General features: G+C 47.3%; 3 protein-coding genes, 2 long non-coding RNA genes and 16 other non-coding genes across 43 annotated transcripts in view; 20 read left to right on the forward strand and 1 right to left on the reverse strand.

Moving 5' to 3' along the window:
- Positions 1–8,377: 8,377 nt before the first annotated feature.
- CCM2 (CCM2 scaffold protein) lies at positions 8,378–62,629 on the reverse strand. 10 transcript variants are annotated; one of them, XM_075588121.1, is made up of 11 exons: positions 62,328–62,629; positions 60,992–61,185; positions 30,087–30,266; positions 19,380–19,463; positions 18,598–18,781; positions 16,129–16,265; positions 15,853–15,988; positions 14,716–14,773; positions 12,740–12,878; positions 11,964–12,102; positions 8,378–9,065 (listed from the first exon to the last, which is right to left on the reverse strand). In XM_075588121.1, exons 2-11 carry the CDS (start codon positions 61,019–61,021, stop codon positions 8,761–8,763), a joined length of 1,392 nt encoding a protein of 463 aa, XP_075444236.1. In that variant the 5' UTR covers positions 61,022–61,185; positions 62,328–62,629; the 3' UTR covers positions 8,378–8,760. The 10 variants fall into 10 exon arrangements, with proteins under 10 accessions (XP_075444236.1, XP_075444235.1, XP_075444233.1 ...); XM_075588120.1 differs by having other exon boundaries at positions 62,293–62,629; XM_075588118.1 differs by having other exon boundaries at positions 62,211–62,629.
- Positions 62,434–73,017, forward strand: ANAPC15 (anaphase promoting complex subunit 15). 2 transcript variants are annotated; one of them, XM_075588129.1, is made up of 5 exons: positions 62,434–62,503; positions 68,025–68,147; positions 68,995–69,054; positions 70,524–70,658; positions 72,057–73,017. In XM_075588129.1, exons 2-5 carry the CDS (start codon positions 68,028–68,030, stop codon positions 72,102–72,104), a joined length of 363 nt encoding a protein of 120 aa, XP_075444244.1. In that variant the 5' UTR covers positions 62,434–62,503; positions 68,025–68,027; the 3' UTR covers positions 72,105–73,017. The 2 variants fall into 2 exon arrangements, with proteins under 2 accessions (XP_075444244.1, XP_075444242.1); XM_075588127.1 differs by having other exon boundaries at positions 62,446–62,773.
- Positions 73,018–75,186: 2,169 nt separating this feature from the next.
- On the forward strand, positions 75,187–78,825 carry LOC142487951 (uncharacterized). The gene is made up of 2 exons (XR_012799358.1): positions 75,187–77,479; positions 78,559–78,825. It is a non-coding gene; the product is annotated as an uncharacterized LOC142487951 (long non-coding RNA).
- A 4,274-nt stretch (positions 78,826–83,099) lies between these two features.
- LOC142487952 (uncharacterized) lies at positions 83,100–111,148 on the forward strand. Of its 13 annotated transcripts, none has more exons than XR_012799367.1 (19): positions 83,100–83,540; positions 86,140–86,228; positions 87,070–87,121; positions 87,903–87,954; positions 89,232–89,283; positions 90,379–90,430; positions 91,323–91,373; positions 92,652–92,703; positions 93,794–93,845; positions 94,739–94,789; positions 96,068–96,122; positions 97,226–97,277; positions 98,546–98,597; positions 99,492–99,543; positions 103,369–103,421; positions 104,210–104,261; positions 105,170–105,221; positions 107,023–107,074; positions 108,345–111,148. It is a non-coding gene; the product is annotated as an uncharacterized LOC142487952 (long non-coding RNA). The 13 variants fall into 13 exon arrangements; XR_012799359.1 differs by having other exon boundaries at positions 83,103–83,806; XR_012799361.1 differs by lacking the exon at positions 105,170–105,221 and having other exon boundaries at positions 83,103–83,806.
- LOC142488933 (small nucleolar RNA SNORA9) lies at positions 87,167–87,299 on the forward strand. Its single transcript, XR_012799729.1, has one exon. It is a non-coding gene; the product is annotated as a small nucleolar RNA SNORA9 (small nucleolar RNA).
- On the forward strand, positions 87,999–88,131 carry LOC142488930 (small nucleolar RNA SNORA9). Its single transcript, XR_012799726.1, has one exon. It is a non-coding gene; the product is annotated as a small nucleolar RNA SNORA9 (small nucleolar RNA).
- On the forward strand, positions 89,329–89,462 carry LOC142488943 (small nucleolar RNA SNORA9). The gene has a single exon (XR_012799739.1). It is a non-coding gene; the product is annotated as a small nucleolar RNA SNORA9 (small nucleolar RNA).
- Positions 90,476–90,608, forward strand: LOC142488937 (small nucleolar RNA SNORA9). The gene has a single exon (XR_012799733.1). It is a non-coding gene; the product is annotated as a small nucleolar RNA SNORA9 (small nucleolar RNA).
- Positions 91,419–91,551, forward strand: LOC142488939 (small nucleolar RNA SNORA9). The gene has a single exon (XR_012799735.1). It is a non-coding gene; the product is annotated as a small nucleolar RNA SNORA9 (small nucleolar RNA).
- On the forward strand, positions 92,749–92,881 carry LOC142488941 (small nucleolar RNA SNORA9). Its single transcript, XR_012799737.1, has one exon. It is a non-coding gene; the product is annotated as a small nucleolar RNA SNORA9 (small nucleolar RNA).
- Positions 93,891–94,023, forward strand: LOC142488938 (small nucleolar RNA SNORA9). Its single transcript, XR_012799734.1, has one exon. It is a non-coding gene; the product is annotated as a small nucleolar RNA SNORA9 (small nucleolar RNA).
- LOC142488940 (small nucleolar RNA SNORA9) lies at positions 94,835–94,967 on the forward strand. Its single transcript, XR_012799736.1, has one exon. It is a non-coding gene; the product is annotated as a small nucleolar RNA SNORA9 (small nucleolar RNA).
- On the forward strand, positions 96,168–96,300 carry LOC142488934 (small nucleolar RNA SNORA9). The gene has a single exon (XR_012799730.1). It is a non-coding gene; the product is annotated as a small nucleolar RNA SNORA9 (small nucleolar RNA).
- LOC142488935 (small nucleolar RNA SNORA9) lies at positions 97,323–97,455 on the forward strand. Its single transcript, XR_012799731.1, has one exon. It is a non-coding gene; the product is annotated as a small nucleolar RNA SNORA9 (small nucleolar RNA).
- On the forward strand, positions 98,643–98,775 carry LOC142488942 (small nucleolar RNA SNORA9). Its single transcript, XR_012799738.1, has one exon. It is a non-coding gene; the product is annotated as a small nucleolar RNA SNORA9 (small nucleolar RNA).
- On the forward strand, positions 99,589–99,721 carry LOC142488928 (small nucleolar RNA SNORA9). Its single transcript, XR_012799724.1, has one exon. It is a non-coding gene; the product is annotated as a small nucleolar RNA SNORA9 (small nucleolar RNA).
- LOC142488929 (small nucleolar RNA SNORA9) lies at positions 103,467–103,599 on the forward strand. The gene has a single exon (XR_012799725.1). It is a non-coding gene; the product is annotated as a small nucleolar RNA SNORA9 (small nucleolar RNA).
- On the forward strand, positions 104,307–104,439 carry LOC142488932 (small nucleolar RNA SNORA9). Its single transcript, XR_012799728.1, has one exon. It is a non-coding gene; the product is annotated as a small nucleolar RNA SNORA9 (small nucleolar RNA).
- LOC142488931 (small nucleolar RNA SNORA9) lies at positions 105,267–105,399 on the forward strand. The gene has a single exon (XR_012799727.1). It is a non-coding gene; the product is annotated as a small nucleolar RNA SNORA9 (small nucleolar RNA).
- Positions 107,120–107,252, forward strand: LOC142488927 (small nucleolar RNA SNORA9). Its single transcript, XR_012799723.1, has one exon. It is a non-coding gene; the product is annotated as a small nucleolar RNA SNORA9 (small nucleolar RNA).
- Positions 111,149–127,665: 16,517 nt separating the features above from the next.
- LOC142487953 (uncharacterized) overlaps positions 127,666–134,677 on the forward strand; it is a 19,231-nt gene continuing 12,219 nt past the window's right edge. The window contains exon 1 of the mRNA XM_075588130.1: positions 127,666–127,820. The gene's annotated coding sequence lies outside the window, so the exon portion shown is untranslated. The remainder of the gene's footprint in view (positions 127,821–134,677) is intronic.

Consider the following 134,677-nt stretch of genomic DNA (forward strand, 5'->3'; position numbering starts at 1 on the left):
CCCGAGTCCACAGCCCTGCCTCGCTGACAATGTCCCAAGCCACTCACCTTATCTCGCCCAGAATCTCCTTTGTGGAGGCTGGATACTCGTATATCCATTCTCCACACCAAAGGATTGCACATTTAAAACATTTAACATAGGTTAACCCTTTTCCATAAGTGCTGGAACCAGACTCCAAAATATAACATCAGCCCAATGTGGGCACAGTATACAGATATGTGACTATTCATACATGAATAAATCAACGCCGGGGCTCTCAGCTAGTACATGAATAAATCTATCATATTATTGACAGCTAGGGGTAAAGGTGGGCTAGGGGTAAAGGTGGGCTTGAATTTCATTTACGAGCAGCCAAATCTACCCCTACCGTCACAACAGGGGCGTAGCTATAGTCCGGGCAAAGCCTGGGGGCCCGCTCTCTTCCCGCCCTACCCCTGTCGGCGGCCCATCGGTCTCTCTTCAGATAGAGACAGGCTTGGGCAGGTGGGAGAGCGGAGGGTGCCGGCTGCGGAGTCCAGAGCTGATCACAGAACAGCTGTAACCAGTAGGAGGGAGAACAGGGCTGCTTAACCACTTCCGGGCAGCAGGTGGCACTGCAGAGCACTCCATAGCTGCTCCTCTCTACAACTCCTGGTTCCGTGTGTCTGTTGACAAGTGTGTGCGTCTGGGTTGGTAAATGTGTGTGTTTTGGTGTGTCTGTGTTAGTGTGTGGCAGTGTGTGTTTAAGTGTGTATTTGTAATGCGTGTGTGTGTCATGCATTATGTGCATATATATGTTGTATATTTAGTGTTTTTTTTTTTATATGTTGAGTATAAATGTGTATTTGTATATGGTGTGTGTGTTACACTAATGTTGCATGTTTGGTATGTGTGTATATGGTGTACTGTTTGTGTGTAGATATGGGAGGGGGGAAGGAGGAGAAAGGATGAGAGGAAGGGACGGGAGAGGGAGTGAGTGAGGACGGGGGGGAGCGAGTGAGGTCAGGGGGGTGAGGGAGCGAGTGAGGTCAGGGGGGGAGGGAGCGAGTGAGGACAGGGGGGGGGGGAGCGAATGAGGACAGACGGGGAGGTAGGGAGGATGGGGGGGAGTAGGGAGGACAGACGGGGGGGAGGTAGGGAGTGAGGACGGACGGGGGGGGGGAGGTAGGGAGTGAGGACGGACGGGGGGGTAGGGAGTGAGGACAGACGGGGGGAGGTAGGGAGTGAGGACGGACGGGGGGGAGGTAGGGAGTGAGGACGGACTGGGGGGAGGTAGGGAGTGAGGGCGGACAGGGGAGGTAGGGAGTGAGGGCGGACAGGGGAGGTAGGGAGTGAGGGCGGACGGGGGAGGTAGGGAGTGAGGGCGGACGGGGGGGGGAGGTAGGGAGAGTGAGGGGGTGGGGGGGAGTGAGGATGGTGGAAGGGGACGGAGTGAGGATGGGGGAGGGGGACGGAGTGGAGGATGGGGGAGAGGGAGGGGAAAAAGGGGTGGGGGGGCACATGTGTCCCAGTTTTTTTACATTTGAAAATCTGGTCACCCTAAGGAGGAGGAGATCTGAAGATGGAAGGGGAGAGAGCTGTTGATGAGGAAGGGGGAGATGGGGGAGAGATGATGAGGAGGGGAGATGATGATGAGGGGGTGGAGAAATGATGGAGGAGGGTGGTACAGAATGGGGGCTGAGAGAAGATGATGAGGGCTAGAGTTGAGGGGGGAGAGATGATGACGACGAGGAGGAATGGGGAGAGATGAGGAGATAAGGGATCAGGGAGAAAAAATTGCAGTCAGTATTAATAGGGCCGGATTTTTTTTCCGCTCGGGGGCCCGCGAATGTGTAGCTACACCACTGCGTCATAGTATCTTCTACCCCATCATAAATATAATGTATCTTCTACCACATTCAGCAATTAATGCCATTTTAATGATTGATTTGCAAGTACAATTTCTGTCTTGTTAGCCTTGCACATTTATGCTTGAAAGCCCACTTCGAAAAGCTCAATAACAATACTTCTAAACAGCGCAGAATACTGATGAGCTTATTATTCTCTCTCTCTCTCTCTCTCTAAATTACAGAATGTATCAGTAACACTATACATAACTTTCTCATGGAGTGTGCTACTACGAAGGGAAAGACAAATACAAATACAGAAACCCTGTACTCCTTCCCAAATTGGCTTGCCATTTAGCAGCTACATTTTTGGTCCTAAATACACACATTCATAATTTAATCAGCTGGATCCCCCCGGACTAAAACTGCATTACCCAGATAAAGTTCTTGCCTGGAAGTAAAACATGGCCACCCACGGGTCTGCCTCACTCCAGAGGTCAAGAGCAAGCCAGGTCATCCAGAAACTATTGGTGACTACACAGCCACATTTGGTCATTTGTGTCACAAAACAACCAATATCTTGGCAACTGAGGGGCCCGTGGAGGCTGGGGGAGCGCAGATCCGTGCTCGGGAACTCCCTGGTTTAGGCAATATACTAAAGGCTGCTTAATATTTACATCCAAGTTTTAGAGTGGATTTACAGTTCCAATGTGTTTAGTTTGATCTCTTTCATTGCAGAATTAAAAAGTTAAAAAATAAATAAAAAAAAAAAAAACTAGTTCAAGGTCAAAAACAAATGTCACAGCTAGCAATAAGACAGGTTTTCAGGCCAAAAACTTATCTAAGCTGGGCTGTTGCTAGCCCCAAGAACTGAACATAGACAGAGGGGACTAGGTGACATGGAGCAGTCATTGTGGTGCAGCCATTAGCACTCAATAGAGATGACAGATGAGGTTTTCCTCTATCTACACGGTAGAAAAGGGAGCCGGCTAAACGTTGCCTGACCTGAGGTTTAACACCAAGTTACCATTTCAGAACGCTTTCCGAGACGTCCTTTCTGTGGGATGAGTGCAAGCCCACACAGAGGAAACCACACAAACTCTCTCAAGATGTTAAAAGCAGCATGAAGTTCAGACTCGTAAAAGTTTGATTCTTCCACCTTGTGACCTCTGGCATATTAGTTTAAAGAGGCGTGCCCATGTACAGTGGCTGACCAAAAAAAAGTGTGTGCGTGTGTCGAGCACTTTTGTGTTTTGTCACAGAAATTGTATTTGTGATGGTGATGTTTTCAATGAAAAATCAAAACACAATTTCAGTGACAAAACGCAAAGAAGTTTGACATAGAACGTGCGTGCTCGGCACACACCCCGTCTGAGCTATTTGCATTTCTAAATTTATACTGAAGTCCTTGTGTGTCTGTGTGTGTCTACCTATGCTGCTGCTGTGGTCCTCTGCGCATGCATACCGAGCGCAGGAGACCTCTGCGCATGCGCGTCATGCACGCCGGAGGCCTCTGCGCATGGGCACCGTGCGCGCAGGAGACCTCAGCGCATGAGTGCCATGACTCTGCATATGCGCATCGAGCTGCCAGCAAGCCGACGGCCTCTTCTGCCAGCAGTGACGTCACTTCCATCACCAACACGGCAATTTACTCCAAAGGACATTTTCATATGGTAGGTGCCTGCATAGAAGTTTCACTTCAAAAACCCATCAACAAGTATAAATCATGCTTAGCTGCTCGGGTTTCTTTGGAAGCTAAACACATACTGTACTTTTTTGACAAAGGCTTCTGAACAGGGGGGTGTTTGTCTATCACTTTGTCTACCCTTCACCCACCTGTAATCTGTACCAATAGGTAAGGCAGGGAACAAAAAGTGGGGTTCCCTTTGCAATTTTGTGTTCAACACCGTGACATCACACAAAGGGGGATCAGCCAGAGGAAATCAAGCTCTCCCAAGTATGAGCTCACCGTGTTGTCAAACGAACTTTAAAAATACTTGTATATTGGATTAACCTAAACATGATCACTTCCATTAATACGCACAAGCCCTAGAAGGCACGGCAAACTCAAGCCACAGCTTCAGCCCATGCTACCGGATCATACCAGACTCTTGCTGGCTATCATGTAGTGCAGAGGAATATGCTACAAGAATTTCCCCCCATAAATGGCTGTATTGATTCTTCTGAAGTAGAGAATTGTAAAGCGTTTTGGAAGTGGCAGGTGATACTTAAATACAAGATAACCATTTGATCTTCAATTAAAAGGAGCAATCCAAACCATTATTTGCAAATTTTTTTTTTTTTTAAACAGAGGATTGATGAAACAGGAGGTCTTTGGAGCTGAACCCCCGCTAATTTAAGTTCCGGGGACCCCCTGGTTCCAGAGATACTTACCTCTGAAGGGGGTGCCGGTATCCCTCTGCTTTTTAAAGCCCCCACATCACGCGGGCCAATAGGAAGCCACACTGATGATGTTACAGCTTCCTATTGGCCCGCAAGGCTTGGGAGCAACACCACTCAAACGTATGTCCCCTTCAGCAGCTGGACGGTCTCACTAAATAGGTGAAAGATCAATGAAATCATACCACTGCACTCTGAGAAAAAGACATTTAGGTACATGAGTATATTTACAGTTCAAGTTCTACATACAAAATGTATACAAATGAATGCGTAAACAATGAAGGTGGTACATAACGCAGACACACAAAACAATGAACGCAGCAGGTAATATGTGGGCCCCACACTCGCACAAGAGAACAACCAGCAGTAATAGCAAACATCAATACAGAACTGCAAAAGCTGCTCGGGCAAACGCCAACATGTCCCCATTAACCCTTCCGCCGACACAGGGATCTGCAACGGATTGCGAATGCTTTCCAACAGCAAGTATAGCCATTTGTATGCTTTACACTGCAGCAAATTCACCAGGAAACTTGTCAAAAGGAATGTTTCCTTTAACCCCTTAATCGCAAAATGGGGGTCCCCCCCCTCCCGTAACATGTTTTGTGAAGGGTAGTGGGACAGAAACCCGAATCGTGCTGGCTGCCATCTCCATTTACTCTTTCTGCAGAAGATAACCAATAACAAGGGCGCCTTTATTCTTATTATTATGCACAGCAGACACACAACCCAATGCAGCTCTTATCACAAAAAAGCTGATAAATGCTACGAGCCCTTCCAGGAGGATATCTTCCTGTGGGTAGGTTGTGGGCAACTAGACAGAAAAGGGAAACTCTCAGGGGAGATGCGTGATGCAAAACTGTGCGGTTCCTAATTACTGAGTTGGCTATTCAGAATATGTACCAATATTGTTTGTCAATCATGTGATTTCGCTATACTTAACAGCGAGTCAGTAAAGGTAAGGGATGGGCTTGCTTGTGCAAACTTTTAATAAACACAGTGACATCACACATTGGTATCTCGGAAATAAACCATTTACCATGTTACTGAAGGAAAGGGAAAAAAAAAAAAAAAAAAAAAGAGCAAAACGTCTCCAAAACGTAACAAAAATATATATACGAGGGAAAAAATGCTGGCGCTGCTCGCCATCCCAACAAATAGGTTAAAAAAGCAGAATACAGCTCTTCCAAATTAGTATGGAGAAGGGTTAGTAATTGCCCACTAGTTAGCATGTTTCCTTGCTCCGAAAAGTGTGTTGTGTGCTTATATCCAGACATTTTGGTCAGTTGATTGAAAATAAGAAAATAATTTACATGTACCATGTGACTGGTTCCAGCCAACCACTCCCTTCCAAGTCTCAGCATGATTATATTTCGCGTGTGATGCAACTATAGAGTCTACAGCTAAGCCTGATTGAAAGGAAACCTTCACCAACAGCAAATTTGAAATAATTCACTCAATAAATACACTAGAATCCCAGTTCTAGAGTTGCTACAATACCGCTGTGAATAGCAAATACAACATTCATTTCATTCTGCCAATACTCCACCCGAAAATACATCAAATTGGACACGTATGCAGGAACTTAGCAAACTATAGATCAAATAGAGATGGGTCCATTTTCTGCTTAAATCCCACGCAGATCAGTCTCAGAGAGGCCGATTGGGTTGTTTTTCCGTCCCCCCTCCCCCCATGTGCAACGGATTATGAACTAGAACCTGCCAACTAAATCCAAATCCGTCAAATGGAATAGAGATGGGGGGGGGGGGGGGGGTGATGAGTATATTGTGGTGATGGCTTAAGCCATTATGTTGTAGGCACTGCGGGGTTCAGCGGTGGGTTGGTTAGGACTTTGTAAATGCGATAATCTGAGCACCATGGTCACATGTTAAATAATCCGAGCGGGCTACAGTGGATGAAATCCGATTTTGGATTTCAACCTGCGGATCAGATTTGTCTTGAAAAGCCTGGTGAAAACCTGCAGCTCGGATGCAGACAGGTTCGCCCGTCTCGAATACCAAACACTGCATTAACCGTTTTTTCGTCAACTTAATATGCATTGGCACTCTGGCAGTAAAGTGTTCAAAATAAATATATATATATATATATATATATATATATATATATATATATATATATTCCGATGTATCACAATGAGAGTTCTCACGCGTCATTATACATGATGTCACAATGTGACGGCCTCTGCTGATCGCCATGTACGCTGCCTTGATGGAATCTCTCGGATCAGGTCAACGTCACCAACTGTAAAACCTTAGTTATCCAAATATTGCCAGCCTGTGTGTATATCAATGATACCTACAATATAATCCCCCAGCGCTTGACCTTCACAAGATGGAAAGACCAACATGAAGGCATTTATTGATCTCTTTACGGGTGATGATTACAGCAGCAACACCCTCTTCTTCATTTCTTGTAAATCTAAAAAAAATATTCTGCTTTCCAATTATTCACTAGCCCAGGGGTGGGCAACTTGTCCTCAATGGCAACCAACAGGTCAGGTTTTCAGGATATTCTGCTTCAGCACAGGTGGCTCAATCGAAGACTGCACCCCCTGTGCTGAAGCAGGGATATCCTGAAAACCTGTTGGTGGCCCTTGAAGACTGGAGTTGGCCACCGCTGCACTAGCCCCTTCTGAGCTATTTTTAGGCTTTCCTCCTAATGAATATGCCGGTAAATGTTCTAGAAACGGTGCTTCAGTTTACTTTTGCAGCTTAAAGTACAACCCACTCAACCCTTCGTATACATCGTGTCATTTCTTGCCAGGCAAAGAAAACAACCCCGACTCTCGCATAAATAATACAACTAAAGAAGGGGGTTACACTTTTAATGCTTATTATAGGAGACCTTTTAATGCTTTAATATGAGAGAGGACTAAATATTTAGTTTCGACATGGGTTTGCTTAAAAAACAAACCTTTATAAAAGGGGAGTGCTGCTTTAAAGCAGAATTTCTTGTTCAGGGGAACAATGTCCCTCTCCCACTCTAAGTGATGCACCTGGACTAACTGATTATGCATGTGTGCGTGCATTTATGTGTCTTACACTTACATCTACTAAAGCACTAAAAATAGCACCAATATTTTTATCTTGTCCCCATACCCCGTCTGGTCTTTTCACGTTGAGCGATTGTGTTGCACACACAAGCTGCCCTCTAATCAACAGCAAAAACACTTGAGAAATCCTGTCCCACAATAGTGTTTTTTCTCCTGATGTTTGCATGAGGTGAGAAGGCTGGAAGCGAAGGTAGCTATAATGTTTTGTGGGAGAGAACTGAATGAAATCCAGAATGCTTTTAAAGTTTCCGCTGTAAATAAAATGCCTTGAACTGAAATGTTGTAGCCATCGTACAGTATTGTGGTCAATATCTGAAGGTGATCTGAACATGAAATGCAGTGTTAAACCCGCACCATGATCAAACGGTTACTGTAAAAGCACCTGTGCCTCAGAAACCATGTAACAAGGCAATATAAATACAAACTGTACCACGGCTAGAAGAATGAGCTCTATCCTTTGCCTTTTTGTTAACGGCTCTGTAGTAGGGGTGAGGATGCACAGCCATGCACCAGTCGGAAGTAACAAATGTTTGCAAGCCTCATCTAATTAACATCTTTGTACCCTCATTCACTGGTAACCTTATTACAGTTATTTCCACCCAAACTGTGTAGACACACACACAAAAAATGTGTCTTTGAATATGTAACTGGGCTTCAGCATGAGCCGGCAAACATTATACAGAGCTCAGGTGAATATCAACACATTTTTGGCTTTTGCAAGTAGACCGGTACATAAAGATATATATATAAAATAAAAAAAAAACACATAACAACAAAATACACACAAAAGCAATGCGTAACTATCACAACACTATCATCCTTCAGTTATATGTTGAAATGTTATGAAACATCTCATGATCTTTTTAGTTTTTCACATTGTGGTAAACTTTGACTTTTTATTTTCTTCTTTTCACTCATTAAAATATATATATATAAAAAAGTCTTTGAGTGTAACAAATAGCAAACTCATGTGCAAAACTATGAATTGTTGCTTCAATATACAAGTTCACCCGGGGCTACTTCATACTTCAGAAGTTTATATTCACAATTCTTTTTTTTCCTAAATATTTTGACCAGTAAGAGCTAGAGCAATGCTCTGCAAATATAAAGAATGCACTTCAGGTGTTATGCTATCCTCAGAAGCTCCCAAACTGAAGTTAGAGAGGCGATAGCATCTGCTTTCATCACTGTGCTCCAGACTTCGATGGCCCAACCAAACGTAGATGTCATGAAGTTCCTCCTACAAGGAGTAACACAGGAGTGTGTCGCTTGTCCCAGGTCTGTGGTGACCCTTTCATAAGTCTCATGATGGCAGATGTCTACAATCAGACGTCATGTGGGATTCTTGCTTGCTCGTGTGTGTGTGTGGGGGTTATAATAAAAATATAGGGGACATGGTAAAGCAACCACCATATGTTATGGTTATTAATGCTGGTGAGGAAACTTGACAGGTTGCTCCCATCAATGAAGAGAGTAACACAGTCAAGGATAGTTTACTGCCCCTTGAGGGGGATCCTGGTCCATGCTGCAACCAAGGGCTTCAATGTCATTGCTGATGTCCGATATCATCCGGTCCCACTCGTCCCCTTCCGAGGGCACAGATTGGTCGTCCGAACCCTCGGCTGCCCCATTCCCGTTAGTGGTGGAGGAATTGGATGCGCTGCTCAAAGTCCGCCTGTACCTCCCGAAGCTGTCGGTGATGATGCCCCGTCCATCTTTGACACCAATCGTTTCCAGGAAATTCTCAAAATGTTGACTATCCTTTTCTGGAATGAATGGCCGGAGACCTTTAAAAAAAAGAGGAAAAAATAAATAAAAATGAACCGGCAATGATAAATCTGTAAACGCTAAAACATGGGGCATCCAACAGTTGTTACTCCTGTTTTCCTTCATTCACTGAAGGAATTAATATAGTATTATGTCACATTATAACTTTGTCTATTTAAGCTATTTATACCAACATTTATATTAGCAGAAGTCCAACTTACTCAGCAACTGAGCTAAAGTTGCTAGATATGTGGAAATGCCCCTTCAGTCAGTCACAACGCCAGATGAGTGACCCAGTTAGAAAGAGAACACTTTTTGATATGTAATTCATTTTTAATCTGGTGCTCTCCCACTATAGTACTGCACTGGTCCAACACTGGGGAGCCGAGGCACTTTTGGAGTTGATAAAAATGCAAGCCGTCGGCAACCCAAATCGGCAAGGTTGATAGATAGACCACCTTAAAAAGAAAGCCAAATGCTCTGGTCTTAAAGCTGCAGACCAAGCAATACCCTACATGTGTTTTTTTTAATAAATCACTTCTGTACTATAAGAAAATACGTGTAGCATTTTTTAAAAACAACTCTGAATGACATTTTGAATGTATTATAATGTAACAAGCATTTTTTGTTTCAATAGCAACCATTTAGAAAGTCACATCCACTTTCTCTTCTGAAACAGGATCTGGCACACCCCTTTTTGAGCCCTGCCACCTCTCTAGCAGTGCACCAATTGCATCTAGTGACTGCCTGGTCACATGATCTTCCCCACAGAACTTTGCATCTTTGGTTCTATTCTCCTGCACTGACGGCTATTTAGTGAACCCACGAGCCGAATCTTTGCCGATCGATCACAGGAGAACAGATCGATCGGCAACTTAGCGAATTACTTATCATTGTGTGGATTGTATTGTTGCGCTTATTAAAGGGGAAAAATCAAATAAAACGGCAGCTTTAACGCAGCTATTCCAGATGCATTTTTTTTTTTAAATAAAAATCGGGGATAATGGAGAGCTGAACCATGAGCTGAATGATGCTTTTTAAAAATGTATTAATTTTTATTCCAGGCATAACTCATGGGCCAATAGGAAGCTGCGACATCAGAGGATGACGTCAAGTCTTCCTATTAGATGGCCAATTAAATGTCTAGAAAGTAACACCGGCAACTAAGTGGGTAAGTATTTAGGGGAGCTGCTTTAAAAGAACAAAACAATTCTTCTGAGCGCTCACATATGGTGAGAACCTGGCTCGGGCACAGGTAAGAAAAAAGGAGATTATGGGGCAAATTTAAATTATATGAAAGGCTTATTTTACCGTTGTTCATTTGGTAATGAAGGTCATTACCTTATTATTATTATTATTATTATTATTATTATCATCTGGTCAAAAAGGGGATGGATAATCTGATTTATGAGGAGAGGCTAGATACATTAGGTTTGTTTACATTAGAAAAGAGGCACCTAGGAGGGGAACTATTCATCCCACGGGCAGTACAAAGGACTCTGGGCCATCCCTTAAGGTTGGAGGAAAGGAGATTTCACCAGCAACAAAGGAAAGGGTTCTTTACCGTAAGGGCAGTTACAGTGTGGAATCCATTACCCATGGAGACTGTGATGGCAGATAGAATAGATATCTTCAAAAAAAGGTTGGGCATCTTTTTAGAAAGGAAAGGTATACAGGGATATACCAAATAAGTAAACATGGAAAGGATGTTGATTCAGGAAGTTATATTATTGCCAATATTTGGAGTCAGGAAGGAATTTATTTTTTCCCTTATGAGATATTATTATAGGATGATATTTAACTGGGGTTTTTTGTTTGCCTTCCTCTGGATCAATATGGTATTCGGCAAGTACAAATATAGGATAAAGTGTGTCTAAATTTAGCATAGGTTGAACTTGATGGATGTATGTATTTTTTTCAACCTCATCTACTATGTAACTATGTAATTGGCCAGTCTTATATAAATCTGTATTCTTTATTACAACAGTACCACTAAAAGGATATTGTCTTATAGTGTTGCCCCAAAGGCGGACAGCCTGATGGGGTTCCCCAAGAGCTGCTCCCCTCTGCACAGGACCAGCGTGCTAAGGTTTAACATTTGCTTGTACTTTGTGGAACGTCAACCCCACCCACTGGAATGTTAATGAGCCAAGAAAACAAAGAACTTTTTGTTCACAGTTGCATTGAATCTCAACCACCCCAATGTACATCTGTGTTGCCCCAAAGTCGGACACCTTTGGCGCAGCTAAAGGGTGCAAGCCGTTTGCTGATGTTTGGCGATGTTAAAGCTGCTCTATTTCAAATCTGAAACTTACAAGCCCTTTATCCCCTGTACCCAATTTTTCAACTCTATCCGTCCATGAAATGTCTGTGAATTGACAGTTTTAACCTTGTTCTTTTAATGTAATCATGTATTTTTTATAACTCTGTGCCCAGGGCATACTTTCCAACGAGAGGTAACTCTCAATGTAATACTTCCTGGTAAAACATTTTTATAAATAAAATAAAAAATATGCCAAGTTGATTGCGAAGGGCTTTTCTGTGAGCATTAAAAGAAGGAGTCTCAAGGAATCATGCCATTACATACAGAGTCCTATATTATTATTATTTTTTTAATTATTGAAAATTCTTGTTTGCTGGAATATTTCATAATGTATTAGTGATGAGAGTAGGCAGTCAAATGGCAATATCTGAATAGTCCACGGATCGATTCCCTATCTGTCTTAATTACATATTTGTAAACAAAACTCATGGCTGATCTGGGATATACAAGCGAGCCAAAAAAGTGTGAGTACTCAGACAATAGTTTTGGGCTACGACCAAATATTAACGGCTTCTCAATTACTATTCATAAAAGATGCTTTTTTCAAATGCCCGCCTCCTTCAGTGTAGCATTCTCTCCCCCCCCCCCCCATTACCTAGCAGAAGAAACTTCCTGCTGTCTCCATATAGCTGACGGAGATTGATGCAGAACTCGTGGATTGAGGCACCGTTGCGATATTCATGAAGGAGCATTGCAAACTGCTGAATCTCCTGGGAGGAAAGCTTTGTTTTCAACTAAAACAAAACAAAAACAGGCAAAGAGCAAATATTTATATAGCTGGTCATCTTAAAAAAAAAAAAAAAGGGGAACATTAAAAGAGGGACCAAACTGAGATATCAACTGAACTAAATGATATACACAGTATCAATACAGAATCACACACCTGCTTGTGGTCACCATATTTGTGTGCTGTAACTGCCCCTTTTCCTGGCCTCTAAGGCAGGGGTGCGCAAGATTTTCCAGGGGGGGGGGAGGCGGTGGTTGCAGGGGCCCCACGCTCTTTCCCCAAGGCCTTTAAATTAAATGCCGGGGGATCGCGTGAGGCCTCTGCAACGTCCTTTACCTTGACTTCAGCAATTGCCACGGCAACGTGATGTTACCTGCCGCCGAAGACTAGGTAAGGAGGGAGGTGCGAGAGCAGGCCGGGGGGCGCAGCGGGGAAAATGTGCGCATCCATGCTCCGAGGTATAAACAACAGGAGAATTCTTCACCTAAATAGTGGTTTCTCGATGTCTGAAGTCAATTGAAGTGCATTATTGGTGGGCATTCCAACAAAGTGGTACTGTGCCATAATATGCCCACAGGCCAACAAGGTAATGGCTTTGCATGGCTAAATACGCACTGCAGTGTGTTTATAGTGAAGTTTTATACCGTCATCATGTAATCTTGCAGCAGTTCTGCGGCGGTGGCACTCAGCTCACTGTCACTGGCTGTCTTGATGTGAGGTGAATGTAGATTGGAGAATGATGACGGGGAATTGCCTTCTGTGTCCAAAGAGTCCTGAAAAGAACTGAAGAAGATCATAGTATAAAAACCACTTTGACCTGTTAACTTTAAGCCTGATATGGGGAAGAGGTTTTCAACCTTTTAAGAACTGCAGAACCCTTTACATTAGCCATCTATGAGCTAACCCCAGCTTGGCAATCATCCACGTTTTTCACAGTTCTACTGGCTGAAAACTACTGATCAAGACTATACCATCTCAAGTGCAAAAGGGTACGTTAGATCATGTGCTGTATTACAAGAACGGGGGGTTTCAATCGGATAACTACTTGATGGAAACGGGATTCCTTGTAGCCTTTAGTGTTACAACCACGTTCTAAAGCCCTATATGTCCCACTAGCTCTGCACAGTAAAAAATTATTTATTACATAAAACGTTGGTGTCATTTCTTTGCATTGCGACACCAGAGAAATATTGGTTACAATATTTGTCATTTTCTAATATAAATATGATATTATATCATACTATGATAGTGTAATTAAAAAAATGAAACAATGAGCACATTAAGTACCTGGATGGAAAAAAAAAATAAAAAATTGGAAAAAACAATGTATTTTTAAATTTTGAATAAAATGTGTTATGTGTGAGGTTTTATTTTTTGCAGCTACACTATCTTGCCAAGTGGATTGGTGATTAAATAAAGTAATAGGTTTTGTAGCCCGAGAAAACGGTGTTGATAAATTACGTATCTGAACTAAATAGAAGACCAACATAATTACATTTAATAGCTTTTATTATTGCAATTGCCAAACGTCCTTTATTTGTATTTTTTTTAATGTATATGGCAACGTCTCTGTATAAATTTACTAGTGTTACAATCCGAATTTTGCCAAATTAAGGAGTTAACAAGAGTTCATTAATTTCTGGAGGCCTTCCCAGCTAATTTTTTTTAATAAAAGATAACGGTTTCCCCATCATTTGAAATATGTACAAAGAGGATTAATGCTGTATCGACAGTAGCTCTGGTTACAGAATGGTTGTTATACAAACACTTTCAGCAGACATAGTTAAATATATTACCAAGAGCAGCTATAGTGCAAAAAATGCTTGTACATTTCTATGCTTTGGGAAGCTGTCCGTTCACAGCAGCGCACACACACACACACACACACACACACACACACACACACACACACACACACACACACACACACACACACACACACACACACACACACACACACACACACACACACACACACACACACACACACACACACACACACACACACACACACACACACACACTATTGTATGAAAGGAACATGTCACATCTGCTCCCCTTAAATTGAGAATCAACGTTAGGGGAACAGATTCATTTTGCAAGTTTTTCAAAATTAGAAAACCTGATGGGCCATACTCAGTTGTGTACATGCCACATGAAATCATCATCATATTTCATCTTTTTTTATTTTAAGGACTGGTTTCCACTCAAAGCCATGAAACGGCACTCTCTGGCCTGAGGATTGTGAAGAGCAAAATGGGAACTAAAGACCTGTTATAATTCTTATTACAGAAAGATAAAAACAAAAAATACAGAAATGGCGGTGCACAGCTGCGAGAAAGGAAGATGGGCTGGAGGGCAAAATATATCTAGAAAAAAATCTTTATTGGCACAGAATAAACGGAAGATAGAGAAGGGTCTCTAACGCGTTTCACGCTGGGTGGCGTTTGATTAAAGAGTTAGATCTTGTTAGGCACAGACTTAGGATTTGCTCCACGCAACACTGTTTACAGAAAGATAAGACTACTTATTTAAACGGAGATGTACACATACATTTTTCATGCAAATCAACACAACATCTAGCACAGATAGACAGTCATTGTGCAGAATAGACACTTACAAAGTGCTGGCTTCTGTTTCATATGCTTCCTTAATATCCACTTTGGCGGACGAGTCATCTGTAATAAAGCCATGACCATTAGTCATTGAGTTACAAAAATAAGTAACTTTCACGATTGTGTCTGTGGGATCGGGTATTACAAAGTATGCTTTCGACTTTACACGTATTTTAGGCACAAAGCGGATTGCAATAGTAGCAACACCCTGCTTATTATAACAGCAGAAAGCTAGAGGTTTGCATGGTTAGGTTACTTAATATTAACAACAAACCATTGTACCGGGCAATTGTAAGAACCCTGCTTAAGTACATAAGGATGAAATTATCCCTAAGAATTCTACATATCTGGTGAATATTATATTCTGAGCGCTTTATTCCAAGAACAGCCAAAGGAGACTTTTTGCAGCTCACATTTGGTTTGGGAGAAAACCTTGCCAGCAAAGCCTCACTTCCCCGCGACAAACTGTCTCTAGGACAGCACAATATTCTGCGGCTCAGTTTCATAGGATGCACTGGGTAGAGGAACGTGGCCGGCGCATTTTGTAATATATATTTATTGAAGAATTACTTGGCACATGTACCTTGTTGACAGCCTCCAATTTGACAACAGTTCCAACATATCTTGATTATAACATAAATTCCACCTCGACACAGCAGTGAGTTCCTTTGCTTAGGATTGCACACTTATCGGGTGACATCTTTATTCTTTTTGAAAAACCCCTCTTTAATTATGAATTTCATTTAAATGACAGCAAATGAAAATATCACTTGTGAGCACATTCACACGTCTCAGACAGGTCTGCAACCCCGCCTCTTCCCATTATCTCCTAGCATACAGTGCTTCCACTGCAGCAGGGGATTCTGGGAAATGACATGCAAATGAGCACACAGTGTCACCTTTTGCTTCAAATCCATTTTTTTACATGGACCCCTATAGATTTAAACTACACAATTCCCAAATCTATTTAATCTGAAAGAAAACAAATCCATGCAACGCATCGTTTTGCATGGAGTTGCAGGCACCTCCTGCAATGAAGGGGTTAAAGGGGTTTGATTCTAAGCAGTTCCTGTGACCAGAGTCCCAGCACATAAAACAATAACATACAAGGCTTGCGATTGCTTCCTGCACACTGTACATACCACTGTGCAGTGACATATGCCGTGTTGGTGTGGAGGCGCCATCAAATATTGCTCTGTCTAAGAAGTCAATGGTGGACTCCGTGTAAACGATCTGGAAGACTTGGCCCAGAAGTAAGCAGAGTTCATCTGCAGCTGCCTATGGGAAGTGGGAAAAACAAACAAACATTTTACCAAAGTAAAGTACTATCCAGACAATATATCTGTAATTATGAGTGTGGCCTAATACCCATTTGATATTTAGGCAATAACATGCATATATAAACTTCACACACTTACTTTGTTCTCTGTAGCCAAGATAACAAGGCAACAAGCTTCCACAGGTACCGCTCCACACTCAGACAATGACCCGGACGTCAGTGCTTTGGAGCTTTCCGCAGAAAGGCTCTGGCTCGGGGAGACCCCAGGGTCTTGAGCTGAGTAACACAAAGGGACATGGAAAACTAGAGCCGTGTAAAATGTCAGCTTCAGAGATACAGCAGTACACCACTTAGAAAGCACAATGAGAGGGAATAAGGAATGTAGCTTACATACAGAAACTCTGCTGGGTGTATAACAACGTTCTAGGGGTCCTGATTACTACATATAGATCAGTTTCCCGACACATCCAGCGCTCAAAGAAGATCTGCTACAGAGCGTCCAAGTAATGTAAAAGAACGCTAGATGGCGCTCTACTCCACCTCAAATAGTGATTTAAATTATATCAAATGGTGCATTTAGAAATACTATACAGGTATCTAAGCAAAATGTGCAGTGAGTACTCAAAATATACAGTGAGATAACAAAAATTAATTAATGTGTCAAGGTACAATGTGCAGTGAATAATATAAAATATACAGTGAATAACAAAAATTAATTAATGTGTCAAGGTACAATGTGCAGTGAATAATATAAAATATACAGTGAGATAACAAAAATTAATTAATGTGTCAAGGTACAATGTGCAGTGAATAATATAAAATATACAGTGAGATAACAAAAATTAATTAATGTGTCAAGGTACAATGTGCAGTGAATAATATAAAATATACAGTGAATAACAAATGAGGCAAAAACAACTTATCACTCGACCCCGACAAAAGACTGTTCCAAAAGTCTTGCAGATGCAGTATGGGTGAAGTTCCAGGGGAGCATCGTCGAGTGCCCAAAAAGAAAAAACAGTGGATAGTGTGATATTGTAAAACCAATGTGACAATAAATGTATAAGAGCTTCCAAATTCCTACTCACTAACGCAGCAGGTAAATGAGCATGTGAATCGGATAGGAACCGTGATGCAGCCCAGTCCGGAGGTGTGGTATATAAATCAGCAATTCTCGAGGAAGCAGAAAACAACCATAGTGTAGATAGAAAATACAATTTTACCCAATATAAAGACAAATGGAGGCTTACGGCTTTTGAAGGAATAACATAAGAAAAAGGGGTCTTTGCTACGGCGCAGCTCTTCTCGTTCAGTCTCCTTGCTACCAGCTTCCGCGAACGTCACTTCCGGAATGTGACGTCACCGCTCGCTGGGACCGCAGACAGCAGAGATTCCCCTGCTTCTGTCCTTCTCCAAGATGGCTGAGAAAGACCCTTTTTCTTATGTTATTCCTTCAAAAGCCGTAAGCCTCCATTTGTCTTTATATTGGGTAAAATTGTATTTTCTATCTACACTATGGTTGTTTTCTGCTTTCTCGAGAATTGCTGATTTATATACCACACCTCCGGACTGGGCTGCATCACGGTTCCTATCCGATTCACATGATCATTTTCCTGCTGCGTTAGTGAGTAGGAATTTGGAAGCTCTTATACATTTATTGTCACATTGGTTTTCCAATATCACACTATCCACTGTTTTTTCTTTTTGGGCACTCGACGATGCTCCCCTGGAACTTCACCCATACAGAGCATCCAATTATCAGAGGAAAGTAGCAGCAATATGTTATTTTTATTTTTGTAAAGTGGGCTGCTGTAATACAACAGAAAGTTGTTCTGGTTATATGGGACTTTCATCATTCAAAAATGAACGAACAATAAAGATTTTCCTGGGGAAAAGGGGACTTCTGGGTATCTTGAGTGTTTTTTTTTCCCCAATTAGATTGTTTCTGAAGCAATTTTAGATTTTATTTTGAATAATGAAACTGTTATTACAGTTAAAGGCTTAAATTCCCAGGTAGCCTCGTTTTGCGGTTTTAGAAAGAGATAAATAAATAATGCTATTGTTACACAGTGCAGACAGAACTCCGCTTTGAACATAATTAGCACAATTAAATACTTCCCAGAAAAAGAGAAACAAATTCTTAGTGTGCAGGGTACTGTGAGAATAAACAACTAGCCAAAGATCACAAGGAACTGGTAATGGGGTTCACTAAATCACTGTCAGTGCAGCAGAAGAGGACCAAAGATGCAATGTTCTGTGGGGAAGATCATGTGACCAGGCAGTCACTAGATACAATTGGTGCACTGCTAGAGGGGGCAGGGCTCAAAAAGGGGTGTGCCAGAGCCTGTTTCAGAAGAGGAAGGGGATGTGACACTGTAAATGGTTGCTATAGAAACAAAAAATGCGTGTTACATTATAATACATTAAATGTCATTCAGAGTTGGTAAAAAAATTAATCCTACAGGTATTTTCTCATAGTACAGAACAGATTTATTAAAAAAACCACATGTATGATATTGCTTGGCCTGCAGCTTTAATACAAATGTTCTTACGGTACAATATAAAGTTTCTTGCTGGAAGCTTGTCTTCCCATTATGTCTCTATTCACCTGTTTTCAGAACTACCAAGTGTAGGGAATCATCTCGAATGTATGAGACGGCTGCAATGTCGTGGATTGGAACCCTGAGTATTATGTCCTCACCGTCTCTCCATACCATCTTGACATTGTATGCAGATAAACTGATCACAGCATCATGCTCCTGGGTTAGCTGTGCTGGCAGCTGGTGTAGCCTCTAAATAAAATAACGGACATACATTTGATCTTTGTCAAAGGCTCTAAACCGCTGGACATCACAGTGATGTGTCAGCCTAGACAAGGGTGCAAACAATGTAATTGTATTATTGCAGAAGGTGAAGGCGTTCATTGTTAAAATAACCATCTGGGACCGTGTGTCATTCGAAAATACGGAACGCATTAAAGGGGCAGCCCGTTCCTAGGTTCAAAACTGCACCAAAAAGGGATATGTTTAAGTAGTTAAAGCTGGAAAAAAGATACATGCAAGTTTTGTAAGTCTGTACTGTATATGTTAAAGGAACAGTACCTCCTAAGATAAAAATGAACCAGGGACAGTGTTGTGTTTAACAAGTTTAAATGTAGCTGATTGACACCTTTAAAACAAATGGAGAAGCATTAATATTTTTAAATAATGTGTTTTTTTTTACTGTTAACAGCTCCATGGTAAACAAATAAGTTGGGTGTTTTTTCAATCTTTATCGAATGTATTTTGCTGATAAGACTATCCCATCAGTCTTCGAAGCCACAGGTAAATTTTCGATGCTAGCTTACTGTATTATTGTAATGATCAGTACATTAGGTGAGGAGGCACTTACTTTTGCATTGTCCAGCAATTGTAATATTTCAGTCCGGCTGGAAGGATTGAGGTATCCAGGAATGGATGTCAGTTGCCCTAAATACTGTAAGAGAGAAAAGATGGACAGAGGGGATTACAACGACATAATGGAAGCAACAGAACATCAGACATACTTTCCCCTAATGCATCTGCTTAAAACCATTTAGTACAGCTTCATACAAAAAGACAGATAACAAAACCATAGCTTGGCAGTTTCAGGTTTGATACTGGAGGGGAATGCAATGCCAAGAACAGCAATCCTAGGCAAGTGATAGCAGCATCAAAAGGTTAACCCTTTGGCTGCCAGAGATTGCATTACTCCCCCCGGGAAATGGTTAAGGTTCAGATGTAACACAAAGGAACACTTTATATATTTAAAAAAAAATTAGAAACTGTGTGGAAATCGAAGTGAACAGAAAAATATACCACTAGTCACCCCCTCTCATCAAAATTGTATTTTCTTTTTATCAAAATACAGTATAGTTAAAATATTTCAAACAAAATAGAGTTTTAAAATGTCTGGCGGCTGAACGGCCCGATCCTGCGTGGAAGGGGTGGCGGTGCTGCGAGGGGCCCGGTGGCTGGTTACAGCAGTTGCCGCGGCCCCGCTGCAGGCACCCCACGTTGCTTCTCCCGGTGTGCTACAGGGGTGGGGCCGATGCTGAGGGGGGTGGCGGGGCGGCCCGGTGGCAGCAGGGGGAGGGGAAAGGGGGGCAGTGCCCCGATGCTGCGGCGGCGGGTGGGGCTGGCGGTTTTGGCCCGGTGGATGCGGGGGGGAGGTGGTGGGTGGAGTGATTAGTTGGCAGGGGCTGCGGGGGGCCGGCGGCCCCGCTGAGACACCTGTCTCCCAATGGCCAATGCTGCTCCCGCGCGCGCCGGGCCCCCCTCACACGCCGGAAGCATAAGCCAACCTACTTCCGGCGCTGGCAACTGGGAGACCCGGCGTCAAGTGCAGCGTTTTTTTTTTTTTTAATAACTGGCGCCCGGCCGGGCCCCCCCTCACCCACGGGGCCCGGGACGCCAGTGCCCTTTGTCCCCCGCTGTTGGCGGCCCTGCCTATAAGAGAAGGAGGAGCGGCCGGATACTTTGCTGAACCTTGGGACCATGAACAGTTTTTTGGAGTCAATAGAACACTAATGTTCCCAGCACACCAAAGAAAAAATAAACTAATAAAGGATCAGCCAAAAATCACATTTAATTATACATGTATGACACACATGAGGTCAAACAGAAACCAAGGGAAAACGTATATGTAGGGACAGGGACAGAGACAGGGACGGGGAAGGGAAGAGAGGGAAGGAGAGGGAGAGAAAAACACGGGGAATAAAAAGTGCAGGGCAAGGGGGGCAACGCAACGTTTCGGGGTACAGAGCCCTTCTTCTGGCCCATTCCCAGGTAGACCGAAGTCACCTGGTACTTCCCTCAACCCTGTAACTGAGTCCCTGGAATACACAGTGACACACTGACACTATATCTCAAAGGTAAATTAAACAGTGGAATACCAAAGATATAATAGAATACTGCAGGGTCTCAGGGCTAAATACAGGTAAACCGTGAAGCACAGATCTCATACAGGAGTGCCTGTAAACACAGTGACGGCTAAGGAGTATAACTGGCAAATGATGGTGCTAAAAGGTTAATGACCCACTGAAGTAGACTTGTAACCAGCATACACAGGAAAAGTCCACAGGTAAATTGAGCTGGAACAGTGAACTCCTCAGTGTGCAGACAAACCAGCACTTACTTTGTTAGTGTGTTGGAGTCAGATCTCAGGTGATAAGTGCTGCATGTGGTAGGGGTGAGGAGCTTGTTCAGGTAGGCGGGCAGCTTGCCCAGAAAGTATTTGAAGGCAAGACATTATTATTATCAACTTTATCTCATATAGCGTCTTACTCCCAATGGGACTAAAAGTGCTTCACAATGACAGTATAGCGCGGTTCGCAGCACACAGGAACTTTTACAGACACAATCCCTGCCCCATAGAGCAATGTTTTTTGTGTGTCTGAGACACAGGGAGATAAAGTGACTTGCCCAAGGTCACAAGGAACTGACACCGGAAATTGAACCAGGCTTCCCTAATTTAAACACAGTGTTTACACAGTCCGTGTCTTTACTCACCGTGCCATGCCTTCTAGGAAAAATGTTACCAGTGATGTGCGTTGTAGTTGCATTGGAGGACAACACGGCATATTGAATTGTAGAGGGCGACTAGTTTGCCAAGGTGAGTTTGGGGTGCGGTGTATAATTGGCATTCGCATCTGCTGTGCGATGCGCTTTCTGACCAGCAGACTTGGGGAGGATTTGTTCCTATAAAAGTACACCCTGTTTGCTTCTCTGACATCCAAAACCTATGTCAATGTGCAACCCAAATGTTAAATGGGAGTCAATCCATATGCCCAAATACTTAAAGCAGCAAAACATGAAATCTTATATGTTTAAAAAATAATAATAATCACTTCTGTAGTATTATATAATACTTTCTGCATTTAAAGAAAAAAGTATTATTCAACTCTTAATGCCATTTTTTAATGAGTGCTAAAAGCAGCACTCAAAGCTGCCGATTCTCCCCCGCCTCACCCCCTTCAATATGTGCATCAATACAATCCACACAATGATAAGTAATTAGCCGGTCGGCGAAGATTTGGCTCGGGGGTTCACTAAATGGCTGCAGGGGAGTATTGACTCCGCATCTGTAACTTTGTAAATGGTCGAAATAGAAACAGAAAGGTTTGTTACATTATAATACATTAAAAAAATAAATAATCCAAAGTTGTTTAAAAAAAATAAAATGTTACAAGTATTTTCTCATAGTACAGAACACACATGTAGGCTGCGGTTCCAGTCATGTCTGTGACACGCGCGCCCGGCGGCACTTGCACAGCGCTAACCGCGATCTGCGGTCTCCAAGAGAGAGGGAAGCTTGCGACGGGTGGGGGCGTGGTCGGGGATTTGCAGGGGCGTGGCCATTACGTCACGCGGCTGGTTCGCCCTCATTGGGTGAACCGCCGGTGGGGGCGTGGCCACGCCTCCGTTGCAAGGTTTGAACTCAATTTCATCGAGTTGAAAAAAACCTTGCAGCACGGCGCGTCTGCACCTTCAGTGTGAAGGTGACTACTGGGCCCAGCCCCATTGAGGGGCGGTGCTTACACGGACAGCGCACGCCGAGCCGTGCGCTGTGGGAGTTAATGGGACTGCAGCCGTAGGATAGTGCTTGGTCTGCAGCTTTAAAGCTTCCTTTGATTTCTATCTGTAGGGTTTAGCCCACCTCCTAAGCAGTGCAGTTATCTTTGCAACACTTTCCTGTTTGTGATCATTTGATGCCAATGATCCCAGCAGCTTGAGATGCAAACTGTAACAATAAACATTGCCTTAGTAATAGAAGGATACATTATAGCTGCTGAGTTACACTGAGTGAAGCAGCCATTCTGTTTGGCACACAATCAGGTTTTGACATTTATATCAGGAGTACCAAACGATTGCCAGCTTAGGTAAGAATGTAGAATTGCCACATGCTTTACATATACAAATAATAACAAAAATTAAAAAAGGGGGGGGGAGGGAGAGTGGAATGTGGTATTACTGCTTTAAAAGTAGTGACAGGGGCTAGTATGGCGTTACAGTTGGTTCTGATCTGCAGCTCTGTCATGGGAAGCTTTAGAAACGTAGTCTTTGTTGCAAATACCAGCGTTACAGTATTGTCAGTGTTTAAAAACAGTTTGTTTTTGGAAATCCTGTATTCAAGTCTTGAAAAAAATCAGATTGAAGTACATGTCCAAGGTCCAAGAGGCTAGGGCTGTGTGCATAGAAGATTGTGTCATCCGCATACATGAGTATTGAAGCTCCATTATATGCTGTAGAAAGATCATTAATGAACGAGAAGAGTAGGGGCCTCAGAACAGAGTCTTGCGGGACCCCACAGGTGACATCCACGGCGTGGAAGTTAGAGCTAGCGATAGATACATACTGGGATTTACCCGATGGTATGAGTGAAACCAGTTTAAAGCATGTTCCCCGGAAGCTTGTTAAACAAGTTAACATGATTAACAGTAGCAAAAGCCTCTGCACCAGGAATATTTTTGTCCCAGTTCTATTCCACACTGGATCTCATTGCAAACTTTTAAGTGGGTGGTTACTGTGGACTAAAAGGAAATTTGTCTTGGTATAGTGATCGCTTAATTGGAATTGGAAACATTTGTCCATGTGTTTGGATAGAATTGGAGAAGAGAGATTGGCCTGTAGTTGGAGACAATGTTTTAGTACCCACTTTTGAAGACATGGACAACTTTAACAGCTTTCCAGCTCTGTGGGATATGGCCTGAAGACAAAATAGAGTTGATTAGGGAAGCAAACGGTCTAGCAAAGGCTGGGGCACAGAGTACTGGGAACTATGATTGCACTAGGTCAGGCCCACATTGGCCATTTAGTTTTAATGTTAGGAGCGCCTGTGTAATCTCCTCTTCAGATACTGGGAGAGATTGAAAACTGTAAGCACTGTTGAGATGTGAAAGTTCCCAGCAAAAAAGGAGGCTGCGCTCATCTGCTTCCTCCTGGACAGCTTTGTTGCACACCTTCTCCCGCAGCTCCCAAATCCTCCGGCGATCACCCGGGCCAACAGTCACAAAATACAAAAAAGTTGGAGCGCAGAGAGAAAAAGTGGTGTTAGACAAAATCACTTTAATGGGTAAAATTACATATGAACACTTACAATCAATACAGCTGCATCGCCCATGGGGTTCCAAGTCTATCCTCGCTACCACTGCCTCCCTCGGCAGTGCCTTGCTGCGAGTCTCTGCCCTGCTACAACCTGGAAGAGGAAAGCCAATACTAGCTAGCACTTCCCGAGGAGCGATCTCGCGAGAGAGTCTAGTATTGGCTTTCCTCTTCCGGGTTGTAGCAGGGCAGAGACTCGCAGCAAGGCACTGCCGAGGGAGGCAGTGGTAGCGAGGATAGACTTGGAACCCCATGGGCGATGCAGCTGTATTGATTGTAAGTGTTCATATGTAATTTTACCCATTAAAGTGATTTTGTCTAACACCACTTTTTCTCTCTGCGCTCCAACTTTTTTGTATTTTGTATACTGTTGAGATGTGGTAGGGCTATAGGGGTTCTCCCAGGTTCAGCTTCATGTTTGTAGTTCTGGGTGCACTTTGATAGTAGGGAAGTAGCACATCCGACAAAGTATTCATTGAATGCATTTGCAATGTCAGTGGGCGTGATATTATACTTTTCTGTATTCGATGGTTGTTGATGGTTAGAAGGCTGAAATACAGTTAGGTCTGGAAATAATTGGACACTGATACAAGTTTTGTTATTTCGGTTGTGTACCAAAATAAATTCAAGTTAGTTAAATAATGAATATGGGATTAAAGTGCAGCCTATCAGCTTTAATTTGAGGGTATTCACATCCAAATTGGAGAAAGGGTTTAGGAATTACGTCTCTTTAATATGTAGCCCCCTGTTTTTCAAGGGACCAAAAGTAATTGGACAATTGACTCAAAAGCTGTTTCGTGGACAGGTGTGGGCTATTCCTTCTTTATTTCATCATCAACTAAGCAGGTAAAAGGTCTGGAGTTGATTCCAGGTGTGGTATTCGCATTTGGAAGCTGTTGCTGTGAACCCACAACATGCGGTCAAAGGAGCTCTCAATGCAAGTGAAACAGGGCATCCTTAGACTAAGGCCCCGGTAACTCAGCTGCAACGCGCGCCCGCGAGATTGGCGGCGCGTGCAGCCGATTACCTGGTCTGCAGGGAGCTGCAGTAAGAGAGACCGGGGGGGCGTGGCGGGGGAGTGACGGGGGCGCGGCCATGACGTCACCCGGCAGGTTCGCCCTCATTGGCTGAACCGCCGGGGGGCGTGCCGTATCGCTCGACGCGAGTCCTGCTCTCAATTCTATTGAGAGCAGGAGCAGCTCTCGCCTCAGCACTGCGGCCCCCCCTCGCAGCGGGCCCGGCGCCATTGAGGGGTGGGCTCTCGTGCGTGCAGCAGCGGGGGCAAGCCCTTAGGCTGCAAAAAAAAAGAAAATCCATCAGAGAGATAGCAGGAACATTAGGAGTGGCCAAATCAACAGTTTGGTACATTCTGTGTAAAAAAAACTCAAAACAAAACCAAAAAAAGAACGCACTGGTGAGCTCTGCAACACAAAAAGGCCTGGACGTCCACGGAAGACAACAGTGGTGGATGATCGGAGGATCCTTTCCATGGTAAAGAAACACCCCTTCACAACATCCAGCCAAGTGAAGAACACTCTCCAGGAGATAGGCATATCATTATCCAAGTCTACCATAAGGAGAAGACTTCACGAGAGCAAATACAGAGGGTTCACCACAAGGTGCAAACCATTCATAAGCCTCAAGAATAGAAAGGCCAGATTAGACTTTGCCAAACAATATCCAAAAAAGCCAGCCCAGTTCTGGAACAGCATTCTTTGGACAGATGAAACCAAGATCAACCTGTACCAGAATGATGGGAAGAAAAAAGAATGGAGAAGGCTTGGAACGGCTCATGATCCAAAGCATACCACATCTGTAAAACACGGTGGAGGCAGTGTGATGGCATGGGCATGCACTGTGTCACTAGTATTTATGATGATGTGACAGAAGACCGAAGCAGCCGGATGAATTTTGAAGTGTATAGGGATACAGTATATTGTCTGCTCAGATTCAGCGAAGTTGATTGGACGGCGCTTCACTTTACAGATGGACAATGACCCAAAACATACTGCGAAACCAACCCAAGAGTTTTTTAAGGCAAAGAAGTGGAATATTCTGCAATGGCCGAGTCAATCACCTGATCTCAACCCGATCGAGCATGCATTTCACTTGCTAAAGACAAACTTAAGGCAGAAAGACCCACGAACAAACAACTGAAGACAGCTGCAGTAAAGACCTGCAAAGCATCACAAAAGAGGAAACCCAGCGTTTGGTGATGTCCATGCGTTCCAGACTTCAAGCAGTCATTGCCTGCAAAGGATTCTCGTCAAAGTATTGAAATGAACATTTTATTTATGATGTGTTAATTTGTCCAATTGCATTTGAGCCCCTGAAATAAAGGGACTGTGAATGAAAATGGTTGCAATTCCTAAACGTTTCATACGATATTTTTGTTCAACACCTTGAATTAAAGCTGAAAGTCTGCACTTCTATTGCATCTCGGTTGTTTCATTTCAAATCCATTGTGTTGTACAGAGCCAAAATTATGAAAATTGTGTCAGTGTCCAATTATTTCCAGACCTAACTGTATATTGTTGATGACCTTCCAGAAGTTTGCTGGATTTTTTTTAAAGATTGTCAGAGTAATATTGGGCTTTTGCAGGTCTTGTTTGCCTTGTGCATGTATTCCACAGGCATCTGCAGTTAAGATCCTTGCTAGTGCCAGTTACTTTGTATCTGTTCAAAAAGGCATCCCTAAAATGGAAAAGCGCAATAAGGTTGGTTGTAACCCATGGAAGGTGGGCCTCCATAATCTTATTCCGTGTAGTGGAGCATGAGTATCAGAGTTATAAGAACTCTGCTTGGAAAAAAAAATCAAGTGCAGAATCGGGGTCAGGTATTTGGTTGATTCCTTACCAAGGGCAGTTGGTAAGATTAGCCAGAACCTGTTGTGGGTTAACGTTCCTAAATGTTGTAGCGAGTAGAACTTTAGGGCTAGATTTGGGTGGTTTGATTTTCCTTACACAGTACCACTATTGCATGGTCACTGAAAATATCAGGTAGGATGCCAGAGGATTGCATTCTGTTGGGACAAGAGGATAGAATCCAATCTAGCAAAGAATGGGTGCCAGATTTTAGGTTTGTCCGTATGGGCTGGGAAATTAGTTAGGTTAAATTTAGTGACTTGAATTGTGTGCAGATTGTGTTGTTTTTAGGGTCAAGCAAATTGAGGTTGAAATCCCCAAGAACTAACAGCTCACATTCAGAGAGGAAATTGTGCAAAGAAAGGGAGTCATATCATTGAGGGATTGTAGTGGGGCGGTAGATGCCAGCAATAAGAATAGGTTTAGAGAAGGGGAAATTAATACAAAAAGAAAAAGCACAAGATTCTCATAGTACTGTATAGTAATTTCTAAATGTATTGATGGTAATTGTATAATGGTGAGATATGTACAGTGTCGGACGCCTTTAACCTCCTGCGGCCGTTTCCTGCGGCATGTTTTCGGCCGTTTTGGGCGCCACGGGCGCTTTCAATGTTTAGCGCCATTAGCGGTGTCTGGTGAATGCGGCTGATGCGCGGCAAAGTCCGCGACAAACGGAAAACATCCCCGAATTTTTTCGGGGATGTAGGAGGATAAAAGGTGCCGCAACAGTACACACAGCACGTATAGATAAAACAGGCATACAAGTATAACAACTGGGAGAGTAGTTCCACCGGAATTGGGCAGAGCCTCACGCCAACATCTGATCAGGACCGCTGCAACCGCCAAAGGTAAACGACCGACCACTCGGTCACATGGGCAACAGCTAGCAGATCTCCTGTTCAAAAAAACCCCACCTATGCTTCGGGCCAAAGTGAACGCTGTGACCAGCACCATGCCACTCAGTACCGGGAGATGATACTCAGACGCTTCAAACCAGCCCCCCACAGGACGCACACTGATGACGTCATGATCTAGGATGTTTGGCCGCGACCAAAACGCCACAGGTGTTTCACCGCTGGGGCATTTCACCACCGGGAGACTTTGCCGCGATGTCGGCTCCTGCGCCCGGCCGACCCGACAAGCCAGGTCTGCATGTCACGACAGCCGGCTCCGCTCCTGCGCCCGACTGCCTGCTCCGACAACATTTCCATTAAATATTTGAGAGTGCACAGCACTCATCTTGAGCCATTTGGTCGTATTGACCATCTGAATTTAGGGTTAAGGTAGCAGCATTAGTTAGGAAACAAAGTGTCAAAATCAGGCAGATATGTCATATCAATAGATATACAGGAAGAAAGGAGCACTTCCTATAACCAAGCCACACTCCCACAAATGGGCCTTTCCAGTCATGCTTCGCCGCTCTGACGCGCCATGTTTAAATGTCCCACAGGATATTTAAACATGCAGTTGTCGGAGCGGTCTGTCGGGCGCAGTCGGTCAGGCCATGCAGTGGGCAGTTGGGCGCAGGAGCAGAGCGAACAGTCCGGAGCGGGCAGACTTCGCAACAAAATGCCCCACGGTAAGCTGCCCTGCAGCGAAGAGTCCCGCTGGCGGAACGCCAATGGTGTTTTGGTCGCAGTCAAACAGCCCATTCCGTGCATCACTGCCGATCTGCCGAGTGTACATTCCAAAGAATGTCACAGAGACAAATCGTCCTAGATCAGTCCTGGGTTAAAAAAGCGCTCTGCAGTTAAGCGGCACGCTCCCTAATAGCAGAGCGCGTTTGTAACCCAGGACTGACGTCACCAGTGTGTGTCCTGTGGCGGCCTGGTTTGAAGCGTCCGAGTATCATCTCCCGGTGCGGGTCACGGCATTCCCTCGGCCCTTTTTAAAATTTGAAAGGGGGGATTGTCATGGGTATGGAACAGAGTTTAAAAGAGCGGGCCTGAGTTGAGGTCAATATCTCCTACTAAAGAGAGTAACAGTATAAATAAAGATTTGAGTAATTGTTTGCATGCTGCAAAGTTGTAATGTTTGCCATTAGCATAAGAGGTGCTGGGTGCGCTGGTTTCAGAGCTCTCCACCAACATGCCATAGATAATGCAAGGTGTTTGAGTAGCCCAGGGTGTATGATTAGATTGGGTGTGGGACAGGAGGGAGAAGTGTGTAGTGGATAGAGCAAAACATTTTTACATGAGACCACAGTAGAGAAAAGAATAAAGCTAAGTAGCAGGATCATTATCAGAAAGGTATATAAAAAAAGGCAAGGCTGTGCCCCTTACTTTAGTAGAGTTGAAATACAGGGTTACAGGGCTGCCAGGAATGTTGCTTAATTGATATCAAATTGTTGAATCAAGAATACACGGATCAATCCTCTTCAAACCTCGTGCCTAACTCATATTACACTTCAACTATGCATTTGTAATAAACATTATAAATGCACATTGTTAATGCACTGCTCTTCCCTAATGCGTGCTTCAATTTATACTACTAAAACAGCATTTCACCTGGTATTAATTAATGCTAATTTGTTCATTAAAACCTAACAAATTTCGATCAAGTAATTTAGAGGTGTTAACAGGCTAAGATCAAACATAGGCGATAAGCAACATTTGGGAAAGGGATCAGATAACACACACACACACACACACACACACACACACACACACACACACACACACACACACACACACACACACACACACACACACACACACACACACACACACACACACACACACACACACACACACACACACACCATTCTCTTTAGGGGATAAAACTGCACAGCGGCAGACTGTAGAACAGACTTGAAAATTTGTTTTATTCAGACGATAGCCACATCATGTGGGCAGTTCAGCCAATGAGGGTGAAACGCTCACGGCTACGCCCTCGCCATGCCTCCCTGTCTCCTGCCGGCAGTTCACATCGCGAGGATGACATCACCGGATCGCGCTGCCGCACAGCCAGAGTTAGTATAATCGTAGCCTTAATAAGTGAAGAGAACCTTTTGATTTTTTTTTTTTTTTTTTAAATAAAATCCTCTTCCTGTAAACTCTTAAGAGCCATTACACTGTACTGCACACACAGGTAAATGGGATAACCTGCCTTACCTTTACTTCTTTCTCAATGTAATCGTTCAGCAATACGTCCGGCTCTACTCGATGGTCAGTCGGTGACAGCGAAACTGTATGAAGAGCCCGTCGCTCTGTGACCTTTTCTTGAGCCTTCTTGTCCCGGCCCTTCTCTCCCTTCAGGAAAACACGTTTGAATGGTGACACAATCCCAGGCTGCTGGTGAACAAGAGAAAAAGACATACATGATGAATCCTTCATCTCCGAGATGTACATACAGGTAGTCCTCGTTATCCAACGTTTCACTTTACAACAGATGGCATATCCAACGCTTTACAATGCAACCTTGAGGGACGTTTTGACGCCTGAATGCCGTTATCTAACGCTCACCGCCACTGATTAACATTGGACTCACTTTATAACGGTTTCACTATCCAATGCTACTTACAGAACGGATTCCATTGGATAACCGAGGACTGCCTCTCAGTATGTAGAAATGTTTGCTGGTTACGTGGCTGTTACTTTCTAATCACAGAAGCCGGGTGTATAAAAGCCATGAGGCTGTGCAGCAGATCGCAGGCAGTATCTGCTTCTCAGGTGACCTCTCCCCAGGTGGCTTGTGGTAAGCCAACTCTTGCACTGTGCCAAGGCTATGAAATAAGTTCAAAGGCTGTAATACTGATGGATATAGGGATAGTGAAGCTAGTGTCTTGGTCTGAGCAAAGGACAATGAACAATTAGTCAATCCACTGAATGAGGAGCAAGTGACATTGCAGAACTATGACAGGGGTTACAAAATCTTGTGCACAAGTGCATGAAAGGGGTAATTGTATGTATGCATATTTCCTATTCTTATTCATGCAGGGAATCATTAATGCCATATATACATATGCAGTGTTGAAAAGGAGAAGTTTTGGTATGTATGATGAATATACATATACACAAACTAGTAGTTTTAGTGGAAGAAAAATGCACTAAGTGGTTAAGAAAAATGTCAGGTGACAATGTGCTTTGTCATATTAATATATTTTTCCAATATAGTGCCGACAATCTAGCCCGAACTGTACATATGGGTCCCTGCCCTACATAGCTTACAATCTAAAATGCTAAAGAAATTGGTTACATAGAACTTCAATAAGTCACAAAAAATAAAATGTTTTTATTTACTTGAAGATTTCAGACCCCCTCCCAGTCTTACCCTTCAGAGAACATGAATTTCTAAGCCATTTTCATTTGTAAATACAGCTTTCATCAGGATGATAAACCTGCCTGATCAGATCAATAAAAAGAAGGCTGTGTATCTGATTGCCAGTAACAAGAATGTCAATGTCAGCAGCCATATAACTCTCCCGGCCAAGCTAGAAGAATGGGGCAAATAGCTTAAAAAGATCAGGTTCAGAAAATGAACACATTCAATGCAAATTGGAGCTTTAATATAAAAACATGGTGTGCAATATTCACACCGCAGGCTCCACCTTTTTTCCCACAAGGTGTTGGCTGGGGATTGCACGGGTCTCCCTCTGCTAATGTATTTTCAAATGCTTACATTTACGTAAGAACTGTGTTATAGTTTTACCACTGAAAATATTACTTATAGGGGCAGTCCCTCCTAGGATAAACGCGCATTAATGGCAGTAACGTGTTTAAGGGGCTAAACCTGGTTAAGTGATATTTTTAAACAAAGTATTTTTAAATATTGTTTGAAACATGGGAAGCTCAGACTAAGGCTGTGCTTATAGTGCCGGCCACGGCGACAGCAGAGCAAAACAAATGCATTATTGCCGCCGTCACGGTGCGCTTACTATGATCGCTGGAAGTCATCGCTATTTGATTTTCCAGCGACCGTCACGTTGCGGACACTATAAGCGTAGCCTAAGGAGGGATTCGCTTTCCTGTGGCTGCTCCCCTTCGTCTGATATCAGTGTCGAGTACGAGTTTACAGAGCAACCACCCTTACCTTCAATGGCTCGCAGCAAAAATGTTGCTCCTTATTTTTATTGCTATTATTATTTATTGCTATTAATTTGACCCCTTACCTTTACTGGCTCCCTAAGGACATGGTAGTGTATGTATGGGTAGTGGAAATGCTTGACTGACAAACACTTCCTCATTTAAAGGCCCCCGAAGAAAAGGAATTTGTGCTCAACTTTCATAGAAACAAAAGCAACGAAACCCTGGCTTTAAAAGCATCGTCATTTCATTTATTTTATTTTCACAAAATGTGTCTTTTTGGTCAGCTACATGGGAAAATTAATTTTTTAATAGCTATTAATTGTAGGAATGACCCAAACTAAAAATAAAGAAGGATTTGAAACTGCTCAATATACAAACACCACAGTTCCGATAAGTACTGACAGGTGTTCTACTGCGGATGCACCCGATCAAAAGGACAGCAGCCACTTACAAGAAATCCCATTAAACCGTCATTTTGTGTCATGTAAGCTAGTGAGAGGTAGGTGAGACTGCTTGCATGCTTCCACAACTTATGAGACGGTTACATGGAGAAATAATTGACCAAATAAAGCATAGCATATCTGCCTTCACGCTCCCCACACAGTTTTCCTAAAAGCATTTTGATGCTTTTCCTTGGCACTGTGATTCGGGCACTTGGGACGAGCACCAAAATTCTGCTATATATACGACATCCAAAATCTAAAAAGAAATGAGGCCTGTACCCATTTTCTTTATAATTTCACTCATTAACAATACATCTAAACAGCCTACGATGCACACACACTGACTTGCACATACAATTTGCAGTTAGCATGGGTAAGGCCCAACTGAAACAAACAAAAAAAACATTTATTACAAGACTCACAGTATAAAGAATTTCCATATTCTTGGCAAACAAATATAGAGTATACTTACAGAACTCAACATTCATGCATTTTCACTTTAACGTCTGTACCTGCAAATCCCTCACATGCACATGTATATTATTCCTGGAAGTAAAAGCAGAACCATTGATGCATGGTAACCCAGCACAGGCCTACCTCCCCATCCATTTGAGCATCCAATACTTGAGGCCTTTAGACGAAGCTTTTTCATGCGGACACATAAAATGAATGTTCTGAACTCTTCCCCACACCCAAACCATTTGTTTTTGTGGCGTTCTGACGGTATGATGCACCAGAAGATGTTCTCAGGCTATAAAACATCAGCAGGAAGGAGAGTAACCGCAACTTCCTTCTCAAAACGCACACTGAACTGTGTGCTGGGAAACTTACACAAATTATTTCAACCTCAAAAAAAGTTTTTTTCTTTTCATAACAGGGAATTAAAATAGAAAATATACAAACGGTTGTAATGCTACAGATATACATACAGCACGAAATGTACTAGCCCCTATACGGTGTGTCAAAACTGTTGAGGACAGAGGTTACATTTCTATGGAATAAAAATACAGAATACATTCTGATAGAGTACTTTATACCAAGAGTATGGTGTTATATTGACAGCTCCGTCTCCAGTTGTGTGGAAATAACCGCAGAGGCAGAGGTCTATCACTGCTTTACTTGCCAAAATCGTGCCCCACAATGCCTTGCTCAATGCTATGCGGGCACTGTGGAGCGTTATATGGGCATGGAGAACGGGGACTGGGCACTCACACGTTTCCTGTGTAGCGCTGGGAATAATGCGTCCAAATACGCATTGACTGTATTTTACCGGGCTGGACGTACAGATATAGCCAGAATCCCCTATTGCCGTGGTTGCGTGGACGCTGAAAGCCACGGTCAGCTGCAGCAGTTCAAGTAAGCCCACCGGCTGGCTGGAGTCTGTTTCAGCGGAATTCCCCGGCAGCTGGGAACGTTAGTCTGGCTACATATCCACTATATGGGTTATTACACGTTGCTGTGTGTGTAACCGTGACTTCAGGTTGGGGAATTGTTGACTTGCCCAGTGTGTTTATTTGATGATATTGGTTAAAAAAAAAAAAAAATTTTTGATCACAGAATATTGCTATGCAAAAAGATGTGGCTAAGTGATACCATTACCAAATATTATAACCAATAAAGCATAACTGAAGGCACTAAACCATGTCACATCCGTGTTCCCATTCTTCAAGCGCATCAGTTTATGTACAACACACACACACACACACACACACACACACACACACACACACACACACACACACACACACACACACACACACACACTTGTCAGAGAAAAAGTATATTAGAATTGAATCTGTTGTCCACGCCAGCTATGCACAGGTTGGAAAAAATAAATGCAACCGTGTACTTGTTTGTGGGACAAAGCACATTTGAACAGTCGGTAATCACAGAGAGGGAATTTTGCTTCCTAAACTACTTTTTTTTTTTTTAAAGATAACTTGGAGGATACAAAACACAGCTGCCTTTAACTGCAACAATCCCAGGAAAAGAATTGAAAATCGGTAGTTAAATGACATGTTTAAATATCTTTCCTCAATTGTGGCATAGGGAGCCCATGTTACAGCCAAGTTTATAGCTGTAGTGCGTGACTTTCACCACTGATAACACAACATGTCTCAGTATATCTCAGCATTTCCAGAACATTAAATGGCAATGTTGGTGCAGTATATCAGAATATATCTCAACATATCACATTAAAGAGAAAATGAACCATCTGTATTTCCACATCAGGAACACTATATAGGTGCTATTTCCAATGTGAAACCTAATGTTGAACACAGCACAATAGATCCTTTACATATTTGATATCTGTAAAGAATATTTAATCTCCTATGAGCACCAGACAGGTTGGTGTACACATCAATAAGGTCCCTTGCTAATTTTTTCAACTGTAGGATATCACCTTCATAAACACAAGGTCAATTTTTTTTTTTTTTTAAATGGAACACACCGACACAACAAAAGACAAATGTAAGGGATTGTTTCCTTAAATTTGAAGTTTGCACAGCTATTTGGTTTGGGTTTTGCTTCAGACAGTGTGAAAAGACTGAGCGGATCGTCACAATTTCAGTGAGCATTTACCAACAAGGTGAATAGCATTGTTAAGTAAACAAGTACGCGGACGTAAGCCGGAAATCAGCGTCTTATTATGGTAAAGACATTTTAAGCATCTAAAATGTAAAGAAAAAGTGCAGTAAATTGACATACCATGATATACATGTCGCAGACACTTAAAGGGCAACATCAGGGCTGGCTTGATCCATTGTTTCACACTTCTATAACCAAAAATGGATCCCAGCCCTTTATACTGCGTCTTAGCAAGCGTTCGCGGAAAATTAAGCAGACCCTCCCACTGCTATGAAAGAGAATAGGAAAAGGCAATTCCCAGGAACGGTCAACTCAATTCAGTGCTTCAAATCCTAAGAGAATTTCAGACAGGATTTAGGATACAAATATACTTTCCAGCTCCACCCTGACAGTAAGAGGAAACCGAGATACTGTATAAGCGGGGGCGACATGATAAAGGATACAAGGCCACTGAAGCTGAACCTACATGTGTAAAATAACCGAAGAAACTCAAATACAAGCCTCCCACAATCTCATTATGAACTGACAGGCTAGTGCTGCAGCAGCAACTTCTCAAACAGTAAGCAAATAGAAAATAAAGGAATACTAAGAATCGCCTTTTTAAAATTCTGTGGAAAGTCCCTTTGTCAGATTTCTTAAAGCAGCAATACGACATCCTCCTCCCCCCCCCCCCCCCCCCCACTATTTCATTTTTTTCTTATTTGTATATGTGAGGCATGTGGCAATGTATAATTCTACATTCTTACCTACGCTGGCAGTCGTTTGGTGCTCCTGTTATAAATCTGTAACAATCCTGACTGTGTGCCCAACATAATGGCTGCTTTTCAGTTTCAAATCAGTATAATTCAGCAGCTACAATGTATCCTTATATTACTACGATAACATTGACTACTGTTACAGTTTGCAGCTCAAACTGCTGGGAACATTGGCAACAAATGATCACAAACAGGAAAGTGTTACAAAGATCTCGCACTGCTGGGGAGGTGGGCTAAAGCCTGCTACAGAAATCAAAGAATGCTCAGTATATTAAAACTAATTAAAAATGGCATTAAGAGTTGAGCTAAAAAAAAAAAAAAAAAAATGGTAACTTTTATCTAACACTACAAAACTGATTTAAAAACAAAACCCCCCATAAGATTTCACATGCTTTGCCGCTTTAAAGCTGCAAACAGTGATGCTCCATTTTAAAAACAAACAAAATAACCCACTTTGCTCTTGCCGCCTTTTAATAAACATTTTTATGTCTATTCTGTAATTCTTCCATTTCTTTTTATTATGCATCACTCCAGAGTTTTGAGTGTGGAATGGTTACATTTTTAGGCATAGAAAAATGTGAATGCCATATCCTCTACAGGAAATAATGGTTGGCCTGTCTAAATACACACTGTCATTTGAGTTCCTGGAGAAGAAATGTAAAATAAATAAAAGCAGGGCGTGGGATACTTTTAAAAGTTCTTTGCTGCCGGTGTGTTAAATACTTTTTGCACCTTTAAGTCACTCAGTGCGAGTAGGGACTGCAAAGCATTGATTACAATATCTGTGGGTGCAAAATCACCTTTCACTGCCAGCTGGGACCGCAACACATTGCACATTCATTTGTCGCAGGCCCCGTTATATAGGGGAAGCTATGCACATACACTTACAAGCACAGATGGGATACCCTATGGTTTAACAATTCCAAAGAAACCGTATGCCTCGGTGTAAAGCCCTGCTAACCGATACGGACCAGCAATCATGTCCCTGTGCTTTATCTTTAAGTAGCAAACCCAGTCCCAAGTATGCCTTATTAATCCTAAAATAATGTATATTTTAACATTTACAGTTCTAATCTTATAAATGCCATATCTACTGCGCACTGAGAACAAATAGAACTTTCGCAGTATAGTTAGCAGCTTAATGGTAAAGCACAATAACATTAAAATGATCATAGCTTCTTCCCCCAATTAAGCTTTTAAACTGTCTAGTAAATCTGAATTAAACTGTGTCTAGGAAATCAGATTTGCACAGACATCAAATCAAACTTTCATCAGAAACCCTGATTTTCCAACACATTAGAAACCACAAATAGTCGTGTGTAACATTTGGATGGCATGCACTCTAATGTGCTTACCAAAAATGTATTATTTGGTAAAAATCCACTAGCGCTGGAAACCTTTTGTGAATTAACCCAAGTGGCCTTCGGCTAGTCCATGTAGGTAATGACGGGCAAGGTAATGAAAGAACTGTTTCATGTTTGCCTACAGTTACCCAAATTTAGACTTGAAAGCCTGTGAAAAGCACAATATATAATACATACTATACTAATTTTGCTAGCACAGGTCGCTAACTAAGACGACTTTGGACAGGCACGATTTATAAAGCAGTGTGTGTGATTTCACACAAATCACGAGGGTGGCCATCTTTAAGAAACCCAAGAAAAACAATTGACATGGATATTTCTTAAAAGCAGAAGAATGTTGGGAAGATTTAATGAAGTTTGTGATCAGGATGAAAAGGGTGTAACAATTAACAACAACAACAACAACAAACAACCTGGACAAATAAATTTTTCTGAACCTGCAAAATTGAACTCCACGTTCACGTCTCTGTGTCAATCATTCAAGTGTTGAATATAAACCTTCAACTTTGCTTTGAAAAAACATTACAAGTCCTAGTATTCCATATGCTTTGTAAAAACATTACAAGTCCTAGTATTCCATATGCTTTGTAAAAACATTACAAGTCCTAGTATTCCATATGCTTTGTAAAAACATTACAAGTCCTAGATTTTACCTGGGGTACTGTAAATATACGAAGTATTAAAAGCATCAGAACGAGGACTGGTTTACACGCACACATGACTTAGCAAAAGAGCTGCACAGCTATTCACGGTAGTACCACCAAATAAAAGCCTTGGGCTACGGCCCCCCTGTTCACTGCAGCACGCGCGCCTCGTGGCGCGTGCACAGATGAAAGTCGTGATCTGCGGCCTGTGGTTGAGCTACAGGAGAAGAACAGGAGATCGTGACGGGGAGGGGGGCGGCCATGACGTCACGTGGCTGGTTCGCCCTCATTGGCTGAACCGCTGCTGTGACGAATGCGCCAAAAATCTTTTTTGCCAAGGCGGTCGCGCTTCGCGGCTTGTGCGCGCACGCCGACTGGGGCCTGCCCCATAGAAGGCTGTGCCTTGTGTGCAGCGCACACTCGATGGTGCGCACAGCCGTGGCCACTGGGGACCTAGCCATAGGCCTGGTAAAGTCAAGATTTTGTGACTAGTAGGGAACTGGGCAGACAAGGTAGGTCAAATGACCTGAATCACAGTCACACAAACAGCAAGGCACTCCATCACCTGAATCATCTTACCAATCAAACTCCTGCAGCCCAAGAGGCAAGAATTCAATTAGCAGCACAACAGGAGTGGAGTCCAAACATGTACAAACCGCACGCGCTGATAGATCATACGCAGAGCAGAAAAACAAGCACTACATTTCCGGGGGGCGGTTGGGGGGAAGATAATACCTCCCTTTGTCAGGTGCATAACTACTGCAGCAACAGTTGACAGCAGAATTACAGTGTATATCCTACAGTATATAGCTGCCTGTGTGAGGCCGAGATACTCCTCCCCATTCGCTGAGCACAAACCCAAATGGACCACATGTGTGAAGCCCATGCATCTACAGACTACTGGATTCTTTTTAACCAACAAGCACATTGGTAGGAGAGAAGGGATCAGGGGGTACAAGTCAGCTACAATACCCCACATTTTCTAGCCTGGTGTTTTAAAGCTTAAGGAAGCTTGGAAACAGAACTGTAAGTATTTCCACTTTGTAACTGCGCTCATTTCTCATCAAGTACTGCAGGAGTGGCTAATGCTAGTCCTCAAGGGCCACCAACAGGTCAGGTTTTAAGGATATCCCAGCTTCAGTACAGGTGGTTCAATCAATCAGTCTTTGACTGACCCACTGATTGATCCACCTGTGCTGAAGCAGGGATATCCTTAAAACCGAACTTGTTGGTAGCCCTTGAGTACTGGAGTTGGCCAACCCTGCACTACTGTATTTCTGTCAACGTAAAGTCAAAAGCTGTTTTACCCTTAGGGTTACATGCAAGAGTATGTTCAGTGTGAAGCATTCTGTCTATCACCAAGGGACACATTTGAACTACGGATATTAGAAAACAGGGAAAAAAGCAGCGTCAGATTGTTCCTTAGAAGTGCTTTTACAGAACATGCGCACAAAGTATTATCCTAACCTTTACACCCACATTTGCAGTGCTGAAAGTGAATGGGCTGTAAGATGGCCTATGGCAGAGCACCATTTAGCAAATATGCCTGAAACGTAAGACAAGAAAAAAAAAATATATATATTATTTTTTATTAAAGTTAGGAAAACTATCAAGGATCCTACAGGACCAACACTAATTTTTGCAGTAGCACAGAACATTTTAAGCCCTGCACAGAAAGATAGACAAGGTTCATCTTCTGCACTTTTACTCAGGAAGGTATTTCATTACTTGTTAGATGTGACTTGATAACTGTGCTATGAATCTTTATCTCCCTCTTGTGGTCAATTACCAATCACCACTAAGGCCTAGAGATTCACTAAGGTTCGTTAGTCGGTGAGAAAACTCTGTATTACGATAAAAAAAAAAAAACCTGATTCTCACCCCTCCCTCCACCCCCCGATTTAACGGCGTATACTCTAATAATTATATATATGCTCCATGACCATGCAGCAATCAACTCATAACTTTTTCTGGTGGGATTGCAAGACAATCGTCATTGTCCCCATCGCAATTTCCAAACTACACAAACCCACAGGTATATTTCCCTTTTTTTCTACCACAGGATTATGTAATACAACTGCGAAACAGACAAGAAAATACATTAACCCCTTTATGCCTAAGGCTTCCAGTGCCCAGCAAAGGAATGCTTTTAGGCACTGCATGGGTTAATACACAAACCTAGGGGCATTTTCCCAACGTGATGTCGTTGGTAAGCGCGGTTAATTCGTGGTAAAATCAGCCGATCTGGTTGATTTACCACGTGACCGTCGAACTCCTTGAGAGGGCCTATGCTACCCCCCTAGCACTGAGGGGGTTAATGTCCACTTCCGGCATACTGAAAGGCATGTTTTATTTATGATTTCTCTCCTGTGTTATATTAATGTTTCTATGATAAGCGACAGCACTAGTAGCAGCTTTGTCTAACGGGGCTGTAATTCAGGGGCTTCCAACTCCAGTCCTGAAGACACCGCCAACAGGTCTGGTTTTCAGGATACCCCAGCTTCAATACTGGTGCTGCAGTCTTTGACAGTGCCACTGATTGAGCCAACTGTGCAGAAGCAGTGATATCCTGAAAACCTGACCTGTTGAAGGGTCTTGAGGATTGGAGTTGAGAACCCCTGCTGTAAGTCATTCCTATAGACCAGGCCTGCACAACTCCAGTCCTCAAGGGCCACAAACAGGCCAGGTTTTCAGATATCCCTACGTCAGCACAGCTGGCTCATATACTAATTGAGCCAGCTGTGCTGAAGTAGGGATATCCTGAAAACCTGGCCTGTTTGTGGCTCTTGAGGACTGGAGTTGCGCAGGCCTGCTATAGATAGGGGGGGTGTTTTAGGTGTGTTGAGGTGGGATGGAGTTAGTGGGGGTGGGAGTTAACCCTTTGTTTTCTATAGTGGTTAGTGTTACCTGTGACTAGCTGGCCACTTGGGCTAATCAATATATTAAAAAGTTGGTAAAAATGTATTTCATTTATTTATTATCTATGCTAGGTTGGTTTAGGTTATCTTGCCTATATGCAGTGTTTGACAAACCTATACATTTGCTCGCCCCGGGCGAGTGGATTTAACCCCTGGGCGAGTAAATATTGGCCCAAGCAGCACACGTTTGGTACTAGGTGGCGAGTAGATTTTTTTGTGTGGCGAGTAGATTTTTTGGTGATTTGTCAACCACTGCCTATATGTATCTAGTGACCATCATATACATAGGCAAGATAGGCTTATTGGCAGCCTGGGGTAGGTGGTACAAATTTTGAGATTTTTTTGGCGCTACCCAGATATTGGACTTTAGTGAATAAGTAATTAAGCGACAATTACTCATTTACATACACTGTGTTAACGATATCCTAGACATTTTGCGGAGCTGAAAAGCCCCTCATCAATGTTTTACCTCTGGCAATATGGCTTTGTTGAATATGTGGATAAATAATTGGTGTTGTTCAAAGATTAAGTCAATGTTTCCGTTAGCAACCTTTTAGTGAATCTAGGCCTGAGCTCCCTCTTTGTTACAATAAATTAGTGTCAGTATAACTAAAGTTAGTCTTAGGATTTTGTGACCCTTACAGAAATGTTACGGAATAGAAATGTTTGGCCAGAAGAGTATGCAAATCTTCCCATGTACTTTCCTAAACAGAAATAAAATGCAGAACTTCTTCCCTGGGCCTGAATCTGTTTCTGCAGGAACCCACACGCAGGATTTTACATTATGATTCAGAATTACCTAAATTTAAGGCCGCTCAATTGGCCTGTTACTACTACTTCAGGCAAGACACAGACACAGGCAAGACACAGACACAGATACAGACACATAGACACAGACACCTGCATCTACAATACAATTTGCAGAAGATTACAAAACAAATACATACAAATATAACATGGAAGAGGGTCATTTTATCATTTGTATTTCTCACGAGTTTAACAGACTTTAGATAAATCCCAAGAGAAGAGAAGTTAAAGTGTTGTTTATACAATGACCAATGTTGTAAAATCAATTGATGCAATAAACGTTTTAGTTTGGTCTACAATCTCTTGGTACATCCCTCTTTTAGGATACACCACTTTGTTACCTGCAGTGTAAATGCGGAGATGTTTGGGAAGTGGTGGCATGTTTGGGAAGTGGTGGCATGCTTGGGAACCCCCGGTATATGTGACTATTGTCTATCTTTACTGTGTTATATGTAGTGACGGGTTGTCAGATTTTACCCATTGTAACCCAATTCTAGCAATTCTGTTATGCTTTCCTAAGCAGAGTGGAAGTATGTATCTTCTCCGACACATTTGATTGATGTTGTGTTTCATAGTTTATTCAATTCATCTCTGAAATTGGAAAGTGTCAGATGTTACTCTAAACCAGTGGGTTTTTTTTTTTTTAAAACCTTTTTTAGTTGAGGAACCTTATAATTATATTGTGAAATTCTGAGGAACCCCCAACCCTCTCTAATAGCGCGTCTGAGATCAGATGCATTGTAAGGAACCCCAACCCTCTCTAATAGCACGCCTGAGATCAGATGTATTGTAAGGAACCCCTACCCTCTCTAATAGCACATCTGAGATCAGATGCATTGTAAGGAACCCCAACCCTCTCTAATAGCACATCTGAGATCAGATGCATTGTAAGGAACCCCAACCCTCTCTAATAGCACATCTGAGATCAGATGCATTGTAAGGAACCCCAACCCTCTCTAATAGCACGCCGGAGATCAGATGTATTGTAAGGAACCCCGACCCTCTCTAATAGCGCGCCTGAGATCAGATACATTGTAAGGAACCCCAACCCTCTCTAATAGCGTGTATGAGATCAGATGCATTGTAAGGAACCCCAACCCTCTCTAATAGCGCGTCTGAGATCAGATGCATTGTAAGGAACCCCAACCCTCTCTAATAGCGCGTCTGAGATCAGATGTATTGTAAGGAACCCCGACCCTCTCTAATAGCGCGCCTGAGATCAGATACATTGTAAGGAACCCCGACCCTCTCTAATTGTAAGGAACCCCGACCCTCTCTAATAGTCTGAGATCCGATGCATTGTAAGTAACCCCAACCCTCTCTAATAGCGTGTATGAGATCAGATGCATTGTAAGGAACCCCAACCCTCTCTAATAGCGCGTCTGAGATCAGATACATTGTAAGGAACCCCGACCCTCTCTAATAGCGCGTCTGAGATCCGATGCATTGTAAATAATTCCATATTTCGGTACAATTTTCAAAATTACCTGAACATTTCGGGGAACCTAAGGTTTCCTAGGAACCCCATGTTGAAAAACACTACAGTGTAATACTAGAGGTCACAGAATGTATACTGTATTTTCTGGTTAAGCACACGTTAATTAAAAATGAATGCAGTTATAAACTGTGTGAGAGCATTAACAGCAGAAATGTATGGAAACTTTATATAGTGTAGCTCTTAGTATACTGTATTTTCTTATACTGTAGGAATTAGCTTTTTAACAGCTATAAAAGCATATATGAATATATATATATATATATATATATATATATATATATATATATATATATATATATATATATAATAATACTGAGTTAAGTTATGGTGAGTAAAAAAAGTGACAAAAACCCTCCACAGGAAAGCAAATATGCAAATACAACTGTATGCTCATCTGCATGTCTTAGGCAGGTCTGGGAACCATGTTAAAAATGGTTTTTGAGGCAAAAAGTGGCACTGTGTGCTCATTTGCATGTAATTTCCCAGAATCCCTTGCTGCAGTGGAAGTGCTGTATGCTGGGTGATAATGGTGAAAGGTGGGGTTACAGACCTGCCTAAGACATGCAGATGAGCATACAGTTGTGTGTGTGTGTGTGTGTGTGTGTGTGTGTGTGTGTGTGTGTGTGTGTGTGTGTGTGTGTGTGTGTGTGTGTGTGTGTGTGTGTGTGTATATATATATATAAAAAAATATAAAAAGTGACACTGTGTGCTCATTTGCATGTCATTTCCCAGAATCCCTTGCTGCAGTGGAAGTGCTGAATGTTGGGTGATAATGGGGAAAGGCGGGGTTGCAGACCTGCAGATGAGCATACAGCTCTATATTTGCATATTATATTATATTATATATATATATATATATATACGGTAGTCAACTCAACAAGAGTAAACAAAGGACAGCACTCAGTGGTAGATGAAAAACCTGTATTCAAAGTAGATAGCAGCACAAACAAGACCAATGTTTCGGTCCTCACAGGGACCTTCCTCAGTGCAGTGCAATGCCCCCCCTACACTCCTGCCGCCCCTACATCACTGACCAGCCGCCGCACCCACTCACCACCCAACCGGCGCTTCCCGCCTCACACCCACCCGCCGCACTCACACCCCTACGCACCGATATCACTGACCAGCCGCCGCCCGCACTCACCAGACACCCGTCGCCTCACACCCGCTTACACCTTAGCGGAACCCCCACCCACAGCCAGCACTCACTACCCACCCGCCACTCATAAGGAACACCCACCCGATGCCTCACAACGTAGTGGGACACACAAACCTCACATTTTTACATCACTTATATGTCACCAAATATACATTGTACTGTGGTATCTTTACAATAAACAATTTTTAAACATCGTATTACATTTTCTTCCATGTTTCTTTTCAACATTATACAACCTTTCCACCAAATAGTCAACCTATTGTTCCCCTATTTATACATAATACTACCTATTACGGATTTACATCCCGGGCAACGCCGGGTATATCAGCTAGTCTTTTTATAAAATTCAATTGAGAAAGGAGTTATTTGTACACACTGTTATTTTCCAGATTATATGCTCCTTGCAGTCTGATGTTTTCTTGCATCCCAGCAGGAAAAGGATGCAGCCTCCTCGAAAACACATCGGATTTATTATGGAGATCAGATCAAGAAATCATGACAAAGCAAAGAGAAGTCACTGCTTACCCTTACACTGTAATGGCACATTCAGACAGAAGGAGGCATTGAGATTTCAAAGTAAAATATCATCATGTCAACAAATTCACACATGACAAAAAGTACAGAAGAGCAGCAGCTTCCTGCATAGGGAAGCAAGGAAACAGAACTGTAAGTATTTCCACTTTGTAATTACGTTCATTTCTCATAGTGTACAGCAGGGGCGGCTAACGCCAGACCTCAAGAGCCACCAACAGGTCAGGGTTTCAGGATATCCCTACTTCAGCACAGGTGGCTCAATCAGTGGCTCGGTCAAAGACTGGGCCACTGATTGAGCTACTTGTGCTGAAGCTGGGATATCCTGAAAACCTGACCTGTTTTGGGCCCTTAAGGACTGGATTTGGCCCCCCAGGTGTATTGGCTTCCTTACTGCCGCTGTTCACTCCCATACAAATATACCTTTGCAAGTCAGTCCTGTATCTGAAGCTCTAAACGTAGCAGTCTGCGCCTCTCACGATAATATCATGAGATATTAAATATTTTATCTGGTACTTCAGGGGTTAATGTGGCCACAGTTTGACTTAAACATAGAAAGAAATGTTTATGGCCTGTTAGACCCTTGACCAGCGGGTTTATAGGACTGATAGAATCTAGAGATAAGAACATCTGTTTTGCCAGAGATGGGATTAAATGATGGCTCTTCTGATACTGACAAAGGAAGGGTTGAAAGAACAACCCCAAAAAAAGTTTCCTATTTGCACTCGCTATGAACAAATATAAGCCGGAAAATTAAATATTTGATACTCAAGTAAACAGGACACCTTTAAAGGTACTTTCAAAGCATTCCTGGAAGGGTTCTGCAGAGTGCAAGGGGCGTGACTAACCTACAATTCAAAAGACAAAATATGCAGATATCATGAACCGGACACTTGCGCTAAAGAATAACGATTAGATATGTGGACTCGTTGCAAGGAGATGAATGCAATAAGGCCAAACACTTGCGGTTTAGGAGGTGGCCAGGGACAGATATACATTTGTGACTCAAATTTAGGAGCACGTCGGTCAAAAGTAGTGTTACAGTACATTCAGCAGATTCGCCTAAACCTATTGATATGACTCACGCGTGTTTAAGTATTAAGGCCATGAAGTTATGAGTGTGTTTCTATATTTAGCCAGACTTTAAACTCAGAAGGGGAGTTATTTTCTTTTGTGTCGTAAAACGGTCAACTCCGTAGCTGATTTACGACAGGGGTGGGTGTTATGTGTGTTTCAATGCAGAAGGTCTGGGCATACATGTTGGCACGTTTGAATAGAAATTAGGTGTGTTTTGGGATCAGAACACGTTAGTTCTCATCTTTCCTACACCAGTGACCTCTCTGGGAAAAAACCTATGACATGTGGTAACGAACTTTATAGGGATTTCTGTTTTATTCTTTTATTATAAGAAACTGGTCTGCATTTACTATGTTCATGTAATAATATTTTTTGTAACCTAAAGCACTATTTTTTATATTAAATAAACCTTTAACAAGTAATGATTTGGGCTCTGAAATAACTAGTGCGTGCTTTGCAGAGTATTTACATTTTCGGACACATTTTGCTACAAGAGATTTGTGTGTGTTAAGTGCATAGTTTTTCTTTAATAAACCGGGATCTGAGACTGCAAATTTCATTTGATATTTCTTGGGTGGTGGGAGCGGATAGATATGATTGCAATTGCGTAAGGGGTAAAGATTAACTCATTGAAAGTACCTTATGCAGGAGGCGATTTGGGTAGAATAGACGTGTGTATTAACCCTGGTTGCATATCTAAAGTCACATGCTCACACGTGTACAGTTCGTGACAGATGGTATATTGGAATGCAGCGAGTGGCGACTTTCTCATTTGAGGGACCTTTGCGGAAGGTGAAAAGTCGGTCAGCTAGATATTGGTGTATTAACCCGTGTCCCATACGCAGGTCACGTTCTCACAGGTGTGCCGTACGGGACAGACGATTGACTTTTTTCATGCATTTTGTTTAAAATTGAGCTCTCCAGAGCCCAGTGTAATCTAAAGGTCGCCATAGTAATCTCAGAAACTAGAGATTAAGAAACTGATTATTTTTAACATTAAAGCAGCAGTCCAAGCTTTCGTTAAAAACATTGTTTTCACTTTAATATGTGCATCAATACAATCCACACAATGAGAAGTAATTAGCTAAGTTGCCGGTCGATCCGTTCTCCTGTGATCAATCGCCGAAGATTAAGCTCAGGGGTTCATTAAATAGCTGTCAGTGCAGCAGAAGAGGACCAAAGAGGCAAAGTTCTGTGGGGAAGATCATGTGACCAGGCAGCCACTAGATACAATGGGTGCACTGCTAGAGAGAGGGCAGGGCTCAAAAAGGGGTGTGCCAGAGCCTGTTTCAGAACAGGAAGTGACTTTCTAAATGGTTGCTATAGAAACAAAAAATGCTTGTTACATTATAATACATTCAAAATGTCAGAGTTTATTTATTTATTTTTTAATGCTGCAAGTATTTTCTTATAGTACAGAACTGATTTATTTAAAAGAACACACATGTAGGATATTGCTTGGTCTGCAGCTCTAAATATTAATACTGCTCAGAGGGAAGATACTAACATCATATGAGTAAAGCCCATCTAGGTTTCTATGACTCCAGCACATTATTTTAGGGGAGTTTTTCCCCTCAGTAAGCCTTAATAAAGAAAACGACAACCGTCGTCGTGTGTTCAAATTGATAAAATCATAAATTCAGAGTTTAAGAAATCATTATTTTTGGCATTGTGGCTTTAATGACTTGAATGAACCAAAGTCAGAAATCTATATGCGTGCCAGCCTGTTTTTTTGACAATAAATAAATCTTCCACTTCCGTTGAAGGACTTTTCTGGCAATGTAAAAACTGTTGCATAACACAGGAATTTGGATCTAAATATTTAGGTAATAATGTGGCTCTCTCCTTTGTAGCTTTTCTGATTCACAAAGTGACATAATACAGTTAATCTGTTCAGTGTGAATTGGAAATTGTATAATGTTTTGTTTAAGTCAGTGATTTCTAAGTGGGGGTTCGGGAACCCCTAGGGGTCCGTGAGGTGTCTCCAAGGGGTTTGCATAAAAAGAGAAATCTGTAATGCACAACCCAGACAATATCATTGATCACTACCCTGAGCCTGTATAGGGACTGAACACTTATTAATACCCCCGAACTGCACATTAGTGTGATAAATGTCAATAACAGCAGGAGCTTTCAAGGTGACTCCCCACAATACTTTGCTTCCACAGCGACACGGCATTGTGGGGCGTTTCTTTGGAAGCTCCCGTGAGGGACAGCAATATCCCCCCTACCTCCCCCCATGCTGCTTGCACACATGGAGCTGCACTTTGCAGCCTTATTAAGCACGTGTTCTCCCCACGAGCTCAGGACACTGTACTGCTTGGGACCAGGCAAACGGTTGTTAGCAATAGCTTGAGTAGTCAATAGGATTAATTAGGGGTTCGCAGAACAGCAGGGGGTACACGCTGTAAAAAAAGTTTTGAACCACCGACTTAAACCCTACAGAGCAGAGGACCTGCATTGTAGTGCAAAGCAATGCAGGGGATAAATAAAATATTCACCTCGCAGACAAAAATTATTTTTTTCTTTGTTTCCGTTTCCAGATTATTTTAGTAGTCTACAATTTACATGGATCCAATGGAAACAGACTTACAAGTATACAAAGATTAGGCCGGCTGTATTAGCAACTTGCAGATCACCACAAGAATGATTGGATGCAGGAGCGGTTTTACAGAACCATTAGTCAGATTTCACAAGCTAAACCATCCTTATCCCCCTTTGCCATCAGATTCAACTGCAGCAAAGTGCAGAGCTGCAACTGTATGTTATGTCACTTTGTAATGTCAAGATGTGAAGTGGTTTTCACGGTATGTGATGTCAAGATGTGAAGTGGAGTTACGGTATGCTCTGAGTATACAAGTTAACATAAATATATATATAAATATATATATATATTCCCTGTGCACAGTAAGGTGACTAGGTGGATCCATGTTACCATGTTGTTGCCAGACAGGCCAGGAATGCATTGCTCCGGTTAATGCATTGTCAGAAATGCATTGACAGGGTTAACAAGGACAGGCTCAGATGTTTCGCAGTTCCTTCCTTGCACGTCAATAAAATCCATTCATGGGGTCAACCCCTGAATTGATAATGTGGCGTCATTGTCACACCAAGTGATCTGCGCAGCGCAACGAGTCACTTTCCATTATATCATTAGATTCCGGAAGTCCATTTTTACTGATCAATCATCTTATACTTCTAGTTAAAACCAATACACAAATTAAAATCGAGCACCATTCCATGTTGAGCTCGTCTTCCATCATCACTCCCAACCTACTGACACAATAGCTAAGGAGGCAAAGAGGCTGTGTGTAAAGACCATGAAAAGTGTAACGAGAATGACAGCACCAAAATACGCTTTAGTCAGAAGAGATTATGCCAAATCAGATTTGGCCGTTTGTTTACTCTCATATAAAGCAAACTATGTAATAGCCCCAGATGCAGAATTTATATACACCTCATTAAAATGTATGCGAGATAACAACTCCTGGAACCACTCGCCCAAACTGACGAAAAAGTTACTTTGATATATTGACCCTTTATACCAAGGGGGCGCAAACTTTTTTCCCTGCGCCCCCCTGCCAGCGGTCCCCTAACTCCCGCGCCCCCCCTAACCCCCGCTCCGGCGTCATGACGTCACGTTGCCATAGCAACGTGACGTCACATGACGTCGCGTTGCCATGGCGACGCAGGAAGGAAGCCGCCGGAGCCTAGGTAAGTGAAGGGTTACAGAGGCTCTGCAGCTCCCCCAACACTTCATTTAAGTGCCTTCGGGAAGTGCGCGGGGCCTCTGTAAACCCCGCGCCCCCCCGCCGGCAGTCTCGCGCCCCCCCTGGGGGTCACGCCCCCAGTTTGCGCACCGCTGCTTTATACAACACCCCCCCCCCCTCGAAGTAAGTATTGAAACACAAACGATTAACAACAAGAAATTCATGTTGGCGTACATTTAAAAAAAAAAAAATTAAAACACCAATATGTTTGTTTTTATAAATGTAGGAAACCAGAATTCTTATATGCAATTCCTAGAGTTGCGAAAAGTAGTTTTGCTACAAGTTCTAACATTTCACAAGGACAAACACTGCTGCTAAAATCAGTTCCTTGTGGAAAAAAAGGGGGGGAGGGGGGGAGGTGTGCGGAATGGAACACGTCATCGCGACCAAAACACTGCTGGCGTTCCGCCACCGGGACACTTTGCCGCAGGGCAGCTCGCCGCGGCACACTTGACAGCGAAATCCGCTTCTGCGCCCGACTGCCTGCTGTATGTCCCAACCTCTCGCTCCGACAACTGCATGTTTAACTGTACCGCGGGATGGACACACTTTGAAGAGCCCTGCGTATTTTTACCTTTATCAAATAACTCCTAAACATTTCTGAATTAAATTTTGACTTGGTGATCCCACTTTAGGCCGCGCTTATGGTGGCGGGGCGCTACGTGCTCGCGCACTTCCGCTTCTCTTACCTGTGTTCCTATTGTAGTTCCTCAAGTGCCCGTGGCGCTGTAGCGCGTTCACGCTGCTACGTTTTGGCCCAAGTAAATGAGTGATTTCGGGCTGCAGTCGCGTGACGTCAGCGCCACATGAGCTGGTTCAGCCAATGAGGGCGAACCAGCTTTGTGACGTGTCCGTGGCGCGTTCGCCACGCCCCCCGACATCCCCCCAATCCCCTGTAGTCTAGTGCAGGGGGGCGCAAACTTTTTTCCCTGCGCCCCCCTGCCGGCTGTCCCCTCACTCCCGCGCCCACCTCCCAACCCCAACTTACCCGCGCTCCGGCGTAATGACGTCACGTTGCCATAGCAACGTGACGTCACATGACCTCGCAGCGTCATTTTGACACCGCGTTGCCATGGCGACACAGGGAGGAAGCCGCCGGAGCCACGGTAAGTTAGGTTTACAGAGGCCCTGCAGCTCCCCCGGCACTTAATTTAAGTGCCTTCGGGAAGCACGCGGGGCCTCTGTAAACCCCGCGCCCCCCGTCGGCAGTGTCGCGCCCCCCCTGGGGGTCGCGCCCTACAGTTTGCGCACCGCTGGTCTAGTGCACACATCGCTGGGACGGCAGGAGTGCGCACACGGTAACGCACACTCGCACCAACCACCATGAGCGCGGCCTTAGGCCGAGATTATGCAGCGCACCAACTTCAAATTGCCCAAGGCCTATGAGGACGCTCCATGTGCGCACGACGGCGCAACCGCGATTTGAAGAGACAAATTTTTGTTGTCTTTTCAAGCATTGCCGCGTGACGTCCACGTCACGTGAGCGGTTCAACCAATGAGGGCGAATCAGCTTTGTGACGTGCCCACCACGCCTCCAGCCAAATTCACAGATCGCTGGGGCTGCAGGAGTGTGCGAGGCTGTGCGCGCAGGTATTATAAGCTTAGCCTTAGAAGATAGAGCACTGGCTGTTCACTTGTCAGTTGTGACGGGTTTATTCGTGTAAACGATACCTCAGCAGCATCTCTCCATTGTTGGATCAAATTAAAATATCTAATAGATTAACCCTAGTTCTATGAATACTGCAAACGGCATATATAATGTATATTTGGTGTAATGTAATGTTAAAATGTTACAGCGGGGTATAATTTTTATATTTTTATTTAATTATCCCCCTGAGCTAGATTTCACAGTAACAAACACAAGAACGGTGACACTATGGAAGTTACTATTGTTGTATAGCTGTGGAGATTTTCATGTTTGATTATTGAGAGGATTTAAAGAAAGTCACTCCGTTTTAGGAACTCAAGGAACTTTGGGTTACTGTGTGTGTATTGTTTACTCATTTCATTATTTTTTTCTATAGACACGCTACTTTTCAAATGTTTGACACTGAAAGTTATATTGGAGTTGCATGTTTGACATGTTCAGAAATCAAATGTAAAATCTGATTTGTGTTGGAAAAAGCATGCAAACCATTACACCGTGATCACCTGCATCGTTTTGCCACATTCCTAGAATTGTGTTGGTGGCTCAGATTGGCAGGGATGTCTAGCATCAGGAACGTATGCTACAACTGGAGAAAGGAATTCGGCAGACATCCAGTAAATAGGTTGGTTAAACAAACTGAGCAGCAGATGTCCAAGCTGCTGAAGCTTGGGTGTGGTCTGCATAACATTGTGTTGAAAAAGGTAGCAAAATGTGGATGTCACAAAAGTTATACACTGAGCAGCTAGGGTGCCTCCCTTTCATTGGATTTTGTTTTTACAGAAGCTGGAAGTGTGTAAAGCAGGGGTGCTCAACTCCAGCCACCAGCACCTTCAGCACAGCTGGCTCAGTCTTTGACTGAGCTAGCTGTGCTGAAGCAGGGATATCCTGAAAACCTGACGTGTTGGTGGCCCTTTTTTCGACTGGAGCTGGACACTCGGTGTAAAGGGACAAGAGGTTTTGTGAGCATGAAATCATACTGTGTGTGGATGATCACAAACGGAAGCACATAATGAGCAGCAGACGGTATATATACACACATATATGGGTCTATGTATTAAAATAAAAGTGGTGCAAAAATGAAGATACAATTTTATAAAAACTTTTAAATGTTAGAAACTTAAAATGGCCTTTGCCACTAACACATTAATCATACTGGCTGCTATAATAGCCCCCTGAAAAGCGGGGAAAATACAGCAACAAAACTATTCTAGAAATAAAGAAAAGGCGGAAATCCTGTAGGTGCTCACAATATACACGTCGGCGTACAACGCTACCACCTCAGAAGCCTATATACGAGTCTAACTCCTAGAATATCAGTATCTTGCCTCCTAAACACGCAAATGCTTTTATTTGTGCGCGCTTTCGAGATACACTGATCTCTTCTTCGGGCGGTGTTATAATGGATAAAGCAAGAGAGGTTTTACTTTAAAACAGGCTGGAATGTATCTGTGGATGAAACCTATCCTTCCCCTGTGCAGTATGCGATTTATGACTTTAGGCGTTAAATGGTCCTTGAATGTTTGTGATGTGTGTGTGTGTGTGTGTGTGTGTGTGTGTGTGTGTGTGTGTGTGTGTGTGTGTGTGTGTGTGTGTGTGTGTGTGTGTGTGTGTGTGTGTGTGTGTGTGTGTGTGTGTGTGTGTGTGTGTGTAAATATAAATTTATAAAGCGACCACAGTGTATACAGCGCTTTACAAAAGGTGTGTGTGTGGAGGGGGAGTATATACCAATGGTGTTGGTGGGTATTAAAATGTAAGAGGGTGTTGAATTACTATAAAATGTGTGTGGATACTATGTAGTCCCTATTGGTATATAGCAGGCCTGCACAACTTGTAAAGCGAGAAGGGCCGAACTGCTCCAAGGAAAACAGATTTGGGCCAAAAAGGGAAAATCATCATCGTCATCATCAAAATCATATCTCCCCGAGCACCTCTCATCATCATCATCCTCATATCTCCTCCAGCACCCCTCATCAATCTCTCCCAGCACCCCTCATATCTGCCCCAGCACTCATCTTCATATATCTCCCCCTGCACCCCTCATCATCAACCTTTGCGAGACTCACCCTCTCTCTCACACCCCCATCCATACACAATACTCCCCCTCCACATAACACACAATACCCCCCTGCAGACCACACACATTCCACCCCTGCACACCCCCCCCTGCACCTCACATCACCCCACTACACCTCCCCCTCTGCACCTCACATCACCCCACTACACCTCACATCAACCCACTACACCTCCCCCCCTGCACCTCACATCACCCCACTACACCTCCCCCCCTGCACCTCACTACACCTCCCCCCCTGCACCTCACATCACTCTTCTCCCTGCACCTCACCTCAAATCACCCCACTACACCTCCCCCCCTGCACCTCACCTCACGCCCCCCCTGCCTCACCTCACCCCCTTGCACCTCACATCACTCCCCTGCACCTCACCTCCCCCCCTTGCACCTCACCTCACTCACTCCCCTGCACCTCCCCTCCCTGCACCTAACCTCACTCACTCCCCTGCACCTCCCCCCCCCTTGCACCTCACCTCCCCCCCAACGGCACCTCACGGTGGCAGAGCAGGCAGGATTCGCACACTCGTGCAGTCCTGAGAGCAGGTTCGAGGAGGAGGGGGGGAGCGGGCTCTCGGGCCGGAGAGCAGCTCCCGGGCGGGAGAGGAGGGGTGAGCGGCTCGCGGCCAGGAGGGGGGGGGGGGGAAGAGAAGCGGCTCGCGGCCGGGAGAGGGGGGGGGAGAGCGGCTCGCGGGAGAGGAGGGGGCAAGCGGGCTCGCGGGGGGGAGAGCAGGCTCAGGAGGGAGGACGACGGGGAAAGCCGCCGCGGGCCGCACAATGAGTGGAGGCGGAACGCATGCAGCCCGCGTGTTGTGCAGGCCTGGTATATAGGGATAGAATTAAATTGTACATTTGTACGTGTAAGAGACAGGTGTGTATGCATTCATATAGCGCAGTATGTGTAGACATGGGATTTAGCACTCATGGGAAAAGAGTTCTTTTGTGTAGTGGCTCATGAAACTGCGGTCTAGGTTTAGGCCACCTGTCAGTGTCCCGAACAGTTTCATTAAATTTGTATTCATGCAACAGTCTCTCTTTCGGTGTTCTAACATTACCTTTTAGTATGGCCTCCTTCAGATCGTTCATTTTATAGCCAGAGAAATGTTTGCCGACAGGACTGTTCCGCGTGTGCTGCAGATTCATTCTCTTGTAGCCCTTGTCCCGTCTCACCTATGTAGTAGCAGCCCCCTGGGCATTTCATGCAGATAAGGTACACGACATTGCTGGAGGAACATGTAAACCTTCATTTGAACACACACACACACACGGGAGTGATAGGTTTCATCCACAGATACATTCCAGCCTGTTTTAAAGTAAAACCTCTGTTGCTTTATCCATTGTAACATCGCCCGAAGAAGAGATCAGTGTATCTCGAAAGCTCGCACAAATAAAAGCATTTAGTTAGCCACGGAACGGTATGGAGTATTTGTTTCTGATTATTACGCTCGGCTAACATGGTACAGGTACATACACAAGTGTGTATGTGGAAAAAAAATCCTGATTTTCTGTATCTCTAGTTTGAGGTTTCCATGGTAACCTTTAGATTGCACTGGGCTATGGGGAGAGCTCCATTTTTAACCTTATAGACATTTAACCTTTAAACGCTGATATCTTCTGAACAGAGAATCCGATTTCAAAAAATAAAAACTAAGTGTTGGAAAGGGCAAGAAGGAAATCTCTTAAATTAAAAAATTGCAATCAGCATGGATTACTTGGGTTATTGAAGGATTTAAAAAAAAAAAGAAAAGTGTAATACGGGTAATAACATTTTGCTGTTCTAGTTGCTAATTTAAACTATTCTATTTTCTTTTATGTGGATTGAAGCATCAATGCAAATTAATGTCTCAATAGAACTATTATCATTGGAGGTATTTTATCCGACAAAATCAACGGTGGGTGACGTATTCTGAACGACTTGAGCACACATAAAATGAGTAGCTTTGGTGCCTAGAAAAGGGTTGCTTTCATACAGGACTCTGCTGCTTGGTGCCATACAGTGGTGCCTTGTAAAGAAACTACTGCGCCTCGATTTACTTTAATACAACCTTTAAAAGCAAATCTTAAATAACAAACAGAGTGGACTAATATCTAACAGTTTCCAGTAATAAAACTGGTTCTCTCAACATGAGCAGGACACGTTTTCTAACGAAGCTTTCTTCTATAATGTCAAACTTAGGAGAGAGGAGAAAAAAAATGTTTCCCTACTGTAAATGGAACTCAAACAAACATACTTCTGAATAGCAGAATAGCTCATGAGGTCTAAATAACCTGCTTTGGAAAATTGCAGGACTCTACAACCAAAATCAACCAAAATATTCACCATACCTGTGATGGAAAAAAACAAAAAAAAAAAAACCTACTCGGCACCTTATAAAGGTTGAGATGTTTTTCCAGTTACAAAAGACACAGAGGCCCTATTCAATATGCTTTAAAGCCTATAACATAGCAGATTTATTCTCAAGCACAGAGAAGACTCCTTCATAAGATATTGGATAGGGGGGCCTGGAAGTTTTCATGGTAATAGGACTGCATGGATGAAAAGTCTGTTAAACCTCTCCCTGCAAAATGTGTTTAAGATTCTGTAGCAGTTCAGGACTCTTCCCAGGCTGATAATGGACTTGGATTGAATGCGTTTTGTGAACTAGGCTTGTGTCAGAAACTACACCTATGAAAAACAACATACAGCAGTTCATGTAGTAATGCAAGTCAGATGTTTAACCCTACATGATGGGCTTTCTGCTCATTTTCATGGGGAGATCCTGTGAGGCTCCTGTGGCCAGCAGAGGAACGGAAGAATCCCCCTCTTCTATTCCCCACATCAGTGATGTCGCGATCACATGGTCTCAATGTGCCGGAGGGGCTGTATCACTCTGGTGCCGCGGCCCCATCGCATGCAATGGGTTATTGGGTTACATTTGGGCGACTGATGCCTTTTCTACCTACACTAAATCAGACACCTACAGTAGGAGTAGTTTAAAGTCTGCAAACATGGTAAGCTGAGTCATGGAAAGGATTTGATTTCCTCTTCCTATTCCCTTTTGTCTGGTGTCACGGTGTATTCAACAAAAGCTTTCATGGACAAAGCCGGTCTCCTTTATCGGCTCTCTGATAAAGACAGGCTGGAATAAGGGTAGAGGAAACATTTCATTGACAAACACTCCCCCATTCAGAGGCCCCAAAGAAAATGTTTACTTGCCTTATTTACAAAGATATAAAGGCAGCAAAATCTTTGCTAAGCGCAGCTTCAGTCGTTTAAGGCTGCGTCCATGGTAATTTCAGCCGTGCGGAGGGGTGCGGAGGTTGAGGGAAAGCGGGTGCTTTCCCTGGCCATAGTACGCGTGCCGCCCGTGGGCGTGTCTAGGGTCGTACCAGTGAAGTCACGGAGCTGGTTCGCCCTCATTTGGGCGAACCCCTCACGTGACCAGCCTGTCGCGCCAAGAAATCAGTTTCAACTTATTTCGTGCGCAACGCGCGCCCCCTCCCGCGCGCACGCAGCACAGACGGGAACACTAAAGGCAGTCTGTTCGCTCAGCATGCGAATGCGTCCGCGCGGTCTGCCATACCATGGACGCAGCCTAAGGCCGCTGATTAGATTGATAACTTCTTTACAAAAATGTTTTCCTGTCATCTAAGGGATTGAACCTTTAAAGGCGGTGTACATTTGGGGGAGGTGGGAGGTGGGATGGTCAGTTTATTCCGGAATATGCATCTAGTCCAAGGGTGGGCAACTCCAGTCCTCAAGGGCCACCAACAGGTCAGGTTTTCAGGATATCCCTGCTTCAGCACAGGTGGTGCAGTCTTTGACTGAGCCACCTGTGCTGAAGCATGGATATCCTGCAAACATGACGTGTTGGTGGCCCTTGAGGACTGGAGTTGCCCACCCCTGATTTTAGTCCACCAGTGCCAGGTTTTTTTTTTAAAATACATTTTAGGCTATCTTTTGTGTGCTGCTATCTGCCTTCTCTTGAACTGCCGGCCAGATCTATCCTTAGCAATATCATTTTATGATGCTGAAGTTATTTAAAATGGACTGACTATTGATTGTTTGAGCTCTGATTATTTGCTACAATCTAACAAGTTTTCTCAAGATCAGCGCTTGCAAAGCCAGAGGCCTGATTAATGACAGACTAACAATACGGCTAGTTGCCAAACTAGACATAATAAGTAAACAACTAGCACAATGTTTCTGTCACATGGACATAACCGCTCACACACTGAACCGTGTAGACATAACTTCCAGATGAGGGAGAAGACAAAGAAACTCAGGTTTCACGTGAAATTGTGTTACATTCTCAGCATTCCATCATCAGCCGTCTATAAAATTGATGTGCAATTATTGTATTAAAAAATCCCCAAACTTATCTAAATATTTAAAAGACGTTACTCCTATGGAACGCCTCACAAGTCTGGTAAATGGATCTTTTGATAAATTCTGTGAGATTTGGCTCCCCTGGGAATCTTCACAATGTGTCAGCATTTGATTATGTAAATGTATTTGATCTGAATTGTACATTTATGATCACATAGAAATGTATATCAATTATACCATGTCCCGCTCATCCCTATTATTGCTTTGTATCCCTCCCCATTCACTTTTATAATTTAGAAAAATGTACAAAATAAACAGAAAAAAAAGGGAATGTGAAAAACGGGACTGCAATTGGGTTAATACAAAATACAAAGAAAAAAATATCCCAATGCTAGTGGGTCTGACTCTTGATCTTGCAGGGACTTCGTGTGTGCGTGCGTGTTAATAAAAAGAAAGAGGGAATATACAAACAAGTAAAGTCTGCATAAAATCATGTTAATGCCCTACAGATTATATCCCGTGACCCAGAGAACTCACAAGACAAAGTACAACAAATCCCATTCACACATTTCCCTCTAACAGAAATGTGTCACAAGCCACTTCTAAGACATAGGAGCAAAGGTGCTAAATAGCAACAAGTGACAACTCACATCACAGAAATGGTTTGCGTTCTGCAAGAATTTATCAATGTGCTAATGAAAGTGGTTTGGATGAACTTCAACGAGGTTTGCTAGCACACTATGTTTGCATCAGTCATTTTATATCCTCTAAAAACACAAAAAACTGGATTGTATTGAAATTCATCCAGTCTGATTTACACAGCGATCACTTCAGGTATGTGGAAATAGAAGCACGCAAAAAAAGACAAAACCAATCAAGTGTGGAATCATGAAATGCATCTTGTAAAGATTTAATACAGCATGTGATTTGTATTGTTTGAAGTACAGGTAGTCTTTGCTATCCAACGTTTCACTTTACAACGAATGGCATATCCGACGCTTTACAATGCAACTCTAAGGGATGTTTCCGACGCCTGAATGCGTTATCCAACGCTCACCGCCACTGATTAACATGGGACTCGCTTTACAACCGTTTCACTATCCAACGCTACTCCCAGAACGGATTCCGGTGGATAACCAAAGACTGCCTGCACTTTTTTTTTTTTTGCTTCAGCATAAACAAAAGTAGATCCAGCGCTCCCCGGATTTTGCAAAAGTATCAAATTTATTGCGCCATACACTGTTTATTAAACAGTAGATCAAACCACCAACAGGTCAGGTATCAAAGAGATCCCTGCTTCACCGACTGATCCACTTGTGCGGACGTGGGCCCTTGAGAACTGGAGTTGGCCACTCCTGCAGTAGATAATCTAATTAAAATACAAATTCTGGAGCGTGTTGCATGCCTACAAAAGGCAAGCTGGTATGCTTTTACATTTGACCATATTTAGCAAGAAAGACAAGAATTCCCAGAAATACATTGCAAGCTGTCGTTTCATGCGCGTTTAATGTGGCTGCAAAGCCTGCACCCAATGTATGAGGCCATTGGGTCCGATGAGAAATCTTACAAAATCAATGGAGACATTCTAGAAACCAAACAAGATCATTCCATGTATACAAGGTCATTACTAATGTTCAAGGATACAAATAGCAGCCACTTGTTATATCAAATTGTGAAAGCGTCAAAGCTGCAGAAAGGCATTAAAAATGCAGAAGCCCTGTTCTACTAATAGGTATTCTCCGTAAACGACATCGCTTCATCTTCTACAAAGTAGGGAGTAATGCGTTGTAGAGGCCAGCGGCAGGATGTTCAATACGTATAGCTTCCACCATAGGTGACATGGGTAGCAGGCTGTCCTAAAACATGAAGTCAGGTTAGATGTTTGGATTCTGTCAGGAAACATTCAGTCCCCTAGGACAAAATTGCCAGAAAATACATGAAAACACCACACCTACATGTTCACATGCTACATGTGATTGTTGCCAATATCCAGGCATGTTGTCTGGGCTTCAAGCTCAATCATTCATCCAACTGCCGGATCCCTATCCCACTGATACAACAGCATCTTATCTCCGTGTGCCTGCTCCTGGCCGTGCAGTTAGCATGTGCCAGTGACACCGAGTCACATACTAACAAGGAGTTGATATCTCGTCCCCATAACCCAGCTGAGCAGCAGGTAGGGTGAAAATCAGACATAATTCAGCAAGGCAGGTAGTAAGCCTAAAGCCGTGGAGATCATGAAATTAAAGTGGACAGGAAAGGACGGGGCGCAATCAAGCATGGGTGACATGCCGTGTAATCCACTCACTTTGTGTCAGAGGAGGGGCTGCTAATTTCACATGAAGTAACTGGCGACGGCCATAGGAACACCGAGGTGGCTAGTTTGGTAACATGGAGGAGGGAGAGCCACCAGGAGGTGGATGAGCAAACGTCCCGATTCCCAGGGAGCATTGGGATCAGATGGTACTTCCAGCCGGGAAGTTACTGACGGTGGGGAGTGCAAACATCCAGAATGTATAACACTGCTGGCAGGACAGGATGAGAACCACCCGTGGGACCCGGGTCTGCTGCTACAACCCTCGCTCACCAGGTTTGGCTGCCCCTGCCCTGTGCATGTCACACTTTAACCTTCTGTGCAGGCACCAGGTGAAGTCACTTGGCCATTTAACAACAAAACGGTAGTGAACAACGCCAGTACTCTGTGCAGGAATACCCAGGGCCTGAGAGGCTGGGTTACAACATGCACACTCACCGCCGCCTGCCTGGCCACTGAGTCCTCTAACAGGAACAGATCCACATACACCATGTGCTACACCCCTACACCTCCATGTGGGCCCCGTCATACCTGCAATGTTCTGACCACCAACTCAGACTTATGGGTGTTATCGGCTAATACTGATCACATTCAGATATTAAGAAAAGCTCCGCTTGGGATTTCTGTATTTTACTGGCTCCTGACACACACACCACTTGTCAAAAGGCCCCATGCAAAGAATGGTATGTGACATACGGTAAAGATTTCCCTAGGTCGCTGCCAATTACGCTGATAACCAGAAATATATGACGCCACACACACGGGCAGCAAAAGGGTTAAATATCCACTGTGTTTTGTAGGAGAAAAATCACTTTCTGAAAATGAATATAGTTAATATGAGGACGCTCAGCATCCTTATACACTTCCTTCCTTGCATCTGCATCGCCATGTCTGCAGTGTCTGCCTGAGACTTTAATGCGGGTCTTACATTGTAAGGGAATGTAGCATTATTCGGTTACATTATGTTATTGGCTGCACCTGTTTCACCCTAACTGTGCTTATTGTGAGTAAGATCTTTATATGTTTGCAGGAGAGGGACACGCAGAAGAGGTTAGTGCACGGTGACGTCTTTATTCAGATTATAGGCAGGCTCTTACCTTTTTCCCTTTCTTGCCATCATCTTCCATCTCTCACCTGCGGAGTCTCCTCCTCCTGCGGTCCTGTGTGGCAGACGATGAGGAGGAGGAGGACGGGGTGGGGGGTGATGTCGCTGTCGCACGTGATGGGGGATTCAATGACATCCCTGCAGCCCCGGAAGCTACAGGTGGGATATGGGGAGTCGGGAGAAACCCTGGGGAGGGGGGAAATTGACAGAGGGATACACAGGGTGACCACAGAGGATAGGAGAGAGGGAGAGAAGGAGGGGACAGGTTGGATATAAAGAGGCAGAGGGGGAAAGTAAAGCTGGATTAGAGGACGGTGAATTAATATTGAAGTATGGGCATAGTGGGGAAAGCTAGGAGGAAAGGGAGGTCAACAATAGGGTAAGACGAGAGGGGCAGTATGTGGGAAGAGGAGTAGTGTATATGGGGGAGGAGCAATGAGGGGCAAAACCTAAATAAATTCCAATTAAAAAAAGAAAGTGATTGGGGAAATAAGAAAAGGACAAGGGAGGAAGTGGAGAGGAAAATGGGGGTGAGAGGAGAGTGGCAGAAAGGAGATAGGGGCAAGTACGATAGCGGTGAGGAGAGGGGCGCGGTGGAACACGAAAAGAGGGGGACAAGGTGGAAGAAGGAGCGTGGCAATGAATGACAGCAGTATAGTCAGGCAAAGGAAGAATAAGAGGGAAAGTGACAGAGCGTGAGGAGATAGAGCGTGTCAGAAGGAAAAAGTTATCTGTGACAGTGGGTAAGGAATGGAGGGACAGGCACTAATGACAGGGGGTTTCAGTGACATAGGGACAAACTAATGACAGGGGGTCTCAGACACAGGGGGACAAGCAATGACAGGGGAGAGGGACAGGCAAAGACGGGGGTCTCAGTGACAGGGTGTCAGGGACATGACAGGGGGTCTCGGTGACACAGGGGGAGAAGGACAGGCACTAATGACAGGGGGAGAGGGACAGACACATGACAAGGGGTCCTTGTGATACAGGGAGAGGGACAGACACTAATGACAGGGGGTCTCAGTGACACACTAAAGACAGGGGTTTAGGGTGACATGGGTACATACACTAATGACAGGGCGTCAATGAGATACAGGCAGACATGACAGGGAGTCTCAGAGACACAGGGACAGACACTACTGACAGGGGGTCATTGACATACAGGCAAACATGACAGGGGGTCTCGGTGACAGGCGATCTCAGTGACATACAGGCAGCATATCAGGGGGTCTCCGTGATAGAGGGGGTGACAGTGAGCCACCTCTCCCTGCACTTTCCCGCCCAGCCTCGCACCTGCCTCTCCCTCGCGCACACTGACAGCCTCGCACCTGCCTCTCCCTCGCGCACACTGGCAGCCTCGCGCTCTTATTCAAACCCCGCGGGCACTAACGGTCCCGTCCTCGCGCCGGGCGGCTGCAACTTTTTTTTCAAGTCTCCTGCCATCTTGGGTGTCGGCTCCCCAGCATGCACCGCGACCGGGAGTCTGTATGTGTGTAGTAGTAGTGTATGTATCTGTGTGTGTGCGTTCGGGAGTGGGTGTGGGTTTGGCTTCGGGCGGGCACGGTCTCCATGGGCTGGGAGGACTGACGTCAGAGTCCAACCACAGAGGCGAAAGGGACAAGAGAGCGCGGCAAACGGAGGCGCTCTATCCCCCTGGCTTCGGAAAACTCTATGGTTTGAAGAGGCAGGGGGGCGTGCGTGCGTGGTGTGACATCGGCCGCCATCTTGGTAGAGGCAGCTGCTGCAGCAGGGGCAGTGGAGGCGGTGAGCGCATGTAAGTGTGGTTATGTTGCTGGGTGACGTGTTTAGAGCACATTGTGCGTCATATGTACCTTTAACAGGCCTTGGTACGGATTGTAATGACATATCCGGCTATATCCTGTGCCATTCTCCCAACAGCTGGTGAATGTGGGCACATTGGGAGGTGACAGGGGACTTGGGAACATGGCATTTGATGGCAGATGAGAATCACCTATCCCCCCACCCCTCCCATCCCCCACCCTTCCAACACCAGGGCCCATTTGATCCCTGGGTGGCTGACAGGTGTATGATGGCCTTTTGGCTTTCCCAATTGTGTGAATTCCCTTACTATTTATTTATAAAAATGTATTACCAGGAAGTAATACAGTGAGAGTTACCTCTCATTTTCACGTATGTCCTTTGCACAGAGTTATGATGACAAATAATACATGGTTACAAATACATGGTTACATTACATGAGCAGGTTATACATTATGTACAAGACATTGCATGCACAGTTAGAGAAAATATATATTATAGGCGTATGTAACAGTTACAGACCTGATTAAAATGTTCGACAGCTTTAGTTTTGAAAGAACTTAGGCGGAGCTCATGCTTGTGGCGCTGGCGCGCGCTCCCATCCGCACCCCCAGCGATGTGTGTGCTAGCTGCAGGAGATCGGTCGTGATGATCGGGGGTGTGGTGAACGCGTCACTGAGCTGGTTCGCCCTCATTGGCTGAACCAGCTCACGTGACGCTGACGTCACGCTACTGCAGCCCCAAATCTCAATTTGAGTTGTGGCGGCAAAATGTAGCAGCGTCGACACGCGCAGCGCCGCAGGCACTTAAAGAACTGCAACAGGCAATAAGGTAAGGGTCCTGGATGTGTGCCCGGACGCAAGCGCGCGCACGTATCAACGCTGTCACCAAGAGCTTGGCCTTAAACTGGTGGTGGATGTGAGAGTCTCCGGTAGGTTGTTCCAGTTTTGGGGTGCACGGTGATAGGAGGAGCCGCCGGATACTTTGCTGAACCTTGGGACCATGAACAGTCTTTTGGAGTCAGATCTCAGATGATAAGTGCTGCATGTGGTCGGGGTGAGGAGCTTGTTCAGATAGACAGGTAACTTGCCCAGAAAGTATTTGAAGGCAAGACAGTAAAGATGAACTTTGCGCCTAGACTCGAGTGATGACCAATCTAGTTCTTTGAGCATTTCGCAGTGATGTGTGTTGTAGTTGCATTGGAGGACAAATCGGCATATTGAGTTGTAGAGGGTTTGAAGTTTGCTAAGATGAGTTTGGGGTGCCGAGCCATATACTCTGTCCCCATAGTCGATAATTGGCATTAGCATCTGCTGTGCAATACGCATTCTGACCAGCAGACTCAGGGCGCAATTATACCAAATGCTGCTCGGCAGCAGCGCTATTCTGTGACGCCAACGAGCAGCATAGTTATTATACCAGGGAGCCAGTGGAAAGGAGACGTGGCGGTGACGGTACGCCCTCATTGGCTGGAAACGCTCACATGACGCGGCCGTTGCCAGCCAAAAACAAATCTGCAGATCGCGCCAGGAGACAGCCGCCCTGCAGCTCCACGCAGCAGGTATGTGCGCGGCTATTGTCTTTAACAATGTTTTTCAGGCGCGCGTTTTCCTGTATAATCATGGCCTCAGGCTGCGGCCGCGCTGCCGCAGAGCCGCAGAGCGCACTCATGCTTGAGAGCGTTGACGTCACCAACTCTCCAAGCATGAGCGCTCGGCTGTCCTGCTAAATTTTGCAAGTGCTAGAGGGGGGGCGTGGCCGGGGGCGTTATTGGCTGGATCGGGGCTATGTCTGTGGCTGTGTGCATTGACTGGTGCTGATTTGGTTGCTGATGGGTCATGTGCAGTGCTTGACCAATCACCCAAAAATCTACTCGCCGAACCAAAAAATCTACTCGCCCCCTAGCCCCGCCCCAGCAAGTAAAATGCAGTCGCCCCGGGCGTCCGCATTTATCGAGGACTGGTCATGTGTCCCTTCAGCGCGCTTGAAAATCAATTTTCCCTGTCTCCCAAGCGCATAGCTTTGCTAAGCGTAAGTGCACGAGCGCGTAGCATGGCCATGCTAATTTGATTACATTAAAGTGAGCGCGCCAAGTGCGTGTCGCGGCAGTGGGGCTGCAGCCTAAGGGAAGATTTGTTCCTATAATGTACACCTAGTATGTCAATAGGTTTTGGATGTCAGGGTATCAATGTGCATCCCAAATGTTAAATGGGAGTCAAACCCAGTAACAGGAGTTAGGGTGGTGTTAGCGTTGGTTCTGATCTGGAGCTCAGTCGCTGGAAGCTTTACAAATGTAGCCTTGATCCCAAATACCATTGTTACAGTCTTGTCAGTGTTTAAAAACAATTTGTTTTGGGAAATCCAGTTTCCAAGTCTCAAAAAGTCAGACTGAAGTATGTGTTCAAGGTCAGAGAGGCTATGGCTGTGTGCATACAGGATTGTGTCATCTGCATACATGTGTATTGAGGCTTCCTTACAAGCTGTGGGAAGATCATTGATAAACACTGAGAAGAGTAGGGGCCCCAGAACAGAGCCTTGCGGGACACCACAGGTGATATCCAGGGGGTTGGAGTTAGAGCCTGAGATAGACACATGTAGGGATCTTCCTGATAGGTAGGACTGAAACCAGTTTAAAGCATGCTTCCCTATTCCAGAGCTCTGGAGTTTGTTAAGCAGGATAGCATAATCAACAGTATCAAAAGCCTTTGCAAAATCTAGGAATACTGCACCAGTGAGTTGTTCTATTCCACACTGGATTTCATTGCAAACTTTTAGCAGGGTAGTTACCGTGGAGTGTTTGGGGCGAAAGCCAGATTGGAATTGTATTTAATTGGTATCACACACACACACACACACACACACACACACACACACACACACACACACACACACACACACACACACACACACACACCTCCACACACACCTCCTCACACACCTCCTCACACACCTCCTCACACACCTCCTCACACACACACACACACACACACACACACACACACACACACACACACACACACACACACACACCTCCACACACACACACACCTCCTCACACACACACACACCTCCTGTCCCCACTGCATCACAGTAAATACTAACTGGAGACAAGAACACGACCGCCCGACACGCCCCCGGATGGCGCGCTAACCAAGGCCAGGGAAAGCACCCGCTTTCCTTCAGCCTCAGCGCGCCTCCGCACGGGCTGAGTCACCATGGACTCAGCCATTAGAATTAGAATGGCTTATTTTCACGAGAGAGTCCCCGATCTGTTGTGTGCCCAGCCAGTCCTGCAATAATGCAAATACCTATTCTCTGGCTCTTTGTTGCTTGTTGATCTCCACAGTCACTTCTTGAGTTGCTCGGTGTAGTAAACTGAGTGTAGTCATTCTCAGCAGTAATAATAAAGCAGCAATCCCGGCTGCTTATTATTTCTATTTTTTTCAGCATGGGAACCACATTATTTTCAGCTTCGGGGGGACACCAGGTTTCCGAGAAACTTCCCGTTGAAGTTACCGGCATTACTTCCTGGTTTCTCCCGGGGGATTAACTGGTTTCTCCAGGGGGGGTTTAACTGGTCGTCCAATAGGAAAACAGGATGATGTTGCAGCTTCCTATTGGCTCGCAGGACTCGCACGTTTTGAACAGCCATTTTGTTTCCTTTGGAGAGGCGACACACCGGTAACTTCACCGGTAAATATCTCGGGAACCAGGGGTTCCCCAAAATCTGAAAAGAATGCAGTTCCCATGCTATCAAATAAGCAGTCGGGATTGCTGCTTTAACAGTCCCCTCTCCAGGGTAAACAAAATGGCCGTTCAAACCAATATGAAGCTGCAACATCATCCTAGTGTATGTTTTCCTATTGGACGGCCATTTAAACCCCCCCTGGAGAAACAAGGAAGTAATGCCGGTAACTTCACCGTTAAGTATGTTGAGAACCAGGGGTCCGAAGAACTGAAATAATTGTTGGAGCACCCCTGGTTCTCGTTGTTGGGTGCTCAAAATGGCGGAGTGCTGCTTTTCATTTGCAGTTAGTTGGAGACTTGCACAATGTGTATTAATATATTTATCTATACATATATTTTTTTAAAACCGCCATCATCGTTTATTTGTAAAGCACCGACATTCCCGCAGCGCTGTACAATGAGGGCAGAGAGGGGATCTATCTCTAAAAATTAGCCTGTAGTCGTGATAAAGGATAGGGAGAGGGAGCGGCTCAGTGAGTAACGACACTGACTGGCACTGAGAGTGAGAAGCAGGGGAACCTGGTTCAATTCCCGGTGTCGTTTCCTTGTGACCTTGGGCAGGCAAGTCACTTTATCTCCCTGTGCCTCAGGCACCAAAAACATAGAGTGTAAGCTCCACGGGGCAGGGACCTGTGCCTGCAAAATGTCTCTGTAAAGCGCTGCGTAAAACTAGCAGCACTATACAAGAACATGCTATTATTATTATAAGTGCACAGAGCTGCCTCTAATTTCGTCAAGCTTTGGGGACCACCACTGTTGTCTTTAGAGACGTCTGGGGGGTCTAGGAAACACTGTGTGGGAACCTGCTGTCTTGGGGAGAAAGCAGTCGTATTGTGCTGGAGTTATTTAGTCATTCACATCCAACGCTTGGTTTCACATTACATAATGTAGCTTTCTATATACTTCATTACTGGAGGCACATTCAAAGGGTTAGATCAGGGATGGGCAACTCCAGTTCTCTAGGGCCACCAACAGGTCAGATTTTCAGGATATCCCTGCTTCAGCACAGGTGACTCAGTCAAAGACTGAGCCACAGATTTAGCAACCTGTGCTGAAACAGGGACTGATTGAACCACCTGTGCTGAAACAGGGGTATCCTGAAAACCTGACCTGTTTTGGTGGCCCTTAAGGACTGGATTTGGCCCCCCAGCTGTATTGGCTTCCTTACTGCCACAGTTCACTCACATACAAATATACCTTTGCAAGTCAGTCCTGTATCTGAAGCGCTACACGTAGCAGTCTGCGCCTCTCACGATAATATAATGAGATATTCAATATTTGACTCAATCTAGTACTTATGGGGTTAATGTGGCCACAGTTAAACATACGAAGGATGTCTCCGACTGCGGTGCGTCAACTGTGCTGAAGCAGGGATATCCTGAAAACATGGCCTGTTGGAGTTGGCCACCCTTGGTTAGATAGTATTGCCTCTCGGGCCTTCCCGGAGGTGAAGGGATGGATGAGCTCGGCCTTGGCAGTAAATCTCCTTTTTCTTTCAGAGAATGTCCACGCTGTTTCCATCCCTGTTCCCACAAGTGACCGAGTCCCTGTGGTTTAATTTGGACCGACCATGTGTGGATGAGAATGAGCTGCAGCAGCAAGAGCAGCAGCATCAGGCCTGGGTGAGGCAGCGTAAACCCCCTCGTGTGTTCAGGGACAGGTAGTGTTCCCAACCCCTATTCCCTAACCCTAGGACATGCACGCCTTGCCAGTCCTTCCAATCGCAACATGTCTGCTCCCATACTGCAGCCACCGCAGCTGCAAATATTACCAGGGCCACCGCGCAACCGGTCCTTCATCAAATGCTTCACTAATCCCCTAGCACGTGCACAATGTAACCCTTTCACTGCCAGAAAATGGGTCGCAGGCAGCAAAAGGGTTAAAAAAAACAGTAACAAGATCTCCCCTGTGACCCTGGGCAGTTGTCTGCCCTATCTCCAATACTTAATGTATATTTTCTCTCTGACGGGGTTATTTATTGGCTTCATTGGTAGTTTCCATATGATGGTTTCCCCGATCGGCACTATCACAGTTTAATGAATAACCGTCTTGGTCTCACAACTTGCCCTGCATCGGGGGCTCCTTTTCCCCGCTTCCCCCCTGTGTTGGGCGCTCCTTATCCCCGCTTCCCCCTTGTTGGGCGCTCCTTATCTCCGCTTCCCCCCGCACTACGGGCGTTCTTTATCCCAGTCTCCCCCCTCCCCCGTGCGTCGGGGGCTCCTTATCCCTGCTTCCGCCCCCATCCCCCCCCCCACCCCGCGCGTGGGACACTCCTTATTCCCGCACCCCCCTACCGCATCAGGCGCTCCTTAGCCCCGCTCTGCCCCCCCCCCCCCCCCCCGCACGTCGGTAGCTCCTTGTGTCCGCGTCTGACACACATGCCTTTGCGCTAAACCATGATACCCAATCATAATCTATACTTCTGTTTTCTTGGATGCCAAACCTAAACGGGAATGTTTCCCTTTGCAGCTCCAGAGCATAGCGGAAAAAGACAACAATTTGGTTTCTATCGGCAAACCCGCCAATGAGGTATGAGAGCAGGTCCCTGCTTCCCCGCAATGTCTCTTGTTCTGCTAATAATGTATTTAGAGGATGTGTAGACACTAGGTGTGAGAGACTGACCCCTGTCCTGTTGTATAAACAGTCTGCCACGCTGCACTGGGCTTTACAAAGTGCAATACAAATACTCTTGCCAGTACAGGGGTGGCCAACTCCAGCCCTCAAGGGCCACCAACAGGTCAGGTTTTTGGGATATCCCAGCTTCAGCACAGGTGGCTCAGTCGAAGACACCTGTGCTGAAGCAGGGACCAATTGAGCCACCTGCGCTGAGGCAGGGATATCCTCAAAACCTGAACTGTTGGTGGCCCTTGAGGACAGGAGTTGGCCAACCTTACACCAGTACTTGCAATCTCTCCCTTCCCATCAAGAAGGTTTCACATTTTGACCACCAGGCTCCCACGCCCCGTGGCACCGGCAACGTAACTTCATTGGTTCCGTAAGCACATGATGGGAGTGAATGAGCGCACAGGCAGTTAAAAGGCAGTAGGCTTTTGGGCACTTTTGGCGAATGTGTGCCGATATTAATTTGTTTCTTGTTATCCCCAATGCCGAGTGACCAAAAATACTTCCTAAAAACAGATCTGCGGGTAAAAGTCTGAGAGCATTGCGGGCTGTATAAGCTCAGAGTGCCTCTGGTTATCCGCGTGCCTGAGGACACTGCTTCACTCTCTGCGAGTTACACAAAGTGCATGTATGTTGGGTGTCCGCTGACTGCAAAACCCCAAGCCTAGCGTCGCAGAAACTGGACGGCTCCCCTGCATTGCTCTTAAAGCAAAAACAATTCCCTCTGTTCATCATGAGAAATAAATGTTTCCCTTTTACCCTGGAGATGTCCTCTCCCATTGCTGCTGTATTGGGGGGCGTTGTCACCATTTCTTTAATTCGGTAGTTTCAGCAGGAGATCTAATTTTCTGAGGGAAATTAACACTTTATTACATGGTTTCAGATTGGTAGATTAGATTTGGGGGGAAAAAAAGATTTTATTTGCACTGACTTCGACCTTTTATTACATTTTAATTGGTTGAGACACTTATCCTATAGTTAGATTGATCCAGAAAAAGTTCACACAAGGATGGGAGCGACGGGATGAGGAGGATGTTACGGTGATGGAAGTAGTGTAGGTGAAAATGGTGAAGTGCAGACGTGGCAGGGGGGGGGGGGATGGGTTAAGTGCCCCAGGGGGGGAGAGAGAGGAAGGGGTGAAGTGCCCGGGAGGGGGGGGGGGGGGGGAGTGGAAGACGGGAAGAGAGAGAGGAAGGGGTGAAGTTGTAGGGATCACAGCTTGAAGGTGTGCCAGGCTATAGCACTGCTTAGTACATTTGCTCCTAAAGTCTGTAGACTGCCACATTCCCAACACCACTAGCATGGGAAGCCTTAAGGTGCCAAATGTGCAATCCCATGGTGTCCCAGCCCCATAACTGCTCTCCTTGGATCTCCAGACTTACGACGAGGAGGAAGAGGAAGACGATGAGGATGACGAAGACAGCGAGGAAGACTCCGAGGACGATGAGGACATGCAGGACATGGACGAGATGAACGATTACAACGAGTCTCCAGATGACGGGGAGATCGAGGTGAGCTGAGAACCTCAAGGCCTCTTCTCCCAGAAGCCTCCAGTGATGGTCCGGTGCCGTGTACTCAGTGACGCGGAAACAAGGGGTTTTAACCCTTTCAACGCTGCACTTTGACAGCCTTTCTATTGTCGTGGCCCAGTGCAGAGTAACCTGTGCTGTGAGGGCAGCAGTCCAGGGGGAACTAATTCAGTCACCTGGATCCATATAAATGAGTGTAAGGAACCCCAAATGAAAATGTTGCAAGAATAAAGAACCGCAACGTGTTATGTACAGGCAGTCCTCGGTTATCCGACACAATGCGTTACTCAAAATGGCGTCGGATAGCGAAACGTTGTAAAGCGAAACACGTTTTCCCATAGGAACACTGTTTAAATGAAAGGTTCCGTTCCTGAAGGCATTTTTAACACTAAAATACACCAAATATTTTACGCAGGCAATAAGATATGCAGCACACACACATATAGTGTATATACTGTATTATATATATACATATAATATATAATATATATATGATATACACATAAACAACTTTGCAAAGCGTCGTAAGAGCGTTGGATAAGCCGTTTTGGCGGTGTAAAAATGAACACAGGTACGCATTGCATAGCGCTGGATAAGCCATTTGTTGTAAAACGAGGACTGCCTGTATAGTAACATGAACGTTTGAACATGCCAGAAACGGAAGGGAAAGAAACCCCTTTTCCCCACGTGCGTCTGCTTACGCTGAAGCTGAATTCATCAAAAGTGAATGGATCTTTTTACAGAGATGCCCGAGGGGTCGGCGCGGCACTGCGACGGGGTTAACCAGCTACATGTAATTATATCCTGGGATAGGCCGTCGACTAACGACAGCCCAGTCATTTCAGTACATCATGAACATTTATTTAAAGATTATCGATACATCTTAATGTTTGAAAGAGACAATCCAAGCGGCTGTTTTTCTTTTCTTTCAATGTTAGTTTATATTTTTCCATTGAATTAGGGGATCTTCGGAGCCGAGCTCCATTCGTTTCCGCCCCAGGGTGCCCCTGCTTCTCTAGATATTTACCTCTGTAGCCGGTAGCTGCTCCAGCTCGCTAGCTGGGTTCTTTTCAACGCTCCAGCGTCCGGCGATCCAATAGGAAGCCGTGATGTCATCGGAGCGAGGGCTTTAAAGATCGGGGGGCTTTAAAGTTGCTGAGATACTGGCACTCCCTTCGGAGGTATTTATCTCTGGGAAGCAGGGGGTTCCCGGAGCTAAAGTGTGTGCGTGCGTGCGTTTTCTAATTGCTCGTACTTCAAAGATCTCCGTAATGAAGATTCTTACCGTGGTGCAATTCTGTACTTAGATTCTCCAACAATATGCACCTCCTGATGTTTCAACGGTGCGAGCGTATTTTTATTCTTCCTTCATTTCCGCAGGCTGATATGGAGGGAGCGGAACAAGATCAGGACCAGTGGATGATATAGAGGAGCCTGTCTACAGGAAACGCGCACTGATTCTGTGGCTGTGGCCTGGAAGCGAAGACCAGCGCAAGGATACCACTGCGGCTAGTCTGTCTCCAATCCCCGGGATGTTGTGTCCTTGTATTAAAGTGCAATAACAGGACAGCACTCCCGGCCTACTGCACGGCTCTGAGACCGCTCCAGGGTTACAGTCTTCTATGCTCTATGGCAAGGGGGGGGGGGCAACTCCAGTCCTCAAGGGCCACCAACAGGTCAGGTTTTTAGGATATCCTTGCTTCAGCACAGGTGGTGCAGTCTTCGATTGAGCCATGTGTGCTGAAGCAGTGATATCCTGAAAACCTGACCTGTTGGTGGCCCTTGAGGACTGGAGTTGGCCACCCCTGGTCTATTTGTTATCAGTATATTAAGTGTAACACAGAGTATTTTAATAGCCAAAAATGACTGCATGAAAAGGGGGCACAGTGTGCTAGTCCTAAACCTGCACCCACACTGTGCGTCTGCCATTGTACATGGAGCCCAGGGAAGGGGGCACAGTGTGCTAGTCCTAACTCTTCCCCCACACTGTGCGTCTGCCATTGTACATGGAAGCCAGGGAAGGGGGCACAGTGTGCTAGTCCTAAACCTGCACCCACATTGTGCGTCTGCCATTGTACAGGGAGATCAGGGAAGGGGGCACAGTGTGCTAGTACTAAACCTGCACCCACACTGTGCGTCTGCCATTGTACAGGGAGACCAGGGAAGGGGGCACAGTGTGCTAGTCCTAAACCTGCACCCACACTGCGTCTGCCATTGTACAGTACATGGAAACCAGGGCTTGTTTGGCGTTTTTAATACTGAGCACTTTGAACTTCTTTATCGCGTTTGGAAATATGTTGCTTAATTTTCCAGAAATAAAGATGAGCTTCAATCCAGAAAACCGCTCTGGCATTATGCGGCATGCGGGGCTCAATCTTTCCTCTCCGCTCAAATAATGTGGGTGTGTTGCAAGAGGTTTTTAGCCATGAATCCGCTTATTTCTTTCACCCCCTTTCTGACCGTGTTGACAATTTGGATTATAACCTTATTCCAGAGGTGGCCAACGTCAGTCCTCAAGGGTCACCAACTGGCCAGGAGTTGGGGATATCCCTGCTTCAGCACAGGTGGCTCAATCAGTGGCTGTGCCACTGATTGAGCCACCTGTGCTGAAGCAGGGATATCCCCAACACCTGGCCAGTTGGTGACCCTTGAGGACTGAAGTTGGCCACACCTGCCCCTTTTGTTCCTAGTGGTACATGATGGTGGATTCCTTCATATCCGCATCGGCCTTCCTTTTGACGTACACGCATCGGGGTAATTTGGCACGTTAAACCTTAAACTGACAGTTGTGTCAATTTGTACTCGCGCGGTTTCCCTGCGCATTTACAGGGCAGGACTGCGCGCTCGTTGTCCTTGGAAATATAAGATTCGTATGGGGAAAGCTTCCTTATCAGTGTTATTTGAGAATGCTGTCGGCGGCAGTAATATGGGGGTAAGGGCCTGCACAGCTGCTGCAGTAATATGGGGGTAAGGGCCTGCACAGCGGCTGCAGTAATATGGGGGTAAGGGCCTGCACAGCTGCTGCAGTAATATGGGGGTAAGGGCCTGCACAGCTGCTGCAGTAATATGGGGGTAAGGGCCTGCACAGCTGCTGCAGTAATATGGGGGTAAGGGCCTGCACAGCTGCTGCAGTAATATGGGGGTAAGGGCCTGCACAGCTGCTGCAGTAATATGGGGGTAAGGGCCTGCACAGCTGCTGCAGTAATATGGGGGTAAGGGCCTGCACAGCGGCTGCAGTAATATGGGGGTAAGGGCCTGCACAGCTGCTGCAGTAATATGGGGGTAAGGGCCTGCACAGCTGCTGCAGTAATATGGGGGTAAGGGCCTGCACAGCTGCTGCAGTAATATGGGGGTAAGGGCCTGCACAGCTGCTGCAGTAATATGGGGGTAAGGGCCTGCACAGCGGCTGCAGTAATATGGGGGTAAGGGCCTGCACAGCGGCGGCAGTAATAATATGGGGGTAAGGGCCTGCACAGCTGCTGCAGTAATATGGGGGTACGGGCCTGCACAGCTGCTGCAGTAATATGGGGGTAAGGGCCTACACAGCGGCTGCAGTAATATGGGGGTACGGGCCTGCACAGCTGCTGCAGTAATATGGGGGTAAGGGCCTGCACAGCTGCTGCAGTAATATGGGGGTAAGGGCCTGCACAGCTGCTGCAGTAATATGGGGGTAAGGGCCTGCACAGTGGCTGCAGTAATATGGGGGTAAGGGCCTGCACAGCTGCTGCAGTGATATGGGGGTAAGGGCCTGCACAGCTGCTGCAGTAATATGGGGGTAAGGGCCTACACAGTGGCTGCAGTAATATGGGGGTAAGGGCCTGCACAGCTGCTGCAGTAATATGGGGGTAAGGGCCTGCACAGCGGCTGCAGTAATATGGGGGTACGGGCCTACACAGTGGCTGCAGTAATATGGGGGTAAGGGCCTGCGCAGCTGCTGCAGTAATATGGGGGTAAGGGCCTGCACAGCTGCTGCAGTAATATGGGGGTAAGGGCCTGCACAGTGGCTGCAGTAATATGGGGGTAAGGGCCTGCACAGCTGCTGCAGTAATATGGGGGTAAGGGCCTGCACAGCTGCTGCAGTAATATGGGGGTAAGGGCCTGCACAGCTGCTGCAGTAATATGGGGGTAAGGGCCTGCACAGCTGCTGCAGTAATATGGGGGTAAGGGCCTACACAGTGGCTGCAGTAATATGGGGGTAAGGGCCTGCACAGCTGCTGCAGTAATATGGGGGTAAGGGCCTGCGCAGCTGCTGCAGTAATATGGGGGTAAGGGCCTGCACAGCTGCTGCAGTAATATGGGGGTAAGGGCCTGCACAGCTGCTGCAGTAATATGGGGGTAAGGGCCTGCACAGCTGCTGCAGTAATATGGGGGTAAGGGCCTGCACAGCTGCTGCAGTAATATGGGGGTAAGGGCCTGCACAGCTGCTGCAGTAATATGGGGGTAAGGGCCTGCACAGCGGCTGCAGTAATATGGGGGTATGGGCCTGCACAGCTGCTGCAGTAATATGGGGGTAAGGGCCTGCACAGCTGCTGCAGTAATATGGGGGTAAGGGCCTGCACAGCTGCTGCAGTAATATGGGGGTAAGGGCCTGCACAGCTGCTGCAGTAATATGGGGGTAAGGGCCTGCACAGCTGCTGCAGTAATATGGGGGTAAGGGCCTGCACAGCGGCTGCAGTAATATGGGGGTATGGGCCTGCACAGCTGCTGCAGTAATATGGGGGTAAGGGCCTGCACAGCTGCTGCAGTAATATGGGGGTAAGGGCCTGCACAGCTGCTGCAGTAATATGGGGGTAAGGGCCTACACAGCGGCTGCAGTAATATGGGGGTACGGGCCTGCACAGCTGCTGCAGTAATATGGGGGTAAGGGCCTGCACAGCTGCTGCAGTAATATGGGGGTAAGGGCCTGCACAGCGGCTGCAGTAATATGGGGGTAAGGGCCTGCACAGCTGCTGCAGTAATATGGGGGTAAGGGCCTGCACAGCTGCTGCAGTAATATGGGGGTAAGGGCCTGCACAGCTGCTGCAGTAATATGGGGGTAAGGGCCTGCACAGCTGCTGCAGTAATATGGGGGTAAGGGCCTGCACAGCGGCTGCAGTAATATGGGGGTAAGGGCCTGCACAGCTGCTGCAGTAATATGGGGGTAAGGGCCTGCACAGCGGCTGCAGTAATATGGGGGTAAGGGCCTGCACAGCTGCTGCAGTAATATGGGGGTAAGGGCCTGCACAGCTGCTGCAGTAATATGGGGGTAAGGGCCTGCACAGCGGCTGCAGTAATATGGGGGTAAGGGCCTGCACAGCTGCTGCAGTAATATGGGGGTAAGGGCCTGCACAGCTGCTGCAGTAATATGGGGGTAAGGGCCTGCACAGCTGCTGTTTTGTCTACAATAAACTTGTTATTTTTATGTATTATGGTGCTAAGAGTCCTTTGTGTCCATGTTCGCTCCCCTTTTGTCCTGGCTATAACCTGGTGGTAGATGTAAAGATGAGCAGAAGTCCCCCAAACTTAGCATTGCTCTCCTGGTTCTGGTATAATGTACTGTTGTTTGCCACTGAGCAATGCATTGCTGGTTCCCCCAGCAATAAAGGCGTTAATACAACACTATAGCTCTCCATTCCAATGCACTCAGCCAAGGGAGACCAACTCCAGTCCTCAAGGGCCACTAACAGGTCAGGTTTTCCGAATATCCCTGCTTCAGCACAGGTGGGGCAGTTGAAGATTGAGCCACTGATTGAGCCACCTGTGCTGAAGCAGGGATATCCTGAAAACCTGACCTGTTGGTGGCCCTTGAGGACGGGAGTTGGTAAATGCTGCACTCGGCATTTCTGATTCCGAAGGATTCACACAGCCACCGCTGATCCTTTTTATCTTTGCAACGCATTGTTAGGCCTCGTCCAGGGTGGTGCTGGACGGGCGCGCGCTCAGGCTGGACACGTTGCAACAATGCACGTGGCCTGCGTGAGCGGGCGCGCGCACCTGCTCAGCACTCAGCCGCTTGCCGAGCAAGCAAAATTGATTTTGCTGCTCGCAAGGGCGTAACGTGAGCGGTTCGCCCAATGAGGGCGAACCAACTCCGTGACGTCGGGGACGCGCGAGCACCTAGCGCCCGTTCCCTACCTGGACGAGGCCTTAGCCGATGGCCTTCAACAGTGTTACCGTGTCCCATGATGCAATTTACATAAATGTATGCAGTGAAACCACATCCCTAAGCAGAATGTGAAGGCGCACGAGCTTCAGACGTACTGGATGTGATTGGCAAATAGATGGAGGTTGCAACGTCAAGAAGACCAAAGCGCTGTTTTTATCGAGAGTAAAAAAAACTACAGAAATGAATGATTTAAACCAATATATAGTTCTCTTTCCAATGTAACTAGATCATTGTAACCGTACATTTTTCTATTTATCAAGGAATAAACCTTTTATTGCAAGCGTTCCCTATATTTTACATTCACCTTGATATATTGTGTATAGGATTAAATTAGGAATGGATGAGTGGCAAAATGATTTGTTACTAAGCGTGGCGGGTCAGATATTTGGCTTACTGACTGCTAAATCTTCATTGGTCATAAGTCTAATATCTGGCGTCTCTTTTTCCACCGCTTCCTGCGTGCTTTGCTCTCGCGTTATGTTGATGCTGTGATCGCTGCCCCTTTGTGATGTCGCAATGCACCAGAGGCAGTGGCGGATTAAAAATGTTGCCGCCCATAGACACTTACCGCTGTGCCGCCACCAACTTCAGCGTTGTGGCGTCACGTGGTGACGCGTTTCCATGCCAACGTGATGCCATGGGTGGCACGAAGGAGTAGGTAAGAGGCCTTTACAGCGGCCCTACGCTGTACCCCGGCAATCTGGGGAAGAGAACGGAAACTCTGTAAGCTGCCCCCCAATTTTGCTGCACTAAGTTCCCCGGCCTAATGGGAGATCTGCCACTGATCACAGATGATGGCCAGCACAGCAGGCCCACCTGGTCAGTTGGGTAGGTTGGTCAGTTGGGTAGGTTGGCCAGTTATAACGTACGTCTGTCCTGCCCGCACTGGTTACACTGAAAACAGACAAAACCTTCCTGTGCGATGCACGGAGTGGGATCCACAGAATGAGGGCAGTGCAGGCGTCTGTGTGAATCCTCTTGATGAAGAAGCGCGTATGAGCTGCTCCGTTAGAAGTGCAATGTACGCTTTTTTGCCCACAGGAAGGTATACATTCCAGATTGGGTTGTCTCCTCTCCTTTGTAAGGAATGTGATAGGCAGGAATGAGACGATATGACAAGAAGAACAACAGTGAGGCAACACGATCTGCAGATGGCATAACAGGATCTGTCGCTTGCAAACTAAAGCGGTCTGTGTGTGTTCACATTAGGAGTAGTGTTACCAGCAGTACTAAAATAATGTCACAGTACTAAACATGATTACTGAGGCACAAGTCCTAACCTTACACAGCTTAAACCCTATATTGTTGGCAGTCTGGGGCAAGCTGAGATAAAGGGGTTTGTCGAACACTGAATATATATATATATATATATATATATAAGGCATTCGTTTGGGGGCTACATTTTTGGGGGTCCTAAATTAATTATAGTGGATTTTTTATGTAGCAGGGTTCCCCCTGGGCCCCATTACCTCTGTTTAGCAGGGGGGACCTCCGCAGCATGCCGGGGAGAGGCAGGTTGTGCTGCGGAGGGTGGTCTGGCGATTGAGTCGCCGGGGGCTCCCTGCGGCATCTGTAGCAAGTCGCCACCATCTTCTATGTGGTCGCGCATGCGCAGAAGGGTACCGATATTCTGGCGGCCATGTTGGGATTGGCGCGTGTTCTTTGCGCATGCGCAGTGTAGTGTAGAGGAGATTTGCCAATACTACATCACTGGGACTCTCTTCATAACACTTCTAGCCCCGTGGGATTTGACTTGCTGGATATCGGTGACGTCATTGAAGCGGGTCTCAGGCAAGATTCATCTGACGGTGGGGTATGCCTGGAGGATTTATGGTGCCTACGTGAGAGAGGCCACCTACCTGTAGATGACAACATCGCTCCCTACCTGTTGACCGGTAACCCATGCCTTAACCCATGATGTGCCTGTGATTATCTATCCTGATGTACGTAGAATACTCACCTGTTTTCAGCTTTTATTTTTACTAAAAACACACTTCACTATGAGCGTTTTTTGCGCTGTGTCTTTCTTGTTTTTTTTTCTCTTGCGGTGTAGTCGCGCATGCGCAGAGAGGAGCTGCAGGGCAGGCCTTATCAGGAAGGTTTTGCAGGGACTACAAGTTCCATCATGCACAGCGTGCAGGCGCTCGGCAGCCATTGCCAAGTTGCGCATGCGCAGGAGATACTCCGAGCTGGGACTACATATCCCATGAGCCTCGGGAGCGATCACATGTGTGCAAGTGGCCAATAGGATTGCCAGAATTCTCTGCTGACAGGATATAGATATTGCACACTCAGACCACCCTAGTCAGTCAGAGATGGGACAGGATAAGGGTTAGGGTGTGCATGTGGAGGGAAATTGTGTATAAACTTATCAAAATGTGGCGCTCAGTGTATGTGGTTTAAATCAACATCAAATAAACCCACAGTGTTATAATAAATAAGAAAATAAACAGTGATACTTATACAACCACGTGTATTCAATGCTGCTGTGACTTGATGCAGGACTGCTCTTTCAATCCTCGTAGACAAGTGAAGGGTGAAAATCATCAAGAAGCGCAAATCATGTGGAAAATAAAAGAAGACAACAAACTTATGGTGCAGTATTGTGTGAATTCTGTGTAATAAATGGCTTTAGTTAGGTGCTCAGAATACTCACAAACGTGAGAGGTATGCAGGCATATAAAGGTATCTTTAACCCATGGGATGAGGCCAAATGGTAGGATAGGAACCGCACTGCTAGTCAGGTACACTGTAGCGCTCTGGTACACTTTAACCAGCGGCCCCTTAGAAATAAAATGAACCGGACATAGTGCAGACTGTACATAGAATATTTATAAAAACAAGCAAAATCCAATCAACTCACATGGTGATGGAAAGAAACAAGCGTGTAGATCACAAAGTGGATCTCTGCAAGACCGGGAGAGTGGTATCTCTGCTGTTCCTCTGTTCAGGTATGCGTGTCACGGATGCGTCTCACCGAGGACCGGAAGTGACGTCATCCGCTCTCAGAGGCTCCGGTTTCGTCTCAGGACATCACTCTACGCGTTTCACCTTGTAGGTTTCTTCAGGAGTGATTTTCCATAGTGTGTGAGCAACTTATATACTCTAATCTCTACTCTCATAGGTGGGGAGTGAATTGGATAATAGAGCACATTTAATTGAGATGACCAAATGCTGCTGATGTAGACAATTAGTATATCTAGATAAAGGCAATCAATATATCTAAATAGATGCAGGTAATGCAGGTTAAAACATTTAATATATCTAAATGAGCGCTTGATTAGAAACATGTTTATACATAAAATAAAAAATGGCATTAGATAGCCATTGGTGGATAGCCTAAGCTATAGGCAAAGTTAAATCTGTTGCATCTGACATATGCACAGACCCAAAAAACCTAAGGATATGATAACATTTATTACTATCCGTAAAAAGACTAAAATAAATAAAATACATAAAATATATTGACGCAAATTAAGTAGAAAGAACAAAATCTAATGGAAAGAACAAAGATGAAACATAATTAATGGATGAGACAGAAACCATAATAATAATGATGTTTATATATGTTATAAAAATGGTTTAAGATCAAAATCCAAATTTAAACCTGAGGGTGCTAATGTATTTAGCTCAAACATCCAAAATGATTCCCTTTTAAGAAGGGCTGTGTTCCTATTGCCACCTCTCCAATGGGGCATAACTTGCTCAATCGCTTTGAATGTTAACCCTTTAGGGTCTGAGTTGTGCATCAATAAAAAGTGATTAGAAACACTGTGTGTTGTTAATTTCCTTTTGATATTGCTAATGTGTTCTAATATTCTAGTTCTAAGGGGGGCGGATAGTTTTGCCATATATCATATATCATATATCTTATTGAATGCACATGTGGGTTACAGTATATTGGCAAAACTATCCGCCCCCTTAGAACTAGAATATTAGAACACATTAGCAATATCAAAAGGAAATTAACAACACACAGTAACATTCAAAGCGATTGAGCAAGTTAATCCCCATTGGAGAGGTGGCAATAGGAACACAGCCCTTCTTAAAAGGGAATCATTTTGGATGTTTGAGCTAAATACATTAGCACCCTCAGGTTTAAATTTGGATTTTGATCTTAAACCATTTTTATAACATATATAAACATCATTATTATTATGGTTTCTGTCTCATCCATTAATTATGTTTCATCTTTGTTCTTTCCATTAGATTTTGTTCTTTCTACTTAATTTGCGTCAATATATTTTATGTATTTTAGTCTTTTTAGGGATAGTAATAAATGTTATCATATCCTTAGGTTTTTTGGGTCTGTGCATATGTCAGATGCAACAGATTTAACTTTGCCTATAGCTTAGGCTATCCACCAATGGCTATCTAATGCCATTTTTTATTTTATGTATAAACATATTTCTAATCAAGCGCTCATTTACATATATTAAATGTTTTAACCTGCATTACCTGCATCTATTTAGATATATTGATTGCCTTTATCTAGATATACTAATTGTCTACATCAGCAGCATTTGGTCATCTCAATTAAATGTGCTCTATTATCCAATTCACTCCCCACCTATGAGAGTAGAGATTAGAGTATATAAGTTGCTCACACACTATGGAAAATCACTCCTGAAGAAACCTACAAGGTGAAACGCGTAGAGTGATGTCCTGAGACGAAACCGGAGCCTCTGAGAGCGGATGACGTCACTTCCGGTCCTCGGTGAGACGCATCCGTGACACGCATACCTGAACAGAGGAACAGCAGAGATACCACTCTCCCGGTCTTGCAGAGATCCACTTTGTGATCTACACGCTTGTTTCTTTCCATCACCATGTGAGTTGATTGGATTTTGCTTGTTTTTATAAATATTCTATGTACAGTCTGCACTATGTACGGTTCATTTTATTTCTAAGGGGCCGCTGGTTAAAGTGTACCAGAGCGCTACAGTGTACCTGACTAGCAGTGCGGTTCCTATCCTACCATTTGGCCTCATCCCATGGGTTAAAGATACCTTTATATGCCTGCATACCTCTCACGTTTGTGAGTATTCTGAGCACCTAACTAAAGCCATTTATTACACAGAATTCACACAATACTGCACCATAAGTTTGTTGTCTTCTTTTATTTTCCACATGATTTGCGCTTCTTGATGATTTTCACCCTGTGCATGTGGAGGGAGCCAGTGGCCCTTGCACTAAGCCAGAGATCCTCCCTTAGGCCCCAATTCTCCTCAGCTAGTGGTTGCTGCAGGGGCTGGCTCATAGGATAGGGACACGGCCCTGTAGAACCAGCAGAAGTGAGGGTCACAGTCAGGAAGCGTTGTCATTCTGGCCCTTGGTGGTCAGACTGGATCACCCAGCATCAGAAGTAAGAGACATTCTAAAGGAGGATCGCTCCACGCGGAAGCCAGGGGCGTGGCGGAGGCGTCGTGGATCACCCTTCTGGATCCGTGGACCCCAAGTACAGCCTTTGCGCACCCGGGTGTGGACACACCCGGCAAGTACCTCACCACAACACGTGCACCAACCAACAACTGAAATTAGTGGGCAGCGCTGTCTCACACTTGGGTGGGTCTGGGACATGGTGTGGGGGTTATGGCAAATGCGAGGCCTAGTGTTACAGGGTGACACCACTGTTATAATTGTTATGTATATAGTAAACTGTTTAACCATAACCTTGTGTATTGGTTACTGTATGTGGGTCCTGTATCAGGAGTTACTCTACACTCTAGAATCCTGCACAGGTGGAGGCGCTACGAGCATCTTTCCAGGATACACCCCAGGCTCCCAGCAGCAGAGGCTAAGGCCTCCTGTGAGCCACAGGTATTGCACCACACACACATTAGTAATACATGTAGATCTCCCAGTATTGGTCCCTATATGAGATTGGGGGGTGGGGGGATACTGTGTTACATTTATTATTATTATTATTATTTAGGAGCAGCTCAGTGAGTCAAGACTGACTGTAAACAACGAGTGTGAATCAGAGGAACCTGGTTCAATTCCGGGTATCGGCTCCTTGTGACTTTGGGCAAGTCACGTTATCTCCCTGTGCCTCAGGCACTAAACACATAGAGTGTAAGCTCTGCGGGGCAGGGACGGTGTCTGTAACAATCCTATGTGCTGCGTACCCCGCGCTGTGCTGTCATTGTGACGCGCTTTGTGTCCCATTGGGAGAAAAGCGATATATGAAATAGAGTTGTTATTATTATTTCGTTTACTCCGCACTTTACAAAAGAGACAATGCAGGGAATTATAATACAACAAGATCACACTGCAGGAATGAGATTAGTTTTGGTGCTGGGACCTTTGTCCCAGTTTTTCACGCCCACACTCTCCTCCTCCCACCCCATGTGAGAGGGCGGGGTGCTGCCCAGCAGACAGGAAGGAGAAGGGAGGTGCTGCGGGTCCCAGTGTGAGGCTGCTGCAGGGAGAGGCACAAGCACGGCGCTTATACCGTCAGTGTGCTGCAGGAAGAGGCACAGCGCTTATACCGTCAGTGTGCAGCAGGGAGAGGCCCAAGCACAGCGCTTATTACACCGTCAGTGTGCTGCAGGGAGAGGCACAAGCACAGCGCTTATTACACCGTCAGTGTGCTGCAGGGAGAGGCACAAGCACAGCGCTTATTACACCGTCAGTATGCTGCAGGGAGAGGCACAAGCACAGCGCTTATTATACCGTCAGTGTGCTGCAGGGAGAGGCACAAGCACAGCGCTTATACAGTAAGTGTGCAGGGGGAGAGGCACAAGCACAGCGCTTATTATACCGTCAGTGTGCTGCAGGGAGAGGCACAGCGCTTATACAATAAGTGTGCAGCAGGTAGAGGCACAAACACAGCGCTTATTACACCGTCAGTGTACAGCAGGTAGAGGCACAAGCACAGCGCTTATTACACCGTCAGTGTGCAGCAGGGAGAGGCCCAAGCACAGCGCTTATTACACCGTCAGTGTGCAGCAGGGAGAGGCACAAGCACAGCCCTTATTATACAGTAAGTGTGCAGGGGGAGATTGGGGGGTTTAAAGCTAAGCAGCAGCATGGCGAGGGCTCAAGCACATCACGCCATGTGGGTAGCGGAGGGGGGGTAGGAGGAGCACATGGTGGGTAGCGGCGGGGGGGAGGGGGGGTAGGAGGAGCACATGGTGGGTAGCGGCGGGGGGAGGGGGGGTAGGAGGAGCACATGGTGGGTAGCGGCGGGGGGAGGGGGGGTAGGAGGAGCACATGGTGGGGAGGGGGGGTAGGAGGAGCACATGGTGGGTAGCGGCGGGGGGAGGGGGAGTAGGAGGAGCACATGGTGGGTAGCGGCGGGGGGAGGGGGGTAGGAGGAGCACATGGTGGGTAGCGGCGGGGGGAGGGGGGTAGGAGGAGCACATGGTGGGTAGCGGCGGGGGGGAGGGGGGGTAGGAGGAGCACATGGTGGGTAGCGGCGGGGGGGAGGGGGGGTAGGAGGAGCACATGGTGGGTAGCGGAGGGGGGAGGGGGGGTAGGAGGAGCACATGGTGGGTAGCGGAGGGGGGGTAGGAGGAGCACATGGTGGGTAGCGGCGGGGGGGAGGGGGGGTAGGAGGAGCACATGGTGGGTAGCGGAGGGGGGAGGGGGGGTAGGAGGAGCACATGGTGGGTAGCGGAGGGGGGGTAGGAGGAGCACATGGTGGGTAGCGGGGGGGGGGAGGAGGAGGAGCACATGGTGGGTAGCGGGGGGGGGGGAGGAGGAGGAGCACATGGTGGGTAGCGGGGGGGGGAGGAGCACATGGTGGGTAGCGGGGGGGGGGAGGAGCACATGGGTAGCGGGGGGGGGGGAGGAGCACATGGTGGGTAGCGGGGGGGGGGAGGAGGAGCACATGGTGGGTAGCGGGGGGGGGGAGGAGGAGCACATGGTGGGTAGCGGGGGGGGGGGAGGAGGAGCACATGGTGGGTAGCGGGGGGGGGGGAGGAGGAGCACATGGTGGGCAGGGGGGGAGGAGGAGATCATGGTGGGCAGGGGGGGAGGAGGAGATCATGGTGGGCAGGGGGGGAGGAGGAGATCATGGTGGGCAGGGGGGGAGGAGGAGATCATGGTGGGCAGGGGGGGAGGAGGAGATCATGGTGGGCAGGGGGGGAGGAGGAGCTCATGGTGGGCAGGGGGGGGGAGGAGGAGCTCATGGTGGGCAGGGGGGAGGAGGAGCTCATGGTGGGCAGGGGGGAGGAGGAGCTCATGGTGGGCAGGGGGAGGAGGAGCACATGGTGGGCAGGGGGGGAGGAGCAGCACATGGTGGGCAGGGGGGGAGGAGCAGCTCATGGTGGGCAGGGGGGGAGGAGGAGCACATGGTGGGCGGGGGGGGTGGGGAGGAGCACATGGTGGGCGGGGGGGTGGGGAGGAGCACATGGTGGGCGGGGGGGTGGGGAGGAGCTCATGGTGGGCAGGGGGGAGGAGGAGCACATGGTGGGCGGGGGGGTGGGGAGGAGCTCATGGTGGGCAGGGGGGAGGAGGAGCACATGGTGGGCAGGGGGGGAGGAGGAGCTCATGGTGGGCAGGGGGGGAGGAGGAGCACATGGTGGGCGGGGGGGTGGGGAGGAGCTCATGGTGGGCAGGGGGGGAGGAGGAGCACATGGTGGGCAGGGGGGGAGGAGGAGCTCATGGTGGGCAGGGGGGGAGGAGGAGCTCATGGTGGGCAGGGGGGGGAGGAGGAGCACATGGTGGGCAGGGGGGGAGGAGGAGCACATGGTGGGCAGGGGGGGAGGAGGAGCTCATGGTGGGCAGGGGGGGGAGGAGGAGCACATGGTGGGCAGCGGGGGGGTGGGGAGGAGCACATGGTTAGCAGACTCGGGCCTGCTCTGGCACTTAAGATCTCCTCTGTAAGGCGTCGTCCAAAAATTATTTTGATTTTGCTGCTCACAAGCGCGTCACATGAGAGGTTTGCCCAATGAGGGCGAACCAGCTCTTAGTTGTAGTGTGGCACCCTACACCCAGGGATCGCTCGGGGCGACAGTCACACGCTCGCTCCGACGTGAGCGCCTGCACTATAAACACAGCCTACGCCCTAAGCCGGGCACCAAAGTCCCTCAGTCAGTCCCGGCTCCTTCAGCCCTTCCCTCCTCCCCCCCCATAACCCCACCCCCCAAGCGTGTAATAAAAGCCACACCGCATAATACCCCCCCCCTGTCTAAACAAAATCACATCGAGTTGGTTAGTGACGGTATATAGATGACCGCTCAGATAGTGGGATCGTGCTGTGTAACGGGCGTTACTGTGACACTGGCTGGCTGGGGGGGGGGAGCGCAGGGTCTGTAAAAGATTTCTCTGGGGGGAGAAGGAATGTGAAACTGTATTTATGTTTCTTAACAGGTGAGAATGGAGCTGCTCCTGCGGCAGCACTGTGTGCTGGGTATAGGGTGATACGTCTGCCGTCTGCGGGGTGTGACCAGTCCTTCTATGTAAGCCCGTCTCTATTACAGGGTTTTATTGAACACCAGCATTCACAGTATCATAGTTATATATTCTCCTGTGTATAAATTTTTTTTTCCAGTGTATAAATCGTTATGATCTGCAAACATGCAGCGTGGTATACATAGAATCATGCAGGCTCATTGAGTCTCTGACCAGAAGAGCTTACACTCTATTTCACTAGCCAGGCAGGCTCCGTGATTCTCTGGGCAGAAAAGCTTACACTCTCACTATCTCAGATGCGGTGGGTTGGCCGGGGGACCCGTCTCTGCCCTATTTATTACTAATATTATAATATGGCAGTGCCCTAATCCGTACATACTGCTCATTGTCACAAAGATATAATCTGGTTACCCAACTATAAAAGTACAATATTGTAAAGCGTGTAACGCTCTATTTGGCTTTTTTAAGCTAATGTAAACATGCATAAAGCCCTTTTCTTCGAGGCCTCTGGAAGGCGTTTGCCTTAACTCCACACTTCTCTCCCCCTTCCCACCTCAGAGGGCAGTAAAGGTGATAGTGGGAGAAAGAGGGGTCTTGCCTGTGCAAACTCAGGTTGAACACTTGTATGGCAGCTCACCCTTGTACCCGTCCCAAGTCTCCGCTCACCATGTTTGGAAACTAAAACTTGGCCAAAATCCAACGCCAATAAATATTTTGTTGGTCACCCAGAAGTAGTCCTGTAAACACGCGGTTAGCATAGTGTAGGATACTCTGCCCCGTGATGGGACTGCCCCTTTAGCCTTTTTGCTGCTAGAGGAAAGGGCAAAGGGTTTAATGTCCGTGCTATCGCACCTCTTACAAATGGTAATATCGCATATTTCCTTTTAGAACAAATCGTTGATGGTTTTGCCCCTCTGAGGATACGGATACACCGCACAAGGTATGTAAGTTGCCCCTGCCCCTCTCCTGTTGCCCCAGACCTCCCATGCAAGTCTTCCAGCATGGCCGGGCTTCTGGTGGCCCTGTCCATTCCTGTAGATCTTGCCAGATCAGCAGTGAGACGGTTTGAGGCTTCCTCCTGCCCCTCCGGGGGGAGGTTATAGAAATCTCACACATTGATACTCGTTCTGTCTTTCTGTGCGCGTGTGCAGCGTTGTACACATAGAACCGGGCAGGCTCTGTGATTCTCTGGGCAGAAGAGCTTACGCTCTTTCACTATCTCAGATACGGTGGGTTGGCCGGGGGAACCCGTCCTAATTATTGATCTGATATCTGCCCTATTTATTACTAATATTATAATAAGGCAATGCCCTAATCCGTACATACTCCTCATTGGCACAGTCATATCCCCACCCCCTACACCTTATTAGAGAGCAATGAAGGTAACAGTGGGGGTAGGAGGGGTATTACCTGTGCAAACTCTTGTTGAACACTCGTATCGCATAAAAGGGAACAGACATGAAGCATCAAACCCGTCCCAAGTCTCAGCTCACCAGGTTTGGAAACAAAAACTTCACCAAAATCTGACACGAACACAATATTTAAACTTATTGGTCACCCAGAAGTAATCCTGTAAACACGCGGTTAGCATAGTGTAGGATACTCTGCCCCGTGATGGGACTGCCCCTTTAGCCTTTTTGCTGCCCAAGGAAAGGGTAAAAGGTTTAATATTCGTGCTATCGCACCTCTTACAAATGGTAATATCGCATATTTCCTTTTAGAACAAATCGTTGATGGTTTTGCCCCACTGAGGATGCGGACGCACAGCACAAGGTATGTAAGTTGCCCCTGCCCCTCTCCTGTTGCCCGGACCTCCCATGCAAGTCTTCCAGCATGGCTGGGCTTGTGGTGGCCCTGTCCATTCCTGTAGATCTTGCCAGATGAGCAGTGAGACGGTTTGAGGCTTCCTCCTGCCCCTCCGGGGGGAGGTTATAGAAATCTCACACATTGATACCACGAGTTAGGCTAAAGTGACTTCAGATTGCTCTGAAACTAAAGCAGCGTCTCTGCAGAGTAAATCCTGTCTTCAGGGCACTTTGTAAGACCCGTTCTACTGCAAAACCTACAGCCGGTTTCTAGTAATCCAGGTTAGCAGTTTGTCAGCCTCTGGCAAAATTCTACTAAACGGTGCTACGCTTTCGCCCGCCTTTACTCCCTTTCATATGAGTAAGAGCTGAAGCTTGGCATCCTTTTGTGGGTCTGGGCCTGTGGTGCCTTTTTATGGACGCACAGGCGTGCTTTGTACACGTAGCTTCCCATGACCTTACAGGTCTCTTCTATACATGCTAAGAAGACACGTGGGATCTGGGATATCTTGTACTGCTGAACCTTGTGGGTCCTTTAAAAGATGTCACAAAGAAGCTACATGTTTCATTCCCGGCTAATTCCATGGGTAGTGTGTTCTGTTTGCAGGAACAGCCTGGGAAATGGTCATTACATAAATAGCAGTTCTGTCTTTCTGTGCACATGTGCAGCGTTGTACACATAGAACCGGGCAGGCTCCGTGATTCTCTGGGCAGAAGAGCTTACACTCTTTCACTATCTCAGATACGGTGGGTTGGCCGGGGGAACCCGTCCTGTGTATTGATCTGATATCTGCCCTATTTATTACTAATATAATAAGGCAATGCCCTAATCCGTACATACTCCTCATTGACATAGTCATATCCCCACCCCCTACACCTTATTAGAGAGCAATGAAGGTAACAGCGGGGGTAGGAGGGGTATTACCTGTGCAAACTCTTGTTGAACACTCGTATCACACAAAAGGGAACAGACATGAAACATCAAACCCGTCCCAAGTCTCAGCTCACCAGGTTTGGAAATTAAAACTTCACCAAAATCCGACGTCAATAAATAATTTTAAATATTTTGTTGGTCACCCAGAAGTAGTCCTGTCCTGTAAACACGCTGTTAGCATAGTGTAGGATACTCTGCCCCGTGATGGGACTGCCCCTTTAGCCTTTTTGCTGCCCGAGGAAAGGGCAACGGGTTTAATGTCTGTGCTATCGCACCTCTTACAAATGGTAATATCGCATATTTCCTTTTAGAACAAATCGTTGATGGTTTTGCCCCACTGAGGATGCGGACGCACAGTACAAGGTATGTAAGTTGCCCCTGCCCCTCTCCTGTTGCCCCGGACCTCCCATGCAAGTCTTCCAGCATGGCCGGGCTTCTGGTGGCCCTGTCCATTCCTGTAGATCTTTGCCAGATCAGCAGTGAGACGGTTTGAGGCTTCCTCCTGCCCCTCCGGGGGGAGGTTATAGAAATCTCACACATTGATACTAGTTCTGTCTTTCTGTGCGTGTGTGCAGCGTTGTATACATAGAACCGGGCAGGCTCCGTGATTATCTGGGCAGAAGAGCTTACACTCTTTCACTATCTCAGATTGATCTGGTATCTGCCCTATTTATTACTAATATAATAATAAGGCAATGCCATAATCCGTACATACTCCTCAGTGACATAAAGATGCAATCTGGGTACCCAACTAAAAAACACAATATTGTACAGAATTTATCGATCTATTTGATTTTTTTTTTTTTCTACACTTATCCCCTCCCCCCGCGCGCGCCCACGCACACACCTTATCAGAGAGCAATAAAGGGAAAGAGGGGGCTTACCTGTGCAAACTCTTGTTGAACAATCTTATCGCACAAAAGGGAGCAGACATAAAACATCAAACCCGTCCCAAGTCTCCGCTCACCAGGTTTGCAAACAAAAACTTGGCCAAAATCCGACACCAATAAATCATTTAAAATATTTCGTTGGTCACCCAGAAGTAGTCCTGTAAACATGCTGTTAGCATAGTGTAGGACAGCGGTGCGCAAAGTGGGGGGCGCGACCCATGGGGGGGGGGGGGGCGGGGTTCACGGAGCCCCCGTGCGCTTCCCGAACGCACTTAAATTAAGTGCCGAGGGAGCTGCAGGGCCTCTGTAAACCTTTACTTACCTTGATTCAGCCGGCACCTGGAGATGCGGCGCCATGTGCCGTCACGTTGCTATGGCAACATGACGTCCAGACGCCGGGAATCAAGGTAAGGAGGTAGGGGGGCGCAGGGGGAAAAATTGCGCCCCCCTGGTGTAGGATACTTTGCTCTGTGATGGGACTGCCCGTTTAGCCTTTTGCCAGCAAAATAGTTTAATGTCCGTGCTATCGCACCTCTTACAAATGGTAATATCGCATATTTCCTTTTAGAACAAATCGTTGATGGTTTTGCCCCACTGAGGATGCGGACGCACAGTACAAGGTATGTAAGTTGCCCCTGCCCCTCTCCTGTTGCCCCAGACCTCCCATGCAAGTCTTCCAGCATGGCTGGGCTTCTGGTGGCCCTGTCCATTCCTGTAGATCTTGCCAGATCAGCAGTGAGACGGTTTGAGGCGTCCTCCTGCCCCTCCGGGGGGAGGTTATAGAAATCTCACACATTGATACTAGTTCTGTCTTTCTGTGCGCGTGTGCAGCGTTGTACACATAGAACCGGGCAGGCTCCGTGATTCTCTGGGCAGAAGAGCTTACACTCTTTCACTATCTCAGATACGGTGGGTTGGCCGGGGGACCCGTCTCTGCCCTATTTATTACTAATATTATAATATGGCAGTGCCCTAATCCGTACATACACCTCATTGTCACAAAGATATAACCTGGGTACCCAACTAAAAAAGTACAATATTGTAAAGCGTGTAACGCTCTATTTGGCCTTTTTAAGCTAATGTAAACATGCATAAAGCCCTTTTCTTCGAGGCCTCTGGAAGGCGTTTGCCTTAACTCCACACTTCTCTCCCCCTTCCCACCTCAGAGGGCAGTAAAGGTGATAGTGGGAGAAAGAGGGGTCTTGCCTGTGCAAACTCAGGTTGAACACTTGTACTGTACAAGGTTGAGCTGCCATACAACCTCAACCCCGTCCCAAGTCTCCGCTCACCATGTCTGGAAACTAAAACTTGGCCAAAATCCAACGCCAATAAATATTTTGTTGGTCACCCAGAAGTAATCCTGTAAACACGCTGTTAGCATAGTGTAGGATACTCTGCCCCGTGATGGGACTGCCCCTTTAGCTTTTTTTGCTGCCAGAGGAAAGGGCAAAAGGTTTAATGTCCGTGCTATCGCACCTCTTACAAATGGTAATATCCCATATTTTCTTTTAGAACAAATCCTCATGGTTTTGCCCCACTGAGGATACGGATGCACATTACAAGGTATGTAAGTTGCCCCTGCCCCTCTCCTGTTGCCCCGGACCTCCCATGCAAGTCTTCCAGCATGGCCGGGCTTCTGGTGGCCCTGTCCATTCCTGTAGATCTTGCCAGATCAGCAGTGAGACGGTTTGAGGCGTCCCCCTGCCCCTCCGGGGGGAGGTTATAGAAATCTCACACATTGATACCACGGGTTGGGCTAAAGTGACTTCAGATTGCTCTGAAACTAAAGCAGCGTCTCAGCAGAGTAAATCCTGTCTTCAGGGCACTTTGTAAGACCCGGTCTACTGCAAAACCTACAGCCGGCTTCTAGTAATCCAGGTTAGCAGTTTGTCAGCCTCTTTGGCACAATTCCACTAAACGGTGCTACGCTTTAGCCCGCCTTTACTCCCTTTCACATGAATAAGGGCTGAAGCTTCGCATCCTTTTGTGGGTCTGGGCCTGTGATGCCTTTTTATGGACGCACAGGCGTGCTTTGTACACGTAGCTTCCCATGACCTTTACAGGTCTCTTCTATACATGCTAAGAAGACACACGTGGGATCTGGGATATCTTGTACTGCTGAACCTTGTGAGTCCATTAAAAGATGTCACAAAGAAGCTACACGTTTCATTCCCAGCTAATTCCATGGGTAGTGTGTTCTGTTTGCAGGAACAGCCTGGGAAATGGTCATTACATAAATAGCAGTTCTGTCTTTCTGTGCGCGTGTGCAGCATTGTACACATAGAACCGGGCAGGCTCCGTGATTCTCTGGGCAGAAGAGCTTACACTCTTTCACTATCTCAGATACGGTGGGTTGGCCGGGGGAACCCGTCTTGTGTATTGATCTGATATCTGCCCTATTTATTACCAATATAATAAGGCAATGCCCTAATCTGTACATACTCCTCATTGACATAGTCATATCCCCACCCCCTACACCTTATTAGAGAGCAATGAAGGTAACAGTGGGGGTAGGAGGGGTCTTACCTGTGCAAACTCTTGTTGAACACTCGTATCACACAAAAGGGAACAGACATGAAACATCAAACCCGTCCCAAATCTCATCTCGCCAGGTTTGGAAATTAAAACTTCACCAAAATCCGACGCCAATAAATCATTTTAAATATTTTGTTGGTCACCCAGAAGTAGTCCTGTAAACACGCTGTTAGCATAGTGTAGGATACTTTGCCCCGTGATGGGACTGCCCCTTTAGCCTTTTTGCTGCCAGAGAAAAGGGCAAAAAGTTTAATGTCCGTGCTATCGCACCTCTTACAAATGGTAATATCCCATATTTTCTTTTAGAACAAATCGTTGATGGTTTTGCCCCACTGAGGATACGGATGCACATTACAAGGTATGTAAGTTGCCCCTGCCCCTCTCCTGTTGCCCCGGACCTCCCATGCAAGTCTTCCAGCATGGCCGGGCTTCTGGTGGCCCTGTCCATTCCTGTAGATCTTGCCAGATCAGCAGTGAGACGGTTTGAGGCTTCCTCCTGCCCCTCCGGGGGGAGGTTATAGAAATCTCACAAATTGATACTCGTTCTGTCTTTCTGTGCGCGTGTGCAGCGTTGTATACATAGAACCGGGCAGGCTCCGTGATTCTCTGGGCAGAAGAGCTTACACTCTTTCACTATCTCAGATTGATCTTTTATCTGCCCAATTTATTACTAATATAATAATAAGGCAATGCCCTAATCCGTACATACTCCTCAGTGACATAAAGATGCAATCTGGGTACCCAACTAAAAAACACAATATTGTACAGAATTTATCGATCTATTTGATTTTTTTTTTTCCTACACTTATCCCCTCCCCCCGCGCGCGCCCACGCACACAGCTTATCAGAGAGCAATAAAGGGAAAGAGGGGGCTTACCTGTGCAAACTCTTGTTGAACAATCTTATCGCACAAAAGGGAGCAGACATAAAACATCAAACCCGTCCCAAGTCTCCGCTCACCAGGTTTGCAAACAAAAACTTGGCCAAAATCCGACACCAATAAATCATTTAAAATATTTCGTTGGTCACCCAGAAGTAGTCCTGTAAACATGCTGTTAGCATAGTGTAGGACAGCGGTGCGCAAAGTGGGGGGCGCGACCCCAGGGGGGGGGGGCGGGGTTCACGGAGCCCCCGTGCGCTTCCCGAACGCACTTAAATTAAGTGCCGAGGGAGCTGCAGGGCCTCTGTAAACCTTTACTTACCTTGATTCAGCCGGCACCTGGAGATGCGGCGCCATGTGCCGTCACGTTGCTATGGCAACATGACGTCCAGACGCCGGGAATCAAGGTAAGGAGGTAGGGGGGCGCAGGGGGAAAAATTGCGCCCCCCTGGTGTAGGATACTTTGCTCTGTGATGGGACTGCCCGTTTAGCCTTTTGCCAGCAAAATAGTTTAATGTCCGTGCTATCGCACCTCTTACAAATGGTAATATCGCATATTTCCTTTTAGAACAAATCGTTGATGGTTTTGCCCCACTGAGGATGCGGACGCACAGTACAAGGTATGTAAGTTGCCCCTGCCCCTCTCCTGTTGCCCCGGACCTCCCATGCAAGTCTTCCAGCATGGCTGGGCTTCTGGTGGCCCTGTCCATTCCTGTAGATCTTGCCAGATCAGCAGTGAGACGGTTTGAGGCGTCCTCCTGCCCCTCCGGGGGGAGGTTATAGAAATCTCACACATTGATACTCGTTCTGTCTTTCTGTGCGCGTGTGCAGCGTTGTACACATAGAACCGAGCAGGCTCTGTGATTCTCTGGGCAGAAGAGCTTACACTCTTTCACTATCTCAGATACGGTGGGTTGGCCGGGGGACCCGTCTCTGCCCTATTTATTACTAATATTATAATATGGCAGTGCCCTAATCCGTACATACACCTCATTGTCACAAAGATATAACCTGGGTACCCCGACTAAAAAAGTACAATATTGTAAAGCGTGTAACGCTCTATTTGGCCTTTTTAAGCTAATGTAAACATGCATAAAGCCCTTTTCTTCGAGGCCTCTGGAAGGCGTTTGCCTTAACTCCACACTTCTCTCCCCCTTCCCACCTCAGAGGGCAGTAAAGGTGATAGTGGGAGAAAGAGGGGTCTTGCCTGTGCAAACTCAGGTTGAACACTTGTACTGTACAAGGTTGAGCTGCCATACAACCTCAAACCCGTCCCAAGTCTCCGCTCACCATGTCTGGAAACTAAAACTTGGCCAAAATCCAACGCCAATAAATATTTTGTTGGTCACCCAGAAGTAATCCTGTAAACACGCTGTTAGCATAGTGTAGGATACTTTGCCCCGTGATGGGACTGCCCCTTTAGCTTTTTTTGCTGCCAGAGGAAAGGGCAAAAGGTTTAATGTCCGTGCTATCGCACCTCTTACAAATGGTAATATCCCATATTTCCTTTTAGAACAAATCCTCATGGTTTTGCCCCACTGAGGATGTGGACGCACATTACAAGGTATGTAAGTTGCCCCTGCCCCTCTCCTGTTGCCCCGGACCTCCCATGCAAGTCTTCCAGCATGGCCGGGCTTCTGGTGGCCCTGTCCATTCCTGTAGATCTTGCCAGATCAGCAGTGAGACGGTTTGAGGCGTCCCCCTGCCCCTCCGGGGGGAGGTTATAGAAATCTCACACATTGATACCACGGGTTGGGCTAAAGTGACTTCAGATTGCTCTGAAACTAAAGCAGCGTCTCAGCAGAGTAAATCCTGTCTTCAGGGCACTTTGTAAGACCCGGTCTACTGCAAAACCTACAGCCGGCTTCTAGTAATCCAGGTTAGCAGTTTGTCAGCCTCTTTGGCACAATTCCACTAAACGGTGCTACGCTTTAGCCCGCCTTTACTCCCTTTCACATGAATACGGGCTGAAGCTTCGCATCCTTTTGTGGGTCTGGGCCTGTGATGCCTTTTTATGGACGCACAGGCGTGCTTTGTACACGTAGCTTCCCATGACCTTTACAGGTCTCTTCTATACATGCTAAGAAGACATACGTGGGATCTGGGATATCTTGTACTGCTGAACCTTGTGAGTCCATTAAAAGATGTCACAAAGAAGCTACACGTTTCATTACCAGCTAATTCCATGGGTAGTGTGTTCTGTTTGCAGGAACAGCCTGGGAAATGGTCATTACATAAATAGCAGTTCTGTCTTTCTGTGCGCGTGTGCAGCATTGTACACATAGAACCGGGCAGGCTCCGTGATTCTCTGGGCAGAAGAGCTTACACTCTTTCACTATCTCAGATACGGTGGGTTGGCCGGGGGAACCCGTCTTGTGTATTGATCTGATATCTGCCCTATTTATTACCAATATAATAAGGCAATGCCCTAATCTGTACATACTCCTCATTGACATAGTCATATCCCCACCCCCTACACCTTATTAGAGAGCAATGAAGGTAACAGTGGGGGTAGGAGGGGTCTTACCTGTGCAAACTCTTGTTGAACACTCGTATCACACAAAAGGGAACAGACATGAAACATCAAACCCGTCCCAAATCTCATCTCGCCAGGTTTGGAAATTAAAACTTCACCAAAATCCGACGCCAATAAATCATTTTAAATATTTTGTTGGTCACCCAGAAGTAGTCCTGTAAACACGCTGTTAGCATAGTGTAGGATACTTTGCCCCGTGATGGGACTGCCCCTTTAGCCTTTTTGCTGCCAGAGAAAAGGGCAAAAAGTTTAATGTCTGTGCTATCGCACCTCTTACAAATGGTAATATCCCATATTTTCTTTTAGAACAAATCGTTGATGGTTTTGCCCCACTGAGGATATGGATACACAGATGCCGAAGGTGTGTAAGTTGCCCCTGCCCCTCTCCTGTTGCCCCGGACCTCCCATGCAAGTCTTCCAGCATGGCCGGGCTTCTGGTGGCCCTGTCCATTCCTGTAGATCTTGCCAGATCAGCAGTGAGACGGTTTGAGGCTTCCTCCTGCCCCTCCGGGGGGAGGTTATAGAAATCTCACACATTGATACTAGTTCTGTCTTTCTGTGCGTGTGCAGCGTTGTATACATAGAACCGGGCAGGCTCCGTGATTCTCTGGGCAGAAGAGCTTACACTCTTTCACTATCTCAGATTGATCTTTTATCTGCCCAATTTATTACTAATATAATAATAAGGCAATGCCCTAATCCGTACATACTCCTCAGTGACATAAAGATGCAATCTGGGTACCCAACTAAAAAACACAATATTGTACAGAATTTATCGATCTATTTGATTTTTTTTTTCCCTACACTTATCCCCTCCCCCCGCGCGCGCCCACGCACACAGCTTATCAGAGAGCAATAAAGGGAAAGAGGGGGCTTACCTGTGCAAACTCTTGTTGAACAATCTTATCGCACAAAAGGGAGCAGACATAAAACATCAAACCCGTCCCAAGTCTCCGCTCACCAGGTTTGCAAACAAAAACTTGGCCAAAATCTGACACCAATAAATCATTTAAAATATTTTGTTGGTCACCCAGAAGTAGTCCTGTAAACATGCTGTTAGCATAGTGTAGGACAGCGGTGCGCAAAGTGGGGGGGCGCGACCCCAGGGGGGGGGCGGGGTTCACGGAGCCCCCGTGCGCTTCCCGAACGCACTTAAATTAAGTGCCGAGGGAGCTACAGGGCCTCTGTAAACCTTTACTTACCTTGATTCAGCTGGCACCTGGAGATGCGGCGCCATGGCAACGCGGCGCCATGTGCCGTCACGTTGCTATGGCAACATGACGTCCAGACGCCGGGAATCAAGGTAAGGAGGTAGGGGGGCGCAGGGGGAAAAATTGCGCCCCCCTGGTGTAGGATACTTTGCTCTGTGATGGGACTGCCCGTTTAGCCTTTTGACAGCAAAATAGTTTAATGTCCGTGCTATCACACCTCTTACAAATGGTAATATCGCATGTTTCCTTTTAGAACAAATCGTTGATGGTTTTGCCCCACTGAGGATACGGATACACCGCACAAGGTATGTAAGTTGCCCCTGCCCCTCTCCTGTTGCCCCGGACCTCCCATGCAAGTCTTCCAGCATGGCCGGGCTTCTGGTGGCCCTGTCCATTCCTGTAGATCTTGCCAGATCAGCAGTGAGACGGTTTGAGGCTTCCTCCTGCCCCTCCGGGGGGAGGTTATAGAAATCTCACACATTGATACTAGTTCTGTCTTTCTGTGCGCGTGTGCAGCGTTGTGTACATAGAACCGGGCAGGCTCTGTGATTCTCTGGGCAGAAGAGCTTACACTCTCACTATCTCAGATACGGTGGGTTGGCCGGAGGAACCCGTCTCTGCCCTATTTATTACTAATATTATAATATGGCAGTGCCCTAATCCGTACATACTCCTCATTGGCACAAAGATATAACCTGGTTACCCGACTAAAAAAGTACAATATTGTAAAGCGTGTAACGATCTATTTGGCTTTTTTAAGCTAATGTAAACATGCATAAAGTCCTTTTCTTCAAGGCCTCTGGAAGGCGTTTGCCTTTACTCCACACTTCTCTCCCCCTTCCCACCTTCTCAGAGAGCAGTAAAGGTGATAGTGGGAGAAAGAGGGGTCTATTTGATTTTTTTTTTTCCTACACTTATCCCCTCCCCCCGCGCGCGCCCACGCACACAGCTTATCAGAGAGCAATAAAGGGAAAGAGGGGGCTTACCTGTGCAAACTCTTGTTGAACAATCTTATCGCACAAAAGGGAGCAGACATAAAACATCAAACCCGTCCCAAGTCTCCGCTCACCAGGTTTGCAAACAAAAACTTGGCCAAAATCTGACACCAATAAATCATTTAAAATATTTTGTTGGTCACCCAGAAGTAGTCCTGTAAACATGCTGTTAGCATAGTGTAGGACAGCGGTGCGCAAAGTGGGGGGGCGCGACCCCAGGGGGGGGGGCGGGGTTCACGGAGCCCCCGTGCGCTTCCCGAACGCACTTAAATTAAGTGCCGAGGGAGCTACAGGGCCTCTGTAAACCTTTACTTACCTTGATTCAGCTGGCACCTGGAGATGCGGCGCCATGGCAACGCGGCGCCATGTGCCGTCACGTTGCTATGGCAACATGACGTCCAGACGCCGGGAATCAAGGTAAGGAGGTAGGGGGGCGCAGGGGGAAAAATTGCGCCCCCCTGGTGTAGGATACTTTGCTCTGTGATGGGACTGCCCGTTTAGCCTTTTGACAGCAAAATAGTTTAATGTCCGTGCTATCACACCTCTTACAAATGGTAATATCGCATGTTTCCTTTTAGAACAAATCGTTGATGGTTTTGCCCCACTGAGGATACGGATACACCGCACAAGGTATGTAAGTTGCCCCTGCCCCTCTCCTGTTGCCCCGGACCTCCCATGCAAGTCTTCCAGCATGGCTGGGCTTCTGGTGGCCCTGTCCATTCCTGTAGATCTTGCCAGATCAGCAGTGAGACTGTTTGAGGCGTCCCCCTGCCCCTCCGGGGGGAGGTTATAGAAATCTCACACATTGATACTAGTTCTGTCTTTCTGTGCGCGTGTGCAGCGTTGTGTACATAGAACCGGGCAGGCTCTGTGATTCTCTGGGCAGAAGAGCTTACACTCTCACTATCTCAGATACGGTGGGTTGGCCGGAGGAACCCGTCTCTGCCCTATTTATTACTAATATTATAATATGGCAGTGCCCTAATCCGTACATACTCCTCATTGGCACAAAGATATAACCTGGTTACCCGACTAAAAAAGTACAATATTGTAAAGCGTGTAACGATCTATTTGGCTTTTTTAAGCTAATGTAAACATGCATAAAGTCCTTTTCTTCAAGGCCTCTGGAAGGCGTTTGCCTTTACTCCACACTTCTCTCCCCCTTCCCACCTTCTCAGAGAGCAGTAAAGGTGATAGTGGGAGAAAGAGGGGTCTTGCCTGTGCAAACTCAGGTTGAACACTTGTACTGTACAAGGTTGAGCTGCCATACAACCTCAACCCCGTCCCAAGTCTCCGCTCACCATGTCTGAAAACTAAAACTTGGCCAAAATCCAACGCCAATAAATATGTTGTTGGTCACCCAGAAGTAGTCCTGTAAACACGCTGTTAGCATAGTGTAGGATACTCTGCCCCGTGATGGGACTGCCCCTTTAGCTTTTTTTGCTGCCCGAGGAAAGGGCAAAGGGTTTAATGTCTGTGCTATCGCACCTCTTACAAATGGTAATATCGCATATTTCCTTTTAGAACAAATCGTTGATGGTTTTGCCCCACTGAGGATACGGATACACCGCACAAGGTATGTAAGTTGCCCCTGCCCCTCTCCTGTTGCCCCGGACCTCCCATGCAAGTCTTCCAGCATGGCTGGGCTTGTGGTGGCCCTGTCCATTCCTGTAGATCTTGCCAGATCAGCAGTGAGACGGTTTGAGGCTTCCTCCTGCCCCTCCGGGGGGAGGTTATAGAAATCTCACACATTGATACCACGGGTTGGGCTAAAGTGACTTCAGATTGCTCTGAAACTAAAGCAGCGTCTCAGCAGAGTAAATCCTGTCTTTAGGGCACATTGTAAGACCCGGTCTACTGCAAAACCTACAGCCGGCTTCTAGTAATCCAGGTTAGCAGTTTGTCAGCCTCTTTGGCACAATTCCACTAAACGGTGCTACGCTTTAGCCCGCCTTTACTCCCTTTCACATGAATAAGGGCTGAAGCTTGGCATCCTTCTGTGGGTCTGGGCCTGTGGTGGCTTTTTATGGACGCACAGGCGTGCTTTGTACACGTAGCTTCCCATGACCTTTACAGGTCTCTTCTATACATGCTAAGAAGACACCCGTGGGATCTGGGATACCTTGTACTGCTGCACCTTGTGGGTCCTTTACAAGATGTCACAAAGAAGCTACACGTTTCATTCCCAGCTAATTCCATGGGTAGTGTGTTCTGTTTGCAGGAACAGCCTGGGAAATGGTCATTACATAAATAGCCGTTCTGTCTTTCTGTGCGCGTGTGCAGCGTTGTACACATAGAACCGGGCAGGCTCCGTGATTCTCTGGGCAGAAGAGCTTACACTCTCACTATCTCAGATACGGTGGATTGGCCGGGGGAATCCACCCTAAGTGTTCTGGGATCCTCCCTATTTATTACTAATATTATAATAGCTCAATGCCCTAATCCGTACATAATCCTCATTGGCACAGTCATATTCCCACCCCCTACACCTTATTATTTATTTATTTATAAAATATTTTGCCAGGAAGTAATACATTGAGAGTTACCTCTCGTTTTCAAGTATGTCCTGGGCACAGAGTAAGACAAATAATACATGGTTACAAATACAGTTACATAATGAGCAGGGTATATATTATATACAAGACATTGCATGCACAGTTAAAGATAATTTGTATTATGGGCGTATGAAACCGTTACAGACCAGATTAAAATGTGTGACAGCCTTAGATTTGAAAGAACTTAAACTGGTGGTGGATCTGAGAGTCTCTGGTAGGTTGTTCCTGTTTTGGGGTGCACGGTAAGAGAAGGAGGAGCGGCCGGATACTTTGTTGAGCCTTGGGACCATGAACAGTCTTTTGGAGCCTGTTCTCAGATGATAGGTGCTGCATGTGGTAGGGGTGAGGAGCTTGTTCAGGTAGCTGGGTAGCTTGCCCATAAAGAATTTGAAGGCAAGACAGGAAAGGTGAACTTTGCGCCTAGACTCGAGTGATGACCAATCTTGTTCTTTGAGCATTTCGCAGTGATGTGTGTTATAGTTGCATTGGAGAACAAAACGACAAATTGAATTGTAGAGGGTGTCAAGTTTGCCAAGGTGGGTTTGAGATGCTGAGCCATATACTATGTCTCTATAGTCAATAATTGGCATTAGCATCTGCTGTGCGATACGTTTTCTGACCAGGAGACTTTGTGGAGGATTTGTTCCTGTAAAGTATCCCTAGTTTGGCATCGATCTTGGTTGTCAGGGTATCAATGTGCATCCCGAATGTTAAGTGGGAGTCAAACCATATGCCCAGGTATTTAAAACTAGTAATAGGAGTTAGGGTGGTGTTAGCGTTGGTTCTAATCTGCAGCTCAGTCGCTGGAAGCTTTAAAAATTTAGTCTTGGTCCCAAATACCATTGTTACAGTCTTGTCAGTGTTTAAAAACAGTTTGTTTTGGGAAATCCAGTTTTCGAGTCTGAAAAAGTCAGACTGAAGTATGTGTTGAAGGTCAGAGAGGCTATGGCTGTGTGCATATAGGATTGTGTTATCTGCATACATGTGTATTGAGGCTTCCTGACAAGCTGTGGGAAGATCATTGATGAACACTGAGAAGAGTAGGGGCCCCAGAACAGAGCCTTGCGGGACGCCACAGGTGATATCCAGGGGGTTAGAGTTAGAGCCAGAGATGGACACATGTTGGGATCTACCTGATAGGTAGGACTGAAAGCAGTTTAAAGCATGCTTCACTATTCCAGAGCTCTGGAGTTTGTTAAGCAGGATAGCGTGATCAACTGTGTCAAAAGCCTTTGCAAAATCTAGGAATACTGCACCAGTGAGTTGTCCCCGTTCCATTCCACACTGGATTTCATTGCAAACTTTTAGTTGGGTAGTTACCGTGCAGTGTTTGGGACGAAACCCAGATTGGAATTGTCTAGGGAAATTTGTTTTGTTATAGTAATCGCTTAATTGGGAGTGGACACATTTTTCCATGACTTTGGATTGGGAGAAGAGAGATTGGTCTGTAGTTTGAGACAGTGTTTTTTGTCCCCACTTTTGAAGATTGGGACAACTCTGGCAGCTTTCCAGGTCTTAGGGATATGGCCAGCAGACAGGATAGAGTTGACTATGGAAGCAATTGGTTTGGCAATTGCTGGACACCAAGTTTTAGGAACCTAGATTGTAGTAAGTCAGGTCCATATTGGCTGCTTAGTTTTAATTTGAGAAGCATTTGTGTAATCTCCTCTTCGGATACTGGGCCAAATTGAAAATTGTGGTCAATGTTGGGAGGGGGTGGGGCTATAGGGGTACTCCCAGGATGAGATTCAGGTTTGTGGTTTGGGTTGCGTTTTGCTAATAAGTTAGTAGCACACCCCACAAAGTAATCATTGAATGCATTTGCAATGTCGGTGGGGTTTGTCAGAGTAATATCGCCCTTAGTGATATTACTTGGGTGTTGATGGTTAGAAGGCTGGAATATGTTGTTGATGACCTTCCAGAAGTTAGCTGGGTTTGATGTGTTCTGGAGGAGATTGTCAGAGTAATATTGTGCTTTTGCATGCCTTGTTTGCCTTGTGCACATGTTCCGCATGCATCTGTAGTGATTGAGATCCTTGGTAGTGCCAGTTATTTTGTGGCTTTTCCACAAGGCATCCCTGAACTGGTAGAGTGCTATAAGGTCAGGTGTAACCCATGGAAGGTGGGCCCCCCGTACCCTTATTCTGCGTAATGGAGCATGGGTATCACAGAGTTTTAAGAACTCGGATTGGAAATAGTCGAGCGCAGAATCAGGGTCAGGAATTAAATCGATTCTGTGCCAAGGGCAGTTGGTAAGGTCAGCCAGAAGCTGTTGTGGGTTAGTTTCTAAATGTTCTAGTGAGGAGAACTTTAGGGTTTGATTGGGGCGGTTTAATTTTCCTTACACAGAACACAATTGCACGGTCACTGAAAATGTCAGGAAGGATGCCAGAGGATTGGATTCTGCTGGCGTTTGAGGAGAGAATCCAGTCAAGCAAGGAATGGTTGTGCGATTTCAGGTTTGTTTGTGTGGGTTGGGAAATGAGTTGCGATAGGTTATTAGAGAGCAATGATGTGGGGGAAGGAGGGGTCTTACCTGTGCAAACTCTTGTTGAACACTCGTATCGCACAAAAGGGAACAGCCATGAAACATCAAACCCATCCAAGTCTCATCTCACCAGGTTTGGAAACAAAAACTTCACCAAAATCTGACACCAACACAATATTTAAACTTATTGGTCACCCAGAAGTAGTCCTGTAAACATTCTGTTAGCATAGTGTAGGATACTTTGCCCCGTGATGGGACTGCCCCTTTAGCCTTTTTGCTGCCCAAGGAAAGGGCAAAGGGTTTAATGTCCGTGCTATCGCACCTCTTACAAATGGTAATATCGCATGTTTTCTTTTAGAACAAATCGTTGATGGTTTTTTCCCCTCTGAGGATACGGACGCACAGCACAAGGTATGTAAGTTGCCCCTGCCCCTCCCCTGTTGCCCCGGACCTCCCATGCAAGTCTTCCAGCATGGCCGGGCTTGTGGTGGCCCTGTCCATTCCTGTAGATCTTGCCAGATCAGCAGTGAGACGGTTTGAGGCTTCCCCCTGCCCCTCCGGGGGGAGGTTATAGAAATCTCACACATTGATACTCGTTCTGTCTTTCTGTGCGCGTGTGCAGCGTTGTACACATAGAACCGGGCAGGCTCCGTGATTCTCTGGGCAGAAGAGCTTACACTCTCACTATCTCAGATACGGTGGGTTGCCCGGGGGAACCCGTCCTGTGTATTGATCTGGTATCTGCCCTATTTATTACTAATATTATAATAGGGCAATGCCCTAATCCGTACATACTCCTCATTGGCACAGTCATATCCCCACCCTCTACACCTTATTAGAGAGCAATGAAAGTAACAGTGGGGGTAGGAGGGGTATTACCTGTGCAAACTCTTGTTGAACACTCGTATCGCACAAAAGGGAACAGACATGAAACATCAAACCCGTCCCAAGCCTCATCTCACCAGGTTTGGAAACAAAAACTTCAACAAAATATTTAAAATTATTTATTGGTGTCGGATTTTGTTGGTCACCCAGAAGTAGTCCTGTCCTGTAAACACGCGGTTAGCATAGTGTAGGATACTCTGCCCCGTGATGGGACTGCCCGTTTCGCCTTTTTGCTGCCAGAGGAAAGGGCAAAGGGTTTAATGTCTGTGCTATCGTACCTCTTACAAATGGTAATATCCCATATTTCCTTTTAGAACAAATCGTTGATGGTTTTGCCCCACTGAGGATACGGACACACAGCACAAGGTATGTAAGTTGCCCCTGCCCCTCTCCTGTTGCCCCGGACCTCCCATGCAAGTCTTCCAGCATGGCCGGGCTTCTGGTGGCCCTGTCCATTCCTGTAGATCTTGCCAGATCAGCAGTGAGACGGTTTGAGGCTTCCCCCTGCCCCTCCGGGGGGAGGTTATAGAAATCTCACACATTGATACTCGTTCTGTCTTTCTGTGCGCGTGTGCAGCGTTGTACACATAGAACCGGGCAGGCTCCGTGAGTCTCTGGGCAGAAAAGCTTACACTCTTTCACTATCTCAGATACGGTGGGTTGGCCGGGGGAACCTGTCCTGTGTATTGATTTGATATCTGCCCTATTTATAACCAATATAAAAAAGCAATGCCCTAATCCGTACATACTCCTCATTGTAACAAATCTAATCTGGGTACCCGACTAAAAAAGTACAATATTGTAAAGCGTGAAACGATCTATTTGGCTTTTTAAGCTAATGTAAACATGCATAAAGCCCTTTTCTTCAAGGCCTCTGGAAGGCGTTTGCCTTAACTCCACACTTCTCTCCCCCTTCCCACCTCCTCAGAGAGCAGTAAAGGTGATAGTGGGAGAAAGAGGGGTCTTGCCTGTGCAAACTCAGGTTGAACACTTGTATGGCGGCTCAACCTTGTACAGTACAACCTCAAACCCGTCCCAAGTCTCCGCTCACCATGTCTGGAAACTAAAACTTGGCCAAAATCCAACGCCAATAAATATTTTGTTGATCTCCCAGAAGTAATCCTGTAAACACGCTGTTAGCATAGTGTAGGATACTCTGCCCCGTGATGGGACTGCCCCTTTAGCTTTTTTTGCTGCCAGAGGAAAGGGCAAAAGGTTTAATGTCCGTGCTATCGCACCTCTTACAAATGGTAATATCGCATATTTCCTTTTAGAACAAATCGTTGATGGTTTTGCCCCACTGAGGATACGGACACACAGTACAAGGTATGTAAGTTGCCCCTGCCCCTCTCCTGTTGCCCCGGACCTCCCATGCAAGTCTTCCAGCATGGCTGGGCTTCTGGTGGCCCTGTCCATTCCTGTAGATCTTGCCAGAACAGCAGTGAGACGGTTTGAGGCTTCCCCCTGCCCCTCCGGGGGGAGGGTATAGAAATCTCACACATTGATACCACGGGTTGGGCTAAAGTGACTTCAGATTGCTCTGAAACTAAGGCAGCGTCTCAGCAGAGTAAATCCTGTCTTCAGGGCACTTTGTAAGACCCGTTCTACTGCAAAACCTACAGCCGGCTTCTAGTAATCCAGGTTAGCAGTTTGTCAGCCTCTTTGGCACAAATCTACTAAACGGTGCTACGCTTTAGCCCGCCTTTACTCCCTTTCATATGAGTAAGGGCTGAGGCGTGCTGAAGCTTGGCATCCTTTTGTGGGTCCTTCCGAGCAGGTCCCAGTCCGTCCTCCCTGCACGGCTCACTACACTCTGTGACGCGTCAGCCGCCAGGGGATGCAAGAGAATTGTAATCCCAAGTGGCGACGCGTCACGTGGTGTGGTTGTGAGGGGGGGAGGCTTCGGGGAGGAGAGGGAAAGCAGCTGAAGCACCAAGGGAGCCCCCCTGCTCCCTCCCACAGACTCTCTCCTCATAGTCTGCAGTGTCAGCAGATGCACGAGGCGGGGGAGGGAACCCCTGGCGAGGAGGAGGGGAGGCTTCGGGCAGCAGGGAGGGGGGAAGCGGGGGAGGGAACCCCTGGCACACAGTGTGATGGCCCTGCCCCTGGCGTCATTGCTGCGCCACCCGATCTGTTTTGGCCACGCCCCCCGCTCCCTACAGACTGCAGATAGCGGTCAAGTGCCTCTCCACGCACCGCCTGTCTGCAGTGTGGGCGCGTGGTTTGAGGCAGCGGGGTCTTAGCCTAAGAAGACACGTGGGATCTGGGATACCTTGTACTGCTGCACCTTGTGGGTCCTTTACAAGATGTCACAAAGAAGCTACACGTTTCATTCCCGGCTAATTCCATGGGTAGTGTGTTCTGTTTGCAGGAACAGCCTGGGAAATGGTCATTACATAAATAGCAGTTCTGTCTTTCTGTGCGCGTGTGCAGCGTTGTACACATAGAACCGGGCAGGCTCCGTGATTCTCTGGGCAGAAGAGCTTACACTCTTTCACTATCTCAGATACAGTGAGTTGCCCGGGGGAACCCGCCCTAAGAGTTCTGGTATCAGCCCTATTTATTACTAATATAATATGGCAGTGCCCTAATCCGTACATACTCCTCATTGTCACAAAGATCTAATCTGGTTACCCAACTAAAAAAGTACAATATTGTAAAGCATGTAACGCTCTATTTGGCTTTTTTAAGCTAATGTAAACATGCATAAAGCCCTTTTCTTCAAGGCCTATGGAAGGCGTTTGCCTTAACTCCACACTTCTCTCCCCCTTCCCACCTCAGAGGGCAGTAAAGGTGATAGTGGGAGAAAGAGGGGTCTTGCCTGTGCAAACTCAGGTTGAACACTTGTATGGCGGCTCAGCCGTGTACAGTACAACCTCAAACCCGTCCCAAGTCTCTGCTCACCATGTCTGGAAACTAAAACTTGGCCAAAATCCAACGCCAATAAATATTTTGTTGGTCACCCAGAAGTAGTCCTGTAAACACGCTGTTAGCATAGTGTAGGATACTCTGCCCCGTGATGGGACTGCCCCTTTAGCTTTTTTTGATGCCAGAGGAAAGGGCAAAAGGTTTAATGTCCGTGCTATCGCACCTCTTACAAATGGTAATATCGCATATTTCCTTTTAGAACAAATCGTTGATGGTTTTGCCCCACTGAGGATGCGGATACACAGCACAAGGTATGTAAGTTGCCCCTGCCCCTCTCCTGTTGCCCCGGACCTCCCATGCAAGTCTTCCAGCATGGCCGGGCTTCTGGTGGCCCTGTCCATTCCTGTAGATCTTGCCAGATCAGCAGTGAGACGGTTTGAGGCTTCCCCCTGCCCCTCCGGGGGGAGGTTATAGAAATCTCAGACAGACCCTTTTTGTAATCTCCTGGGTGCTATAACTGGGACCATTCGGCTTGCTCAGTTATTCTTTATTTTCTTGTGATTTTTACTCCATTTGAGGAAACGTATCGCAGTGAGCTGGTCTGAGAGCAGTCTGTTTGTGAAAACACAACGGTAGACATATTAGTTATCCCTTCAAACAGTGACAGAGCTCTCCGTGGTTTTTACAATGTAGTATGTGAGCATGGGGAAAGAGAATGTCATTTTGTTCCCATTCTTTCCTCCCTTTCTTTTAAACGAAAAACGACACGAATTCTGCGATCAGAGCCTGGTGTTTAGAATTCTGCGACCAGGGCCTGGTGTTTAGAATTCTGCAATCAGAGCTTGGTGTTTAGAATTCTGCAATCAGCCTGGTGTTTAGAATTCTGCAATCAGAGCCTGGTGTTTAGAATTCTGCAATCAGAGCCTGGTGTTTAGAATTCTGCAATCAGAGCCTGGTTTTTATAAACTTTTGCATTGATATATGGCAGTAAATCGCCGTATTTGCTACCGTAACCAGAGAGGAAGCCTATTTCAGAGAGAGACGAGTGCTAAGAAACAGGTTATGCTCTGAAGCGGGAGGGTGGCAGGTTATCAGGAAATGTGAGGAAGTACTTCACACGAAAGGGTGGTGGATTCGCAGAGGGGGTAGAGACTAATGCAGTATGAGCATTTCAAATGCTAGGGATAGACCTAAAGTTGGCCTAAGGCTAAGTCCATAGTGACTTAAGCCGTGCGGAGGCGCGCTGAGGGAAAGCGGTGCGGAAGCGTGCGCGAGCCCCTGCTAAAGCCGCTTTCATTGCGGCTGCAGGGGCTCACTGCCGAGCAGCAGCGCGCCTCAGCACGGGTCAGCGCTGACCATGCCCGAGGCCTAAGAGATTACCAAATAGGCTTTGCAACAGGTGGGCAAATAAACAACCAAATATGTTGTTCCAAAGCAAACACATTGTACTTGGCTTGTGTGTTGCAGAAGATGTGATATAGTGTACTGTTATCCTCGTATCGGTCATTAGAAATAAACAATGGGGAGAGAACTGCACCCCATGAAACCCAGCGGCCAATGTTTGTTTTTCTTATTTTTAAGGCTGCAATAATCGGGACCGCGTGGGCTGACCTGTGATGGATATGGAGCGCGAGCAGCAGCCGCCGCGGCCTTCTACAGTGTGAAAGCTGCAAAAATGTTACAACAAAAATTCAGTTATCAAATGAGTTTATTTCAGGTGCACACAGCGGAGACAGCTTCAAAACAAAAAGCTCTCTCCCAGATCATACGGTATGAGATGCATTTATACCTTAAAAACTAAAGCTCCACCCCTTTGTGGGGGGGCTTGCGCGTCACTAAGTATGACATCATTGTGTAATACATAACAATACTAAAACTGATGTAAGTTTGTAATACATAACAAATGATGTAAGTGCGTCAACTAAAATGACAATCTTGTAATACATAACAAAAATGAAATGTTACATACATTCTTTATAAGGGGTTGAATGTGAGAAATGATTTCTATCTCTGAGTCCACCAGACACTCGAATGCTGAGAAGTCGGTTCTAATTCTGATCTCACTTCTCAAGACTTTACCTGGCACTTAAATGTGAGAACTCTTCTCTAATTCTAATCTCACTCCCCAAGGCTGTATGCCCCCTCCCTTCTGCAGCTGGGCTGGCCAGAGCTGGTAAACACTAAGCGAAAAATCTTTTAACTGTGGCAGGACGGCCTCGCGGCGGGGTCAGTAAGACGCTAGACACAATGGGAAACTTTAAACACTAGTGGTTTATTAGCCACAACCAAAATAAGTACGGGTGCACTGTCCCTTTAAGAAACTACTTTCTTGAAAATTAAATCCTAGTCCCGTTAGGGACACTAACTCACTTCTTGAGCCCTTACTAACAGGACAGCCAGCTAATCTGGTCATGCCCAAAACATGCTACACAAAGGTTAACCGATACGTATAAGAATAAAGTCTTATCTTATAGCAGCTCCAGCAGCAAACAGGAACACAGTTCCGGGGAGCAAGCTGTGTCCAGCCTCGCAGCAATCTGTATCTTTATCCTGGGTTGGGGTCCCAGCTGGTCCCAGCAGCCTAGCTCCTCGCAGGACTGGGGACCAGAGCAACAGCAACGGCTTCCCAGCCGGGAGAGTTCTCTCCACCTTCCTGTGGAAAAACAAGCTCACCTTGTGTGAGCAACTTCCTGCTTTTTAAAGCACTTGTTTCACTCATGAGTTCAGCCCCCGTTTAATCAGTCTTCAGCTGTGCTTTCTCTGTCTGAGGAGATTAACACTCAGTGATCTGGCTGCAGCATCTCTCCATTCACTGTCACAGCCTACTGAGTCAGTGACTCTGTCACATATCCCTCTCCCCAGTGAAACATTGTCCTGTGGAGCGGCCCGTGCACCAGCATCTTTGTCGCCAATGTCTGACGTCGGCCCTTCCCTCCCCCTTTTTTTTTTTTCTTGCCTTCCAATTTAGGCATTTTCTTTTTGGGGTAATTACCAGGCGACCTGGGCCTGAGGACTGGTACCTCACTATCTCCTTTAATTCAGATACAAGACTGAAATCTTGTAAAACTATGGAGTCCTCCAAGGCTTGTTTGGCTTCGTTAAGCTGCACTCTTAAATCTGCAATCTTTAACTGTAATTTCCTTGATTTCGCGGCATCCGCTGGTATATCCACGCTAACAATTGGCTCTCGCAGCTCAGAGACTATTTCTGCCACAATCTGAATTCTCCGGTCATCATCTTTAACAATACGGAGCAATAATTCCACTGGACACGTTATAAGGGAAGTTGGTGTATTAGGCATCACAAGCATCTCTTGTAGGACAGCAAGAAGGCGTTTCCTGCCTCCTTCTTCACTGGTATCTAGACAGCCGACTATAAGAATCAGCTGCTGACCTATAAATTCTTTAATCAGCATGTCTTCAATTTGTGTCATATCCGCTTTTTGTTCTTCTGTGAGAACAGCAGGGTTTTGAAGATAACTTAAGAGATAGTCTGCATAGACAGCGGGCTCTGTCACAAACCCACTATAACTTTCATGCAGCTTTCATACAGACAGAAGACAAAATGGATGACACAAACACAGCACATTACAACATAAATGACAGACAAGGACTAGAACAATAGCAAGATGGCTGACAAAAATAGTCAGACAAAATGGCTGCTTTGACCCTAATGATGTTTAAGTCAGACCCCCTAATGTCTCAACTTTGTCAACAGACACCACTAGAACAGCAACGATTCAGTATTTAATATCGCAGAGACACAAACGAGTGCCAATAAAGGGTCTAAACCAGTGGTTCCCAAACTTTTTCGGTTCAAGGCTCCCCAAGGCGATCAGGATTTTTCCGCGGCGCCCAAAGTAAAAACAACGCTGTATATACATACCTAACAGTTGCAGTGCGCAGTTGGTGTCTCTCTCAGACACTAACACACTCAATCTCTCTCTCACCTCACTCTCGGACCTCTCTCTCTCTCAGACCTCACTCTCTCTCAGACCTCACTCTCTCTCTCTCAGACCTCACTCTCTCAGACCTCACTCTCTCTCAGACCTCACTCTCTCTGACTTCACTCTCTCTCAGACTTCACTCTCTCTCAGACCTCACTCTCTCTCTCTGTCAGACGTCACTCTCTGTCAGACGCAGACAGACGGACACTCTCGCAGACAGACGGACACTCTCTCGCAGACAGACGGACACTCTCTCTCGCAGACAGACGGACACTCTCTCTCGCAGACAGACGGACACTCTCTCTCGCAGACAGACGGACACTCTCTCTCGCAGACAGACGGACACTCTCTCTCGCAGACAGACGGACACTCTCTCTCTCGCAGACAGACGGACACTCTCTCTCTCGCAGACAGACGGACACTCTCTCTCTCGCAGACAGACGGACACTCTCTCTCTCGCAGACAGACGGACACTCTCTCTCTCGCAGACAGACGGACACTCTCTCTCTCGCAGACAGACGGACACTCTCTCTCTCGCAGACAGACGGACACTCTCTCTCTCGCAGACAGACGGACACTCTCTCTCTCGCAGACAGACGGACACTCTCTCTCTCGCAGACAGACGGACACTCTCTCTCTCGCAGACAGACGGACACTCTCTCTCTCGCAGACAGACGGACACTCTCTCTCGCAGACAGACGGACACTCTCTCTCTCGCAGACAGACGGACACTCTCTCTCTCGCAGACAGACGGACACTCTCTCTCTCGCAGACAGACGGACACTCTCTCTCTCGCAGACAGACGGACACTCTCTCTCTCGCAGACAGACGGACACTCTCTCTCTCGCAGACAGACGGACACTCTCTCTCTCGCAGACAGACGGACACTCTCTCTCTCGCAGACAGACGGACACTCTCTCTCTCGCAGACAGACGGACACTCTCTCTCTCGCAGACAGACGGACACTCTCTCTCTCGCAGACAGACGGACACTCTCTCTCTCGCAGACAGACGGACACTCTCTCTCTCGCAGACAGACGGACACTCTCTCTCTCGCAGACAGACGGACACTCTCTCTCTCGCAGACAGACGGACACTCTCTCTCTCGCAGACAGACGGACACTCTCTCTCTCGCAGACAGACGGACACTCTCTCTCTCGCAGACAGACGGACACTCTCTCTCTCGCAGACAGACGGACACTCTCTCTCTCGCAGACAGACGGACACTCTCTCTCTCGCAGACAGACGGACACTCTCTCTCTCGCAGACAGACGGACACTCTCTCTCTCGCAGACAGACGGACACTCTCTCTCTCGCAGACAGACGGACACTCTCTCTCTCGCAGACAGACGGACACTCTCTCTCTCGCAGACAGACGGACACTCTCTCTCGCAGACAGACGGACACTCTCTCTCTCGCAGACAGACGGACACTCTCTCTCTCGCAGACAGACGGACACTCTCTCTCTCGCAGACAGACGGACACTCTCTCTCTCGCAGACAGACGGACACTCTCTCTCTCGCAGACAGACGGACACTCTCTCTCTCGCAGACAGACGGACACTCTCTCTCTCGCAGACAGACGGACACTCTCTCTCTCGCAGACAGACGGACACTCTCTCTCTCGCAGACAGACGGACACTCTCTCTCTCGCAGACAGACGGACACTCTCTCTCTCGCAGACAGACGGACACTCTCTCTCTCGCAGACAGACGGACACTCTCTCTCTCGCAGACAGACGGACACTCTCTCTCTCGCAGACAGACGGACACTCTCTCTCTCGCAGACAGACGGACACTCTCTCTCTCGCAGACAGACGGACACTCTCTCTCTCGCAGACAGACGGACACTCTCTCTCTCGCAGACAGACGGACACTCTCTCTCTCGCAGACAGACGGACACTCTCTCTCTCGCAGACAGACGGACACTCTCTCTCTCGCAGACAGACGGACACTCTCTCTCTCGCAGACAGACGGACACTCTCTCTCTCGCAGACAGACGGACACTCTCTCTCTCGCAGACAGACGGACACTCTCTCTCTCGCAGACAGACGGACACTCTCTCTCTCGCAGACAGACGGACACTCTCTCTCTCGCAGACAGACGGACACTCTCTCTCTCGCAGACAGACGGACACTCTCTCTCTCGCAGACAGACGGACACTCTCTCTCTCGCAGACAGACGGACACTCTCTCTCTCGCAGACAGACGGACACTCTCTCTCTCGCAGACAGACGGACACTCTCTCTCTCGCAGACAGACGGACACTCTCTCTCTCGCAGACAGACGGACACTCTCTCTCTCGCAGACAGACGGACACTCTCTCTCTCGCAGACAGACGGACACTCTCTCGCAGACAGACGGACACTCTCTCTCTCGCAGACAGACGGACACTCTCTCTCTCGCAGACAGACGGACACTCTCTCTCTCGCAGACAGACGGACACTCTCTCTCTCGCAGACAGACGGACACTCTCTCTCTCGCAGACAGACGGACACTCTCTCTCTCGCAGACAGACGGACACTCTCTCTCTCGCAGACAGACGGACACTCTCTCTCTCGCAGACAGACGGACACTCTCTCTCTCGCAGACAGACGGACACTCTCTCTCTCGCAGACAGACGGACACTCTCTCTCTCGCAGACAGACGGACACTCTCTCTCTCGCAGACAGACGGACACTCTCTCTCTCGCAGACAGACGGACACTCTCTCTCTCGCAGACAGACGGACACTCTCTCTCTCGCAGACAGACGGACACTCTCTCTCTCGCAGACAGACGGACACTCTCTCTCTCGCAGACAGACGGACACTCTCTCTCTCGCAGACAGACGGACACTCTCTCTCTCGCAGACAGACGGACACTCTCTCTCTCGCAGACAGACGGACACTCTCTCTCTCGCAGACAGACGGACACTCTCTCTCTCGCAGACAGACGGACACTCTCTCTCTCGCAGACAGACGGACACTCTCTCTCTCGCAGACAGACGGACACTCTCTCTCTCGCAGACAGACGGACACTCTCTCTCTCGCAGACAGACGGACACTCTCTCTCTCGCAGACAGACGGACACTCTCTCTCTCGCAGACAGACGGACACTCTCTCTCTCGCAGACAGACGGACACTCTCTCTCTCGCAGACAGACGGACACTCTCTCTCTCGCAGACAGACGGACACTCTCTCTCTCGCAGACAGACGGACACTCTCTCTCTCGCAGACAGACGGACACTCTCTCTCTCGCAGACAGACGGACACTCTCTCTCTCGCAGACAGACGGACACTCTCTCTCTCGCAGACAGACGGACACTCTCTCTCTCGCAGACAGACGGACACTCTCTCTCTCGCAGACAGACGGACACTCTCTCTCTCGCAGACAGACGGACACTCTCTCTCTCGCAGACAGACGGACACTCTCTCTCTCGCAGACAGACGGACACTCTCTCTCTCGCAGACAGACGGACACTCTCTCTCTCGCAGACAGACGGACACTCTCTCTCGCACCCACCCCCTGCAGCCCGTTTTTCACACACACCCACCCACACCTTGGTGCTGCCTCTGTCTGATGGCTCTGTAGTTGCAATGCCGGGCAGGCTGCAGCCTCATTGGCTGGGAGCGGTCACGTGACCGCTCCTCCGCTTCCCCGAGCGGCATATTTCAAACCTGCCGCTCTCGGCGAAGTCTCTCCTCCGCACGCATCAGCGCGCATGCGGAGGGTCGGGCGCTGCCAGGGAGACCCGACGCCGGCTTCAGAGGTTTTTTTTTTTTTTAATTAACTAGCAGCCCTTGTTTCCCGCTGCTGGCGGCCCTGATCGCGGCGCCCCTCTAGCCAAGCCGCGGCGCACACTTTGGGAAACGCTGGTCTAAACATTTATACATGTGCTAACGGTGCATAATTCAAGAAATATGCTTACTACTCTCTAATCATACATGAGACCTTTTTTTAAATTAAATTGTTTTAACCTTATTACGCTATGCAGCGTACACTTCTCTTTTTTCACCCATCAGTGTCACTATGTGTTACCCTCCTGCTCGTGCTGACCCTCTCATCTCTGCCATCAGCTGAAACCAGCCCTGCCCCCCTCCGGCTTGGCCTCCCTATGCCCCATCCCCAGTTCTCGTGCACCTCTGCTTCCTGCTCTCCAACACTCCCCCAGCGCACAGCGAGGGGGGGGGGGGGCGGCGGGCCAGCCGGGAACATATTGTGTGACCAGGCACCCGTTATTTTCACACGTGCTGTAACTCTGGCAGTACATGAGCTCATCTGTGACATGCATATAGCCTGGTGGCAGATAAGGTTGAGACAGGAAGCAGACACGGAGGGGAAGTGAGTTGGCCCGCAAGGAGAAAGTAAGAATGCTTGAACGGCAGAAAGAATCAGTGACTTAAGGCAGCGGTGCGCAAACGGGGGGGGGGGGGCGCAAGATTGCTGACGGGGGGCGTGGGGTTTACAGAGGCCCCGCGCGCTTCCCGAAGGCACTTAAATTAAGTGCCGGGGGAGCTGCAGGGCCTCTGTAAACCTTACTTACCTTGGCTCCGTCGGCTTCCTTCATGCGTCGCAATGACAACGCGGCGTCAAAGTGCCGCCACGAGGTCATGTGACGTCACGTTGCTATGGCAACATGACGCCGGAGCGCAGGTTAGGGGGGGGGGGGGCGGGAGTGAGGGTGCAGGGGAAAAAAAATGCGCCCCCCTGACTTAAGGTATGAGGGAGAGTCACGGAGGTAATGCAGGTTGATACTGAAGTTTTTAATAAATAATAAAAATCCTTCCATCTATTTTTGATCAGCTTTTATGTTCCTGTTAAATATATAATTGTGTATGCCACTGTTTTTTAAAACTGTTATACTAAATAAAAATAGTTTGACATGAAGTTTCCTCGATCCTTTCTGTGTTGGCAATCTGTGTGATTCATATTTTTATATATTTATTCTGTGGGTATGGTATAAAAATGGCTGCTTTTTTCTGCAATGGGAAGTCCATTTTTTTTGTGTAATGATTCAGTGTAATTCTTAGACACATTCCCTGCCCCATGGAGCTTACAATCTGTTTTTGATGCCAGAGGCAAAGGGAGATGGCTCCTTGGGCGAGTCACTGACATTGGGAATTGATCCAGGATCCCCTGCTTAAAACTCTGTGTCTTGTTATATAAACTCCTAAGGCTTGTTATATAGTCCTCGGTGCTGTGCGGGCGTGTGCCCAGCGGTGCAAGAGGTGACGCACGCAGTATGGGGACATGACTGGCGTCACAGTGTTAGGCCGCGCTGTGATTGGTTTGCGGCGTGAAAATACAATAAAATTGTATTTTCCCTGGTCTGCCGCGCCACTGCTCACAGCCGTGCGCGCGCGTCCCAAATATAGAAACATCTTGCTAACACAGCCAATTATAATTGACGTGCACGGTAGCGCACTATATTACACGCCTACGGTTACAAAGGTAATCTTTAGACTACTGTGGGGAGAGCTGCATTTTAACCTCCGATATTTCAAAAGCTAATCTGAACAGCATCAGATTTTAAAAATAGCACGTTTTTCTCGACGTGTCTATTACTGCAGCCGTATATTAACAATACATCGAAAAGTAGAAACTAACGACCCTCCAAAATAAGTGTGTGTGTGTGTGTGTGTGTGTGTGTGTGTGTGTGTGTGTGTGTGTGTGTGTGTGTGTGTGTGTGTGTGTGTGTGTGTGTGTGTGTGTGTGTGTGTGTGTGTGTGTGTGTGTGTGTGTGTGTGTGTGTGTGTGTGTGTGTGTGTGTGTGTGTGTGTGGTCAGTCAGCACAAAGTGGAATTGTCTGCCATCGGCCCATTATCGGAGTATTCCTTTCAGACGCTCCGCAGTAAGCACCCAGATAAAGTGCGGTAGGCCTCGTGTCCCATTTCCACTTGCCGTCTTTATCTGATCGGTAGCTGCCTCCCACTTGGTCCCTGGCCGAAGGGAGGGTATATAAAGCTTGGACTGTGGGCACTGCATTTTATCGATGCAATATAGACAGCTACCGATCGGATAAAGGCGGCAATTGGAAATGGGACACGAGGCCTGCCGCACTTTATCTTGGTGCTTACTGCGGAGCGTCTGAAAGTAATATTCTGATATTGGGCCGTGTCCATTCTGGGTGGGGTGGGGGAGGGGGCAGATAAGAATGACTGCTTCTGGCGGCATTGAAAACTCCCCCCCCCCCCCCCCCCCCAAAAAAAAAATCCGTAGTTCTATGCTTCCCCTTCCTCTGCTCTCCTGTGTGGCATTGATAATCGACGTAGAATATGCTGGGAATCGCTATATCCTGGATAGGTTGGATCAATACGATAAAGATGAATGTCCTACCTGGACCGATGTACTGTGCCTATTTCTTGCTCTCCCACTAGCCCCGGCCCCCACATTTTCAAAAGAGATCCAATAAAATGTTTCTTTGTTTGGTGGGTAACTTTTGAGACATTCAGGGGGAGATAAATGAAGCCGGCCTATATACGAATGTTACTTGGTTTCTCAGATTAGGGGTGCTCCACTCCAGCTCTCAAGGGGCCCCCCAACAGGTCAGGTTTTCAGGCTATCCCAGCTTCTGCACAGATGACTCAGGCGCCACCGTGCAGAAGCAGGGATAACCTGTTGGTGGGGGAGGGGGGGAGCTTGAGGGCTGGAGTTGAGCACCCCTGTCTCAGATGAGGGAGATTTGTCAATGGCAACTAGGTAAACAGTCTAACAATGGGCTCAGCTTGAACAGAATGAAGCTTCATCTAGATGTATATCGGCTGATGTCTGCCTTAGGTCAGTAGATCAGCTGATCTATACAAATACCTTGTTATATAGGACACTCAAGTTTGTGGAACATTGTTCTCCAAGGGTACAAGCCAACTAAATTCCCATTACCTTTCTTGCCTTTGTTCCGAGATTGTGTTGGTCTCGAACTGAAGTTCCCTTTACCGTCCCCCTGACGAAGTGGCTGAGAGCTGCGAAATGCATAGGGTGGCCTACACCAAGTCATCAGGTTACAACACACTGCCTGTAAAGGGCTACATCTGGGACTGATTGGGACACTGGGATTGTGTAAGCCTGTTTTTTCGAGAGACTGGAGTTCACAGGTCTCCTAATGGCTTTCAACATGAACAGCCCTGTAATAACAGTGGACGTAGCAAATAGAGGTGGATAACCACTTTGGAACAGCGCAGGTGCTGTGATAGAGTACTCCAAGCTGACCAAATTTGGATATTCGTGGAGCAGAGCCTGACTGGCGAGACATGGCTTACATCGTTGCTGTTTTGAGATCAGGATAACGGCGGTTATGAATTAGGCTGTACCGGCATATGCAATGGAGGCTTTTCCTGCCTAAACGTACCTGGTCAAATTTGGTGCAAAAAACTGCAGTCACAGACGCCGGACAGGCAGCTCCAAAAATGCACTGTTTCAAGTGTTATTTTCCCTCGGATCCCAGAGGAGCAAGAGGGACTTTTCTGCGCTATTTCTGATGAGAAGAGCGGATCTCGGTTCAGTCAGTGTAATCTAATCGTTTATTTCTTTCTATTCGAGCCTGGATTTAAAAGGTATGCAAGACATCTATTAACATCATCAGTGAATCATCTAGACGAGAGTCAAAGTCCTTTAGCCTCTGTTCTATTTGGACATTTTTGTAACCAAGCGTAACAGTCTTTGTAATGTGAAGCTTGGATAGGTTTCGACCACACATTAAATATGCTATGGTGAGTAAAAAAGTGACAACTCCTCCACCATACAGTGTATAGAAAATAAAAATATCGTGGGAGCACATTCACGTGTCTCAGACAGGTCCCCATACTGTGCCTTCCTTTCCCCATGATCTCCCAGCATACAGTGCTTCCACTGCAGCCAGGAATTCTGGGTAATGACATGCAATCCATTTTATTCTGTATTGTCATACTTATTTGATTTCTTTTGTTACCTATGTTTGTTTTTGCTAAAACTGAAAAAAAATGAATAAGTAATCAGTGGGAAAAAAACGCTTCAAAATTACATCCGAGCATTGCACGGTGTTTTAAACTGTTCGATTGAATGGAAGGATACTTCAGTCTGTCGTCTTCGGAGACGCCTCACAGAAATCAGGGCGAGAGACATGAGAAGAAATGCGATTTCTACAACGCTGCTGATGGACGAGGCTCCAGCAGGGAACACGCATGCGCGCGCGCACTATATTCGGGGAAATAATTTTTATTAAGTTTAAAGTAAACAACCCCAGACAGGTGCTTAAGGGCAAGAAATATATGGAAACAAGAAACAAACGGATGCCTCAAACTAAGCACTCAACCGTATCCAAAAATATGAAATGTATTAAACAATATCTAAAGCAGGGGGGAGATGGGGTTTACAGAGATTCGCTGCGGGGGGCGCGGGGTTTACAGAGGCCTTGGGCGCTTCCCGAAGGCATTTAAATGAATGCCGGGGGAGCTGCAAGGCCTCTAAACTTCTCCTTACCTTGGTTCAGACGCTTCCGGTGGCGCGTTGCCATGTGATGTGTTGACATGGCAACGTGACGTGAGGACGTCAGAATCAAGTTAAGCAGGGGGAGCGCAGGGGAAAAAAAGATTGCGCTCCCCTGATCTAACGCACACACAGATTTAATCTCGATTTCAGGCCAGAGGCTACAGTAAATCAATCAGTTATTATACATGGGAGAAATAAAAGCAACCTTGAACCCCGAGACTCACTCTGAACTCCAAAGGTCAAACAGACCAATGAGATGGACCCCACAGTGCGCTTCATTGGGACATACAACAGAAGCAATGGTATGTTCTTCCAACAGATCCAGAACTGGATACATTTTTGGGGCACAAAGTTAATTTAGTCAGTAGGAGAGCTCCAAGCTAGTTCCCAGTCATTACATTGCGAGTAAGCCAGAACATTTTCTTTGTAAAGTTATGGGACGCGGTTTCTCTATTGGTAAAGTGTGTTCAGCATGTAAATTCATGTCAGCCAGGGCAGACTTTCATGGTTCTGCTAAGAATCAAAATTATACCATCAGGAAGTCCTTAAACTGTACATCTAAGGCAGTAGTTTACAATCTCACTGTCAAGGGAGAGAGGATTTGGCCCGGATTAAAGGGGTTACACCCCATTTGGCCACCCTCTACTCTCACCTGGGAAGCAAGGGGTTAACTGGACTGAGGTCCAGTAATGTGTTTTTTTTGCCTTGCTTCAGTATCCAAATGTTTATTCCCCTGTATAACTGTATTGTGTTATCCTGGTGTTTGCACTCACACATACACTAGGGTTTATGCGGGAGGGAAGGAGTTGATGTTCATTTAGTGATTATAGCCCTTTGATCCTTTTTCCCGCCTTTTCAGGCTCCATTTTGCAGCCTTCCATAGGTCGCCATTGGGACTCCATGCGTTCTAATGGCAGAAGTAGCAGTTTTGGACCTGTTTTCCAGCGACGACCAGCAGGTGGCGTCCGAGAGGAGGAGCGGCGGTTTCCCATGGTAAGTCAATGGGCTCATTGACTTCAATGGAGATTCCTCAACGCCGGACTCGAGGAACAGATTGGCAGCCATCCAAACCGCAGACAGCAAAAGCGGATACAATGTCTTTGAAAAGAGTTTAATCACTTCGGTCAAGTTCAAAGATAATTGGCGTGGGAATCTTAGGTTCTAGGGCCCTGGGAATAAAGTTATTTTTGCCCCTAGCTCCTAGGAACACCCACACACGATCCACACCGGGTCCAGAAATGAGAGACCCCCGTAAGGGGTCGAGCGGAGAAGGAGGGTCGCGCCATTGACTTCAATGGCGGAGCGGAAGTCCCATTGAATCTAATGGCGGCGTGCGCCATGCATTGTCTATGGCGGCGCCGGCCATTGATTCCAATGGGGAAAAGCCGTGTGGCGTAAAAACGACTAAGTGTGAAATGATGAAAAATGTAAGTCCATATCTCCGGTTCTGGAATGACCAGAGGGATGGGATTTGGGTGGCATGTAGCCAAGGTTCCGGCTTTAATGCATGGCCATTCCCAGCCCTCTCCGATCAACCAGACGGAGTGTGGGCGAATGTAAAGATTTGTGGTTTTTCCCATAGGTTTCAATGGCGGCGGTCTCCCCATTGAAAGCCTATGGCGGGAAACCCCATTGACGGCAACGGCGGAGCCCGCCATTCAACGCTATGGCGGCGAACCCCGTTGATTTCAATGGGGAAAGAGTGAAAAGCAGAGATTCCTTTTTTAAAGGGAAGAATCCTGTATTTTAAAAATGTGTTAAAGTGCATTTCTGTATCTCCGGTTCTGAAGGTCGCAGAGAGTTGAAATTTGGCCAATATTTAGGGTCACTGTAGGCTTTAATAACTGGCAGATTTCGACCCACTGGATCCCCCAGAACGGAACTTATTAATATGTGAAGATATTAAAGTATATATGGTATTTTGGATCTGCCCTGAAAATGCAGACTCCATCTGCTATGCTAATAGGGCAGGAAGAGCATCCTGAAGATTTAGCATAGCCCGGTGATCAAAAGTTAACTGCCCTGATTGTTTATACTAGGGTCAGGAACAAAGGAGCTGAGTGTTTTTAAGTGTGGTACTTCACACTTACAGGGGAAGCCAAAATCTACTTCAAAGAGATTTTTCTAGCCAACTCGGCGCCTTGGGTTAAGAGTAAAGGGTTGAAATGGTATATAAGTCAGAGTCAGCCCTTACTCAATTGTCTTCATGGTCTTCATGTATTGTCGTGATGTCCACATCTGAACCTGAATTATGGAAGAAATGGCCCATCCTGTATCCTGATGGCTTTCTTGTCCTAACCTTTAAGTAAGTGTCTATATTTTGTTTGTTATTTGTATAATCTCGTGTGTTCACCTTTTTCAAGGAATAAATTATATTTTATCATATCTAAGCCTCGTTCAGTTCAACCCTGTTATATTTTCGGTGTGTATTATTAATAGCCTGTCACAAAGTTACCATCACACTCACTTGCCCCTGCGACCAGGTCTATATCGGGATGACAACAAGGGAAATACATTTCCGCATACTAGAACATTCGTAGTACCTCCCGAGATCCGGTCGCAGGACGCAAATTGACATCAGTAGCTAAACATTTCCATCTTAAACATAATTCAGACCAGAATGTCTTGAAGGCATTTGCGATTGATCAGGTGTCCCTTGGAATTAGCGGTCACCCAGCTGGTTCGCCCCCATTGGCTGAACCGCCGGGAGGGGTGGCCTAGCGCTCCGTCGCGACTCCTGCTTTCAATTTTCTTGAGAGCAGGAGTTTCTGTCAGTGAGGTGGCCCTCCCTCGCAGCAGGCCCGACCCCATTGTGGAGCGGATCTTGTCCCTGCAGTGTCCACCACAGGGGGCGCTAGAGTAGCCAGCGGGGACCTGGCCATACTGAGCGAATTACAGACTTACAGAGAGATTTACAGAGAGAGTTAGAGTAAGTTACAAAGTTACAGAGCGAGATACAGAGTTACAGAGCGAGATACAGGGTTACAGAGCGAGATACAGAGTTACAGAGCGAGATACAGAGTTACAGAGCGAGATACAGAGTTACAGAGCGAGATACAGAGTTACAGAGCGAGATACAGAGTTACAGAGCGAGATACAGAGTTACAGAGCGAGATACAGAGTTACAGAGCGAGATACAGAGTTACAGAGCGAGATACAGAGTTACAGAGCGAGATACAGAGTTACAGAGCGAGATACAGAGTTACAGAGCGAGTTACAGAATTACAGAGCGAGATACAGAGTTACAGAGCGAGATACAGAGTTACAGAGCGAGATACAGAGTTACAGAGCGAGATACAGAGTTACAGAGCGAGATACAGAGTTACAGAGCGAGATACAGAGTTACAGAGCGAGATACAGAGTTACAAAGTTACAGAAAAAAGGGGAGAACATGGGGCACTGCTGAGATAGAAATGAGGCTGGTAGTAAGTAAAATTAAATCGCTTTATTGGGCATATTAGCCAAAAATACTAAAAACAGCACACATCCCCTGACGCGTTTCCCGCCTCTCAGGACGCTTTATCAAAGGATGATTAGGCTTGGTGAGGCAAGCAATATATATGGTTCCTCCCATTAACCAGGTGTAATCAAGAACACGACTGCTAGCACCCCCCACGACGTGATTGGCTGCATCAATGCACCAAATATAAATGTAATTGAAGTGTTTTATCATATTATCATTATTACATTTATATTCACATTAAGATGCTTTAAATGCACGTATTTAGGATGTTAGTAGGTGTTTAGTTAATTTTTTTCATCATTATTCAATGATTTATATTTTCTGAGTTGTGTGTATATTACTATGTTTCATATTGTTGTTTTTATTTTTCATCTCAGCATTGTTGTACGGCTCCCCCCCCATCATTCCCTTTTCCATCTAGTATTCGGTGCATTGATGCAGCCAATCACGTCGTGGGGGGGGGGGGGGGGTGCTAGCAGTCGTGTTCTTGATTACATCTGGTTAATGGGAGGAACCATATATATTGCTTGCCTCACCAAGCCTAATCATCCTTTGATAAAGCGTTAGAGTTACAGAGTTAGTTAGAGTTACAGAGTTAGTTAGAGTTACAGAGTTAGTTAGAGTTACAGAGTTAGTTAGAGTTACAGAGTTAGAGTTACAGAGTTAGAGTTACAGAGTTAGTTAGAGTTACAGAGTTAGTTAGAGTTACAGAGTTAGTTAAAGTTACAGAGTTAGTTAGAGTTACAGAGTTAGAGTTACAGAGTTAGTTAGAGTTACAGAGTTAGAGTTACAGAGTTAATTAGAGTTACAGAGTTAGTTAGAGTTACAGAGTTAGTTAAAGTTACAGAGTTAGTTAGAGTTACAGAGTTAGAGTTACAGAGTTAGAGTTACAGAGTTAGTTAGAGTTACAGAGTTAGTTAGAGTTACAGAGTTAGTTAGAGTTACAGAGTTAGAGTTACAGAGTTAGTTAGAGTTACAGAGTTAGTTAGAGTTACAGAGTTAGTTAGAGTTACAGAGTTAGTTAGAGTTACAGAGTTAGAGTTACAGAGTTAGTTAGAGTTACAGAGTTAGTTAGAGTTACAGAGTTAGTTATAGTTACAGAGTTAGTTAGAGTTACAGAGTTAGTTAGAGTTACAGAGTTAGAGTTACAGAGTTAGTTAGAGTTACAGAGTTAGTTAGAGTTACAGAGTTAGTTAGAGTTACAGAGTTAGTTAGAGTTACAGAGTTAGTTAGAGTTACAGAGTTAGAGTTACAGAGTTAGTTAGAGTTACAGAGTTAGTTAGAGTTACAGAGTTAGTTAGAGTTACAGAGTTAGTTAGAGTTACAGAGTTAGTTAGAGTTACAGAGTTAGTTAGAGTTACAGAGTTAGAGTTACAGAGTTAGTTAGAGTTACAGAGTTAGTTAGAGTTACAGAGTTAGTTAGAGTTACAGAGTTAGAGTTAGTTACAAAGTTAGAGTTACAAAGTAAGGCCTGGTCCCCGCTGTGGCGGCCGCTGCAGGGACGAGAGCCCTTCCCTCAATGGCACCGGGCCGGGGGGGGGGCGCAGCGCTGTGGCGAGAGTTGCTCCTCGCGACGGAGCGCTAAGCCACGCCCCCGGCGGTTCAGCCAATGAGGGCGAACCTGCCGGGTGATGTCATGGCCGCGCCCCCGTCACTCCCCTGCCACGCCACGCCCCCCTCCGGTCTCTCTTCCTGCAGCTCACTGCAGACCGGGGAATCGGCTGCACGCGCCGCCAGTCTCGCGGGCGCGCGTGCAGCGGAGGTACTGGATCCTCAGCCTTACAGATTGAGTTAGGCTTTGGTCCTGCTGCGTCCGGCGGTGCGCGCGGCTGCGTGCGCGTTCCTCACCAGCAGGGGTATCCTTTCCTAGCCGGTCCCAGTCCCCCCTCGCTGCACGGCTCACTACGCGCTGTGACGCGTCAGCCGCCAGGGGATGCATGAAAATTGTGATCCCGAGCGGTGACGCGTCACGTGGTGCGCTGATGAGCCAATCAGCGGCGGGGGCGGGAACTGTCAGACAGCTTCCTCCACAAGGTAGGGGGTGGGGTGTGTGTGTCAGCGTGTGTGAGGAGGGCATTTGTGGGGGAAGGGTGAGGGAGCGGGAGCTGCTTACCTTCCAGCAGCTCACAGCAGCCCCCTCCTGCGGCCCGGGAGACCGAGCCCGTGGAGGGCGGGGGAGGGGGGGAGGGAGGGGGGGGAGTAGCGGGTCCCTCTGTTCAAACCACGCCCCCCCCTCCCGCCCCGGCTCCCAGCTCCCTACAGACCGCATATCGCGGTCTGTGCCTGTCAGCGCGCCGCCTGTCTTCAGTGCGGGCGCGCTGACTGAGGGAGCGGGGCCTTAGCCTTACAGAGCGAGTTACAGAGTGAGATACAGAGTAAGGCCAGGTCCCCGCTGGCTACTGCAGCGACCGCTGTGGCGGACGCTGCAGGGACGAGAGCGCTCCCCTCAATGGCGCCGGGCCCGCTGCGAGGGGGGGCCGCAGCGTTGTGGCGCGAGTTGCTCCTCGCGACGGAGCGCTAAGCCACGCCCCCTGGCGGTTCAGCCAATGAGGGCAAACCTGCCGGGTGACGTCATGGCCACGACCCCGTCACTTCCCCGCCACGCCCCCCCCCCCCCCGGTCTCTCTTCCTGCCGAGACTGGCGGCGCGTGCAGCCGATTCCTCGGTCTGCAGGGAGCTGCAGACCAAAAGACCGGGGGGAGGGGGGAACGCATGGCGAGGGAGTGACGGGGCGCAGCCATGATGTCACCCGGCAGGTTCGCCCTCATTGGCTGAACCGCTGGGGGCGTGGCTCAGCGCTCCGTCGCGAGGAGCAACTCGCGCCACAGCGCTGTGGCCCCCCCTCGCAGTGGGCCCGGCGCCTTTGAGGGGAGGGCTCTCGTCCCTGCAGCATCCGCCGCAGCGGTCGCTGCAGTAGCCAGCGGGGACCAGCCCTTAGAGTGAAATACAGAGTTACAGAGCGAGATACAGAGTTACAGAGCGAGATACAGAGTTACAGAGCGAGATACAGAGTTACAGAGCGAGATACAGAGTTACAGAGCGAGATACAGAGTTACAGAGCGAGTTACAGAGTTACAGAGCGAGATACAGAGTTACAGAGCGAGATACAGAGTTACAGAGCGCGATACAGAGTTACAGAGCGAGATACAGAGTTACAAAGCGAGATACAGAGTTACAGAGCGAGATACAGAGTTACAGAGCGAGATACAGAGTTACAGAGCGAGATACAGAGTTACAGAGCGAGATACAGAGTTACAGAGCGCGATACAGAGTTACAGAGCGAGATACAGAGTTACAGAGCGAGATACAGAGTTACAGAGCGAGATACAGAGTTACAGAGCGAGTTACAGAGTTACAGAGCGAGATACAGAGTTACAGAGCGAGATACAGAGTTACAGAGCGCGATACAGAGTTACAGAGCGAGATACAGAGTTACAGAGCGAGATACAGAGTTACAGAGCGAGATACAGAGTTACAGAGCGAGATACAGAGTTACAGAGCGAGATACAGAGTTACAGAGCGAGATACAGAGTTACAGAGCGAGATAAAGAGTTACAGAGCGAGATACAGAGTTACAGAGCGAGATACAGAGTTACAGAGCGAGATACAGAGTTACAGAGCGAGATACAGAGTTACAGAGCGAGATACAGAGTTACAGAGCGAGTTACAGAGTTACAGAGCGAGATACAGAGTTACAGAGCGAGATACAGAGTTACAGAGCGAGATACAGAGCGAGTTACAGAGCGAGGTACAGAGTTACAGAGCGAGATACAGAGTTACAGAGCGAGATACAGAGTTACAGAGCGAGATACAGAGTTACAGAGCGAGATACAGAGTTACAGAGCGAGATACAGAGTTACAGAGCGAGATACAGAGTTACAGAGCGAGATACAGAGTTACAGAGCGAGATACAGAGTTACAGAGCGAGATACAGAGTTACAGAGCGAGTTACAGAGCGAGATACAGAGTTACAGAGCGAGTTACAGAGCGAGATACAGAGTTAGAGAGCGAGATACAGAGTTACAGAGCGAGATACAGAGTTACAGAGCGAGATACAGAGTTACAGAGCGAGATACAGAGTTACAGAGCGAGTTACAGAGTGAGATACAGAGTTACAGAGCGAGATACAGAGTTACAGAGCGAGTTACAGAGTTACAGAGCGAGATACAGTTACAGAGCGAGATACAGAGTTACAGAGCGAGTTACAGAGTTACAGAGCGAGATACAGAGTTACAGAGCGAGATACAGAGTTACAGAGCGAGTTACAGAGTTACAGAGCGAGATACAGAGTTACAGAGCGAGATACAGAGTTACAGAGCGAGATACAGAGTTACAGAGCGAGATACAGTTACAGAGCGAGATACAGAGTTACAGAGCGAGTTACAGAGTTACAGAGCGAGATACAGAGTTACAGAGCGAGTTACAGAATTACAGAGCGAGATACAGAGTTACAGAGCGAGATACAGAGTTACAGAGCGAGATACAGAGTTACAGAGCGAGATACAGAGTTACAGAGCGAGATACAGAGTTACAGAGCGAGATACAAAGTTACAGAGCGAGACACAGGGTTACAGAGCGAGATACAGAGTTACAGAGCGAGATACAGAGTTACAGAGCGAGATACAGGGTTACAAAGTTACAGAGCGAGTAATAGAGTTACAGAGTTTCTAAAATGTGCCCCTCCCTAGCACTGTGTGTATGTTACTGGCAGTTACAAGCACAAAGGAGCTCAGGACGCCGTTAGAAGTGTGGGAGGTGCCTGTCACTGTGTAACACACTTTCACTTTCATTTCTCTGAGACAGAAACCCAAGCAACAAACTCCTGATCCCCACATAATACAAGCACTTCCAAACAGGGGCTCCCCCATCCCACAGCCAGGAGCTCCCCCCCCATCCCACAGCCAGGAGCTCCCCCCATCCCACAGCCAGGAGCTCCCCCCCATCCCACAGCCAGGAGCTCCCCCCCCCCATCCCACAGCCAGGAGCTCCCCCCCCCCCCATCCCACAGCCAGGAGCTCCCCCCCCCCCCCATCCCACAGCCAGGAGCTCCCCCCCCCCCCATCCCACAGCCAGGAGCACCCCCCACCCCACAGCCAGGAGCTCCCCCCCACCCCACAGCCAGGAGCTCCCCCCCCCCATCCCACAGCCAGGAGCTCCCCCCCCCCATCCCACAGCCAGGAGCTCCTCTACCTGGAGTCTGCAAGACGGGGTAAGAGGTACAGGGTGTGTATATATGGGGTTGGAAGGGCTAGCTCGGGGAGGAGTAGGGGGTGCTGGAATAATGAGGCATATAAACCAGCACCACATGTTTATAACATGACAAGGGAAACTATACACCTGGGCTATTATTATACCTCTCACACTGAGATAAGTGATAACGAGTTATATTATCACCGGGTTCTCAACTCCAGTTGAGTCCCAACCCCGCTTTAAAATAAAATATATAAATAAAATACATTTAATAAATTCCAAATGAGAACAAAATTCGTTTTTGACATAAATGTATTTATTGTATTACATTATACCACAATTAGTCCTTGTTACGTGTGTGTGTGTGTGTGTCGGATCTAGAAATAAAAGCCAGGTGTGAATGACTAGTTTCCTGAACCCCTTAACCAGTGTCTGGATGCCCCCGCATCACAATATCTAAAGCAGCAATCCCGCCTCGGATCTTACCTGATCCGCAGACCCTCAATGTCCAGGTACCCTTATTCCTGCAATGTTATACATTGGAGGGGAGTTGTTCCCTACCTGTCTTCTGGGTTAGGGGGGATTCCGATGTCTCCCGTGTGAACCTTGAGTCAGATCTGGAAGAAAGCAGTATAGGTTATTTCAGTGTAGTATAGGGCTGTTAAGATATATAGGGTAAATAAGATATCCAGATCCAGATCGTGAGACAGACAGAGAGTGTGGGTGAGAGACACAGAGAGAGACACAGAGAGAGGGTGAGAGTCAGAGAGGGAGATTCAGAGAGGGAGAGTCAGAGAGGGAGAGTCAGAGAGAGAGAGAGAGTCAGAGAGAGAGAGAGAGTCGGAGAGAGAGAGTCGGTGAGAGAGAGAGTCGGAGAGAGAGAGTAGGAGAGAGAGAGAGTTGGAAAGAGAGAGAGAGAGTCGGAGAGAGAGAGTCGGAGAGAGAGTCGGAGAGAGAGAGAGTCGGAAAGAGAGAGAGAGAGTCGGAGAGAGAGAGAGTCGGAGAGAGAGAGGGTCAGAGACAGAGAGAGAGCGAGAGAGGGTCAGAGAGCGAGAGAGGGTCAGAGAGAGCGAGAGAGGGTCAGAGAGAGAGCGAGAGAGGGTCAGAGACAGAGAGGGTCAGAGACAGAGAGAGAGGGTCAGAGATAGAGAGAGAGGCAGAAGCAGAGAGAGAGAGAGGGTCAGAGAGAGAGAGGGTCAGAGAGAGAGGGTCAGAGAGAGAGAGAGAGAGGGTCAGAGAGAGAGCGGGTCAGAGACAGAGAGAGAGAGGGGGTCAGAGAGAGAGAGAGAGGGTCAGAGAGAGAGCGTCAGAGAGAGAGAGGGTCAGAGACAGAGAGAGGGTCAGAGACAGAGAGGGTCAGAGACAGAGAGAGGGTCAGAGACAGAGAGAGGGAGAGGGGGTCAGAGAGAGAGAGAGAGTGTCAGAGAGAGAGAGGGTCAGAGAGAGAGAGGGTCAGAGAGAGAGAGAGAGGGTCAGAGAGAGAGAGAGGGTCAGAGACAGAGAGAGAGAGAGAGAGAGAGAGAGAGAGAGAGAGGGTCAGAGGCAGAGAGAGAGAGACAGAGGGTCAGAGAGAGAGTCAGAGAGAGAGGGTCAGACACTGAGAGAGAGAGGGGGTCAGAGACAGACAGAGAGAGGGTCAGAGACAGACAGAGAGAGGGTCAGAGACAGAGAGAGAGAGACACACAGAGACAGACACAGAGGGAGACAGAGAGGGTGAGAGAGGGTGAGAGACACAGAGAGGGTGAGAGACACAGAGAGAGAGTGAGACAGAGAGAGAGAGTGAGAGACAGAGAGAGTGAGAGAAAGAGAGAGGGCGAGAGACAGAGAGAGAGGGCGAGAGACAGAGAGAGAGGGCGAGAGACAGAGAGAGAGGGCGAGAGACAGAGAGAGAGGGCGAGAGACAGAGGGTGAAGACAGAGGGCGAGAGACAGAGGGTGATTGGGGGGGGTGATTTGGTTGGGTGACAGGGTGATTGGGTGGGGTGATGGGGTGGGGTGATGGGGTGATGTGATGGGGTGACGGGGTGATGGGGTGGGGTGACGGGGTGATTGGGTGGGGTGATGGGGTGATTGGGTGGGGTGACGGGGTGTTTTGGTGACAGGGGGTTGGCGTGACTGACGGGGTGGGGGGGGTGACTGACTGGGTGACGTGATTGGGTGGTGGGGTGATTGGGTGGGGTGACACTTCTGGTATCCTACACACGCACGCGCACACACACCCATACACACCCACACCCATGCACACACACTGTTTCTCTCTCTCTCTCTCTCTCTCTCTCTCTCTCTCTCTCTCTCTCTCTCTCTCTCTCTCTCTCTTTCATACATACATACAAACACCCATGCACACACACACTCTCTCTCTCTCTCTCTCTCTCTTATACACACAGTTTCACACGGGACAGGGGGAAGAAGAGAGGAAAGGCTGCGCGACCGAGCACCACCACCCCGCTTGCCCCTCCTCTCCCCCCTCACCCCCGTGACCATCTCCCGCCCCGCGCGGGCAGCCACGGGGACCGGGGGGAAGCAGAGACCAAGGGAATAAGGGGGGAACACCCCCGCTACCATCTCTCGCCCTGCGCGGGCAGCCTCGGGGATCGGGGGGAAGCGGGGAGTAAGGGGGAACACCTCCGCCCCACGTGGGAAGCCAGGGGAAGCGGGGATCGGGGAGAGAACTCCCGCCCCACACGGGAAGCCGGGGGAAGCGGGGACCGGGAGGAAGCGGGGAGTAAGGGGGAACACCTCCGCCCCACGTGGGAAGCCAGGGGAAGCCGGGACTGGGGAGAGAACTCCCGCCCCGCGCAGGAAGCCGGGACCGGGGAGAGAACTCCCGCCCCTCGCGGGAAGCCGGGGGAAGCGGGGAACGGGGAGAGAACTCCCGCCCCACGCGGGAAGCCGGGGGAAGCGGGGACCGGGAGGAAGCGGGGAGTAAGGGGGAACACCTCCGCCCCACGTGGGAAGCCAGGGGAAGCCGGGACTGGGGAGAGAACTCCCGCCCCGCGCAGGAAGCCGGGACCGGGGAGAGAACTCCCGCCCCGCGCGGGGACCGGGGGGAAGCGGGGAGTAAGGGGGAACACCTCCGCCCCTCGCGGGAAGCCAGGGGAAGCGGGGAAAGGGGAGATAACTCCCGCCCCGCAGGGAAGCCGGGGGAAGCGGGGAGTAAGGGGGAACACCTCCGCCCCTCGCGAAAACCGGGGGAAGCGGGGACCGGGGAGAGAACTCCCGCCCCGCGCGGGAAGCCGGGGGAAGCGGGGGACCGGGGGGAAGCGGGATTAAGGGGGAACACCCTGCCCCTCGCGGGAAGCCAAGGGAAGCGTGGACCGGGGAGAGAAGGGGGGGAACACCCCCGCTTCCATCTCCAGCCACGCACGAGCAGCTGGGGGGAAGCTGGGACCGGGGAGAGAAGGGGGGAACACCTCCGCTTCCATCTCCGGCCACGCGTGGGCAGCCGGGGGGAAGCGGGGACCAGGGAGAGAAGGGGGGAACACCCCCGCTACTACCAGTCAGCCACAGGGACCGAGGGCAGGAAACAGGGGACTGCGCAAGCAGCAGCACTCACATTTCTTACCCCTGCAGAGAAGTAAGGGCTCCATTCCGCGTCATGCCCCATTGGCCAACCAGCTAGGGGGATTTTTAAAAATGTTGTATTTTTTTTGCAGAGCAGGGAATACTTTTTTTCAGAGCAGGGGAAAAGTTACTGGCTACCGGCCAATTTCCGTTCGCACCTTGCAAGTGGGCGACCGGATTTGTCGAGCAGTGTATATATATATATATATATATATATATATATATATATATATATATATATATATATATATATATATATATATCTATATCTCAAATGGAAATATTACTGTATGTTCATTTGCATGTCTTAGATAGGTCTGCAACACTGCCTTTCACCATTATCACTATATATATATTATATATATATATATATGTATGTATGTATGTATATATGCAGTGTTTGACAATCATATACATTTACACGCCCGGGGCGTGTGGATTTAACCTCCGGGCGAGTAAATATTGGCCCAAGCAGCACACGTGTTTGTTTTTTTAATTTTCCCTGCTCGCGCTGAAATTTCCCTGCTCGCGCTGAAAAAAAAAAACTCCCCCTACCTGACAGCTGATTGGCGCGCGCTCCCAGGCTTTGTGGGCGCGCAGCCAGGCTCTATATGAGCCCGCCCCCAACGAGCGGCCATTCTTTCTCTGCCAGGAGATCTGTTGGAGGGTAAGTACTCTCCAATCTCTCCATGCTGCGGCCCCTCTGCTCCTTCCCTGCCTCCTGCAAGACAACCTGCGATCCCCGCATGGCTCCCCACTCACCACCGTGGCCCTCTGCTCCTGTCCTCTGCCGCGCCTTTGCGTTAGCTCTCCCTCCTCCTGTCCCCTTCCCCTCCTCCTGTCCGCTTCCCCTCCTCCTGTCCGCTTCCCCTCCTCCTGTCCCCTCCCCTCCTCCTGTCCCCTTCCCTCCTCCTGTCCCCTTCCCCTCCTCCTCCTCCCTCTCCCCTCCTCCTCCTCCTGCTCCGCCTTCCCCTCCTCCTGTCCGCTTCCCCTCCTCCTTGTCCGCTTCCCCTCCTCCTGTCCGCTTCCCCTCCTCCTGTCCGCTTCCCCTCCTCCTGTCCCCTTCCCCTCCTCCTGTCCCCTTCCCCTCCTCCTGTCCCCTTCCCTCCTCCTCCTCCTCTCCCCTTCCCCTGCCTTCCTTGTCCCCTTCCCCTCCTCCTGTCCCTCGATCCACCGATCGCTGCCCGGGACGGGAGGTCCCCACTGCTGTGCTCGGTTGGCGAACGCGGGGGGGGGGGCCTCACCACGTGAGCCGCCTCCCCAAAGATTACACTAAGCCCAGCTATCTTAATGATGGCGCAGCCAGCCGCATGAGGTGAGGTGTGGGGGGGGGGGGGGTGCCGGTCTGACCGCCCCGACCGCCCGACCACTAGCTTCATGCCGCCGCGGGGTGGGGGGGATGCTGGCAAACCTGCACAGCAAAACTGCAGGACATGCCGGCGAGGGGAGCAGGGCTGTGGCGGCCACAGCGGGGCTGACTGTCCCATGGGGCACCCGCTGGGGGACACCTCGTTACGTGACTCCCACCCACCCTGCCACCTCCCCAAAGCTTCCACTACGCCCGCGTGAGGTATAGGGGGCGGGGGATGTCGGCCTGCCCCCCCCCCCCACGAGCGGGAGATGAGAGCGTGGTGGTGGTCGCGGCCTTTCCTCCCCCCTCCCCCGTGTGTGTGTATATGGGAGAGTGTGTGTGTGTGTGTGTGTGTGTGTGGGAGAGTGTGTGTGTATATATATGGGAAAATGGGGGTGTGTGTGAGAATGTGTATGTGTGTATGGGAGTATGTGTGTGACACCAGAGGTACCCCCACCCCCCCAATCAGTCACCTCCCCAATCAGTCATGCCCCCAATCAGTCACCCCCCCCAATCAGTCACCCCCCCCAATCAGTCACCCCCCAATTAGTCACCCCCCCAATCAGTCACCTCCCCCAATCAGTCACCCCCCCAATCAGTCACCCCCCAATTAGTCACCCCCCCCAATCAGTCACCTCCCCCAATCAGTCACCCCCTAATCAGTCACCCCCCCCCAAACAGTCACCCCCCCCAATCAGTCACCCCCCCCCAATCAGTCACCCCCCCCAATCAGTCACCCCCCCAATGAGTCACCCCCCCCTATCAGTCACCCCCCAATCAGTCACCCCGCCCCAGTCAGTCGGTCAGTCAACCCCGCCCCAGTCAGTCAACCCCGCCCCAGTCAGTCAGTCACCCCCGCCCCAGTCAGTCACCCCCGCCCCAGTCAGTCACCCCCGCCCCAGTCAGTCAGTCACCCCCACCCCAGTCAGTCAGTCAACCCCGCCCCAGTCAGTCAGTCAGTCAGTCAGTCACCCCTGCCCCAGTCAGTCAGTCACCCCCGCCCCAGTCACCCAGTCAGTCAGTCACCCACCCTCTCTCTCTCTGTGTATCACCCACCCTCTGTGTGTGTCTCCCCCTCTGTGTCTCCCCCCCACACTCTCTCTCTCCCCCCACTCTCTCTCTCTCCCCCCCACACTCTCTCTCCCCCCACACTCTCTCCCCCCCCACACTCTCTCTCTCCCCCCCACACTCTCTCTCCCCACCCCACACTCTCTCTCTCTCCCCACACTCTCTCTCTCCCCCCCACACTCTCTCTTTCCCCCCCACACTCTCTCTTTCCCCCCCACACTCTCTCTCTCCCCCCCCACACTCTCTCTCCCCCCCACACTCTCTCTCTCCCCCCCCACACTCTCTCTCTCCCCCCCCACACTCTCTCTCTCCCCCCCACACTATCTCCCCCCCCACACTCTCTCTCCCCCTCCACACTCTCTCTCCCCCCCCCACACTCTCTCTTCCCCCCCACACTCTCTCTCTCCCCCCCCACACTCTCTCTCTCAACCCCCACACTTTCTCTCTCTCAACCCTCACACTCTCTCTCTCAACCCTCACACACTCTCTCTCTCTCCCCCACACACACTCTCTCTCTCCCCCACACTCTCACTCTCCCCTACACTCTCTCTCTCTCTGTCACCCACACTCTCTCCCCCCCATACTCTCTCTCCCCCATACTCTCTCTCCCCCATACTCTCTCTCCCCCCACACTCTCTCTCCCCACACTCTCTCTCCCCCACACTCTCTCTCCCCCACACTCTCTCTCCCACACTCTCCCCCACACTCTCTCTCTCTCCCCCCCACACTCTCTCTCTCCCCCCCACTCTCTCTCCCCCCCCACACTATCTCTCCCCCCCCACACTCTCTCTCTCAATCCCCACACTCTCTCTCTCAACCCCCACACTCTCTCTCTCCCCCACACTCTCTCTCTCTCCCCCACACTCTCTCTCTGTCACCCACCCACTCTCCCCC

The sequence above is a fragment of the Ascaphus truei genome, chromosome 2, assembly GCF_040206685.1.
Source record: "Ascaphus truei isolate aAscTru1 chromosome 2, aAscTru1.hap1, whole genome shotgun sequence".
Taxonomy (NCBI): Eukaryota; Metazoa; Chordata; class Amphibia; order Anura; family Ascaphidae; genus Ascaphus; species Ascaphus truei.

Excerpts from the sequence above, each read along its gene's own strand:
- CCM2 (XM_075588116.1), bottom strand. The coding sequence starts at position 44,640 with ATGTGTTTTCGAGGAGGCTGCATCCTTTTCCTGCTGGGATGCAAGAAA. Across the intron at positions 19,464-30,086 it reads ACATTGAGAAAGAAGTAAAG|TATTTAGGGCAACTGACATC; the intron begins GTAAGGCAGGTT and ends TCTCTCTTACAG. Across the intron at positions 12,879-14,715 it reads GAAACAGAAGCCAGCACTTT|TTCTTTTCAGGACTCTTTGG; the intron begins GTAAGTGTCTAT and ends GATCTTCTTCAG.
- ANAPC15 (XM_075588129.1), top strand. The coding sequence starts at position 68,028 with ATGTCCACGCTGTTTCCATCCCTGTTCCCACAAGTGACCGAGTCCCTG. Across the intron at positions 68,148-68,994 it reads AGCAGCAGCATCAGGCCTGG|CTCCAGAGCATAGCGGAAAA; the intron begins GTGAGGCAGCGT and ends TTCCCTTTGCAG. Across the intron at positions 70,659-72,056 it reads CAGATGACGGGGAGATCGAG|GCTGATATGGAGGGAGCGGA; the intron begins GTGAGCTGAGAA and ends TCATTTCCGCAG.